The 144,179-nt window shown below is 39.0% G+C and overlaps 1 long non-coding RNA gene across 1 annotated transcript; it reads right to left on the reverse strand.

Annotated features, from left to right (window-relative positions):
• Nucleotides 1–8,986: 8,986 nt before the first annotated feature.
• Nucleotides 8,987–9,786, reverse strand: LOC122053956. Its single transcript, XR_006132470.1, has 2 exons — nucleotides 9,668–9,786; nucleotides 8,987–9,401 (listed from the first exon to the last, which is right to left on the reverse strand). It is a non-coding gene; the product is annotated as an uncharacterized LOC122053956 (long non-coding RNA).
• Between the last annotated feature and the right edge of the window lie 134,393 nt (nucleotides 9,787–144,179).

A 144,179-nucleotide genomic window follows, 5' to 3' on the forward strand; every position in this document is an offset into this window, starting at 1 on the left:
ACCCTTATAGTTAGTATTTCAGATAGAGATTTCCTGATTTAGATTTCTTTGTTATGCTACCAGGAACCTCAATTTTAGATTTCTGTTAAGCATTAGTGCTGATTTATGTTGTTGTAGCATGTTTAATGAAGTTTGATTTATTTTCTTTTGCTTGATTCTGTTGATACATGCTTAAAGAAACCTGTTGCTCTATAAAAACTCTAGGATCTACCTGTAGGTGGGAAGAATAAGAGTTTTAACAAATCCTTTAGGGATTTATAAGAAATTATAAAAAAGAGAGACCAAGGTCTTAATAGGATCCCTAATTTTAAGAATTGGGATCAGTAGCATATCAAGTGCTCAAAGAAATGCCAAGGCATTTTATTAAAAGAGAATTAAAGAAAAGCAAGTATAAGGAAGTTATAGTTAAAAAGAAAGTATTTTACTTTTAATGGCATGTACCGGACACGAGGTCTAGGACACAAGGTCCATTGGGTGGGCTCCTAGATCACCCCTAGGCACAAGATCGCCTAGAAGTACCTTAGTAGTTTCGGGATTAGCTATCTCGACTCTTATTAAGGATGCGCGCAAATTGGTACAATGCCGGGCCCAAAAGAAGTTTATTATTATTTTGAAGTATTAACGTATAAGTTTTGAAACAAATGAAACAAGCTTCAAATATGTTTAGAATTAGAAAGTTTAGTTTCTTTTTATTTGAAGCATGCAGTAGTAGTTTTATTTGTTTCTTGCTATTAGATTATTCAGCATGTTTAGCTTTATTTGCTTTCAGTATGCAGTTATAGTTTTATTGGTTTATGAGCATGATTAGCTATACATGTTTAGTATTTCAGTTAGTATGATTCCTTTGCTATTTATGAGCATGAGTAGTTTTATATGTTAGCATTCAGTTTTAGCATGTTTTTATTTATATACATGCATATCGAGTTTTTGTGAGTAGATAGCGCTCACTAAGCTTTATGCTTATAGACTGCACTTCCTCCTACTACAGATAAAGGAAAGGAAAGGATTTAGCAAGGAGGGCGACAAGGTGGTGGTGATGAAGGTGTGTGATGGCTGGACTATGGGGAGATCAAGAGTCTGCTAAGGAATTGTTAAGACTTTTCTGTTTAGAGTTCTTTAGTTTTCTTTAAATGCTATTATGAGTTAAGATTGTAATTAAGTTTATTCCGCATTTGTAGTTGGGTTCTATTGATAGAGTGATATTGTCGTTTGCTATTGTTAGGGTAGTTTCCTTCTTTTATTTGTGATATTATACTGCGTGGTTGTGAAAATATATGTTCCAGCCGCCTGTGGCTGAGTATAGTTTGTTTGTATTGATGATTTGGTCATCGGTACAGGGGAGACTCTGCCGAAATTTTTCGGTAGGGATTCCTCGTGATTTTTAATTATACCGGTTAAGTAGAGTTAGTAGATAAGTAACGGTCACTCTTAGAGAGTAGTAGTAGTAGTAAGAAGGTTGGTCGTTACACCATCATTATGAAACAACCTCAAGAAAATAAAGAGTCGAATCCTAACATTAACTCTAAAACTTAGCACTCAAATATAGCTAACATTCTCCATTTCTAACATATCATGGGAAAAATACCAAGGGGTACCAGTTTCTTATTCCAAATATCAAAATTAAATGCAATAAGAAAACTATCTACAATAAAAAATTTATTCCTAAACACCAAAATCAACATTTGTAAACAAAGAATTTATTGAAACAACTAAACATGAATAAATGTAAATGCAAAAGTAAACTAAGTTGGAACAAACTCCCCTTTAAATTGGATAGATAGCATCAATGTTGCTCATTCTTTATGTAACCACCCCATTGCCACTTTCATGAAATATCTTGAGCCGATGCCCATTAACTTTGATGATCCGGGCGGTGGACCCCTCCTTAACCTCAATCACTCCATAAGAAAAAAAACATTAGTTACAACATATGGTCCTTCCCAATGAGATCTCAATGTACCTTTCATCAACTTGAATCGTGACCTATATAAAAGCACTTTGTCACCAAAATGAAATTCCTTACCCACAATGCGCTTATCATGAATTTTTTTTTATCTTTTCCTTATATATTCGTGAGTTCCCATATTCTTCTTGCCTAATCTTTTCAAGCTCTTAAAGTTGCAACTTCCTCTCCTCTTTGTCTATACTTGCATCAAAATTGCAAGCCTTAACTGCCCAATAAGCCCTGTGTTCAATCTCCACTGGAAGATGATATGTTTTTCCATACACTATTCTGTATGGAGACATCCCTATAGGGTTCTTGAAAGCAGTCCTGTATGCCCACAATATATCATCTAACCTCTTGCTCCAATCCTTCCTGTCAGTCCTCACAGTCTTTTCAAGAATTGATTTTACTTCTCTGTTGGACACCTCATCCTGCCCATTTGTTAGGGGGTGATAAGGAGTAGAAACTCTATGTGAAACCTCATACCTACTCAACATAGCCTTCATGTGTCTGTTATAAAAATGTGACATTCGATCACTAATGATTACACTAAGCACTCCAAACCTATAGAAAATGTGAGACCTGACAAAACTAACAACAACTAAAGAATCATCAGTCCTGGTGGGAATAACCTTCACCTATTTGAAAATATAATCAACTACCAATAAAATATATGAAAATCCAATGGAGATAGAAAATAGTCACATGAAGTCAATACCCTATATATCAAAAATCTCATAAAATAACATGTAATGTTGAAGCATCTCCTAGGCCCTATGTTCCTAGCTTGTTGACGCCTATCACATAATCTATAAAAAAACATAGGCATCATGAAAATGGGTGGACCAATATAAACGACACTCTAGCACTTTCCTTTTAGTCCTCTGGGGTCCAAAATGTCCTCCACACTCAAATGAATAATATAAACTAAAACTCAAAATCAGGTATGCATCTCCTAATGATCTGATCACTACAAAATTTTCACAAGTAAAGATCATCCCACATATAATATTTTACATCACTTTTAAATTTATTCTTTTGAGTTTTCAAAAATTGTGTAGCGAAAACATTTACAACTGAAAAGTTAACCAAATCTATATACCAAGGTGACTCACCATACATATGAAAAAGATGCTCATCTCTAAAATCATCATTAATAGGATCTGCATCTCCCTCGATCCTGCTCAAGTGATCTACAACCAAGTTCTCCTTTCCGCTCCTATCACATATCTGCAAATCAAATTCTTAAAGCAGAAGCATCCATCTAATCAATCTAGGCTTGGCATATGGCGTCTTTAGGAGAAACTTTAAAGTTGCAAGATCAGAAAATACAACTACATGAGAACAAAGTAAATATGATCTGAATTTATCTAAAGCAACAAATAATAGAAAGAAGCTCTTTTTCTATCGTGGTGTAGTTTGCTTGAGCTGCATCCAAAGTCTTCGAAGTATAACAGATCACATGTGGTGCTCCATCTACTCTCTAAGCAAGTACAGCTCCTATAGCATGGTTCGATGCATCACACATCAACTCAAAAGGGAGGGTCCAATCCGATGGCCTCATGATAGGTGCAGAAATCAAAGATTTCTTCAATCTCTCAAAAGTTTCCTTACACCTCTGATCAAAATGAAAATCCACATCTTTCCGAAGCAACTGAGACAATGGAAGAGAAATCTAAATGAAGTCTTTAATAAATCTCTTGTAGAATCCTGCATGTCCAAGAAAAGTTCGAACATCCCGCACACATGCGGGGTACTAGATAAAGAAGATATAGCACTAACTTTGGCAGGATCTACCTCAATACCTCTCCTAGAGACTATGTGACCTAAAACAATACCATGCTCAACCATAAAATGATATTTTTCAAAATTAAGTACCAAATCAATCTCAATGCATCTATCTAGAACTTTAGATAAATTTCCTAGACAAATATCAAATGATGAACCATATATAGAAAAATCATCCATGAACACTCCCATGCAATGCTTTAATAAATCCCCCAAAATACTTACCATGCATCACTGAAAAGTCCTTGGAGTGTTGCAAAGTCCAAATGGCATGCGTTTGTAAGCTAATGTGCCGAAAGGACAAGTGAAAGTACTCTTCTCCTGATCTTATGGGTCGATGCAAATATGAAAATAGCCTGTATATCCATCTAGGAAGCAATAATGTGACTTACCTGCAAGGCTCTCTAGCATCTGATCAATAAAAGACTAGGGATAGTGGTCCTTTCTGCTTACTTGGTTCAGCTTACTATAGTTCACATAAACTCTCTAAGAATTCTTCACTCTGGTGGGCACCAACTCATTCTCTTCAATGGCTACCACTGTTACTCTTGATTTCTTTGAAACCACATGGATTAGACTTACCCATTTACTGTTAGAAATAGGGTAGATGATACCTGCCTGTAGAAGTCTAGTCACATCTTTCTTGACTACATCAAGGATCATTGGGTTAACTCTCCTCTGTGGTTGTCTCACTTTTTTTAAATCGTCCTCCAATAAATCCTATGTATGCAAATGGAAGGACTAATCCCAAGAATGTCAGCAAGTGCCCATCTAATGGCTCTTCTATGCTGCCTCAGAATCTCTAATAAACTCCTCTCTTTCTCTGGCTCCAAATCCTAGGCTATAATGACAGGTAGCTACTGATTTTCTCCTAAATAAGCATAGTTGAAATGTTTGGGCAATGGTTTTAACTCAAGATGTGACTCATCAATAGATGGTGATCCCTGGGGTAGTGCTTCTACTAAGTAATCCCCTACACATAAATCTTCTCCTCTTAGAGATCCTTGGGGTAGTGCTTCTACTAAGCATTTCCCTACACATAAATCATCTTTCTCATCTGAAAATAAACTGCAAGAAATGTCCATGGCATCTGCTCCATAACCATGGCATCCTCTAAATCTTCAAAATTCTCTTCACACTCACCAATATCATAAAAATTCAAAAATGGGTAAGTATCAAAAAAGAAATCCATGCTAGTCTGCTCCTCTAAGATATCCATACTAAGAATAGAATGGTCTTCTCTTAGGTGCTTCATGGCATCAAAAATACTGAACTGGACCACTGTATCTCCTATCTGTTAGTTAGAGCCCTAGAGCCAATCATTTGATGATTGTATGGACTCATTGTATCATATTCTTGTATATTAATAAAGGCATTTGTTTGGTTATTATACTTATTTGTATTAGTGCCAAATAGACTAAGTATAATAGCGTCCTTGAGTAGAAGGTTCATACCTATATCAATCGATTAGTTGAATTGATAGTGAGATGATATAGGGAACACTACTCTAAATCATTCCTAGTCGAGTATTAACATTCAGGGACAATGTTAATACAATAAGACTAGCATGTAGGTCAGCTAGATGACTTGATCTCACAAGTCATGGATATAGAGATATCAAGCTGACACATGGGTATGCATTAGAGAATGTATACTGAATGACCCGCCATGAGAAAGTATCATGGATCGTTATATGAGTGTCATATACTTTCTCATGTGGCTATTAGTATGACTATTAGTCCTTAGACCTGAAGTCACCATGGATCCCTACATAAGGAGTTATGTACTTTAGTTTCGTCAAACGTCACCCATAACTGGGTGGACTATAAAGGCGATTACTGGGTATATAACAAATTATGCAGAGGGATGTGAGTCATGTAGATGGGATCTATCCCTCCTATATGACGGGAGAGACATCGATATTCTTGATAGAGTGAGACCACGAGTGTATTCCCAAATGAGTCAATATGAGATATTGAGCTCATTTGATTGAGTGAGTCTACTGAGTTCAAGATTTAGATTGGTCAGAGGATGACACGGTCTATGCCTCACATTGATCAATCTAGATGTCTAGGATAGAAGGACACTTGTCACATATTGTGAGGAGTCACAATTAGTAGTCACAAGGTGATGTTGGATCTCAACATTTCTTGTAACTTGGGTAGCAATGATGTATTGCTAGATGCCGCTCATTGCTTATGTTTTTAAAGGAGTTTATAACATTGCCAACGTTACAAGAACCTATTGGGTCACACACAAAGAACATGTGCATGGAGATTAAGTTCATATGATGAACCAATAGGATTAGATTCATATGATGAATCAAAGATTGGATTCAAATTAGACTTATTGAGTTAGAATCAATTAGATTCAATTGTTGAATGAGTCTAATTTAAATTTGATTCATGAGTCAATTTATTAATGAATTGAGATTCATTAAATTAAAATTGACTTGAATCAAAGCTTGGATTTAACTCAACAAGGAAGAGCATTGGTCAAGTTTGACTTGACCAAATAGAGGTTGACACATCAAGTTTTGACTTGATGAATTGCCACATCATGAGGATGACTCATCCTACATGGCATGCCACATCATCCCCTTATATAATGGTGTGCCACCTCATGGAGGTTACACACCATTAATCCTCTTAATGTGGCCGGCCACATTAATGTGGGGGTTACACATGTGGTGGCCGGCCACACTAAGTGATGAGAGGTTTTTCATTTGGTGGAAATTGAATGGTGTTCAATGCTTCTTCTTCCTTGGGTGCTTCTCCCTCTCTCTAGTCTGCTGATGGTCGTGGCTTCATGGTGGAGAAGAAGTGAGAGTTGATTCCAAGCAACTAGGTGGTGTGAAGGTCACAAAAGGAGAGTACCTAGAAGAGTGTGTGAGTTCCTTTTCTCTTCTCTCTTTTTCTCACCTTTTAGATCCAATCCGAGAGCCCTAGAAAGTGCTAGCACACTTGTGGGTTCTCCTCTCCATCTTTGAGTGGTAGAAGACCACTCCTTGTTCGTGTGGATACTGCTAGAGGACCGTTCGCTTGACGGTCTCGAGATCCGGCTACCTTTGGACGTTGCGGGATTGCGAAGGGCACGCACCAAAGGTATAAAGTGTTTTCTTTTGTAGATCTACTGTAGATCGTTGTTTATAACTCGTACTTGTGTTTTCAAAATTTTTCCTTGTACGGATCCTACGGCTTTGGGTGATTCGGGGTTTCCGCGACGTGAAAAGCAGTTTTCGCGGCCCGAAAAACCCAACACTATCTCCATGGAAAGTGTGCCTGCATAAACATCAATCTTTGTTCTTGTAGTCTTCAGGAATAGTCTTCCAAGAATAAGTGGAGATCTATTGACCAGATAGTCTCCATCCATATCTAGGATGTAAAAATCTACAGGAAAAATAAGTTCTCTCACCTTAACTAATACATCTTCAATAACTCTAGCTGGATGAGTCTAACTACGGTTAGCTAACTGAATAATAACCCCCTGTAGGATACAATGGTCCAATTCCTAAAGTCTAAAAAACTTATCTTGACATTACATTTTTGAAGCTCCCAAGTCTAACATAGAATCCTCAAAAAATTTGCTCTCAATCTTACAAGGTACAGTAAAAACTCCAGGATCTTCACATTTCTAAGGAAGTGGTTGCATTTACAAGTTTGCTGATACGTTATTGTCCATGCTAATTAACTCATTCCACTTCAACTTCTTCTTGTGCACACAAATATCCTTGAGAAATTTTATATACTTGGGAATTTGTTTAATCATTATCAACAAGGGAACATTGACTTCTACCTTGCTAAATAGATTCACAAGCTCTTGAAACTCTCTAGCTTTTTCCTCCTCTACATTCTTCCTTGGTTGTACTTTACGTTGAGGAAAAGGTAAGGGAATACTGGGCTCAGCTCCTTCATGATCTAAATACTGCTATGTTAGACTTCTGGAATTGCCGGAATTTAGAATTCCTTCCTGAATTGGAATCGATTCAGCCAGAATATAGTTAATGGAGTTTTCTGGATTTATGCAACTTTTCTTTTGTTCTTGAACTAAAATCATTGGATCAATATGAATCGGATTGGAACTTGAATTTGGAGAAAATTGAGTTGCTGGGAACTCTAGAACAGTCCCCTTGGAAGCTGGAATTTGAGTTGCTGGACTTTTTCTGAAAACTTTTGCTCCACTTGTACACATTTGAAATTGTCTTCCACTTCTGAGAGTCAACACACTAACATTCCCTTTAGAATTAGGAGTGGTTTGTGAAGGAAATTGACTTGATCCTTGGGCTTGCATTTGGTTAATGCTAGAAGCTAATTGCCTAATCTACCTTTCAATGTTTTGTAGAGGAAAATCAGTTCTTTGCGGATTCTATTGCTGCATCAACTCCTCCAACCTAGCTTGTTGTGCATCTAAACTAGAGGTAGTATTGGAACTTCCTTGAGTCAAACTTAGTCTTGAGGGTGCTGGAAGTGCATGCTAGTTTTGTAGATTCTGGGAATTCTGAGGTTGGTGATGTTGCGACTGGTTTTGCCGAAATGATTGCTGAAATTGACTCGTAGGTTGATAATGATGCTGAAAAGGTTGTGATTGCTGTTGGAATCCTTGTTGAAGTGGCTGAAAACTCTGATTTTGTTGGAAATTCTGATTTGAAGGTGGTTGTTGATAAAATAAGTTGTCATACTTCAAATTTGGATGATCTCTCCAACCTTGGTTGTATGTAGAAGAATAAGGGTCATATTTTTTGTGGGAATTAAGTTCTTGAAAATGTTGCCAATGATTCATCTTGATAAGGATTTGGATATAATTTTGAAATGTGATCTTAACTTGAACAAATGCTACAAACTACCCTTGATATCCACTACAAGAAAAAAAGCCAAACAACAACGATTTTTCACCATTGTCATAGCCCCTTTCTGACTGTTGTTAAAGGCCGTGTTGTTAAAAGGGGTGCCCAAACACAATAGTTTTTAACCATTGTCTTTGAAGGCAAAGACAACAGTTTTACAACGGTGAAAAATCGTTGTCTTTTCCTTCTTTAATAACAGGGTCTTCAACAACAATTTTAAACTATCTACGACAACGGTGAAAAACCGTTGTCTTTTTTAGATAAAAATAAAAAAAAATAATACACAATTTTCCAATATTATAAATCATTCAAAATACTAAATTTCAAAATAAAATTTAATATACAATTTTCTAACATTCAAAAATAATATCTATAACATTCTGAAGAAATTTCATAAGCAACCAACAAAATTTCATAAACAACCAACAAAATGATAACACTATTAAAACAAAGGTAGAACAATATAACACGAGATTTTCTAATCTGTTTTGACTGTTGAACTTTTGCTCCTAATCTGTTTCAAGGACTGCAGCTCTGCTACGGTGCTCTTCATGTATAAGCTCTGCATATATTTAATCTCCTCCAACTCCGAAACCCTCCCACCTGATTGTGCCGGCTTTGGCACTCCATTTTGTCCGTCGCATTCTGCTGAAATTGATAGGTTGTTGCTGGGGAAGAGGTGGTCGAGCATAGCCACACACTCCTTCACGAGTTTGTATAGGAGATCAGTTGTAAAGAATGGCTGCTACAGCACCTTTTCGATGAAGGGCTGCCTGATAAGTGCTCCTGTTCTCTTGTCATACTTCTTCAGTATTTTCACTAGACCTGAATTCATCACAACAAGAATAATAAACCATCTAAATGAGTGCACAAATTTAAAAAAAAAAGAACCAGAAGAAAGGACAGAACACTTAATCAATAAAAGGACAGAACAGTTAATCAATAACACTCAGATAATTGTAAACTATAATTAGGCTCTGATCATGACTATGCTAACATGAGTTTCCTTGTTAACAAATTGAGAAATAATGGTTTGGAGAAATTAACAAACAAGACATGTAATATCTAAAACAAATGGGAGAGTTTGATACCTAAATAAAATCAACCTTGTTCAGTCAATGTAAAATCAGTTAAACTGCATTGGTAGTAGGCAAATAACATAAAATTTTCTGTTGTGGAAGTTATAATGAGAGTGGATTGATTGTTTCACCAATGATAAGAGAAATATTACTGTGTGATTTGAAGAATAAATTCAAACATCTATTCTGCTGAATGCTAATTTATCATAACCTAGCAAAACAAATTTACCAAGCTACTCCAACACCCTTCTTAATCAATCTGATCAATTAGTAAACATGATTGTAGAATAAAACCCATAAATTGCCTCTGAAGCGAAAGTGCTAAGTTTATACTGGACTGAATGTAATTCATACACCATATGGATTGTTTGCAATGAAAATTACAAGCTCCAAAAAAAAAACAAAGGTTTGGAACATAAAGGGATATCAATCCATCACAACTTAGATTGTTTGGAGGATCCACAGAAGTGTATTAATTTACATGTTAGAATACTGAAAATAAGCTACAGTGAAATCTTTAATGTGTACCATGGACTACATAAGAATAGATCAAGAAAAAGTTGAATTCTTACGGAAACCTACCCATGTAGTTAATTACGTGATCTTCTCCTTTGCCTTTACTTTCCTTTGAACATTCTTCCTTGATAGTGATCTTCAAAATTATATTAATTGTCAAGATGCATGCTATAAAACTGTTCAAACAATCACTTAGATAAAGCACAAAAATCACTTTGTTTGTGCTTCAAGATCCTACAAAGATTGAATTGCACATGGCAAAGATGTCGTCAGCCTACAAACTTCTCGCTTAAATCAATTTCCAAACATGAAATACTAGTAGCGATATTGAACTATTTTTCTAGTTGTCAGTCTTTCTTACAAAGGATGCAGTTTAATTTTTATTGACAGATAACATGTTGCATAAATACTTGACTAGCTGTAATATGAGTATGAAGTAGTCGGGGATTAACTGTTGGAGTTATCTTTCAAATGTCGAATTAATGGAGAAGGACCTAACCTATCATAGTTTTCAAATAAAACATCTCAATAACCTGGGAAATGATGGGATAAAATGATTATCACGGCAATTTATATTAAACAAAAAGAGATTCCTACTTACATAAGCCTATGAGTTTTTTGAATTAGATGATGATGCAGATTGACTGCCTTTTGTTTCCTTGACATTCTCTTTCATATCAGGACAATCTTCATTTTTTGGGTTCAAGGTACTTGAATCCATCTTTTGGACCTCCTCTTTTGTGTATATAAAAATCTGACGGACCATAGCACAAAATTCCCTGCAGAAAATTATACAACACCAGTTGTCAACATATCCACTTTATACATAGAAAATGGAAGATATATATACATAAGAGAAGAACATTAGGAATGTAGAAGCATGCTTATTGCCAAGGGTTATCTCCAACAAGCATCATATCATCCTCATTATTAGTAAATACAATCATCCAATTTTTATTTGGAGCCATCAATTCTCCTTTGAATTCAAATAGCTGATCTAACTCCTCGATCAATTGGTCATAACCATCAAACTTTGTCAAGTCAACAGATCTTCCAAGTGCAACACCCTGCTAATGAACCTGATATCAAAATGGAAATAGAATCATCTTCTCCAATAAAAAAGAGGTACATTCAATAGCATGACATTCTTGATCTACTAAGGGACTGAATGGAGATGGACACTACACATTAAGTCAAATCTGAAAATGTGATTTAAAATCATTGGATCTTGCATATACACCAAAATTCAAAAAGCAAAGGAACTAGAAAGATATTAATCAGTCAGAAGTGAAGAACTAAATGGATGTTACTGCAAAAGGGAGAAATCATTTGATTTTAATGGAAGTTATCAGTTCTAGCATAGGCAGCATAAAGACTGTTGAAGAGTCACAGAGAAGTGGAGGGGATCGTCTTCGCCGTCGGCGGAGGAGGCGTCAGGGTGCTTCTCGGTGAGGGCGCGGTGGGGAAGTTGCGGCTGGCGGTTGAGAAGGCGGCATATGTTTTTTGGCCGGACGGATCTGTAATAAACGATCACACAACCAAACACAACATCCCAAACAATGTATACAATCAAGTCCACACAAATCTAGCACTAAAAACAACTTACCCTCGAGCATTGTCACTCTACGCTATGGAATAACTATCAACACAATTAAACTAAGAAATAGAATAACAAAGCATTAAATGAAACCTAATCTAGTAAATGAATGACAAAGCAAGTAAAGAAAACTATGTCTACCCTAACTAACCATTGAAGATTTTCCTACATCGCATTGTCACACTACGATACAAAATTATCTATCAATAGACATAACATAAAGTAAAGCATTAACGAAACTAAGAATGAAATGAAACCCACTAGCTAATCTATCCTAATTGCATTCAATCAAAACTAGAACCTAACAAAATTTTAAGAACAAGAAATTAAACAAACTAAAATGCATCAAATTAAACCTAACTCTTGGTTGAAGAAATTCATCGAAGCGTATGGCAATTTAAACATGAAAGATCAAATTAGCTACAAGCAAATTGACAATAAACATAAGAGAAACTAAGCTAATCCAACCACAATCCACACTTCAATTCTTGAATACCAGACTACCCTTCACCGGTTAATGGCGTGCGAACCCCCAAACCGTGGACAATAGCTCACTGCTTTTTGCTGGCACTTTTCGACACAAATGGGATGATGAATGAATCCTCCGCCCCCACTGATCGAAATGGAGATGAATCCGTTTGCCTTCTTCTTCCCGCTACTGACCTAGAAGGCGGGAAGGAAGAACGTCTGAGGTGAAGGTTTCGGAGGTGGGTGGAGTTGATAGATCGGATTCCGAAGGTTGCTACAGTTTGTGAATCGAGAAGAAGAGAAAGGTGATACAGTGGCTGGACGGCCAGTGACGGTGAGAAAGGAGAAGCCCCGTAGGAGAAGAAAGAAGAAAGGCGCGGGGGGTTGTCGCGTGCCCTAGCTGCGCGAGGAAGAAAAGCGCAGAGAAGAGGGATTCCAGGTTCTATTCTGTGTGTGAGGAAGAAAAGGGGAGGTGGGTTTTCTTAATGGGTTCGTGTTTTGGGTTAAGGGGAGGAATCCGAATCCAATAATCAATAGGATTAAAAGTGGGCTTTTGGATTTTGGATATTGGGTTGAGAAGATGAGATTCCGGGTTAATGGGATCCGGATCCATTAAGAGGATGAAATTGGACTTTTGAAATTGGGTTTGAAGAGGGTTTGAATTGGAGCTCTACTTCTTGAATGAACCCTTGGATGCCTTAAGCTCTAGATCAACGGTCCAGATCACTTTAAATCATGATGAAAGGTTGGATCACTTAGATCTGAATGAAGGGGCAGGATTTCCCTGGATCTTGATCAATGGTCCACATTAATTTAGCTTGATCTTTCTCATTTGAGCTCCAAATCAAGTCAAATTTGATCCGATTCAACCCTAATCCATGGCTCTTTGAATTTCCTACAAAACCACATCAAAATATGCAATTAAATTCCACAATTTATAGATAATTTATAATTAAGTCCAAAATGAATTCCTACTCACAAAATATAATATAAACACCAAATTAAGCTTGTGAGAAGGTAAAAATACTAAGTCTAAGAGCCAAAAAAACTAATAAAAATGCTCATTATCAGTGACCTAGCCTCACGCGAACAAAAAAACTCTTTGTTCGTGAGTTTTTTTTCATGAAGTTAAAAAAAATTATTATTTTTTTAGGATTCAACAACATTCAATAGACAACAGTTTAATAAAACTGTTGTATATTATCATGTAAGCAACGCTAAAAAACAACAGTTTTTTAAAATCGTTGTCTTTGATATACATTAGACAATAATTTTTTAAAAATTGTTGTCTTTTACATACATTAGACAACAGTTTTTCAAAAACTGTTGTCATTTAAAAAAATATTATGGTGAACAACAACGGTTTTCAATAAAACTGTTGTTAAATGGCAAAAAGACAATAGTTTCTCGAAAAACTGTTGTCTATTAGGTGTGGTTAAATCTAAAATTTCTTGTAGTGACATGGAAATTGGGCATTCAGAAAAGTAGAAGTTTAGTTAGCATTATTTAGTGCCAATTGCTTCACCGAAGATGTTAATTCCAATAATGTACTCTTTATCTTCTTTTGTTCAATAGAAACCATTTGAACCTCTCCAACTCCGCTTGTAGTTAATGACCTACTTCCAAATTGCTGTGAGTTCTCTGCCATATTTGAAATAAGCTCTATAACTTGTTCTGGAGTCTTGTTCATTAACACCCCTCCAACTGCTACATCTATCATACTCTTGTCCATAGGTAACAAACCCACAGAAGTAGTTGCTCGCTAATTTGGTGTTGAGGACAACTTGAACAAAACTTTTTGAATCTCTCACAATAGTCATAAAGTGTCTCTCCCACCACTTGTTGAATCCCCTATATACTCTTTCTGATAGTAGTAGTCCTTGATGCTAGAAAGAATTTCTCCAAGAAAGCCTTCTTCATATCTGATATGGGTTATGATAAGTGGACCCTTTGCAGGAGAAGGAAAGGGGATAACAAGGACAAGGAAGGATGAAAGAGGCAAGATGAGGGGCCGCCCAGAAAAGGTTTGACCCAATACGGGGGTCGCTACACGTATGACAAACAAAGATCGGTCGAACTTAATAGACCGACCGAGCATATCAGTTCGGCAAGCAAAGGCCGATCGAGGGAGGGTCGACCGGGCAAGAAGGCTAATATACGCCCGATCGATTAACCGCGACTGATAGGGCATGGTCGGCCGAGCTCCTTTGACCGACCAAGCATAGTGAATCTGCGGAACATATAAGACCGGCAGGCAAGACCCGACTAAATGTAAAAGACCGACCAGGTATGAATGGTCGATCGAGCATAAAGGATCGACCCGAAGTAAGGAGAGTTTAACTTTAGGCGGTCCATAGCATGGCAAGGTCATTCAAACATATGAGTTTAGTAAGCAAAGACTGACTGAGCATGGGTACTCGATCGGGCCTACGTAACCGACCGAGCATAAAGAGTCGGTCGAGCATGGAAGTTCTTAACCTTGCGCACAAGAGGCAGAAGTCAGATGAATGTAATAGATCGATCAAGCTTATAAGTTCAGCGCAAAGGCTAGCCGGATTCTGTAGACTAGCTGAACACAGAGGCATGAAGTCTCACAAGATCCTTAATATACGGCCGACTGAAGGAAGGGTTGCCGGGTAATATTATCTCTATAAACCCAACTGGTTGATCTCAGTCAATAAGGTAAGACCGGTCGCGCTTAATAGACCAGCCAAGCATATGAGTTTGGTTGGCAAAGACCGACCGAGTGTAAGAGATCGATCAAATGTAGAAACACTTAGCGTTAAGTTGTCTGGAAGACCTATATACGCCCGACTGGTTAATCTCGGTCAGCCAAGTGTGATCGTCCAGGTTTAATAGGCCGGCCGAGTATGAGAAGTAGATCGAACATAACGGTCTTTAGCCGTACATGGTTTCTGGCATATTTAAAATGAAGTCCTAGTCAGGTATAAATAACCGATCGAGTACCGAATACCGACCAAGACTAGTACAGACAAATGATATTCCTCATATATGCAAAATAAATTTATGTGATTAACCAGGTATATATGTAATAGGTGAACCATAACAATATATACTCATATGACAGCTTAATCAATTTAGCGGCAAATAGCTTCTAGAAGTCTCATAGGTATGCTAAACGACAAAGAAAAAGATTCCTTAAACTATTATTGTAATTCTAGCTTATGTCATCTCTTAACAAACTTTAACAAACTGGGGTCCACCTCATGACTGTGGAGGTTAGATGAGGTGGAATAAAAAGGGGAATCCTCTCCACTAGCAAGGTACGTAAACATACGCATTGCATCCAAATCAAACCCTAATTTTCATCTTCTTCAATACTGCTTCTTCTTCATCTCACCAGAGACTAACTTGAGCGTCGGAGGGCCTAGCCAGGGATTCCCACTCCAGTCTTAGGTCACTAATCCTTTGTCAGTTAGTCTCATCGTGTGCAAGAAGATAGAGTCATCTACTGGATTGTTGAGTTTTGGCTGAATCACGGAGTCACCTCGCTAGAATTCCTTTTTGTGAGGTATTATTCATAGATCCGTTTTGGTTTTCTCGGATCTATCTTTCTGTATTCAAGTGTCGATAAGGTCCGCTATGGGTTTCTCGGACCTTTCCCCGGTCATTGACACTAGAGTTATTATTCATCATCACTTATCGTCGCCCAGTGCTTCATCTCGCAAGCTTTTAGACAAGATCAAATTTGGCGCCATCTATGGGAACTCTTACCTGAATCTGAGACTACCTGATGGAGGACGCTGGAAAGCCTAACACTATTACTCTATCTCAAGAACACTTGGAGTTGCTCATCAACTCCAGGGTTTAAAAAGCATTACAACAGCAACAGCAGCAACAGACCAACACTGGAGGTACCTTACCGGTAGCAATAAATTCGGCGATCTCGACTATAGATCGCCGCAAAAACAGAGGTATGGAAGAAGATGATGTGGCTTATATAACCCCTGCTCAATTTTCCCCCACTAGACATCCTCAGGCATTCTTTCGCACCCCTGTGGAGCAAGGAGGACGAAAGCCGGTGTTGCAAGAATCTTTGCATGAGGCGCCAATGAAGGAAAAGTGCAAGGGAAAAATGGTAATCAATGATAGTTCTCCTAAGAGTATTGTTACTCCATTCTCTCAGAGGGTTCTGGATGATCCATTGCCAAAACACTATTAGAATTTGAATGTCGGAGAATACTCTGGAACTACAGACCCAAAGGATCATCTTACTATATTTGAGAATGCTCCTCTGCTACAGTAATTTTCTGACGGGGTTAAATGTCGAATGTTCCTTACCACCCTTGGTGGAGCAACCCAAAGATGGTTTAAATGATTACCAGAAGGCTCTATTCGACGTTTCAAGGATTTTTGTAAAGTATTTCTGTATCATTTCTCTAGTAACCGAAGGTATCATAAAACTCCTTGGAGTCTCTTCTCTATCAAACAGGGGCCTAAGGAAAGCATTAGGGCATATATTAAGAGGTTTAATCAGGTAGCTATCAATGTTCCTAATGCTACTACAGAGATCTTGATAAGTGCTTTCTCTCAAGGCCTCAACGATAACGATTTTTTCAAGGACTTAGTGCGTAATCCCCCAACCAATTTTGATTTATTGATTGAGCGAGCTACTAAATTCATTAATGTCGAAGAGCCCAAGCAGCTCGCAAGAAGGAGAATGTGGTGCCTGTCTCAACCACAATCCACGAGGGAGCTGTAGCTCCTGTTCATCTGCCAAGGGGGCCTCACGGAGCTCCCCCTTCACCCCGTCAGCCTAAATGAAGACAGCAAGCAATCCAGCATGTAGAGATGCCACAAGAAGTCCCTCGAAGATGGTGTACCTATCATATGTCGGGTACTCACTACACTGAAGATTGCTTTGCCCTGAGGAACCAGAGAACCAATAACAATCGTTATCGCCGGCAATCTCCCAATCGACAACCCTACCAAAGGTAGAACAGTCCACCTAAATGGGAATATCAAGTGACTGAGACACAATAGGGGACATTGCAACTGCCGGGCAGGCCATCCCGGGCACATAAACCAGCACAACCCGAGATAGAAATCACTCGACAGGAGGAAAATTATAACAATGCCGCCCGAGGAAATATTAATACGATAAAGGGGGGCCTACTGATGGCGATTCTAATCATGCGAGAAAGGTACACGCTCGGCGACTGCAGATCCATGCAGTTGGATGCAGCACAGAAGTACCCATGCAGTTGGACCAGAGATCCATTTTGGTCCTAAAGATCTGGAGAGAGTAGAAGTACCCCATGATGTCGCCCTAATAATAAAAGTTGTTATTGCTAATTATAATATTTCTCGCACTTTCATTGACACTGGTAGCTCTGTCAATATTATTTTCAAAAAACCTTTTGACCAGTTGTAGATAGAGCCGAGCGAGCTCCAACCCAGGGTAACTCCTCTTTATGGTTTCACGAGCAATGAAGTTCAACTGCTCGGTCATATAAAGCTAGCCATTTTTTTAGGGGAGGAGCCCCTAATGAGAACTAGGAGATCCTATTTTATGGTGGTGGATGCAACTTCTGCATATAACGTTATACTGGGTCGACCGACCTTGAATGTGTTTCGGGCGGTTGTTTCTACTTTCTGCCAGAAGGTGAAGTTCCCTATTAATTACCAAGTGGGAGAAGTCCGTGGAGATCAATTACTTGCACGGAAATACTATATGGAAATCATTCGAATAGAGGCTAATGTCGCCCGCAAAGCACAAAGGATGGAAGCTAATGCTATCTATGAGAAACCGCCCAGTTTCATATATGATGAAAAGGAGGAGGTACAGATATAGGCTAGGCGACTAGAAGCTGTAACTTATGTGGTAGTCGACCTAGACCATCCACTCAAGACTGAGTTAATACAGTGTTTGAGCCAGAATAGCGATGTGTTCGCATGGACTCCTAAGGAGGTCACAGGTATTTCTCCTCTAGTAATGGAACATTCGTTACATGTTTATCCTGATGCTAGGTCTGTCAAACAAAAGAAAAGAGACTTTGGGACTGACCAAAACTGTTGGTGCAGTGAGCACCAGATGATTGAACCTGAGTTTTGATTATGGCAAAGGGCTAAAAGTTAAGCTGTGGTGTTATCTAACAAGGTTCATTGAGATTGCAGGAAAGTCCTAAGTGTACTTAGGCAAAAGCCCTAGCTGCGGTTAGGCAAGGTGAAAACCTTAGGGGGTGGTAACCCTAGGTCATAGGGGGTGGTAACCCTATGCAGAAAGTCTTGGCAGGTCGAAGGTTTCAGGCAAAAGTCCTAGGGGGTGGTAACCCTAGGTGGAAAGTCCTGGTATCGTGAACTGTGAAAGCCTGACTAGCGGAAGCGGTTGTCCAATGAAAGTCCGAAGCTTAGTCTGAGCAAAAGTCCAATCGATCGGAGGATAGCACAGTAAATCTCCCGAGTGGAGTAGGTGAGGCTTCCGCAGAGGGAGCAGCAGCGATTGATGACAGGGTTTTGGAAAGTCGTGAACCCGTCTGTCCCCTCAAACTTTCACTGTTATACTATCACTTATGTGTTATGAGCTAACTTTGTGCTGCAAGGTATTTTTGTGTTTAACATATCTTGCAGGGACCAAAGTGAAAAATTAGCCTCGGATGAACAATACCGAGGCGCCTCCATGGAGCTTGGAGGCGCCTTCGGTGCAAAACCTGAACTGGCTGCGAAGCAAGCTTGGAGGCGCCTTGAAGGAAGCCAAGGAACCTTGGACAGCTTGATGAAGGCGCCTTGGAGAGGCTGAAGGCGCCTTGAACCTGACAAGATTGACGGTGGCCAACTTATCTCCACGACGTGCTTTCATTCAAGGCGCCTTGGTGAACAGTAGAAGGCGCCTTGAACACCCTTTATAAGGGATCTCGACCAACAGCTCATTAAAAAACAATTCCAAGCGATCCCCATACGCGATTAGCTGCTAACGAAAGGTTCCCGAAGTGCTGCGACTACCTTCCGACGACCCTGAGCTCCAGAATTCATATTCTCTAAGTGTTGTCGGTATTTTTAATTACTGTTTTAACTTGTACGTAGATTGTAATAATTCTCGTGCTTATAGTTGTTTCCCACGGAAAGCGATCAAGGATCGCGGGCCTTCAAGTAGGAGTCGTCACAGGCTTCGAATGAAGTAAATCCACTGTGTTCATCTGCTTGTTCTTTAATTCCGTTGCATTTGTTTTTACTCGTACGAATTCGAAAATTGTGAAAGCCGCGAGCGCTATTCACCCCCCCCCCCTCTAGCGCTTCTCGATCCAACAATTGGTATCAGAGCTAGGCCGCTCTGAATTGGTGAAACCACCAATCAAAGCAGGGGGGTTACTTTTTGAAAACAAAATTAGATACGCCTTTCATTTTTTCCCTCCAAAACCATTTTCAAAAAATTAATTTTCATCTTTTCACCATTGATTGGAATTAGTGAAATATCGCGTTTTCAAAAATTTGTGGTAATATTTTTTATATATTATTTTAATAATATTTTATTATTATTTTTTAAAAAAAATTCCTGAATTACTATTTTTATTTCTCTCCCGCACTACTAATCCACGACTAAGTCTTGGAACAAGCTTTATTGTGTTTATTTTGCGAGATTGTCTTTCTAAAATGGCCCATCAAGAAGGCTACAACACTGCTCGCCCACCGCTCTTCTCCGGGGATGATTTCGGATACTGGAAGGGTCGGATGGAGGCGTATCTCCAAACTCACTTTGAAGTCTGGATGATCGTCAAAACCGGGCTTCAACTGCCAACTATCGGCGCCGGCAAGCCACTACCGTACGAGAACTGGGACGCAAACCTTATCAAAAGGGTAGAAGCAAATGCAAAAGCAACGTATACACTTCAGTGTGGCTTAACAAATTTAGAGCTTGATCGAGTTGGAAAGTTCTCAAGTGCGAAGGAGTTATGGGAGAAGCTAATTGAGCTGCACGAAGGTATTTCTGATACGAAAATAGGCAAGCATGTTTTAATTAACGAATTATTTGAGCAGACTAATACTACTCCGGCCGAGAAAGGTGTTGCATCATTTGTAGGTACAAGCAAGACGAAGAAAGTGTTAAAGGTGACATGGTCCGAGTCATCAGACGAATCGGAATCCGATGAAGAAGAACAAGCAAGCCTCCTCACTCTACCAGTACTAGCACATGTTGCCGAAACCGAGTCCGAGCTTGAATCCGAAACTGAGAGTGAATCAGACACCGAGTCTGAGCGAAGCCACGGATCCGCATCCGTTTCCGAAGGGCCCAAACCCACTGTAAGTTCTTTAATGTCTAGTATTAACTTAGATGGCTCGGAAAATTTAATTCCGTACTTGCTTAAAAAGTTGCCTAAATCCAACGTCCGGGTTAAGTCCCTCCAAAAGGAGGTAACAACCCTTAAGGAAGCGACTGACTCGAGTTCTTTAACTGAGTCAGTTCAAATTGGAAGTTCAACTCAAGTCCAACAACTTGAGGAAGAAAATTCTAATTTGAAAGCTCAAATTAAAGAACTCAAGGACACGTTGGAACGGTTCACCTTGGGTTCTAAGAATCTGGATCTGATTCTTGGAAAACAGCGAGTCGTTTACAACAAAACTGGACTTGGATTCAAAACTAAAATAAAATACAAATCATATCTATCACTAGTTAATAGAAATAATAGAAAAATTATCCAAGCATGGGTGCCAAAGTCCAACCTAGTTAATCATGTAGGACTTGGATACTATTGGGTCCCCAAGGATCAAGTCTATTACCTTGATAGACCATATCGAGGCTATGATCCAGGGGGAGCCAATAGAAAATCTATCTTAATTAATAAATAAATTGATTGATGATTGTTTATTTCCTTTCCTTGTAATAAGCATGTTTAGAATAGGATAGTTTAAGGACCTAGGCGTAATTTACACTTGTTAGTTAAATCTAGGGGTTTCAAAAGGAAAATTAAATATATATTTTCTTTGAACGGTTCTGTCTAGGAAGGGGTGGATGATCCCACACCCAAGAAGGCCTAGAGCCTCGCCCTGACCTGGGAACCAATCTTTGAAATATATATTTAATTGACTAATTGGAAAACCTAAATTTAACTCAAATGTAATTAATCCTTAGATATAACCTAAATCAGGATAATCATCTCACAAAATTACTTTAGATTACCTTATTGACAACGTAGAATCGGGTGAGATGGATCCAAGAAATTGAAAGAAAATAATCAAATTAATACAAATTAATTCATATTAATAATATTAATCCAATTTAATCTAATTAATCAAATTAATTAACTCAAATAAATTAATCTAATGCAACAAAGACTTTTAAAAAATCCTTTTGAAAATAATTTTAAAAATTCTTTTAAAAAAATCCTTTTAAAAATTATTCAAAAAACTATTTCAAAATCCATTTAAAAATTTCTATAAAAAACCTTTTAAAAATTATTTAAAAAATTATTTCAAAATCCTTTTAAAAATTATTTTAAAAACTATTTCAAAATCCATTTAAAAAATTCCATTAAATATCCGTTTAAAAATTATTTTAAAAGCTATTTTAAAAATACTTTTTAAAATTATTTAAAAAACAATTTCAAAATCCTTTTAAAAATTCCTTTAAAAATCTTTTTAAAAATTATTTTTAAAATTATTCCAAAATCCTTTTAAAAATTATTTTAAAAACTATTTCAAAATCCATTTAAAAAATTCCTTTAAATATCCGTTTAAAAATTATTATAAAAACTATTGTAAAATCCTTTTAAAAATTATTTTAAAAACTATTTCAAAATCCTTTTAAAAATTCCATTAAAAATCGGTTTAAAAATTATTTTAAAAATTATTTCAAAATTCTTTTAAAAATCCTTTTAAAAATTATTTCAAAATCCTTTTAAAAACTATTTTAAAATTTTTTTCAAAATCCTTTTAAAAATTCTTTAAAAATCCTTTTAAAAATCCTTTTAAAAGTTATTTTAAAAATCCTTTAAAAAATTATTTTAAAAATTATTTAAAAATTCTATTAAAATTTATTTTAAAAATCTGTTTAAAAAGAAGTTTAAAAATTATTTTAAAAATTATTTTAAAAATTATTTCAAAATCCGTTTAAAAATTATTTTAAAAATTATTTCAAAATCCTTTAAAAAATTATTTTAAAAATTATTTCAAAATCCTTTTAAAAATTATTTAAAATGTCTTTTCAAAATCGATTTCAAAATTACCTTCAAAATATTTTAAAAATCACTTTAAAAATCTTTTAAAACTAAATTTTTAAATCATTTTAAAAACTTAATTTAAATATATTTTTAAAATTTAATTTCAAAATTATTTTAAAAGAAATTTCAAAATCATTTAAAACAAAACTTAATTTCAAAATCATTTTAAAACCTTTTTAAAAACTTATTTTCTAAATCACTTTAAAAATTATTTAAAACTTAATTTCAAAATTATATGAAAAATCCTTTTAAAAATTATTTTTAAAATTATTTAAAACTTAATTTCAAAATTATTTGAAAAATCTTTTTAAAAATTATTTAAAAATCTTTTAAAACTTAATTTTAAAATTATTTGAAAAATCTTTTTGAAAAATCTCTTAAAAAATTATTTTAAAAATCTTTTAATACTTAATTTCAAAATTATTTGAAAAATCTTTTAAAAATTATTTGAAAAATCTTTTAAAAATCATTTTATAAATTCATCTGAAAATTATTTTAAAATATTTGAAAAATATTAGGAAATCATCTTAAAAATTGTTTTAAAAAAACATTTTAAATATTCAAAATCACTATCTACAAAATTATAGTTTTTCAAATTATAATCAAATTTCAAATTATTAAAATTATATTTCTTCTCAAATTATGATGTTTAGTCTTTTGAAACTCTAACTTACTTTAAATATCAATTTATGTAGAGTCCACTCCATCTCACACTCACTTATAAGCTACACATGTCTGAAAACCTAGAATGGGTGAGATGGAAAATTAGGCAATAAGCAAGTAGCTAAAGGTTAAACAGTTGGTGAAGGAAATGGAGATTGTAAGATTGAGCATGCTTGTACTTTAGGGCTCTGATACCTGATCAAAACAATTTGAATAACTTAACATCTATTTAACCTCTCATGCTTGGACTCTAGGACCCTAAGAATTTATTAAGACATTAATTAAGGGGGAGTGATTTTGAGTTGGTCTTAAAGTTAGTTTTTCCGAGTTAGTTTTTCATTAAAGTAAATTTTTTTTACTTGGTTTTTAAAATAAAAATTATCTTTGACTTGACTTAAAAATTAAAAACTATTTTTTCCTTATCTTCAAAAATTCAGGTTATTTTTTTAATTATTTATGACCCGACTTTTAAATTATAACTCCTCTAGAAGATAAATGTTTTCAAAGCTAAGTACTTAATTAAGTTTTCTCCAACTAAACTTAGCTACTTGGCAAGATATTTTCTCAACGTAATCATTTTTAAGCTGAAAACATAGATAAGCATTTCAAATTTAGCTAAGTATTTTTCAAAACAATTCTTTTTGAAAAGCTAAGTCTTTTTAAGACTAAATACGTGACAAAACTATTATGTTCAAAAGCCTTATAAATTAAGACTAAGTACTTAACTATGCTACCCTTTAGGGGGAGCTTAAAATTAAATAGACTATTTCTCTCTTTTGTTAATTCTTTTTTGATTTATGTCAAAGGGGGAGAGAAAAGTCAAAGTTAAGAAATCAAGAAATTAAACATAATGAAAGGGGGAGCATAAACTTTAAATTGCATTGATGCTCATGGTTAACTTCTATTATTTATTCCTTTATTTAATGTTATGTTTTACTTAACTTTGAATCAAGGTTGCCATAATCAAAAAGGGAGAGATTGTTGGTGCAATGAGCAAGATGGAACCGAGTTTGATTATGGAAAAGGGCCCAAAGTTGTTGTGGTGTTATCTAACAAGGTTCATTGAGATGGGAGTAAAGTCCTAAGTGTACTAGGCAAAAGCCTAAGTGCAGGTTAGGCAAGGTGAAACCCAGGGGTGGTAACCCTAGGGTCATAGGGGTGGTAACCCATGAAAGTCTTGGCGGTCAAAGCTTCGGAAAAGTCAGGGGTGGTAACAAGTCCTGTGGGTGAAAGACCCGTGGGATCACACTGAAGTTGAATTATCCACGGACTAGCCGGAAGCGGAGATGCCGATAGAGTCAGAAGGTAGTAAGCTCGCGTTGCCGAGTCCGATGGATCGACCGCACGGTAAATCTCAGTGAGTAGGTGAGGGCGGCGGGGATGCAGACAAGAAAGACCTAGGTTTCTGTTGAAACCAGGCGACGACAATCCAAAACGCTCTAACTTTCAACTGTTATACTATCACTTATGTGTTATGAGCTAATCTTGTCGCAGGGTTACTTTTGTATTTAACATATCTTCAGGGACCAAAGTGAAAATTAGCCTTGATGGAGTACCAAGGCGCCTAGGGCTCCTTAATGCACCTGAGGCCTTGGTCGAGAACTAGTCAACAAGCCTGAGGCGCTGAGGCGCCAAGGCGCCGACAACTTGATGAAGGCGCCCTTGGAGAGGCTAAAGGCGCCTTGAACCTAATAAGGTTCGCCAACCCTTATTCTATCTCATGCTGGACTCTCAAGCTAACGGCCTGTGGTGAAAGTAGAAGGCGCCTTGAACACCCTTTATAAGGGATCTCGACCAGAAGCTCATTAAAAAACAATTCCAAGCCATCCCCATACGTGATTAGCTGCTAACGAAGGGTTCCCGAAGTGCTGCGACTACCTTTTGACGACCCTGAGCTCCATAATTCATATTCTCTAACTGTTGTCGGTATTTTTAATTGCTGTTTTAACTTGTACGTAGATTGTAATAATTCTCGTGCTTATAGTTGTTGCCCACGGAAAGAGATCAAGGATCGCGGGCCTTCGAGTAGGGGTCGTCACAGGCTTCGAACGAAGTAAATCCATTGTGTTCATCTGCTTGTTCTTTAATTCCACTGCATTTGTTTTTACTCGTATGAATTCAAAAATTGTGAAAGCCACGAGCGATATTCACCCCCCCCCCTCCTCTAGCGCTTCTCAATCCAACAAAAACTAGATCATCAAGGAAGAAGTGGATAAGCTACTGGTGGTGGGATATATTCGGGAGGTACAATTTCCTAGCTGGTTAGCCAATATCGTCCTGGTACCTAAAGCAGGAAATAAGTGGAGAGTGTGTATTGACTTCCGGGACCTCGACAAAGCTTGCCCAAAGGATTACTATCCTCTATCGCGCATTGACCAAGTGGTAGATTCTACCGCCGGATGCGAGTACATTTGTATGCTGGATGCTTACCAGGGCTATCATCAAGTACCTCTTGCTAAGGATGATCAGGAAAAGATTAGTTTTATTATGGCTGAAGGTACCTGTTGTTATAAAGTTATGCCTTTTGGACTAAATAATGCAGGGGTAACCTATCAGAGGCTTATGAACAAAGTCTTTCGGAAATAGATAGGAAGAAATATAGAAGTATATGTGGATGACATCTTGATTAAATCTCTTCAAGTTGTTGATTTGTGCAGAAACATAGAGGAAACATGTCGAACCTTAAGACAATATAGACTCAAGCTCAATCCTGGCAAGTGCTTGTTTGGATCTAGAATTGGTAAATTCCTGGGCTATATGGTGACCGAGCAAGGGATAGAAGTAAATCCCAACAAAGTCCGAGCAATCTAGGATATAGAGCCCTCACGTAATATGAAAGAAGCTCAAAGACTAACCGGGCGAATCACTGTGTTATCCCGCTTCATCTCTCGATCAACCGATCGAAGTTTTCATTTCTTCAAGATACTTCGGAAGGCCAATAAATTTCAGTGGGATGAAAAATGTGACAACGCATTTTGAGAATTAAAAGATTACTTGTGAACCCTACCTGTGTTAGTTAAGCCTGTAGTAGGAGAAACCTTATGGATTTATCTTTCAACAAATGAGCATGTTGTAGGCTCAGTACTGGTGAGGTAGGAGGGTAAGGAACAACAACTAGTGTATTTTTCAAGTCATCTATTGAAAGGAGCCGATTGTCGATATACTACACTCGAGAAATTAGCTTATACTTTGGTCTTGACATCTAGAAGATTACGCCCTTACTTCTTATCACACGTAATCATAGTGCTAACTAATAGCACTCTCGGTCGAGTGCTCCTTAATCCAGAAGTATCAGGGTGATTGATCAACTAGACGACCGAGCTTAGTGAATACGATATACAATATCAGCCTCGTTCGACAATTAAAGCACAAGCTCTGCCAGATTTTATAACAGAAGTGCAAGGTCCCGAAGAAGAAGGGACTTGGAAAATTTATGTGGATGGATCTTCTACCAGACAATGTAGCGGTATTGGCATTCTTCTTATATCCCCTAGGGAGGATCGGGCTCAACTTTCTGTCCGACTAAGTTATAAAGCTACCAACAATGAAGCAGAATATGAAACATTGATAGCTGGCTTACAAGCAGCTCGACATGTGGGAGCTGCTTGGGTATGGATTGATTCTGATTATCAATTGGCAGCACAACAATTGTCAGGCAATTTTGAGATTAGCAGTGATCGACTTAAGTTATATGCAGAAGCTTTTGATAAATTGAAAGCTACATTCCAAGAAGTAAATATATAGAAAATCCCCCGATCAGATAATCAAGTGGCGGATGAACTAGCAAAGCTTACATCAGCGATAATACCTTGGAACCTAGACTGACCAATGGAGCAAATAGTATTGGTGTCTTGTATTGAAAGGCAAGCTAACATAGAAATACAGGGCGACTGGAGAGCGCCGATCATATCATTTTCGCAACAAGGTGTCTTACCAGCTATTGTCGAACAAGCCAGAGTCTTTAAGAAGAAAGCCACCCGATATACTTTGATAGGGGATTAACTTTACAAAAGGGCCTTTTCCAGTCCCTTGCTCAAATGCATTGGACCAGAGGATATACAATATATTTTACAGGAGGTTCATCAAGGTCCGTGTGGCAGTCATATTGGAGGAAGATCTTTAGCACGTAAGATACTATTGGCCGGGTACTTTTAGCCTACTCTGCAAGAAGATGTGGCTCAACTTGTAAGGACATGTATGTCTTGTCAAAAGCATCAGAATATCCCACATCATCCTACCCAACTGTTGAAGGCTTCCATCATTTCTTGCCCTTTTGATTAATGGGGTATGGACATAGTAGGCTCATTCCACTTGGCCACAGCTCAAAGAAGGTTTCTATTGGTAGTTGTAGATTATTTATCAAAATGGGTGAAAGCTGAACCGTTAGCAAGAATTACTGAGAATACAGTCATCAAATTCTTGTGGCAACACATTATTTGCAGATTCAGTATTCCCCATAAGTTAATCTCTGATAATGGAAGACAATTCCAGGGAAAGAGAATTAGAGAATGGTGTGCAGGATATGGCATTACACAGGCATTCACCTCTGTGCCATATCCACAAAGTAACGTGCAAGCAGAAGTTACCAATAGAGAGATCATTAGAGGACTTAAGATTAAGCTAGATCATGTTGGTGGTAGTTGCGTAGATGAGTTACCCAGTGTGCTATGGGCTTACCGTACCACCCCTCGAGAAGCTACAGGGATAACTCCATTTCAACTAGTATACAGAGGAAAAACAGTAGTCCCCATTGAGGTTGGGGTAGAATCTGATCGAAGACGACTTTATGATGAAGATAATGATGGTTGACGTCTTATGCAACTTGATCTTATCGAAGAAGCTCGGAACAAGGCAGCAGCTCATCTTACATCTTATCGACAGCGAATGAGATAGAACTACAACAAAAGAGTTATTCCTCGATTCTTTCAGGTAGGGGATTTAGTGTGGAAGCGTGTTAAACCTATGGGAGATGTTACTAAATTAGCACCCTAATGGGGAGGACCATACAAAGTTATACAAAAACTTGCTTCCTACTCTTATTATCTCTAAGATACAGAAGGGAGAAATCTTGAGAGGCCTTGGAGTGTGAATCACTTACAACTATACAGAGCCTAACAAATATGCCTATAATTTGTCCATATATTTCCATTTAATTTTTGGATATAATGAAAAGATGCAGGCATTTACTCTTTACTCAATACATACACTTGCTAGAATGAACCGAACAATTCTTCAATCTAGCGTGCTTCCTCGGCTCAGCAACAGTCGATCGAGGACCTTAATGAGTGACTGATCTGGCTTCCTTAAGGGGAACCGGAGACTTTAAACTCTTGATAGTCGAGCGTGCCTCCTCCGCTCATTGCTATTCGAGCGTGCTTCCTCCGCTCGCCGACAGTCGATCAGGGATCTTAAGGAGTGACCGGTTTGACTTCCTTGAAGGGAACCAGAGACTTTAAACTCTTGATAGTCGAGTGTGCCAACACCGCTCATTGATATTCGAGCGTGCTTCCTCTGCTCGCCGACAGTCGATCGGGGACCTTAAGGAGTGACCGGTCTGACTTTCTTAAGGGGAACCGGAGACTTTAAACTCATGATAGTCGAGAATGCCTCCTCCGCTCATTGCTATTAGAGCGTGCTTCCTCCGTTCGTCGACAGTCGATCGGGGACCTTAAGGAGTGATCAGTCTGGCTTCCTTAATGGGAACTGGAGACTTTAAACTCTTGATAGTCAAGCGTGCCTCCTCTGCTCATTGCTATTCGAGCGTGCTTCCTCCTCTCGTCGACAGTCGATCGAGGACCTTAAGGAATGATCGACCTAACTTCCTTAAGGAGAATCGGGGACTTTAAACCCTCAAAGTTCAAGCAAGCTTCCTCCGTTCGACACCAGTTAATCAGGAAATTTTAAGAAAAATCCAGCAGCGTTTCTTGGAGGATGGGCGAAAACCCTAATCCTAGAACTTGTACATATCAGATTTCAACTTCCTTAATATATCATTATCACAGGATAACTCGCTCGGGAAGACATTCCCTACCGAAACATGATAATTTGCTGGCCTTCTTACATCAATGCAAATTCGCTCGGGATTACATAGCCGACCGAGATATACCAATACTCTGACCTTCTTACAACAATGCAAATTCGCTCGGGAGTACATGCCCGATTAAGATGTATCAATACTCGTGCCTCCTCACATCATGCCAAATTCGCTCGGGAGCACAGTCCCAACCAGAATATATCAATCTGCCGGATTTCAAGTGTTGTCCTATATTCCTTTGGGAAGTATATGCTCGACCTGAATATGATAATGTTATTGCGTCCTCATATTAATGTAAACTCGCTCGGGAGGATATTTCTGACCTAAATGGGGGATATCCCGGCCTTTTTCACACTCATTCAGATTCGCTCGGAAGTACACTCTCGACTGAAATACGATAATACTCCGACCTTCCCATATTAATTTATATCTGCTTGGGATTACATACCCGACCGAGATATATCAATATTATGGTATGCCCATACCAATTTAGATCCACTTGAGAATATGTGCCCGATTGAAATATGATAGTATTCTAACCTTTTCATATTAATTCAGATTGGATCAGGAGCATAGTCCCGACCAAAACATATCAATACGTTGAATTCCAAGCATTATCTTATATTCATTCGGAAGTATATGCCTGATCGAAATATATCAATTTTCTGGCCTTCATATATTAATGCAACTTCATTCTGGAGTTTATTGCTGATTGAAAAATGTCAAGGTGATGGCTTTCTTACATTCACTCGAGAGTACGTTTACAATTAAAACAACCCCATGTTCTGGAGTAAAATGAGGGTAGTTTCAAAGACAAGATGGTATGTCATAACTCTCAACTAGTCATTCATAATTTAGAAACATGCTACATGCACCCAACTACTTCACGAATTCTCCTTTTCATGATTTAATTGACATATATTCATTCTAAAAATTCATTTACAAGAATGCTTGAAGTAGTAAGTAAGCTTCACAAATATGGTCTCAAAGGAATTCAACACAAATAGTTTTACCTGTCCACCAAAGTTCTACTTAATGTTGGATCGAGAAGCACTAAAGGGGGGGGGGGGGGGGGGGAATAGCGCTCGTGGCTATTTCGTTCTAGTTAAAATGTATCGAGTAGATAAACGCGGTAGAAAAGAAAAGAACACACGGTAACACAAGTTGGTTACTTGGTTCAGAGCCTGTGGCGATTCCTACTCCAAGACCCGCGATCGTTGATCGCTTCCGGTGGGCAACAACTATAAGCTCAAAAGGTGTTATAAATTATGTACAATAAAAGCTGTTAAATTTACCAACAAAAAAAGGAAATAGCATATTCAGAGCTTCGGGTTGTCGGCTTTGAGTTGTAGCTTTGTCGGGTCGTTTCTTGATGTAACGACCCGGCCCTTTGGCCTCTTGGGCGGCCCTTGCGGCGGCCCAACTGGCGGCCCTTATGTTGTTGGCCCATTTGGTGACCTCTTATGTCGTCGACCGACGACCCATTGGCCGTGCCGTTACTCACTAGGACTTTCCACCCCTGGCAGTGGATTTTTGCCTCCCCCAGGATTCGAACTCTAAACCTCCAGGCTTAAGTATTAGAGGGGCCGACGGTCGACGACTCGAGGGTCGCCAAATGGACCGCCAAATGGGCCAAGAGGGTCGGGTCGTTACAATAAAAAGGCGTATTTTTATTGTAACGACCCGGCCCATTTAGCGACCTCTCATGTCGTCGACCGTCGGCCCTTATGTCGTCGGCCCATTTGGCGACCTCTCATGTCGTCGACCGACGACCCTTGGCCGTGCCGTTACTCACTAGGTCTTCCCACCCCTGGCCAGTGGATTTTTGCCTCCCCCAGGATTCGAACTCTAAACCTCCAGGCTTAAGTATTAGAGTTTATGAAAAATGCAGACGACAACGGATATTATCCGTCTTAAGCCTGGAGGTTTAGAGTTCGAATCCTGGGGGAGGCAAAAATCCACTGATCAGGGGTGGAAAGTCCTAGTGAGTAACGGCACGGCCAAGGGTCATCGGTCGACGACATGAGAGGTCGCCAAATGGGCCGACGACATAAGGGCCAACGGTCGACGACATGAGAGGTCGTCAAATGGACCGCCAAATGGGCCAAGAGGGTCGAGTCATTATAATAACCTGGTAACCAAGTGAGATCTTCACATGGTCAAGCCCGCGAGCCATGCCTCAAGCAGAACACAGCCAACCAACTGTGCCAGCGTGCTTTGCTGATTAAGGAAGGAGTGGATTTTATATAAGTAGTAGTTGGTTAATGGAATAATGGAGTATTAAAAGGATAACTTAGGGCTTGATTGTCGTGCCCTAATTTTCTCTCCTCTCCCTCACGAACGGTGTCGGCGAAGGCTGCTTGGGCGAAAATGAAAAGAGGCAAGCAAGGGTCTCTCTGGCGGCCGGCCAAAGGGATTTCTCCACAAGCTCTTCTCGAATTCAAGCCCTCCCGTCGAAGAGAACATGTGGACACAAAGGAATCGCTGAGAGCTCACCTGAAACCCTAAAAGCTTCTTGGTCGGGTGTGAGTTTAAGAACGCAAGGTAAGTTGCTACTCACCTGCAGTAGAATAGTTCTGGATTCGTATTCCTTCTTGTTTTTGAATTTTCTGTGAAGATTGGGAATTCATGTTTGCTGCCGTGAGGTTGTTTTTGTGCCATGTAGTTGCTATTTGGGTTCCTTTTTGCTTAGTTGCTATGTAAGTCATTGATAAAGGATTCTGCTGTGAACGAATTTCCTTTGCATTTCGGTTGTAACATGCCTAAGGATTTCTGCATTTCTGTGGATTCTGATGGCTTAGGATTGCTGCCGTGCCACTAAACAGGATGAACTGTTTCTTTTGGCTTTTGGATTTTGGCTGAAGAGAATTATGATATTAGAGATTAGAATGGATCCAAGAATTTGATTTCTTTTCATTTTATTATAACGACCCGACCCTCTTGGCCCATTTGGCGACCCATTTGGCGACCCTCGGGTCGTTGACCGTCAGCCCTTATGTCGTCGGCCCATTTGGCGACCTCTAATGTCGTCGACCGATGACCCTTGGCCGTGCCATTACTCACTAGGACTTTCCACCCCTGGCAGTGGATTTTTGCCTCCCCCAGGATTCGAACTCTAAACCTCCAAGCTTAAGTATTAGAGTTTATGAATCCTGGTAACCAAGTGAGCTCATCTCACTTGGTTACCAGGATTCATAAACTCTAATACTTAAGCCTGGAGGTTTAGAGTTCGAATCCTGGGGGAGGCAAAAATCTACTGCCAGGGGTGGAAAGTCCTAGTGAGTAACGGCACGGCCAAGGGTCGTCGGTCGACGACATTAGAGGTCGCCAAATGGGCCGACGACATAAGGGCCGACGGTCGACGACCCGAGGGTCGTCAAATGGGCTGCCAAATGGGCCAAGAGGGTCGGGTCGTTATAATAAAAATGCCTCGACATTTTCTTTAGCACCTTGTGTGTCAAAATCCCTAAAGTCTTGACTTTGGGATCCACTTAAGGCCTTGACCTTTTTCTTTCTTTTCTTTATCTTTCTTATACTTTTCTTTAACCCAAAATACTGTTAGGGTATCTTTCGTATGCATCTATGAATGAAACTAACTATGTAACACATAACCATGCATAGAATACAAAAGAAACATATTCTGGCTAGTACAGATTTTCATCGTCTCTCAAACTTCCTTTCCATAATATGACTAATACACAGCTTATCTGGAATTCACTCAATAAAGATATTATAACTCGTAATCCATTTAAAATTCTAGAATCAACCAAGCATAGATGTTATCCATATACTTGAATGGAAGTAACATAACTAAACCTCAAGCTCAGATTCAACATAAGCAATTTATCTAAACCTCATGCTCAGATTTAATGTAAGCAAATTATCTAAACCTCATGTTCAGATTAAAGAACCTCAAATCTGTATACTCACCTCTGTCCTGATCAACCACAATTTCTCCACTGAATCTTATCCATATTGTTTTATCTAATATATGAAAAGTCCCTTTACTTAAATCAGTACCTTCTGGAAAACAGGCTTGATCTTTTCTATTACAGTAAGGAAAAATCTAAAATTGAGGTTCATAACAACATAACACGGAAATCTAAATCTAAAATGCTACTAAAGATCCAACTGAATCCTTCCACAACTAAACTTGTTCATACTCAACGCATAGTTCAACTATGTAACTTGTTCACAGCCCATACGTTTACTAAGCAACAGAAACCTTCCAGCATCCTAAATTCTTTAACACAAATCTGCACTACTAAGAATTACATAACAATCCACTAACATAAACCTCAACATCAATGAAAATTGATTTACAACTTATTCCTAATTCTGAACATCAATATACTTAATCCTTACAACTTCTTTTCCCTCTCTAAGAATCACGGCAGAACCTGAAATCTGCAGCAATCCTAAATCATCTAACAGCAACTAGTAAGAATCCATGTTCATAGCAATTCAGTGTTCAACGAATGAAATTCCAGTACCGTCATCATCATTACTAGTTAAGCTCTTGTAAGGTTTTAGAAATCGTTAACATGCTTCAACAGATTTGCACAGAAGAAATCAAATTCTTGGATCCATTCTAATCTCTAATATCATAATTCTCTTCAGCCAAAATCCGAAAGCCAAAAGAAACAGTTCATCCTGTTCAGTGGCACGGCAGCAATCCTAAGCCATCAGAATCCACAGAAATGCAGAAATCCTTAGGCATGTTACAACCGAAATGCAAAGGAAATTCGTTCACAGCAGAATCCTTTATCAATGACTTACACGGCAACTAAGCAAAAAGGAACCCAAATAGCAACTACATGGCACAAAAACAACCTCACGGCAGCAAACATGAATTCCCAATCTTCACAGAAAATTCAAAAACAAGAAGGAATACGAATGCAGAACTATTCTACTGCAGGTGAGTAGCAACTTACCTTGCGTTCTTAAACTCACAGCCGACCAAGAAGCTTTTATGGTTTCGGGTGAGCTCTCAGTGATTCCTTTGTGTCCACATGTTCTCTTCGACGGGAGGGCTTGAATTCGAGAAGAGCTTGTGGAGAAATCCCTTTGGCCGGCCGCCGGAGAGACCCTTGCTTCCCTCTTTTAGTTTTCGCCCAAGCAGCCTTCGCCGACGCCGTTCGTGAGGGAGAGGAGAGAAAATTAGGGCATGACAATCAAGCCCTAAGTTATCCTTTTAATACTCCATTATTCCATTAACCAACTACTACTTATATAAAATCCACTCCTTCCTTAATCAGCAAAGCACGCTGGCACAGTTGGTTGGCTGTGTTCTGCTTGAGGCGTGGCTCGCGGGCTCGAATCCTGGGGGAGGCAAAAATCCACTGACCAGGGGTGGAAAGTCCTAGTGAGTAACGGCACGGCCAAAGGTCATCGGTCAACGTCATTAGAGGTCGCCAAATGGGCCGACGACATAAGGGCCGACGGTCGACGACATGTGATGTCGCCAAATGGGCCAAAAGGGTCGGTTCGTTACAATAAAAAGGTGTCTTTTTATTGTAACGACCGGACCCTCTTGGCCCATTTGGCGGCCCATTTGGCGACCTCTCATGTCGTCGACCGTCGGCCCTTATGTCGTCGGCCCATTTGGCGACCTCTAATGTCGTCGACCGACGACCCTTGGCCGTGTCGTTACTCACTAGGACTTTCCACCCCTGATTAGTGGATTTTTACCTCCCCCAGGATTCGAACTCTAAACCTCCAGGGTTAAGTATTAGAGTTTATGAATCCTGGTAACCAAGTGAGATCATTTCACTTGGTTACCAGGATTCATAAACTCTAATACTAAAGCCTGGAGGTTTAGAGTTCGAATCCTGGGGGAGGCAAAAATCCATTGCCAGGGGTCGAAAGTCCTAGTAGGTAACGACACGGCCTAAGGGTCGTCGGTCGACGACATGAGAGGTCGCCAAATGGGCCGACGACATAAGGGACGCCTGTTGGGCCGCCGCAAGGGCCGGCCAAGAGGCCAAAGGGCCGGGTCGTTACAATAAGGCGCCGTTGTCATTACCCTTTTGCCAACTGACGTCGCCGCCCTCGCGTCAGTTCCTCTCTTCCCCTCCGGTATCACTAGATTTCACTGGCGTGGATTTTTGCCTCCCCCAGGCTTCGAACTCTAAACCTCCAGGCTTAAGTATTAGAGTTTATGAATCCTGGTAACCAATCATTTCACTTGGTTACCAGGATTCATAAACTCTAATACTTAAGCCTGGAGGTTTAGAGTTCGAATCCTGGGGGAGGCAAAAATCCACTGCCAGGGGTGGAAAGTCCTAGTGAGTAACGGCACGGCCAAAGGGTCGTCGGTCGACGACATGAGAGGTCGCCAAATGGGCCGACGACATAAGGGCCGCCACAAGGGCCGCCCAAGAGGCCAAAAGGGCCGGGTCGTTACACTTGAGCAGCTCATTGTACAAAGATGGCTTAGAAAGTTGTGTTCTTATTTCTGCCTTGAGACCCCCTTTTATCCACTGCTGGAGGCACCTCCAACACCATCCAGGGTGCCTCCAACACGTCAAGTCAGGCGCGTGGATTAGTGCTATAAAGTTCATCTCTTATCCTGCTTGAGGCGCCTCTATGGCCACTCCAAGGCGCCTCCAAGCTCTAGTCTAAGGCGCCTCTAGCTCCTCTTCGCAGCCAGCTTACACTCTGCACCCGAAGTGCCTCCAATCTCCATGGAGGCATCTCGGACACTGTTCATCCGAGGTGTGACTTGCTCCTTTGTTCCTGCAAAGTGTGTTTGCCCCAAACACATACCCTGCAAAATAAAGTTAGCACATAATAGTCATAAATAAAATATTGACAGTCTCCGGACTGTCCGGGTCAGACTTCAGATTTCCACCCGGAAACCCTAGGTCGACCTGACGCCTACTGTTCTCTCTGCGGGCGACGCGTCCTCACCTACTCCACTCAGGAGATTTACCTGATGCCAGCACAGTCCTCTAGATCGACTGGACTTTTGCTCGGTCTCGATGCTTCCGGACTTTCTGTTGGACGCCCGCTCCCCGACCTATCCAGTCTTCCACCTAGTTCGTGACACCAGGACTTTTCACCTAGGGTTAAAACCCCTTAGGACTTTTGCCTGAAGCCCTCGACCCACCAAGACTTTTCGCATAGGGTTACCACCCCCTATGACCTAGGGTTACCACCCTTTAAGGTTTTTGACCTGCCTAACCGTAGTTGGGACTTTTGTCTAAGTACACTTAGGACTTTCCTGCAATCTCATTCAAACTGTTAGATCACAAAACAACTTAACTTTGAACCCTTTGCCATTATCAAAACACGGGTTTGATCATTGGATGCTTTCCGTACCAATAATCTCCCTCTTTTTGATTATGGCAACTGAAATTCAAAGCTAAGTAAAAACATCCATAAGTAAACAGATGCATAAGTAACAATTTTTAAAGTTTTAGTGTAAGTAAGCATAAGTAACCAATTTTAGATGCAAACAAAGCTAAAGCTTAAGCTAAAACTTTAAATTAAGGCTCCCCCTTAATTACAGCTTTCTTTTGAATTTTATGCTACTCTCCCCCTTTGCCATACATCAAAATAAAAAGAAAGTAAAAAGAGAAACCTTAGTACTTAGGTATATTTTAGTCATACCTTGAAAAATACTTAGCTTTTTAGAAGAAATGTTCTTGTAAGACTTTTAGCTAAGCGAAAAAAATATTTGTCATAAATTATTGCAACTTTGAGAAATATCTTAGCTAATTTTGTGATATCAAAACACTCAATTAAATTTGTAAAAGCTTTTTGCTTTTGAAAAAAATACTTAGTTAGATTTAGAAGTACACAATCACTTAGAAGAAATTTTCTTTGTAGAACATTTAGCTAAGTAAATCTTAAGGATTCAGAGAAGATCTTTTAAGATAGTTTTAACGGATTAAGTTTGAAGAGTAACTTTAATTAAGGAAGTAACTTAGCAAGATTCGAAAAAGTAACTTTTGGAAAACCTTTTTGAGAAAAGTTAGTTAGGTTCGAAAGAATTTATATTTGAACTAGAACTTTTCTCAAAACTGGCTAAGTTTGTATATTTGAAAACAACTATAGAAGTTACTTAGCTAAGATTTTAATAAGCCTCTTGAAAAATAACTTTGGAAATGTTATTAGAAAATATAGCTATAGTTGGATAAATACTTAGCTTGATTTTGAACTGAAAGATACTGAATTTTAAAAGATTCTTAAGACAAGAAATTATTTAGCTTGATTTTGAAGGAGTTGAAGGGTGGAAATCCGGGTTTAAGGCGTCTTAGATCATTGAGAAATCGTCGTGAAGAGTTGCAGCGAACTTCCTGTTCGCTGCATATTTCTGTATTGAAGGTGCCTTCAAACTCACTGAAGGCGCTTCCAACGGAGCGTTCAGGGCGCCTCGGACCCGGTCTGAGGCACCTCAATTGGTTTCGGCGAGAATTTTCCCGCAAATCCTAGAGGGTACCTATGCCAGCGCAGAGGCGCCTTCATTTGGCGCTGTTGGAAATGTATTTTTTTTTGTTTTTGTTGTTTTCTTTAATGTATTTTAAAATAATTTTAAAACATTTTGAATAAGTTTTTAAATAAGTTTTATAAAACATAATTTTTAAATAAGTTTTTAAAATAATAAGTTTTTGAATAAGTTTTTAAAAGATTTTTAAATAAGTTTTTAAAATAATCTTTTAAATAAAATAAATTTTTAAAACAATTTTTAAATAATTTTTAAAAGAATCTTTAAATAAGTTTTTAAAATAATTTTTAAATAATTTTTTTAAATAATTTTTAAATAATTTTTTAAAAGAATTTTTTAAATAAGCTTTTAAAATAATTTTTAAATAAGTTTTTTAAAAGAATTTTTAAAAAAGTTTTTAAAAGAATTTTTAAAATAAGTTTAAAAGATTTTTAAATAAGTTTTTAAAAAAAGATTTTTAAATAAGTTTTTAAAATAAGTTTTTAAAATAATTTTTAAATAAGTTTTAAAAATAATTTTTAAATAAGTTTTTAAAGGAATTTTTAAATAACTTTTAAAAGAATTTTTTAAATAAGTTTAAAATATTTTAAAATAAGTTTTTAAAGTAATTTTAAATAAGTTTTTAAAATAATTTTTAAATAAGTTTTTAAAGGAATTTTTAAATAACTTTTAAAAGAATTTTTAAATAAGTTTTTCAAAAAATTTTTAAATAAGTTTTAAATGAATTTAAATAAGTTTTTAAAGTAATATTTAAATAAGTTTTTTAAAAGAATTTTTATATAAGTTTTAAAAGAATTTTTAAATAAGTTTTAAAAGAATTTTTAAATAAGTTTTAAAAAAAAATTAAAATAAGTTTTAAAATAATTTTTAAATAAGTTTTTATAGGAATTTTTAAATAAATTTTAAAAGAATTTTTAAATAAGTTTTAATAGAATTTTTAAATAAGTTTTAAATGAATTTCTAAATAAGTTTTAAAAGAAATTTTAAATAAGTTTTAAAAGAATTTTTAAATAAATTTTAAATGAATTTTGAAATAAGTTTTAAAAGAATTTTTTGAATTAGTTTTTAAAGATTTTTTTAAATTAATTTTAAAAGAATTTTTAAATAAGTTTTTTAAAGAATTTTTACATAAGTTTTGAAAGAATAAGTTTTTAAATTGATCTTATTTGTTAATTTGATTTATTAATTTAACTAGAATTTTAATTTGAATTATTAACTATTAATTTAAGTTGAATTTTAATTTTTAATTTAATTTGAATTATTAATTATTAGTTTAATTTATCCTTAATCATCTCACTCGATCTAAATTTCAAATCAGGGATCCTATAATTTTGTGAGATGAATTAGGTTCAATTATAGGGTTTAGTTTAACTTTGTGTTAGATTCAGGTTTAGTTTTGGGCTCAACAAATAGACATTCTTTGGATAATCTTCCGGTTATGGTGAGTCACTTGGACATCATTAAAGTAACCATACCTTCAAGATTTTCCAAATAGTCCTTGTAAAATACCGAAAATAGGCGAATATTAATAAGGAAATTTTTCGAAATTTTTCAGGAATTTTTCGGAGCTCGTATGGATGAGTTCATGAGAATAAAAATGGGGCCCGGGAAAGCTTGTTTAGGCAACCCTATTTTAATGAGGAAAAGATTTATTTTTCTTTTTCTTTTTCTTTTCTTCTCTTATTCTTTCCCCGCGAGCCGTGCGTGCCCTATTTCCCCGACCCCGAGCAGTTCCCCTTTCTTCCTCTCTTCTCACTTGGCGTCGATCTCTTCTCATCTGGTGCCCTAGACACAGCCGCCGCCGCCTGGAGAAGCGCCGAGCCGATCCTCTTCCCCTACTGCCGATCCTCTGTCGCTGTCAAACGGAGAGTACCAGCCACCCTTCCTCTGCCCTCGAGCCCGAGCCACATTGCCGAGTTCTCTTTTCCCTCTGTGCCGTCTGCCCTAGTCGCCACCGGCCACTGCCACCAGTCCGACCATGCGCCGCCGATGCTTGTGTCCTAGCGCCGGCCGCCCTCTCTGCTGTAACTTCGCAGCACAACCACCATCGGCGAGCCCTTGTTTGCCAACCTCAACAACCCCTTTCGGTGACTTCAGCTTGGGGAAGAAACTATTGGCACATAGGTAAGGGATTTTGATTTTTTTTTAGTCTTGAGATATAGAGGTTTGAGATTTCGGATGTGGTGTTTATTAGGAATGAAACATCTTGGCAGTGGCTCCTTGGCAGTGTCGGCTACTGAAATTCCAGTGGTAGAGATCCAACATCCATTCTTCTTGGTGGTACTCTGGCAGTTGTTGTGTACTAGGTTAAACAAGTTGTTGCTATCGTAATTTATAGCTTAATCTGAATGAATGCTAGTTTCATGTCTGGATTGGATAGTTGGAGTATATTGACATGAATGGTTAACTAATTGAACTGGATTGATTTATAAGGAGAATGGTTGTGAAAGAAATGTTGGATACATGATGAAATTAGCTAAATAAAATATACTGTGATCGCAGGACTTGGATTCGGGACGAACGTCTCGACAAGGGATTAGTTTGACACGATCTACATCTAAAGGCGGGTACCTCTTGACTTATCTTTTATGATATTGTCATTGGATATGCATAGTATTTTATAACTACAAGCAATGAACATGTTTGTCTTTGGTATGTCACTGTTTGATATCCATAGCATGTTAGGTTTGTCGCCTGTGATGTATTCGTGCTTATATCACATGATTTATTGCCATGAGTATCTTATTGCCATGAGTACTTTATTACCTTATGTATCTTAGTTTCTTGTGTAAGTGGCATACCATGTTTTACTGAGGATAGGACTAGGTTCTGGATTTTTGGTTTTAGTCATGTGTATCTAGATTATCTGATACTTAGGTTTTTATGCCATGACTGGCTTGTGTACCTCTGTTTGTTTTTCATATATGGTTCGTGTACCTAGACCTTGTTCTTTGATCTGTGCATATTGTTGGTACATAGGTTATGGAAGGGGGATATGTTTAGGATCTAGGTTGTTATACCAGAGAGGACCTGTATATCCTAGATCCGTGGATTTTACCTACTGATACTGTGGTACTCATATTATATATATATCGATTTTTCTATGCTGATCAGGATATACCATAGTTGTTATGTTCGGGACATATGTTTTGATATTCTATCTGACCTGTGTACTCTAGATTTTGGTATGTGACCATCGCTTTTACAATACCCATTTTGTATATATGGATATGGTTATGTTGATCATTTTTTGCTATATATAGTGACATGCATCATGATTGCATGCTGTGCGATTGTCGGCTCCACTATGGTTGAGTCCATTGCTAGTTACATGTACTGCACACACCCCCACTCATGGTTTAGTGGTATATCAGGCAGGTGTGTGGCGGTTCTGCTGTTTGGCTCCGTTGGTCATATGACTCAGCGTGGTAGCCGGCAGTCAGTTCCGCTCTGTTTGACTCCGTTGGCATTTAGTGTAGCAGCGTGGTAGCCGGCAGATGGTGGACTCTGTTTGGCTCCGTTGGTCAGGTGACTCAGCGTGGTAGCCGGCAGAGATTTCCTCCCCGTCATCGTGTACCGGGAGATGAGAGCATTGAGCTCCCCCATTTATGATTTGGGGTCACAGGACAGGAGTACTCCAACAGCATTCCATCCACTCGGTCACTGTTCAGGAGCAGTGATGTTTGAGTGCACGGTCATCACATGCATTGATTGCTTTTATTTGTTTATGTTTGCTGTACTTATATGCTGCATTTTGGTGGATGCATTTGTTTGACATGCATACAGGAGACATACTACGTATCGGTTTGATGACCCTTTAGTTCAGGATAGGAGTTCCTGGTGAGTACAGCTTCCTTGGTTACTTTTCAGTTTTGTATATTTCCTATATATTATTCGGAAGCTGTATTCCATGTTTATTGCTGTTAGATATATCTTACTAGGCATGTCTATTGGTATTCGCTGAGTTGTTGAACTCACCCCCGTGGACACTATCTTTTCAGGTACCAGGTTATTTATGGTGTCGCTTGGAGCATCCTGTCTGCTGGTCCCCACGTCACATCAGAAGACATATCGCTGCCTTTCTGTTGTTTTATCTTGGTGTATGAAATTTCTATATTTCGATTTGTGTTCTGATTTTGTTTCCGGGTGTTATGTTGTTGGTTGTGTAAGCCTAGCCGGCTAGCTGTTTTGTGTTTGGTTGTATTTGTTTTCTGTCAGTTTTTTTGTTGTGTTTTGATTTTGGTACAGCCGAGTGGGCTGCTTTACTTTTAACTGCGTGGTTGTGTCAGCCAGAGACTGAATTTGATATTAACTACGTGGTGGTTGTTTTCTTTTATTGTTATGATTCCAGCCGCGTGTGGCTGAGGTATATTATGCCTGTAGAAGTGCTTCAGATTGTCACCCGTACAGGGGAGGTGCTGCCGAAATTTCTTCGGACAGAGACTCCCTCGGGGCGTGACAATTTAGTCGTATCAGAGCAGGTTTACGATACTTGCTATGTGTTCTGGATTTTTGAGATTTATCTAATACCAATTTATTTGGTATCAGAGATCGGCTTACGAGTCTTATTTTCCCTGTGTTTCGGATTTTGTGTTTTGGTCTTCTCGATGTGACTTTTCGGGTTTTGGGACCTGGCAGTAGCAGGACATCTCCAAGCTATAGGAGGTATGTTGGTATACTGTTATTCTACATTTTTGTTAGTATATGCACTGTTGACTATTACAGTTTATGACATGTATTAGCACTCTTTACTAGTACCTGTCTCGTTGATATATCATACATTTTATGCATTAGGTAAACTACTGATGATGATCGACCTTGATAGAGGTTAAGGGTTACAGTTTCTGGTGATTTATTATATCATACACCAGTATTTTTTAACTTCTGTTATTACTAGTTGGTTAGCAGATTGAGGCACATACCAGCCTCTGCTATTATTAGCTGGGTAGTGGATAGTATCTATATCTTTATGTTGACCTAGCCAGTAGTATATCAGGTTATCTTAGTTAATTTCATCAGTAAATATTGGTTTACTTTTGTTAGATTGATCAGTAGAAGTCTGATTTACACTTGTTGATTTGAGTGGTCGTATATTGATATACCTTAGACGCTTGTAGAGGTTTTATTTATTCTTGATTAGTTAGTTGATGACCGATTAGTTTTGTTGATCCGATCAGTAGGGGATTGACCTACTTTACTTTTAGAGGTTCGAATCTTTGGATTATTTGTGCTTAGTTAGGTATCTAGAGCACATTTCAGTATATGACTCGTACTGATATGGAAAATACTGAATTAGCCGTATACCATTATTGGTTTGGTCAGTCTATAGAGGATCGATGTATCTTATTCCATGGGTACTTTAATTTTAGACTGTATGTACCTAATTGGATAACTTAGAAGGTGGCCTAGGATTTGTGTGGTAGATTGGATTAAATATGCTGATTCTGCATATCTCTGTAGTGTGTACAGGCGATTACTACGGGTTGTAGGAGCGTTTTGATGGACGGTCTAATTGCATGTAGTGGGTGCATACTTTTCCAGTTATGATTGTTGTGGGTTTCTAGTAGATTATACCCGAGTGGTCTGGTTGGTTTATTGGAGATATATTATCGATTTAATCTGAGTTGTGATATGAGCAGATGTGTTTGGTGTGGTATCTGAGGTATATTGTTGCTTATGTTTGATATGTGAGTGCACTTGGGTTTAGCATGTTTTATTGGAAGTTGATGTTGATTATACTCTTGGCATAGACGGATATATGTCATGTGAGTGTTGTTTGAGGTGTATTGTCGAATATACCTACGATGATTATGCACACGGGTTCGATATGTAATGTTGAGGGTATTACACTGATTTTTACCTGTGTTATGAGTATGTTGGTGTGTACTAGTTGGAGGATTATGACGATCATACATATGTTGTGTGTGCACGTGTGTCAGATGTATGGTATTAAATGTCTACACTATGATATTGGTTGTTTTACCCTGTCAACTAATTCTCCCATTAGTGGGTGACCGACCCACTAGGAGGATGATAGAGTTGACTATGGATTTGATTTGCTTACTGGGTGGTTATACCCTAGGCTACCCACAGTGATCTGTGGTAGAGAGATCTAGTGCGGTCTCTAGCTAGATAGTTAGGTGCTTTGGGGTACTTATGTATTGTTGTGGTAGAGCGTAGCTCCCACATGTTATGGATCATTTGTGGTAGAGCGTAGCTCCCACATATTCTGGATTGTTGTGAGAGAGCGTAGCTCCCACATATTTAGGGATTGTTCTGTGGTGGAGCGTTGCTCCCACATATTGCGGATTGCTTGTAGTGGAGCATTGCTCCCATATTTATTGTAGATACATGTTACGGATTATTTATAGTGGAGTGTTACTCCTACATATTGAGGATTTCTTGTGGTAGAGCGTTGCTCCCACATATGTAGTATTTCGTGTGATGGAGCATTGCTCTCACACTGGAGGAGCTATTCTTTGGTGATTATATATCGTTGGTGATTAAATCTGTTTATTGTGGTGGATCTTATGGTTAGGAATGTCTGTGATACAGACATTATGTGTCTTGGTTTTACCATTCGTGCTTGCGGTGCCCTAGATGTTATCATGGACTCGATGATATGGGTATTCCTAGGATGTTTAGATTGGTTTCCATTGTCTTTGTTGACGATGTGGTGATCTATTTCGGATCCGAGGTGAGTCACGTGCACCACCTTTGCATAGATCTAGAGATGATTCTACGAGAATATCTATATGTGAAGATCAGTGGTGCGTATTTTGATTGTCTTCTGTGAGATGATTGAGACACATGGTCACCAGTAGGGGTATACCGTGGATCCACAGGAGATAGAGGTTGATACCAGTTGGGAGTTACCATAGTCTATACATGAGACTCGCAACTCCCTTTGTCGAGCTAGTGATTATCGGAGGCTCGTTGAGGGTTTTTCCACGCATTGTTATGCCACTGACACGCCTGACTGGGAAAGGCGTGAAGTTCACTTGAACTGAGGATAACAAGACCAGCTTCTAGGACCTGAAGCGGAGACTAGTGTCGGCTCCGATTTTGAATTTTTACCTTCTGGAGAGGACGAATATGTCCTCTGCACCGACACATCTATTCAGGGTTTGAGCACTGTTCTGATGCAGCACGATAGAGTAGTCTCCTATGCTTCTCGACAGTTGTAGGAGCATGAGTAGAACTACCCAGTATATGACTTGTGGCTGGCCGTCATTATTTTGTGCCTTGAAGATTTGGCAGCCTTATCTATACGGTGTTACATTTGAGATTCTCACGGACCATAAGAGTCTCAAATATTTATTCACTTAGAAAGGAATCTAATCTCCGACAGGGAAGATGGATGGAGTTCCTGAAGGATTTTGATTGTACCATTAGCTATCACCCAGGAAAAGCTAATGTGGTTGTCGACACATTTAGCCAGAAGTCTAGAGTGACTTTGGCTTGCCACCGAGTTGTGGCTACAGAAAGAGTAGGGTATTCTTGTTATCATGGCTTCTTAGTCGTCAATCAGGACGAGGATCCGAGAGCCCTAGGCTGCTGATCAGTATTTGCAGTTTATTTGCAGCTAGATAGCTTCCGGGCAGCAGACCGAGTTCACACGAGACGAGGAGGGTGTTATACACTTTTGAGACAGATTTTGCGTATTTCAGTTCATCCGGTCTTATAGAAGTTACTTCCGGAGGTTCATAGCTCATGATTTGCTGTCCACCCTGGTGGTACCCGTATGTACCCAGAATTTGAGGTGTTTCTATTGGTGGAACGACATGAAGGGAGACATCGCGGATTTTGTAGCTAGATGTCATGTCTGTCAGCAAGTGAAGGCCGAGCACCAGAGACCTGTCGGTTTATTTCAGCGGATTCCTATTCCCGAGTGGAAATGGGAACATATTACTATGGACTTTGTGGTGAGTTTGCCGAGGACATAACGAGACCATGACGCGATTTGGGTAATCTTTGATCAATTACCCAAATCCGCGCACGTTTTAGCTAATCGGAAGACAGATTTCCTGGATCGATTGGTAGATCTGTTTTGCTGGGAGATCATCAGATCACGTGGTGTCCCATTGATTATTATTTCGGATAGAGACCCCGATTCACGTCTCGTTTTTGACAGAGTCTGCAGCAAACCTTGGGCACGCAGCTCTGTTTCAGTACAGTTTTTCCATCCTCAGACAGATGGATAGTCACAGCGGGCCATTCAGACTCTAGAGGACTTGCTGAAGTCTTGTGTACTAGATTTTGGAGGCAGTTGGGAGGACCATTTGCCGTTGGTAGAGTTCGTCTATAACAACGGTTTGCATTCGGCTATTCAAATGCCACCGTTGAAGCGTTGTAAGGTAGGCCTTGTCGGACACCCATCCTCTGGGATGAGGTTGGGGAGGTCCAGTTATTAGGATCTCATAAAGCTCAGCTTGAGACAGAGTTGGTCCATACTATCGGACGGAGGATGTTAGAGGCATAAGACTGCCAGAAGAGTTATGCTGACCGGAGTCAAAGACTTTTAAAGTTCTCCATTTGCGACTAGGTATTTCTGTGAATTTCACCCACGAAAGGGGGGAAGAAATTGGCCTCAGAGGTAAGTTAGCCTGCGATACATTGGACCTTTCCAGATCTTGGAAAGGGTTGGAGCGGTAGCTTATCGTTTAGTGCTACCACCAGCGTTCGCGGCGCGATCACGACGTATTCCAGGTGTCTATGCTGATGAGGTATATATCCGACTCGACACATGTGCTGACAGATATCTCAGTTCCTTTTCAGCCTGGTGTTACATACGAGGAGGTTCCGGTATAGATTTTAAACCGGAAAGAGCGTCAGTTGCGAAACAAGACTATCCGGCTGGTTAAATTCGGATGGCAACATCATACGGACGAGGAGGCTGCTTGGGAGCTCAAGGTTACTATTCGAGCTCGATACCCCCATATGTTCATATGAGGTATGTGGTTAAATTTACCGTTCAGTATCTATACTCTTTGCCTGTTGTTAGTATTTGCTGATGGTAGAGAACAAAATTTGGGGACCAAATTTTTATTAGTGGGGGAGAATGTAAAATACCGAAAATATGCGAATATTAATAAGGGAATTTTCTGGAATTTTTGGAAATTTTTCAGGAATTTTTCGGAGCTCGTATGGACGAGTTCATGAGAATAAAAATGGGGTCCGGGAAAGCTTGTTTAGGCTACCCTGTTTTAATGAGGAAAAGATTTATTTTTCTTTTCCTTTTTATTTTCTTCTTCTCTTATTCTTTCCCCGTGAGCCGTGCGTGCCCTATTTCCCCGACCCCGAGCAGTTCCCCTTTCTTCCTCTCTTCTCACTCGGCGCCGATCTCTTCTCATCTGGTGCCCTAGCCACAGCCGACGCCGACTGGAGAAGCGCCGAGCCGATCCTCTTCCCCTGCCGCCGATCCTCTGCCGCCGTCAAACGGAGAGTACCAGCCACCCTTCCTCTGCCCTCGAGCCCGAGCCACATTGTCGAGTTCTCTTTTCCCTCCGTGCCGTCTGCCCTAGTCGCCACCGGGCACTACCACCAGTCCGACCATGCGCCGCCGATGCCTGTGTCCTAGCGCCGACCGCCCTCTCTGCTGCAACTTGGCAGCACAACCACCACCGGTGAGCCCTTGTTTGCCGACCTCAACAACCCCTTTAGGTGACTTCAGCTTGGGGAAGAAACTATTGGCACATAGGTAAGGGATTTTGATTTTTTTTTAGTCTTGAGATGTAGAGGTTTGAGATTTCGGATGTGGTGTTTATTAGGAATGAAACATCTTGGCAGTGGCTCCTTGGCAGTGTCGGCAACTGAAATTCCAGTGGTAGAGATCCAACATCCATTCTTCTTGGTGGTACTCTGGCAGTTGTTGTGTACTAGGTTAAACAAGGTGTGGCTATCGTAATTTATAGCTTAATCTGAATGAATGCTAGTTTCATGTCTGGATTGGATAGTTGGAGTATATTGACATGAATGGTTAACTAATTGAACTGGATTGATTTATAAGGAGAATGGTTGTGAAAGAAATGTTGGATACATGATGAAATTAGCTAAATAAAATATACTGTGATCGCAGGACTTGGATTCGGGACGAGCGTCTCGACAAGGGATTAGTTTGACACGATCTACATCTAAAGGCGGGTACCTCTTGACTTATCTTTTATGATATTGTCATTGGATATGCATAGTATTTTATAACTGCAAGCAATGAACATGTTTGTCTTTGGTATGTCACTGTTAGATATCCATAGCATGTTAGGTTTGTCGCCTGTGATGTATTCGTGCTTATATCACATGATTTGTTGCCATGAGTATCTTATTGCCATGAGTACTTTATTACCTTATGTATCTTAGTTTCTAGAGTAAGTGACATACCATGTTTTACTGAGGTTAGGACTAGGTTCTGGATTTTTGGTTTTAGTCATGTGTATCTAGATTATCTGATACTTAGGTTTTTATGCCATGACTGGCTTGTGTACCTCTGTTTGTTTATCATATATGGTTCGTGTACCTAGACCTTGTTCTTTGATCTGTGCATATTGTTGGTACATAGGTTATGGAAGGGGGATATGTTTAGGATCTAGGTTGTTATACCAGAGAGGACCTGTATATCCTGGATCCGTGGATTTGACCTACTGATACTGTGGTACCCATATTATATGTATATGGATTTTTCTATGCTGATCAGGATATACCATACTTGTTATGTTCGGGACATATGTTTTGATATTCTATCTGACCTGTGTACTCTAGATTTTGGTATGTGACCATCGCTTTTACAGTACCCATTTTGTATATATGGATATGGTTATGTTGATCAGTTTTTGCTATGTAAAGTGACAAGCATCATGATTGCATGCTGTGCGATTATCGGCTCCACTATAGTTGAGTCCATCGCCAGTTACATGTACTGCACACACCCCCACTCATGGTTTAGTGGTATATCAGGCAGGTGTGTGGTGGTTCTGCTGTTTGGCTCCGTTGGTCATATGACTCAGCGTGGTAGCCGGGATTCCGCTCTGCTTGGCTCCACTGGCATTTAGTGTAGCAGTGGTAGCCAGATGGTGGACTCGTTTGGCTCCGTTGGTCGGTGACTCATGGTAGCCGCAGAGATTTCCTCCTCGTCATCTTGTACCGGGAGATGAGAGCATTGAGCTCCCCCATTTATGATTTGGGGTCATAGGACAGGAGTACTCCGACAGCATTCCGTCCACTCGGTCACTATTCAGGAGCAGTGATGTTAGAGTGCACAGTCATCACATGCATTGATTGCTTTTATTTGTTTGTGTTTGCTGCACTTATATGCTGCATTTTGGTGGATGCATTTGTTTGACATGCATACAGGAGACATACTGCGTATCGGTTTGATGACCCTTTAGTTCAGGATAGGAGTTCCTGGTGAGTACAACTTCCTTGGTTACTTTTCAGTTTTGTATATTTCCTATATATTATTCGGAAGCTGTATTCCATGTTTATTGCTTTAGATATATCTTACTAGGCATGTCTATTGGTATTCGCTGAGTTGTTGAACTCACCCCCGTGGACACTATCTTTTCAGGTACGAGGTTATTTATGGTGTCGCTTGGAGCATCCTGTCTGCTGGTCCCCACGTCACATCAGAAGACATATCACTGCCTTTCTGTTGTTTTATCTTGGTGTATGAAATTTCTGTATTTCGATTTGTGTTCTGATTTTGTTTCCGGGTCTTATGTTGATGGTTGTGTAAGCCTAGCCGGCTAGCAGTTTTGTGTTTGGTTGTATTTTGTTTCTGTCAGTTTTTTTGTTGTGTTTTGGTTTTGGTACAGCCGAGTGGGCTGCTTTACTTTTAACTGCGTGGTTGTGTCAGCCAGAGGCTGAATTTGATATTAACTGCGTGGTGGTTGTTTTCTTTTATTGTTATGATTCCAGCCGCGTGTGGCTGAGGTATATTATGCCTGTAGAAGTGCTTCAGATTGTCACCCGTACAGGGTAGGTGCTGCCGAAATTTCTTCGGATAGAGACTCCCTCGGGATATCTTAGTTTTTCATGCTTCTTATTTTCATGATAAATAGAATTAAAATAATAAAAAGTATTTCTAACATACTTTTTATCATTATTTAAAGAAATACCATTAACGAATGATATCTTAGTTTTATTCTAGGAAACTCTCCCTTGATTTGAGCTTCCTCTCTTATTAAGCCTTCCCTTTGGATATTGATTTCAGTAATGCCCCTTTTGGTTGCACATGAAGCACGCAATATTCTTCTTGCATTTACGTATACCGGGTAAGGCGCCCTTTGGCTTCTCCTTGCCCTTGGGTGTCATTTGGCCCTTCTTCTTAACCAATTTGCTCTTATTGTGTCCATTCTCCCTAAACTCAAAGCAAATAATATAATTTTTATTTTTGTAATTTGAAATTGATATACTTTTTCTTGTAGGGGTGACACATGGTTCTTTTCTTTTGACCTAGAAGTAGAAGTTTTTTTTGCTCTGGTGTCAATGATTGACGGTCCCCTTCAATAAGTGAGGTGAATGCTTCTTGAATTTCTTCTTTAGATATTGAACATCTCTCAACTTCTGAAACCTCTTGTTCTTGATCCAAAGAGTTTCCTTCTTTATATTTTTCTTCACTTTGCCCCAACGTTGGATTTTCATGAAGTTGTGTCAACTTGCTCCATAGCTCCTTGACATCTTGATATTCTCAATCTTGCATAAGATGGTGTTCGACAATAAATTAACCAATAATTTAGTTACTTTCTCATTGGTCTAGCATCTATTGATTTGCTTCTTATTCCATTTCTTCTTCTTGAGAAGCTTTACTTTTGAATCTATCGGAGCTTCAAAATCCTTCATTAGAGCAAACCATGGCTCTATATTCATCATGAATAAATTTTTGATCTTTAATTTCCAAAGAGTAAAACTTCCAATCCTAAATGGTGGAGGTGATCAAATATCATATCCGAATCCATCTTGACACTCCATTTTTGAACTTGAGCTCTTGAATGATAATTTCTTGACTTGTTGAAATTATGTCTTCATACTTTAAACTTCTTCTTCTTCCTCTAGCTCGTTGCTCTCTCGGCAATTAGTCCAATGAAGAGCGACCTCACTCTAATACAACTTATTAGAACACTTTGGGAACTAGAGGGGGGGGGTGATTAGCTCTAATCGATTCATTGATGATGGTTTGTAGCAGAAAACTCGAAGCAATCGCTAACACTATGATTTACTTGATATCTACCTCCTTGACGTGACTAATCCAAGGATCCACACAGTGCACACACTCCACTATGAAAAATGCTCATTCTAAAAAATAATTTGGTGGTGAAGAAACCTAGTACAAGCTCACATACAAGAACATAATGAAAACAAGATAGAAATACACAAACAATTGAGAACCTTGTTTTCTTGATCTCTTGTTGTTTGAAATGCCTCTTGTAGACTCAAAAATGCAGCAACATTTCTCTCAGAGTCTTCCAAAAACTGATGGTGAAGAGTGGAGAAGAAGAAGTTCATTTAAATCCTTGTAAATGCCTTTATATCCATGGATTAGGGCTCTCAATCAATTGGCCTTACCCCTAATCGATTGCCATGTTTAGATCGTTGCAAATCCAACCGTCTAAACCTCATAACAACTCTTTTCTTCTTCTCTCAATCGATTAGCTAATTGATTACAAGACTTCAATCGATCACCTGATCAATTAAGAAGCCCACTGTTTGTCACAAGTTTCTCCTCCCAATCGGTTGGGAAATTCACTATTCATTATGAAGAAATGCTCTCAATCGATCACCTGATCAATTGAGATCTTCAATCAATCACCTAGTTAATTCAAAATCTCATTGTTTGCTTAAAAACTCTATCAATTGATTACCCAATCATTAGGGAAGATCTTGATCAATTACCCAATCGATCAAGACACTTTTTGTACCGTGTTACATCAACCAATATATTACTTGATCTTTTAAACCCCTCACCCCCAATTGATTATATTGGTAAGTAGTAAAATGTGTAGAGCTCTAAACAAGCTTTGTTTCACATCTGAGATCACCTCATTCCGATATCTGAATCAAAAGTTATGACCTTCAAAAGTTTACTACATTAGAACTTCCTAGTTTCATGCTAACTCCCTGTTGGACTTACTACTGCCATATGTTCGGTCAATCTTTGACCCACTTAGACTTTCTCTTTGCCGACTTCCCATTGGAATTTTGATTACCAAGTATGATCCTCCCTGATCCACTTGAATATTCCTCTTGCCTAACCTTATTTAGGATTTTTATTTGCTAATTTATGGTCCTCCCTGACCCTTTGGACTTTCCTATGCCAATGTGTGTTCCTCTTTGGCCCACTTAGACTTTCCTTTTCCTAACTGTAGTTAGTACTTTCCTTTTCCTTTGCTAACATATGGTTCTCCTTGAACTACTTAGACTTTGCTTTGTCTAACCACAGTTAGGACATCCCTTTGCCAATGTGCGGTCCTCCTTGACTCACTCGGATTTTACTTTGCCTAACCCTTGAGTTAGGACTTTGCTAGTTAAGTATCTAGTTCTCCATGATCTACTTGACTTTTCTCTTACACACTATTAAGTATCTAGTTAACCTTAAGCTACTTGACGACTTCTCACATATTGTCCAAACATCAAAACTCAAATTTGAATCCACTCAAGCTTAGTCAACTAGTTAATTGACCCTAGGATGATTGCACCAACAATCTCCCAACATTTAATGTCTTATGTCTTGGTATGCAAGAACTTAGGAACATAAGAAGTCAAATGAAAGACACAGTGAGAAAGAATGATGACACGAGAAGGGAGCCAACACGCGTGGTGCATCTGAGGGATAAGGAGCTGCAGAAGAGTAGTCGTGGAATGAGAAGGATGCACGTGGTGCATCCGAGTGACAAAAGCTAGGAGTATGTGTACTCAAGGAGAAGCTCGGATTTGAGTTTAGATGAGCTCAACTTTGAATAATTGAACCATCACCCAGGCATACAGAAAAGCAAATGGTCAACTTAGAAGTTGACTATTCCAGGCACCTCTGATTGATCGGAGACACCCTGATGATCTAAAGACCTGAGGTGCCTTACATGAAGATTGGAGTCATTACCAGCTATGGGACTTGAGGCACCTTGACTATAAGATCGAAAGAGCTAGAGGAGGGTGAATAGCACTCATGACTTTTTATGTTTTTTAAAAAACATGATTGAAAGTTAAATGTGCAGTGGAAAGAAAGATGCAAGAGAAAGAAGAACACAGGAACACAAATATTTTGCTTGGCTTAGAGCCTTTGGCGACTCCTACTCCAAGGCTAAAACGTGAGAATGCTTTTATTGAGAAATCACTAATCAATCAAAGGATACAAACTATAATTTGAATATGAGTACAAGAAAGTAAAAATGCAAACAATACCAATGGCTTTTATTGAGAAATCACTAATCAATCAAAGGATACAAACTATAATTTGAATATGAGTACAAGAAATTAAAAATGCAAACAATACCAATGACTTTAGAAGTAGGTCTTGAGAGTAGTCATCGTTGGAACAATTTTCAGGCATTATGGAGTAATTGTTGAAGCAGTACACAGGAGGGAAAATCATTTATAATAATGTCCTCAAGGTGCTGGTCGAACCCTCCTTTTATAGCCCACTCGAGGTGCCCCCACAGGGCTAACGTCGTGTGATCTCGTTGAAACTTGATCTGACAAAACTCATCCATCTCGGGGCACCCTGACCACCTTCGGGCGCCTGGACTATGACGTAGGCCAACCAACCAGAGCACACTATCTCACTCCGTGAGGGCACCTACTCAATCCGATCCCGGGTGCTCAGACCACCCTTAGGAATCTGGACCACCCTTGGGCGCCTGGACCACCCTCGGGCGCCTGGAGTTCGAGCGCCCAAAGCCCTCCCAAACACCTGGACAACCTCTTTTCCAGCAAACAACTTCTACAACATAAAGTTAGCACATACAATAATATATAAAGTAGAATCATTTTTGTTGGAACCCCAAGGTTGTTTTGGTGTGATCAACAAGTTAAGTTAGGTTCTGTGTGTTTCTAACCATGTGTCTAAGTGTGTAGGAGCTTAGGAGCACAGGTACTCGAGCAGAAGATGCAACTAGCGAGAAGGATGACACGCGGTGCGTCCGAGGGATGAGGTGCTGCGGAAGAGTACACCGGCGGATGAGAAGGAAGCGTGCGGTGGTTCCGAGGGACGAAAGCCGGAGCGGAAGATTGCTTAGGGAGCAAGAGAAGCAGCTAGCGAGAAGGTCGGCACGGGGTGCGAACGAGGGACAAAGACTGTGGATGAGTACACTGGTGGACGAGAAGGAAACACGCGGCGGTTCCGAGGGACGAGAAGTCGGAGGGAAGCCTGCTCGAGAAGACTGGAAGTTGGGTTCGGGTGAGCCCTTTTCCGGATGGCAGAAATCACCCAAGTGAGTGGATCCGAAGTAGAAGACCCGGACCGAGGTGGACCGAACTGGAGAAAAGGTCTCGACAGAGAAAAGTCAACATCTACTAACTTGGGGGTCTGTGGCGCCCGGAACAGTCTGGGGTGCCTGGACCAACCCAGGGCGCCCGGAACCCTTTCGGGCGCTCGGATCGTGAAGTTTGACCGGATCGAGTCAATCTCGATCTGAACGTTGGGGGATAAAGTTTTATCCCCCCAGGGCGCCCAGAACCCTTCCAGACACCCCGACCAAGGCTGTAAATATAGCCTTGGTCCTAAAGCTTTTAAAATAATTCAGAAATTGTAACAACACTTGTGCGCTTCCACTGTTTAGATTAGCTTCTCTCTTTCTGTGCCTACACTACTGTAAAAGAGGCTTCTCCGCCTGAAGGAGATAGTAGTATGATCATCTTCCTTGGATTAACAACCTCCCCGGTTGTAACCAAGTCAAATCCGTTGCCTCAGTTTTTTATTTTTTGTTTATTTTATTATTCTTCAAGTGTTGGTTTGAAAATTCGAGAAGGGTATTTTTGTTTTTGTTTTTAGGGATATTTAACCCCCCTTCTAGCCGGCCCAACGATTCTACAAGTGGTATCAGAGCCGAGGTGCTTCAGGAGGACTAACCATCGAACGAAGCAACGAGATGGTCGGACCAAGAATCCACCCACCGAAATTCTAAGGGGATTTCACCACTTGGAAAAAGATGATGCAGGTATTCTTTACCACTGAATTTGAATTAATTATTATAATGGAATTTGGTTTTACAGCACCGGAAGGTAAGGAGAAAAGCAATTGGACAAAAAGGAGCAGGCCGACTTCGTGGCGAACGACAAAGCAGAATACCATATGCTAAGTGTTCTTCTGCCTCAAGAAGTCAACAGGATCGGGAACTACGACTCGGCAAAGGAACTTTGGAAGAAGTTCCTCGAGCTGCACGAAGGGACGTCTGAAGCCAAGCTCTCCAGAAGAGATCTACTTCGCAATCAGCTCACCAGCCTGCGACTTGGGGAAGACGAGATGGTTGCGCACCTGCACTCGAGAATCAATGAGATCATCACCGGACTCTCGAATCTTGGAGAAAAGGTAAGTAACCGAGATTCGCTAAGGTATGCTTTGAATTCCTTTCCTATAAATACCAAATGGGAATCATTAGTAGATGCCTTTTACATTTCTAAAGATTTAGAAAAGATTTCGTTAGAAGAATTTTTCTCGACTTTTGAAGTGCACGAATCAAGATGTACAGGTTTGAAGGAGCCCAAGAACAACATCGCCCTCAAAGATTCGAGAGATGAACCTGAGTCGGAATCTTCTCTCGTTGATGAGGAAATGGTAATGATGGTAAGAAGATTCAAGAAACTTTGTAAATCTAGATCTACTAACCATCCGCAGGGGAAAAATTAAAGGACGATCCGCTGCTACCACTGCGATGAAGAAGGGCACATCAAGTTCAACTGCCCCAAGCTGAAGAACAAGGACAAGGAGAAGGGTAAAAAGCCTATCCAAAAGCGAAAAGCCCTAAAGGTGATGTGGGACGATACGTCGTCGGAGTCAGAAGTCGAGGCATTCTCCGGACTTGCTCTAATGGCAAGTCATCAAGACGATGACTGCGAGTCAAGCTCTTCCGAAATGAGCATCGAGAGCATCGATGAAGGGGGAGCCATGTCGGAAGAAAGCAGCAGTTCAAGGGGAGAAACGGACAACGAGATCGACAAGGTAAGTGAGGCACGATCACTTTCTCCTGATAAACTCTTTAATTTTGTTAAACTATTAACAAAAGACTGTTGCAAATTAGAAAAGGAGATTAAAAATTTAAAAATAATTTTGGCTAAATCTTGTCCTTTAGAAGAATTAGACAAATCAAAATTAGAAAATGAGAAATTGAAATCAGAAAATAAAGATATGAAAATTCAAGTAGATAATTTGAAAAACCATGCATGCTCATCTAATGTTAGAAAAATTTAAAATTTAAATTGGTATTATAGATATCACCAGGGACAAATTAGGAATATTTCAAGAAAATATATACCTAAGAAATATTTAGTTAATCCAGTAGGTTGGAACTTATATTGGGTTCCTAAATCTTGCTTAGTCTAAATTTTAAACAAAATTAATGCTTTCAGTGAGAAAATTAAACAGTGCATTTCTCTATGAGGCTTTGTCTAAGGAAGTGGTTGTTGCTCCAATATCAAGAAGGCCTAGTGCCTCGCCACGACTTGGAAGACAAAATATTGAAATAAATATTTAATTAACTTTCGGTCAAAACATTAAAATTAGAATTAATTAATGCTTTTAACTTGGGTTGCTCATACCAAAAAGGGGGAGATTGTTGGAACCCCAAGGTTGTTTTGGTGTGATCAACAAGTTAAGTTAGATCCTGTGTGTTTCTAACCTTGTGTCTAAGTGTGCAGGAGCTTAGGACCACAGGTACTCGAGTGGAAGACGCAGCTAGCGAGAATGATGACACATGGTGCGTCCGAGGAACGAGGTGCTACAGAAGAGTACACTAGCGGATGAGAAGGAAGAGTGCGGTGGTTCCGAGGGACGAAAGTCGGAGCGGAAGATTGCTCGGGGAGCAAGAGACGCAGCTAGTGAGCCCGCTCACTTGGCTACCAGGATTCATAAACTCTACTACTTAGCTTGGAAGTCTAGAGTTTGAATCCTGGGGAAGGTAAAAATCCACTGCCAGGGGTGGGAAGTCCTAGTGAGTAACGGAACGGCCAAAATGTCGTCGGTCGATGACATGAGAGGTCCCGAAATGGGCCGACGACATAAGGGCCGCTAGTTGGGCCGCCACAAGTGTAACGACCCAATTTTCCCTATTTCGAGTTCTAAATGTCCTTAAAAATATTTGGAAATACTTTTAAAATATTCTAGAGATTTTTAGAAATTTTTAGAGTATTTTTATGTAATTTTTGAAGGTCATTTGATATTTTTACTAAACGAAGGAAATTTTGACAAAAAATTGTCAAAACCGAGATTCGAACCGTGGACCTCGAACCTGAACCAAACCTTAACCCAATCCGGCCAGCCAACTAGTCCGCAATCTTTTTGTGAACATATAGAGAACAAAATCTATATAAGTAGTAGAAGTTAATAATAGGAAATAATAGGAAGAAAAGGGTTGCAGCCGAGATTCGAACCCGCGAGCCGCGCCTTAAGCATAACTCAGCCAGCCAACTATTTCATGGGAGTTTTGTTAATCAAGTAGGGAACCAAATATATTTAAGCTATAGTTAATAACAGAAAATACCTAAGTTAAGAGAGGACTTAAGTTTCTCCCGTGACCTAAAACTCTCGATTCCTCTCCTCTTCTCACGCGACGGCGCGGCGTCTCTGCTCGGGCGAAACGAAACCGCATTAGGGCTTTGTCTCCCGCGCCGGCGAAAGGCTCTTTCCGTCCAGTCTTCACCCGTGCGTGACCACCTCGACGAGGAGAGCTCAGAAACACAAAGAAGCCGCCGAGATTCGAAGTTCTCTGAACCCTAACAGCTTCTTTTTCCTCCTTCGGTTGTCAGCCCAAGAAGTCGCGGAAAGTACTACTCACTTGTGGTAGGAGTTGCTCCGAATTTATTTGGATGTTTCCTTATATCTCTTGAATTTGAAGAATGTTGTACAGAATTTTTCTACTTGTGCTTGCTGCCGTGAATCAAAGAAGAAAGAAGGGATTTGATCGGATTAGGTTATGGTTTTGTGGGCAAGCCATGGGTAGGAGATGAGTTAGATTTCAAGTATGTGGTGTAGTTTTCTGTGGTTACTACCATAAACGGAAATGACTCACATGTTTATAATGTCTCAGTGTATGATTTCCTTGCTGCCATGAATCTCAATTTTAGATGTATAGTTCTTGCTATTTTTCTCCTTACTGCAATGAAAAAGAACAACCCTCTAATCCGAGCATGTAGTTCATGTTTTAAGCCTGCCTTTAGCACTTCATTGTTGTATCTTTGTACATCTACCTACTGCCCATAAATTCCAGCAAGTTTGTCTTCCTTTGGGCCGTGCAAATGGGCATAAACAGCCCTTAATTATTAGTATGCAGTTCTGGTTTTTGCTTGCTACCTCCATGAACATGAACAACCATGCACGGTTTAGCTTTCCTTGCTACTTAATGAGCATGAACAACTTGGTACACTAGTATGTTTGGATAGATCGTTTATTGCTGTTTTAAGGGTAAGAACAACCTTGTTATAAGGATTCGGAGTTAGCTTATTTTGCTACCTTATCTAGCATTCCATTGTTTGGTTTCCTTGCATTTCAGTTGCTTAGTTTCCTTTGCATTTCAACATGCAATTCAGTTTTAAAATTTCACAGCTTTGCTCTAATTTATAGCATGCTTAGAGAGTTCAGACTTGCTTTCCTTGATTTATTTTTATTGTAGCATGCTTAGAGAGTTCAGACTTGTTTTCCTTTATTTAGTTAGAATGGGTTTAGCATTTTCCTTGCTACTCAGAAGGGCAGGAACAACCCTTTATTTAGTTAGAATGGGTTTAGCATTTTTCTTGCTACTCAGAAAGGCAAGAACAACATTCATTTAAAGTATGTAGTGTCAGTTTCTTGAATTTCTTGAACAGGAACAGCTATTAAGCTTATCTTGTAGTTTGATTTGCTTGCTTTATTTTTATAGCATGCTCAGTAAGTTGCAATTCTCTACTTGTTAGATACAATTGCAGTATTTGAATAGCTTGAGCAATATTAAATTATAATTTAGTTTCTAGTTTCTTGTTTTGATACATATACATATATGTGCTAGTTAGCTTTTAATAGCTCTTTAATCTGAAGCATATAGTTAGTTGTTTTTGCTATTTTAATAAGATGAATAGCCATGTATTTTAGTGGTATAATTATGTGCCCTATTAAACCTTTTGAGGATTATGGGTAACTACAAGAAAGAAAAAGACCAAGGTCTAGTTAGAAAAGATAACAAGTAAATTAAAGTAAGAGGCTAGTACCCGACTTCCAAGGTTGTCGTTAAACAAATCCAGGTGACCAATTCCGAGGTCTTGGCCCTGGTAAGACCGAGGTCTTTACCCTCATAGGACTGGAGGCTCGCTACCTCAGTCTCTATTAGAGAGCGCGCATGAGATGGTACTAAGCCTGGGCCCAAGAAAGAAAAGAAGAAAGTTAAATGTTAATTTAAAGTATAAGGCTAAAGTAAATGAAACAAGTATCACCTATGTTTAGAACTAGCAAAGTTTAGCTCTTATAATGCTAAGCATACAGTATTGGTTCTCATTTACTTTCCTTATGAGTTTATTGAGCTTGATTTGATTTATTTTCAGCATGCAGATTTATTCTTGTATATCATGAGTATGCAGATTATTTTAGTGCTTTGCTATTAGATGAGCATGTTTAGATTTTCTTTATAGCATTTCAGTTTTAGCATCCTTTGTATTTTATGCACTTTCAAGATTTTGTGAGATAGTTTAGTACTTACTAAGCGTTTCGCTTATAGATTTATTTTCCTCCTACTGCAGATAAAGGTAAAGGGAAGCTATAGTCAGAAGGAAGATGACAAGGAGATGTGTGGTGGATGTGCGATGCTTGGACTATGAAAGCCTTGGGACTAGAAAGAAGTTTCTTTTAGTTTTATTTTCCTTTTGCTATGTTAGAAGTATTCGGCATGGTATATGCTATCTTGATGTTATTAGGACATAGTGGATGAATTATGATCTTGTGTGATGGTTTCTGGTATAGTTCTCTTTTGTTTTGGATTATTTACTGCGTAAGTTGTTTGATATATGTTCCAGCCGCCTGTGGCTGATGTATATAGTGTTTGTATTTGAGATATTGTCACTTGTACAGGGGAGATGCTACCGAAATTTTTCGGTAGAGGCTCCTCATGGGGCAGTTAAGTAGAGTTATTAGTTATGTAACGGTTATCTTAGAGAGTAGTAGAGTTGTAAGAAGGGTGGTCGATACAGTTGGTATCAGAGCAGTCCCCATTCTCCAGCATCACACACACATCAGCATCATCCTTGCCGTCTTCAAGAAAGAAAGTATTTAAGTTCTTTCTGTTATTGCTTTCCTTATTATTAAACGCGATACAGAGTATTTGCTTATGAGTGCTTAAGTAAGATAGAAGTTTTTGTTTCTCTTTTCTTTATTCATATATATATATGTTTAGAAAGGATTGAAAAGATATCAAGTCTTTTTCCTTGCATAATTAGATGGCAAGAAGAGGACACCCCCGTACTGAAGAACCAGCTCAGGAGAATGAAGTGCCCAGAGCAACTGAGCCCAATCTCTTTGATGTTGTTGCTCAACTTCAGAAACAGGTAGCAGAGCAGCAACAAGTGATTGCCAATCTGATGGCAAATCAGCAACTAGTTTCTCCCACTCCTCCAACAGTTACTGTGGAGACTCCAGTGGTAACCGAGGTTCCAGCAACTACCCTGGGAGTCGTTACAACACCTCAGAGACAAGAAGCTTACCTCATGCAGTGGCTGAAGTTGAAGCTAGAAAGTTTCTCAGGCACGACTGAGCCCTGGGATGCTCAGGCTTGGTTCAAGACACTGGAGAGCACCATGGAGCTTCTTGACTGGCCAGAAGTCGAGAAGGTCAAGTGTGCCTCTTTCTGTCTATCAGGAAATGCTCGTATGTGGTGGGAGAGAGAGTTAAGAGCAAGAGAGTAGTCAATCAGATGATCTGGATTGACTCCGAGACAGAGTTTCACGAAGAATTCTTCCGCCAACAGGATCACCAATAAGCATTATGAAGAGTTTATAGAATTCAGAAGGTGAACCATCCTTTGAGTTCACGGGAGTACCGAAGAGGAAGACCCAGAAATTCCTCCCCTCCCTAACAGCTCACCAGATGTTAGCTAAAGGGTGTGCTGGTTTTCTTGCATTCATTGTGAGTACAGAAGAACAAGAAAGACCCAAGCAAGAGGAAGTTTGGATAGTCTGTGAGTATCCAGAGGTATTCCCAGAAGAACTATCTGGACTACCTTCCAGTAAAGAAGTGGAGTTTGAGATTGAATTGGTTCCTTGTACCGGTCCAATTTCAAAAGCTCCATAACGCATGTCTCCAGTGGAGCTAAAAGATTTACCAGAACAACTTCAGGAGCTGCTTGAGAAAGGCTTCATCATCCCTAGTCATTCACTATGGGGAGTTCCAGTGTTGTTCGTTAAGAAGAAAGACGGTCTATGCGGATGTGTATATATTTTAGAGCGCTGAGCAAAGTAACAGTTAAGGACAAGTACCCTCTTCCCAGAATAGATGATCTATTTGATCAGCTAAAGAGGACAACAGTGTTCTCTAAAATAGACTTGTGTTCTAGGAACCATCAGTTGAAAGTGAAAGGAAGTGGTGCGCCCAGAGCAGTTTCCAGGACCATATATGGACACTACGAATTTGTAGTCATGCCTATTGGTGTGACTAATGCACCTGCAGTCTTCATGGACTTAATGAACTGAGTGTTCAGAGAATACCTCGACAAATTTGTCATCGTGTTCATCGATGATATTCTAATCTATTCAAGAACCTAGAGGAGTATGACACGCACTTGAGGATAGTATTGCAGACCCTTCAGCAAAAGCAGCTGTATGCTAAATTCTCAAAGTGCGAATTCTGATTAGATCAGGTGGTGTTTCTAGGTCACATAATTTCTAAAGAAGGTATCCAAGTGGATCCAGCCAAAATAGAAGCGGTCAACAACTGGAGTAGACCCAAGAACGCCAGGGAGATCAGAAGTTTCCTTGGTTTAGCTGGGTACTACAGGAAATTCATGGAGGATTTTCCAGGATAGCCTTTCCACTGACAGCTCTCACCAGAAAGAACAAGAAGTTTGAATGGTCAGACAAATGTGAGCAGAGTTTCCATGAGCTAAAGTAGAGACTGACTAGTGCCCCTATCCTGACAATTCCAGAAAGTGACAAGAGTTTTGACATCTACAGTGATGCTTCTAAGATGGGCCTAGGAGCTGTTCTCATGCAAGAAGGAAAAGTTATAGCTTATGATTCCAGGCAACTCAAAGACTACGAGAAGAACTACCCCATTCATGATCTTGAGTTGGCAGCTGTGGTCTTTGCGCTGAAACTCTGGCGACACCACTTGTATGGAGTTCAGTGCAGAATTTTCACAAACCATCAGAGTCTTAAGTACTTCTTCACTCAGAAGGACTTAAACATGAGACAGCGTAGGTGGCTAGAGTTGGTCAAAGATTATGACTGTGAAATTCTCTACCACCCAGGCAAAGCTAATAAAGTGGCAGATGCACTAAGCAGAAAATCCAATGCATCCCTGATGTCTTTGTCATCATTAGCCCTACCACTACAGAAGGAGTTGTCAGACTTTGGAATGGAAATTATTTATGGGCAACTCTCTGCATTGACCTTAGAGTCTACCTTGCTTGAGGATATACAGAGAAAGCAAAGTGAAGATCCAGATATCCAGAAGATCAAGCAAGGGATACAGAAAGAAGAAAATTCAGAGTTTCAAATATCAGACAGTGGAATTCTTTATCAGGGGAGCCGCCTTTGTGTCCCCAATGATGAAGAGCTGAGGAAGAAAATTTTAGAGGAAGCTCATAGTACACCATACTCCATGCATCCTGGTTCTACCAAGACGTACCAAGACGTGAAACAGAGGTTCTGGTGGTCTGGACTCAAAAGAGATGTTGCTAAATATGTCAGTACCTGCCTGACATGTCAGAGGGTCAAAGCAGAACACCAGAGACCAGGAGGAGTTCTACAGCCTCTTCCTATACCAGAGTGGAAGTTGGAAGATATATCCATGGACTTCATAACAGGTCTCCCAAGAACCACAAATGGATATGATGCGATATGGGTGATAGTGGACAGATTGACCAAGTCTGCTCATTTTCTAGCCATCAAGGTGTCCCACTCTATCGAGCAGTTGGCGCAGTTGTATGTTAAAGAGGTGATCAGACTTCACGGAGTTCCTAAATCTATTATTTTTTATAGAGATGGGTGCTTCACCTCTCACTTTTGGGAGTGTGTTCAGACTGCACTAGGCACCAAACTCAAGTTCAGCACAGCTTTCCATCCTCAGACTGATGGACAGACAGAGCGAGTAAATCATATCTTAGAAGATATGCTCAGAGCTTGTGCACTAGATTTCAAGGAAAGTTGGTGCAAGTATCTATGCTTAGCTGAGTTTGCCTACAACAATAGCTATCAGGCCACCATCAAGATGGCGCCTTATGAGGCGTTGTATGGTAGGAAGTACAGATCACCCATTTGCTGGCAAGAAGCAGGTGAAATAAGAGAAATGGAAGTAGAGCTGGGCATTCAGACTGAGATGATAGAAGAAACCACTCAGGCTATCCAGAAGATCAGACAAAGGATTGAGACTGCCCAGAGTAGACAGAAGAGTTATGCTGACACACGCCGAAGGCCACTTGAATTCCAAGTAGGGGATTCAGTTTTTCTCAAGGTTGCTCCTATGAAGGGAGTGATGAGATTTGGCAAGAAGGGCAAATTAAGTCCTCGTTATGTAGGACCTTACCCGATCACAGAAAGGATTGGGAAAGTAGCTTACAAGCTGGACTTACCACAAGACATGTCAGCAATACATAATATATTTCATGTCTCCATGCTAAAGAAGTGTCTCCATGACCCTAGCCAAGTGATTGAGCCTCAGTCAGTGCAAATTCAGGAAGATCTTAGATATGAGAGCAGACCTACACAGATAGTGGACAGAGAAGTTAAGAGACTAAGGAATAAAGAAGTACCACTAGCGAAGGTCATCTGGCAGAATCTGAAGAATGAGGAAGTCACTTGGGAACGTGAGGACAGTATGAGTTAGAAATATCCAGAACTATTCTAAGTTCGAGGACGAACTTTTTATAAGGTATGGGGGATTGTAATGACCCAATTTTCCCTATTTCGAGTTCTAAATATCCTTAAAAATATTTGGAAATGCTTTTAAAATATTCTAGAGATTTTTAGGAATTTTTAGAGTATTTTTATGCAATTTTTGGAGGTCGTTTGGTATTTTTACTAAACGAAGGAAGTTTTGACAAAAAATTGTCAAAACCGAGATTCGAACCTTGGACCTCGGACCTGAACCGAACCTTAACCGAATCCGGCCAGCCAACTGGTCCACGATCTTTTTGTGAACATATAGAGAACAAAATCTATATAAGTAGTAGAAGTTAATAACAGGAAATAATAGGAAGAAAAGGGTTGCAACCGAAATTCGAACCCGCGAGCTGCGCCTTAACCAGAACTTAGCCAGCCAACTGTTCTGTGGGAGTTTTGTTAATCAAGTAGGGAACAAAATATATTTAAGCTATAGTTGATAACAGAAAATACCTAAGTTAAGAGAGGACTTAAGTTTCTCCCGTGACCTAAAACTCTCGATTCCTCTCCTCTTCTCATGCGACGGCACGGCGTCTCTGCTCGGGCGAAACGAAACCGCGTTAGGGTGTTGTCTCTTGCGCCGGCGAAAGGCTCTTTCCGGCCGGTCTTAACCCGTGCGTGACCACCTCGACAAGGAGAGCTCGGAAACACAAAGAAGCCACCGAGATTCGAAGTTCTCTGAACCCTAACAGCTTCTTTTTCCTCCTTCGGTTGTCAGTCCAAGAAGTCACGGTAAGTACTACTCACCTGTGGTAGGAGTTGCTCCGAATTTATTTGGATGTTTACTTATATCTCTTGAATTTGAAGCATGTTGTACAGAATTTTTCTACTTGTGCTTGCTGCCATGAATCAAAGAAGAAAGAAGGGATTTGATCGGATTAGGTTATGGTTTTGTGGGCAGACCATGGGTAGGAGATGAGTTAGATTTCAAGTATGTGGTGTAGTTTTCTGTGGTTGCTGCCATAAACAGAAATGACTCACATGTTTATAATGTCTCAGTGTATGATTTCCTTGCTGCCATGAATCTCAATTTTAGATGTATAGTTCTTGCTATTTTTCTCCTTTCTGCAATGAAAAAGAATAGCCCTCTAATCCGAGCATGTAGTTCATGTTTTAAGCCTGCCTTTAGCACTTCATTGTTGTATCTTTGTACATCTACCTACTGCCCATAAATTCCAGCAAGTTTGTCTTCCTTTGGGCCGTGCAAATGGGCATAAACAGCCCTTAATTATTAATATACAGTTCTGGTTTTTGCTTGCTACCTCCATGAACATGAACAACCATGCACGGTTTAGCTTTCCTTGCTACTTAATGAGCATGAACAACTTGGTACACTAGTATATTTGGATAGATCGTTTATTGCTGTTTTAAGGGTAAGAACAACCTTGTTATAAGGATTCGGAGTTAGCTTATTTTGCTACCTTATCTAGCATTCCATTGTTTGGTTTCCTTGCATTTCAGTTGCTTAGTTTCCTTTGCATTTCAACATGCAATTCAGTTTTAAAATTTCACAGCTTTGCTCTAATTTATAGCATGCTTAGAGAGTTCAGACTTGCTTTCCTTGATTTATTTTTATTGTAGCATGCTTAGAGAGTTCAGACTTGTTTTCCTTTATTTAGTTAGAATGGGTTTAGCATTTTCCTTGCTACTCAGAAGGGCAGGAACAACCCTTTATTTAGTTATAATGGGTTTAGCATTTTCCTTGCTACTCAGAAAGGCAAGAACAACCTTCATTTAAAGTATGTAGTGTCAGTTTATTGAATTTCTTGAACATGAACAACTATTAAGCTTATCTTGTAGTTTTATTTGCTTGCTTTATTTTTATAGCATGCTCAGTTAGTTGCAATTCTCTACTTGTTAGATACACTTGCAGTATTCGAATAGCTTGAGCAATATTAAATTATAATTTAGTTTCTAGTTTCTTGTTTTGATACATATACATATATGTGCTAGTTAGCTTTTAATAGCTCTTTAATCTGAAGCATATAGTTAGTTGTTTTTGCTATTTTAATAAGATGAATAGCCATGTATTTTAGTGGAATAATTATGTGCCCTATTAAACCTTTTGAGGATTATGGGTGACTACAAGAAAGAAAAAGACCAAGGCCTAGTTAGAAAAGATAACAAGTAAATTAAAGTAAGAGGCTAGTACCCGACTTCCGAGGTTGTCGTTAAACAAATCCAGGTAACCAATTCCGAGGTCTTGGCCCTGGTAAGACCGAGGTCTTTACCCTCATAGGACTGGAGGCTCGCTACCTCAGTCTCTATTAGAGAGCGCGCATGAGATGGTACTAAGCCTGGGCCCAAGAAAGAAAAGAAGAAAGTTAAATGTTAATTTAAAGTATAAGGCTAAAGTAAATGAAACAAGTATCACCTATGTTTAGAACTAGCAAAGTTTAGCTCTTATAATGCTAAGCATACAGTATTGGTTTTCATTTACTTTTCTTATGAGTTTATTGAGCTTGATTTGCTTTATTTCTAGCATGCAGATTTATTCTTGTATATCATGAGTATGCAGATTATTTTAGTGCTTTGCTATTAGATGAGCATGTTTAGCTTTTCTTTATAGCATTTCAGTTTTAGCATCATTTGTATTTTATGCACTTTCGAGATTTTGTGAGATAGTTTAGTACTTACTAAGCGTTTCGCTTATAGATTTATTTTCCTCCTACTGCAGATAAAGGTAAAGGGAAGCTATATTCAGAAGGAAGGCGACAAGGAGATGTGTGGTGGATGTGCGATGCCTGGACTATGGAAGCCTTGGGACTAGAAAGAAGTTTCTTTTAGTTTTCTTTTCCTTTTGCTATGTTAGAAGTATTCGGGATGGTATATGTTATCATGATGTTATTAGGACATAGTGAATGAATTGTGATCTTGTGTGATGGTTTTTGGTATAGTTCTCTTTTGTTTTGGATTATTTACTACGTGAGTTGTTTGATATATGTTCCAACCGTCTGTGGCTGATGTATATAGTGTTTGTATTTGAGATATTGTCACTTGTACAGGGGAGATGCTATCGAAATTTTTCAGTAGAGACTCCTCACGGGGCAGTTAAGTAGAGTTATTAGTTAAGTAACGGTCACCTTAGAGAGTAGTAGAGTTGTAAGAAGGGTGGTCGTTACAACAAGGGCCGCCCAAGAGGCCAAAGGGCCGGGTCGTTACAGGCTTCCTATTTCAAATTGGTTGGAAATTCTGAAATTGTGAATTTTGGGATGAATTTACTAATTTCAATTAAAGAATTGAAGAGACACAAATTGGTTGGATTGTTTGAAGTAAACATCATTCGGTTTGAATGAGATTGTCCAAGTGTGGTTGAGTTATCAAAAAAAAACAAATTATGTAAAAACAAAATTTTCAAATTCTAAAAAAGAAGCAAGTGTGGAGTTGGTTTCAAATTATGAAATGGGAAATTAGGGAGTGGTTAGTTGTTAAAGTTTGAATATGTTCCTGAATCAAAATTATTTGAATTAAAACACTACATTCTGTTGATCAGTGGCCAATGATTTTATGTTTTCAATGAACCTGAAATTTTTGAGCCATAAATAAAAGTAGCTAGCTGAATTAGAAGGAAAAAAAAATAGTGGGTTAGCAGAAGTTAGTTTGATTGAGTCATTTGTTAAGCCTAGAAGATCTTAAGAGAGGAGATGCCATTAGTGAAGGTATTGAGGGGTCTTAAGTTAAAAAAATGACTTCCAAGATTTAACAGTCTTTTAAAGGTTGTTGAAAATGTATTTTATCAGATTTTTAAGAATTCAGCAAACTTAAAAAGTTTCCTGTGGATTAAACCGAGCTTTATATATTTCAACTTACTTAAAACTTGTGTTTTGAAATTTGTTAAGTTGAAGAATTAAGGAGCTGTAATTCTGGATTTTTTTAGCTGAGTTATTGAACTCTGCTGTTGAACTTGCCAAACTGGAACTTGTTTATTTCCCTGGATGTTATTGTTACTGAAGAAACTCATTTAACATTTTGAGGGAGACCAACATTTGTGATGAGATCATTGTTAGGATCCTTTGTACGGCTAGAGAGGGGGGTGTGAATAGCCGACCCCAATCTTTCGCGTTTCTTCCTACGATTAGGTTAGTGCAGCGGAAATACAACGTAGAAAGAAAACAGGAGAAGAAAGACAAACCATATAACGAGGTTCGGAGATGAACTCCTACTCCTCGGCGTGTCCGTAAGGTGGACGAAGCCTACCAATCCGTCGGTGGATGAGTCCCCGGAAACTCGGCTAATAGATACTCCTTGTGGGTGGAGAAAACTCACCACAATCTTTGCAACAGCAATAAGAGTACAAATAGGAACAAGAAAACAAGAAGAGAAATGTAAACAACACTTGCTTGCCTTCTTGAAGTCAGCAGGAACCCTGGTGAAGCAGCAGCTTCTCGGATCCAAGCCTAGCTAGAAAAACCAGCAACAGGGAGAAGCTCACGCGAAGCTTTAGCACCCAACGAGCTCAACAAAGCTCAGCAAGAAGAAGAAGCAGAAGCTTCAGGCAGGAGAGAACTTCCAGAAGGAAGAAGAAGTAGCTGCAGAAGGGATTTCACCGAAGTCCTGTAGCCCTCTTTTATACCTGCGAAGAAGAAGAGCAGAGAACTAGCCGTTGCGTCGCAACGGCTAGATTCCTGATCGGTCCATGGACCGATCAGGGAACCTCCTGATCGGTCCACAGACCGATCAGGCTTCGGTCCCTCGTCTGATCGGCGTCTCCTGATCGGTCTTGTGGACCGATCAGGGAACATCCTGATCGGTCCATAGACCGATCAGGCTTCGGTTCTTCCACCACTGATCTATGCCTGATCGGTCTGCCGGACCGATCAGGCCATGGGTGGATCGGTCAGCAGACCGATCCACGACTTTCTTCTCGTGAGGTTGCGTTGCCTCCTGATCGGTCTCCGCATCGATCGATTACAACCGCGAGCCATCGATTCGATTCTCGATCGGTCACCGCACCGATCGTGGCAACGCAGATCACCGATCGGTCACCGATCGATCCAAACTTCTCACCCTAAACCTAAGGCTTCCATACCAACATCCGGTCAACCTTGACTGTTGGTACATCATCCCTAGCATTTGGTCACCCTTGACCTGCTAGCACTCCCGCTAAGTGTCCGGTCAATCCTTTGACCCACTTAGACTTTTCCCACCGATGTCCGATCACCCTTGATCCATCTGGATTTTTGCCTTGCCGGCTTCACTCACCAGGACTTTCCACACCGCCTAACATCCCGCTTAGGACTTTCCCACGCATGGCTTCACTCACGAGACTTTCCAACCGCCTAACATCCCAGTTAGGACTTTCCCACCGCTCGGCTTCACTCACTGGACTTTCCACACCGCCTAACATCCCAGCTTAGGACTTTCTCATTCACCTAGCTTCACTCACTAGGATTTTCACCGCTTCACTCACGTGATTTTCCCAATGTCCGCTTCACTCACGTGACTTTCACCTTCACCTAGCTTCACTCACTAGGATTTTCACCTAGCTTCACTCACCAGGATTTCCGACCGCCTGGCTTCACTCACTAGGACTTTCACCTTCACCTAGCTTCACTCACTAGGATTTTCACCTGGCTTCACTCACTAGGATTTCCCGATTGCCTGGCTTCACTCACCGTGACTTTTCCCCATGCCAAACTCCCTGTTTGGACTTTCCCCGTGCCAAGCCTCCATGCGTGCCAAGCTCCCGCTTGGACTTTTCCCCGTGCCAAGTCTCCGTGCTTGGACTTTTCCAGTGCCAAGTCTCCATACTTGGACTTTTCCAGTGCCAAGCTCCCTGCTTGGACTTTTCGTGTGCCAAGCTCCCTGCTTGGACTTTTCCCGAATCAGGTCAACCAGGTCAACCTTGACCTAAGGTTGCACCTACAATCTCCCAAACACCTATTCTTGTCAAACATCAAGAATACAACTTTCTTCTCATCAAACATCGTCAAACATCAAAACACAACTCGAGTCAGGTCAACTCAGGTAAACCTTGACCTAAGGTTGCACCAACAATCTCTCCCTTTTTTATGTTTGACAAAACCCATAATCAAGTTAGGTTAACCCGATAACCTAACGTAGGTTTTCCAACCATCTTCCAATGGCCACTGTTCTTTCCTGGAACATTCTCCCCTTAGGTTAACCCGATAACCTAACTTGGGTTCTCCAATAATTCTCCCCCTTTTTGACATACATCAAAAAGAATTCCAATGTTCTTCCTTGAACATTCCTTGACATTCTTCCCCTAGCTTAGGTTAACCCGATAACCTAACTTGGGTTCTCCAATAATTCTCCAATGAACACTCTCCCCTTTTTGACATACATCAAAAAGGAAAAAGAGGGTATCAAGGTCAAGAGTTTCTTCCTAATGAAAGTCCCATACCTTTCATTGAAACTCTTAATTTCCCCCTTGATACTAAACTCAACAATCAACTTAGTGATAATCTCATATCACTAATCCTCAAAAGTCTTAAGGAGTAAAAACTCCCCCTAAAAGTCAACTCCCCCTTGACAATTAGGTAAAACTCCCCCTAAAGGTCAACTCCCCCTTGACCATTGCACCAACAATGTCTTTGTGAGTTCCAAACCTTTAGAAATCCAAAAACACCACTTCCATAACTGAAATTTCAGACAACAGCTGAAAAATCAGAAATTCGGCACGCCCTGATCGGTCACCGGACCGATCAGGACCCCTCTGGATCGGTCCCCAGACCGATCCAGCCTTCCCTGGATCGGTCCGGTGACCGATCCAGCCTCTGAAATCAGAGATTTCTGATTTTCTCTCCGGGAGAAGTTCAGAAACTCACAGAAAATTACAGAAAATTCCAAAAATTATGAAACTTTGATGATACATTCCTCATATCATACACTATCATGGAAAAATAGTTTTCTATGAAAATAACTTCCATTTTCAAATCTTGATACAAAGTTCAAAAAGTTTGAAATAGTTCAAGTTTAACTCAACTTTGTATCACAATGTTCAATGATGAATGCTATCACTAGGAAAGCTTCATCAAGGTTTTTCAAATCAATTTTAAAATGCTTTTAAAACCATTTGAATTTAGGACCATAATCTTAGGGCTAGATGTACATGACTTGTACACAAGCTTTCCCTATGATCCTTAATTTCTTGACTTAGGGTCATCTAGGTACAAGGACTATGCACCTTGATCCTAACTCATGATCCTAATATCTCACACACATCTAAGGTGTATCAAACCACATTCAAGTCAATTTGATGTGAGATATGGATTAAGGTCAACTTAGGCTAAGATCTCATGCATTTTCTAAACACCAATTTGATCTCAATATCAAATTATATGTTTGTCCTTAAATCAATTTCATTGATTACAATGCAAGAGATGATGACATGGCATATAATGATATCATAAGTAAAAACATGTGCCAATGTCATGATGTCATGGCATAAAGTTTGAAAACTTAAATAAAGCGTGGCATATAAACTAGCCTAAGCATTATTATGACATTTCAAATGATAATAAAATAAATATGATGTCATGGCATGGCATATGGCAACCAATCATGGCAAGTTAGCACAAATAAAATACCTAAATTCCCTATCTAAGTATCCTTAGCCCTAGCTAACCTAAAATTTAGCCCTTGATTGCCCTAAAATGCCAAAATCCTAATTTTGACACTTCTTGAACTCTAGATTAATTCATGCCACTTAAAGATCAAATTTATCCTCAAGACTTGGCATATTTCATTTTTCCTCGAGAGTTCTCTAGATTTTCCCAAATTGTGCTAATTGAGATTAAAAATGAAATTTTTAATCTTTAGGCACATTTAACTCTTCAAAGGAGTAAATGATAATTCCATTTCATTTTCAAAAGTTCTCAAAACCTTGAAAATGCTCCTTGAGTGTCAATTTCCTCAAAGTTGGGTTAACTACCCTTCTAATCGGAGTTGACACTCTCTAACCCATCTATGGGGTAGAGAAGATGCTCCTAGAAACCCAATACCTATTCGAGCTCATTGGGTTCACTAAATATTCACTAGGGATAACTTCCCTAGCAACCCTCCTAATGACCCTCTTAGGCTTTGAAACCTTGGTCATTTGGGACTCATCAAGATCAACTCTAGGGGTGACTCCCCTTGTGACCTTGGTGGTGGTCTTCCTAGCCCTAGGTTTTGTTCCATAATCGAATGGAACATTATGATAAGTGGGCTTGACCATTTGGGACTTAGGTTTGTAACCCAAACCTTTCTTGTCCTTGGACTTGGGTTTTTGACCCCTAGACCCTAGAGTCAAATCCTTAAGAGCCTTTTCTAGAGAGTCAAGTCTTGACCTCAAGACTTGATTTTCTTTCTCTAATACCTCAAGTTTTGATTTATCATTTTTCTTTGAGGTATTCCTAGGCATGTGTCTAGATGATTTGGGATTTCTATCTAGATTTTCCTTAGCCTTAGATGGATTAATTCTAGGGTTGGCTTTCCTAGTATTATTCTTATCTAAGCTAACATGTTTAGCACCTAAGCACACATATGATTTTCTATTGTTAACATCACTACAAGAATTTTTGCATTCAACAACACCCAATAGACAACGCTTTTTAATAAAAACGTTGTCGTTCTTTGTTTTACAACGCTTTTAGTGAAAAGCGTTGTCTATGGTATTTACTTTTTACTAAAGACAACGGTTTTTAATGAAGTGTTGTCTTTAGTGTTGTTGTTTATGGTCAAAGACAACATTTTTTTAAAAAACGTTTTTTAAAGTGTTGTGTATGTTTCCCCTAAACTCACTTAAAATAAATTCGCAGCCCTCGCTTTGCTAAACTCTAAACCCTCAACGCGCGCGCGCCTTCTCCTCACCACTCCTCTCCACAAGTTCTCCTCTCCACTCCTCTCCACGAGTGCCTTCTCCTCTCCTTCTCCTCTCCACGAGTGCCTTCTCCTCTCCTTCTCCTCTCCACGAGCGCCTTCTCCTCTCCACTCCTCTCCACGAGCGCCTTCTCCTCTCCACGAGCGCCTTCTCCTCTCCTTGCCGCGTGATCTCCTCTGAACCCTAATCTCGACCCAAACTCCTCACGCAAAACTCCTCACGCCGGCCCAACTCCTCCAAGTCGAGATCCCTAATCTCGCATTTCCCCATCTCCTCAATCAAAGTCAGCTTACCCTTCCTAATCTTCTCACGGCTCCTCAACTCCTCTGAACCCTTCGATCTTAGTTCCTTCCTCGCAGAGCAGATTCGAGAGTAGGAGGAACGGAAGAAAGAAAGGTAAAATTTCTTCCATCCCTCTAGAATAAGATTTTGTTTATTTTTGATTATTTTCCGAACTAGCCATTTTGCCGGATTCATACTGCATCAATTTTCCCCCTCCCCTGATTGTATTTTCTCATGATTTAATCTGGAATTTTTAAACGTTTAGCTATAGACTTTGGCAGTAGGTATTAATCCTTAAAAATAGCATGAAGCATATAACATGCTATCCTTTTTTCTCAAATTCAGTGTGAAGCTGTTGGCCAAGTTGCAGATATTATTCACATTCCAGCCTTTCTTTGTCATCAGGTATAATGTGCAGCTTGAAATTAATCAATCTCTAGTGTTATTCTACTATTATTTTTATTGTGTACCCTTAATGCGCAGAGAATATCTCTCATTTTTATTGTATCTAAAACTTGTGTTCTGTCAGTGTAAATTATATGTTATTCTGTAAAGTTCTGTCAGTGTAAATTATCTAGTTTCTTTATCTAGCTTTTGTTCCACTATTGGGTTTGTTTTTCTAATAATTACTCGTGCAGCAAAATACTGAGCAAGAAGCTGTAGATCTTATAATCAGGTAAAGTAGAAAAAGTTAACTACTTCATTATGCTTTCATCTTAGTATTTGTATATTTGATTTGTCTTCTTTGAACCAGCTTCAAGTCAAAAAGCCAGATCCTCTAGATAGCTGTTAAAAATAAGGTATTATTTGGTTTGTCAGTGATCTTAATATTTGGTAATATTTGGTCTTTGATGCTCACGACAGAGTTCCAACGCTGCATGATTACCTTGTTCAAGCAGATTGCTCGCTGCCTCAGTAGCTCGCATTTTCAGGTTTGTTTCATCATTGATATTCCTTCTTTTTAGTGTTCTATATTAAAAGGAAATACTAACTGTCGATGAGATTGTTATCCTCTTGCTTGAACATGAACCAAAGTATATAAATTTGACCTTTTGATCTGAAAGTATAAAAAAAGTTAATTGGATACTAGTTTTTTTTTTTTTTTGTAGTTGCATTTGTTGTATTTTCATATGTTTCTCAGTGAACTTCTAAACAATTCTTTTTTCATTAATTTATTAAGGCTTATTATAAGTTTCAGTTTGATGGTGCAAATTGTTTTCTTTTGTAATCCATCTGTTTCTTCTTTGGTTTAGGAAAGTTGAAGTGAATCCCTTGATAGTTGTTTCATAGGTTTGTTCCATTATTTTCCGATACGTATGGAATCACTATCAATAGCCCTCAAGGACTGTTTACAACCTTGCAATCAAATTAATTGGACTTATAATCTAATGTATGGTCATCTGGAGCATGAATATTGGAGGATTCATGAATGACTCTTCGGATGATGAATGTATGTCATTTAATATTGGTTCATGTATTTATTTAGATACATCTTGAGTATTCCTATAAATACCCTATGTATTTAACAATTCAAAGATGAAGAAAATCAGAAGTAGTTGAACACTAACACTTGGACGCCAACATTTTTGAGTTGGCGCCTAGATTTGACCATCTAATAGACACGGCTAAAGGATCAACTTCTATGAACACCCTTAATAACTTATACAGATATTTGTGAACAATTAGGTTGGTGGCTATCATTTATCCTCCCTTTTTGTTGTTTTTTCCATGTACCCAATGCAGTTTTCATTTCAAAGGTTCCAAGCTGATGAACAAGGATGGGTGGACACAATCAAGTCAGTGCGATTTGGAGGAGCTGTCAGGATTAGTACCATGGATTGGCTTGGGCAATCTCAATATTTGCGTCAAACTGTCTTCTGGCCTTCCCTATCATCTGCAGTATCTGAGGTATACTATGCACATTTACCGTGAATTTTCCTTATTGAGCTTGGGCTAGTGACGGTTACGAATGTATTTTATTTCAAGAACCGTATAAGCAAGTGTTCGTGCATCTAGTTTTATAACAATGCACTTCATATCTTTGATCTAAAAAGCTTCTGAAACAAGTCATCTTCTCCAAGCATGCCCTGGTCAACATGCTAGTCACCTACTGGAGTCATTTCCTCGATGGCACGGATGAATACCTGAAATCCATCCTCTACTCCACCATTCTTTGCCACTCCTCAAGCCGAAACAACTGCAAAGGTAGAGTCAACATCAAGTATTACATTATGCCTGGCTACAAGAAGACCGGGGCCGCAAAATCCAATAAAGACAGGTCAAACATCAAGTAGCATTTTGTAACTTATTCCTCTTAGGTTATATGCTTGGTTAATATATATGCTTAGAACTTGTAAAGACAGGTCAAACATTAATATGCTTGGTTAATATATCCATCTACAAAGCACTCCCACTTTTTCCTCTAAATATGATTTTCATTTAGCACAGAACTAATGCCAATTTTTTTATTTTGATGCAGTGTTTAAAGAGCTTGAGTAGAAGTTGGCCCTAAAGAAAACTTGTCAGTTACGATATAAACACACTTACGGTATGAATTACATGTATATATAACATTGACATATTATTTAGTACGAGATTTACATGTATGAAAGTTTTCATACAAAATTTCTTGATTGCCTACAACCCCAGGTGTGCTGATGACAAGTTGAAGAAGATGGCTCTAAGAGTGATAGCTGAAAGCCTTTCAGAAGAAGAGATTGCTGGACTTAAAGAAGCAATTCCATGCGATGGACACCAACAACAGCGGTTAGTCAATGATGAGGTTTTGTAAAACTTGTGTGTTTGAAAAATTATTGTCATGAAGTTAAGGATAACTTGTATGATACAAATTTAATTTGTGGATCAATATGTATACATTTTGTTTGTATAATATAAAGTTTTATTTATTTGTTAAATAGTCTTATTATAAAAATGATTGTGGTTGTGGATATTCAATTATATGTAAATTTTGAGTATTTTTATAATTTTGACTATTTTGAGAAAACACTATTTTTTATAAATTTAAAAAGACAACGTTTTTAAGTAATAAAAGACAACGCTTAAAAAACAATGTCTTTGAGACCAACCACAACGCTTTTAAAGCGTTGTCTTTGATATGTGCATTTTTACAACAGCATCTTTAACAACGCTTTTTAAGAACGAATAGACAACGCTTAAAAAGCGTTGTCTTTGTGACCAACCACAACGCTTTTAAAGCGTTGTATTTGATATGTGCATTTTTACAACAGCATCTATAACAACGCTTTTTAAGAACGAAAAGACAACGCTTAAAAAGCGTTGTCTTTGTGACCAACCACAACGCTTTTAAAGCGTTGTCTTTGATATGACTTTCTACAACACCATCTACAACATCACTTTTTAAGTACATACGACAACGCCAAAAAAGCGTTGTTGTTTAGCTTTTTTCTTGTAGTGCATGCTCATCATTATTTGCAATAGCAATAAAACTACTAGCATGTTTCTTATTTGAATTGCAATAGTGTGCCTTAAAAGGTACCTTAGGGTTTGCCTTAGCTCCCCCTATCGATGTGCATCCCTTGTCCTTGTGAGGTTGCCTCCCCCTTGGACATTGACTCCGATAATGTCCCCTTCGCTTGCATTGGAAGCATACCACGTGCTCCTTGCCTTTGCGTGTCGGGACTCCGGCTCCCTTGAAAGGCGCCGGTGGAGTCTTTCTAACCCTCTTTGGACATTTACTCTTGTAATGTCCAAATTCCCTACACTCAAAGCATATTATATGCAATTTACTAGAATTTAAATTGCTTGAGTTACCTAGGGTTGAGGTGGGATGAAGGCTCTCTTCCTCATCCCTTCCGGAGGTAGATGCTTCTTCTTGCTCCGATCTTGAAGAAGAACTCTTCTCTTCTTCTTCCTTGGATGTTGAGTAGCCCTCAACTCCCAATTCGCTCCCTCCATGATGTGAGCTACTTGACTCACTAGGCTCCTCTTCATGGCTTGAAGTGGAGCTCTCCTCATGGTACTTGGCCAAGTTATCCCACAACTCCTTGGCATTGTTGTATTTACCTATCTTACGCAAAATATTAGTAGGTAATGAAAATTCAATTGTTTTCGTTACCTCTTCGTTGATTTCGGATTTGTGAATTTGTTCTCCGGTCCACTCCTTCTTCTCAAGAGGTTTCCCTTCCCTATCCACCGGAGGAGAAAAGCCTTCTTGTACACAAAACCAATTCATTATGTTAGTCATAAGAAAGTACTTCATCCTTACCTTCTAATACGCGAAGTCGCCGCATTCGTAGAAGGGTGGAATGGTGACGTCTTCTCCATAGAGATCCATTCTCTAGCTTTGCTCCCACGGGTGTTGATCCGTCGAAGAGCAACCTGGCTCTGATACCACTTGTTAGGATCCTTTGTACGGCTAGAGAGGGGGGTGTGAATAGCCGACCCCAATCTTTCGCGTTTCTTCCTACGATTAGGTTAGTGCAGCGGAAATACAACGTAGAAAGAAAACAGGAGAAGAAAGACAAACCATATAACGAGGTTCGGAGATGAACTCCTACTCCTCGGCGTGTCCGTAAGGTGGACGAAGCCTACCAATCCGTCGGTGGATGAGTCCCCGGAAACTCGGCTAATAGATACTCCTTGTGGGTGGAGAAAACTCACCACAATCTTTGCAACAGCAATAAGAGTACAAATAGGAACAAGAAGAGAAATGTAAACAACACTTGCTTGCCTTCTTGAAGTCAGCAGGAACCCTGGTGAAGCAGCAGCTTCTCGGATCCAAGCCTAGCTAGAAAAACCAGCAACAGGGAGAAGCTCACGCGAAGCTTTAGCACCCAACGAGCTCAACAAAGCTCAGCAGGAAGAAGAAGCAGAAGCTTCAGGCAGGAGAGAACTTCCAGAAGGAAGAAGAAGTAGCTGCAGAAGGGATTTCACCGAAGTCCTGTAGCCCTCTTTTATACCTGCGAAGAAGAAGAGCAGAGAACTAGCCGTTGTGTCGCAACAGCTAGATTCCTGATCGGTCCATGGACCGATCAGGCTTCGGTCCCTCGTCTGATCGGCGTCTCCTGATCGGTCTTGTGGACCGATCAGGGAACATCCTGATCGGTCCATAGACCGATCAGGCTTCGGTTCTTCTGCCACTGATCTATGCCTGATCGGTCTGTCGGACCGATCAGGCCATGGGTGGATCGGTCAGCAGATCGATCCACGGCTTTCTTCTCGTGAGGTTGCGTTGCCTCCTGATCGGTCTCCAGACTGATCAGATTACAATCAGTGAGCCACTGATCTGATTCTGATCGGTCACCAGACCGATCAGGGCAAACGCAGTATCACTGGATCGGTCACCAGACCGATCCAAACTTCTCAGCCCTAAACCTAAGCCTTCCATACCAACATCCGGTCAACCTTGACCTGTTGGTACATCATCCCTAGCATTTGGTCACTCCCTTGACCTGCTCGCACTCCCCGCTAAGTGTCCGGTCAATCCTTTTGACCCACTTAGACTTTTCCCACCAGATGTCCGATCACCCTTGATCCATCTGGATTTTTGCCTTGCCCGGCTTCACTCACCAGGACTTTTCACACTGCCTAACATCCCAGTTAGGACTTTCCCACTGCCTGGCTTCACTCACCAGGACTTTCCAACTGTCTAACATCCCAATTAGGACTTTCCCATTGCCTGGCTTCACTCACCAGGACTTTCCACACTGCCTAACATCCCAGTTAGGACTTTCTCATTCACCTAGCTTCACTCACTAGGATTTTCACCTGGCTTCACTCACCAGGATTTTCCCGAATGCCTGGCTTCACTCACCAGGACTTTCACCTTCACCTAGCTTCACTCACTAGGATTTTCACCTAGCTTCACTCACCAGGATTTCCCGACTGCCTGGCTTCACTCACCAGGACTTTCACCTTCACCTAGCTTCACTCACTAGGATTTTCACCTGGCTTCACTCACCAGGATTTCCCGACTGCCTGGCTTCACTCACCAGGACTTTTCCCCATGCCAAACTCCCTGTTTGGACTTTCCCCGTGCCAAGCCTCCATACTTGGACTTTCCGCGTGCCAAGCTCCTGCTTGGACTTTTCCCCGTGCCAAGTCTCCGTACTTGGACTTTTCCAGTGCCAAGTCTCCATACTTGGACTTTTCGCGTGCCAAGCTCCCTGCTTGGACTTTTCGTGTGCCAAGCTCCCTGCTTGGACTTTTCCCGAATCAGGTCAACCAGGTCAACCTTGACCTAAGGTTGCACCTACAATCTCCCAAACACCTATTCTTGTCAAACATCAAGAATACAACTTTCTTCTCATCAAACATCGTCAAACATCAAAACACAACTCGAGTCAGGTCAACCTTGACCTAAGGTTGCACCAACAATCATAATATTTCTTCCAATGAATCAAACTTAGTAGATACTGCGACCATTCATTATCCAAAATTGAATATAGGAAAATGCATTATAGGGAAGAAAACATTGTTGCATATCAAATTGTTTATAGGTTTCTAATTAGAAATTAAGTCCAAGTGAATCTTTTTGGCTTTAATTGCCATTTGTTATGCTACTCCTCTCAAAGTACTGGAGTTTCCAAACTCTAAACTTCCAAGAATCAGAGTTCTGAAACTAAACCTATGGAATCTGATTCTGAAATGCAGAAATCAGAATTGTTTGAAAGGGAATGCCCACAGCAGTTTTTATTTTGGAAATTCCAAGGAAGTAAACAAGAAAAAGAAGCTGAGAAGAATTAAGATGTGGAGCCTGAGACTTTTAACCTGATTTCTAAAATCCTGGAACCTCTGGAGCTTCATTATTGTAAGCTCCTGTTGGATTTAATGTCTTTGAATTCAAAGATTGACAGGAGATCAAGAACCAGAACTTGAAACTTGCTGAAGCTGCAAGAATTTGTGTTCAATGCAAGAATGGGGCAGTGTGGGTTGCAGTAATTAAGTTGTTAAGATACAACTCGAGTTTAGAAGGTCATGGAACTATAGTTGTCATCAGTTGAGTTATTGTGGAGACAAAGAAGAAATAGGGAGTAAAAACAGGAAACAAAGATTGACAAGAATTTAGTATTCTGTAACATGGCATCTTAACCTATTTGTGCCAAACCCTCAAGTGGTTTCTGACCAGCAATAATTCCAACTTAAATTCCTATTAGTCTAGTATCAAATACTATCCTTTGATACGTTAAATTCTTGATGAATTAAGCGGTATCTACTTCAACTCTGAAATGCTGAAACTTAATCTAGCAAGCCAAATCTTTTGAGCTATTGAAAATCTGAGCTGTGGATTGAATAAAGATTGTTATTAGCCAAATTCAATCACTACCTCTGACTAATTACAACCTCAAGAGAGTACTTGCCTCCCCATTTCCATTTGTAGTTGGTTTCTATTAAACTCCCCCATGACTAGAAACCTGAATTCTCTGGATGCTGAATTTTAAAGTTAAATTGCGGCAGCTCTTCACAAATCAAAAATTCGTACACTTGACAACAAGAACACAATCTTCAATGCTATTTCAAGAAGGAAGCTTCAATTTTTTGAGCTCTTATTAAATTTGAAGTTCTGAAACTGAATTTCTGATTTCTTCAATTCAGGAGCAATTGTCCTAAGTCCAAGTGTCAAGTTCTTTGCAGCTTTCTGATTTGTGTGCCAGTTTTGTATCAAGCTCCACATTGTTGTTTCTTTACCTTTGCCTTTTGCATTGCTTCCATGCTTATGTAGAGCTTGAGGCCATTCTGAAGCAGTGAGGGCAGCCATAGATAGATTTGATTCCTGCAAAATCTGCATATTCAAATTTTTGAAACTCTAAAACTTTTGCAGTTGAAGTTTCTCAAGATCTTGTTGAATTTGATTTCTTGAAAGTGATCTTCTAAATTTAGAAAGAGAACAAGAGAATTGCCCTTAGTTCCATGTGGCAATGCTGATTTCTGTTTCAGAATTCAAGTGGATTAAATTTGATTTCTAAATTGGGTGTTGAAACTATATTATGAATGTCTGGATTGCATCAATTGGTGTTCCTTTCCTCTTCCAAATCTTGCATGATTAAAACCATAATACTGATTTTTGTTTCAAAATTCTAGTGGATTAAATCTGACTTCTAAATTGGGTGTTGAAACTATATTCTGAATGTCTGGATTGCCTCAATTGGTGTTCCTTTCCTCTTCCAAATCTTGCATGATTAAAACCCTAAACCTACCTGGATCTGAAATGTCGGAACTGGATTCTTTAACCCAAAATTTCATAATTCAGCCCAATTATGGAATTCTTGGGCATGAGTTCTGAATTTGGTTTGGAATTCATAAATTGCAAGACTGAACTCATCCTAAAGACTTCCTAGAAAACCAGAACCTAAACATAGCAGCTACACCAAGTTATGAGGTTCATGAGAAGAGAAAATAGTAGCACACGGAAATCACATAAGTTGAAGATATGGCATGCCAAATGCTTTGGACCTCATGTTATATAAAGATATATTCTTTGATGAAAATCAATTTGTCAACTCATCAGGTTTACTCTTTGATCTATTTTCTCTTGACCATCTTAATCACTTCATTAGTTCTTTTTGATTCTATTTCTATTCTTAATAAATACTTTTGATTCATGCTATGCAAGCTTATAGTAGTAAAATGTTGTGAGTGAACTCCATCTTTCATATATGATTGTGAAAGCTAGAGTGGGAACATCTAACTTGTTAGGATGCATCTTTTTAATTATTTAAATGGCTGAGATCACCATGCTTATTGATTATTGTAGGGATTGTATTTAAGCTTGTTTTGATCTTTAGAAGGTTATAGTTAAATTCCTTTTACTATATTCTAGGTATTGTTAGGAAATTATTAGGGATATGTTTTTTAGTTTGTTCCTTAGTTTTGCTTGTTTGCCTGTGACGTACAAGAATAAGTGTGGGGAATTTGATAACCACCATTTTGATATGATATTTTGATTCATATATGCATATTTTTTTATCATCTCATGTGTTAATTTCATATTTATATCATATTTCATGAGTTACATTCATTCTTGGACTTAATTATAAATTATCTCATATTTGTAGTATTTGATGCTAATATTCGAATGTATTCTTCGTAAGCATCAAAGGATTATAGGTTTGAGTCAGCTCGAACCAAATTGAGCTCAATCTAGGTTTAAATGAGGACATCAAGCTCTAGAGCAATCTATACTGTCCATCCAAGAACTAAGGAGATTTGAGCCATCCATCATGATCTGTTCCATCCAACTTAAGGAAGAGTAGATCATGACCCTTGATGAAGATCACTGCCTTTGAACCGGATTTCGAGCAACTTCCACCGTTGGATCAGATTTGGACTAATTTCCATCATTCATCAAATTCAATTTATATGAGAAGCTACAGTTAAATTGACGAAGCATAGTAGAATTTGAGAACACGAATTTAATGAAGCAGAGGGATGCACATGAGGGAGCATAGGATCGTCGATCACCTCCACTGCCAGCCACTAGAGCTCCGTCTACCGTCCGGGGTTAAGGGACTTTCCTTGCTTATCCACTTCATCTAGCTCCAATGATCCATCTTCCATCCCATCATTAGATGTCATCCTCCGAGATTCCTTCTTCCTCCTCCGTCGCCGACGATCCACACTGCAAGCCATTATCTAGAGCATTGGTGGAGTACGCAGGAGATAGGGCTTTTTCCATCACCTTCAAAATTTTGATTCCATCGTTCGGATCATCAATGCCATCCTCATCAACCTTTGCCAAGCCTACTCACTTCACTATAGATTTGATCCGGCACAAGCTTGAGGATGCCCTAGCTCAGGTTGTAAGCACCTTTAGATCCCTAGGATTGATTTGAAGTTGTTCACCTTTGAATTCCTTGTAGTTTGATTTGGTTCATTCCCCTTGTTTTCATTCTTGCTATTCATTCATATTTTGATTTGTTTAGTTAATGAAATGTGGGTTGTTGAAATTAGAATCCTTATTTGTTGCTTGCAATGCAGAAGTTAGGCTTAGGCTTAAATTATTCTCTGCATACCATGAATTCGATTTCAAGCATAGAGTAGGTTTAAGTATATTTCAAATGATCTTGCTTATTTCCTTGCATTCCTAGATTAGATTAGGTTATGTTTATCTACATTGTCAATATCTTTAGAATCTCAAACCCAAATCACAAACCAATAACAATTCAATCCTAAGATTATAATTCATTGTCTATATTCCTTGTAAGAGATGATCAGAGCAATCCCTATGCTATATTAGTGTCGTGGGTGGTTTGGTATTTTATTTGTACTCTTATCATGAAAAATATGAGTTTATTAAGGTTACATATCTTCCATTATTTTTAATGCTCAACTTTGAGCATATACACATTATCCTTCTTCTCAATCCTTCAAATCTCCCACCCCCCCCCCTTCATTTCCAATTCATGCCTTTAACATGGACCTCCCCCTCAAAACATTCTCCAACTTCTTTCATTGCACCAATAATAATTTAGAGTTCCTAAACCTTTAGAAAGTTTCAAAATCTATGTCATGAGGTTAAAAATTCAACTTTGAATATAAACTTCCTCCAAGCCCTCATTCTTCTCCTTTTAACTTCCCTTTCTTATTTTCGCCCACAAAATTACCCTTGAATGCTTATCCAAGCATATTAGAGGGTTAGAAATAGTTAAGATGACTAGGAGTGAGTTTAAACAACTGAAATAACCTATTTCTGTCATAAACATAGTCATCAATTGATTGATTGACTGAAAACTATAATTTTAATTTTTAGATTAAATTTCATAAATGCATAAGTAATTCTACATCTTTCAAAAAAAAAAAAAAAATTTTATCCCGACATTACTTATGTTAAACACTATCAAAAAAAATAGTTATTCAAGAAAATATATCTTATTTTTTTAAAAATGGTACAAAGTTGGAAACCATTGAAAAATCAATATTTCACTCTAACTTTGTGTTAATCTAATCAATGATGATTCTTATCAACAAATAGACTTTACCAATATTTTTCAAAATGATTTTGTAATAGTTTTCAAAGCCAATTTCTAATCATGGTCTATAGGATAAATGCAAATGACTTGCACATTAGCTTTCCCCATGATTGGCCATGTAAAGTCCATGTGTTTTGATGAAACTTAGCTCAATTTTAATGCACCAAATTTGTATTTTGAATTTAGTTAATTTGTAACGCCCGAAAATTCTCAAAATTATTTTTAAAATATTCTATAATTTTTCTGGAATTTTAGGATATTTTTACAGAATTTTTAGAATAGCGGAAGTAGCAAAAACAAATAGAATTGTAAAAGGGTCTAGGCGGGATTGAACCCCAGACCTATTGGGTCCTACAACTTATAGACAGCTCTAGTAACCAAGTGAACCCAGCAGGGCCGTGCTGAAAGGAAAGGGAATCAATTATATTTATACTTAAGTTAGGCAAATTAACCCCTTAATATAAATAGGGAAATTAAGAGAGGAGTTATTAAATTTTTATTCGTAACTTTTCCTCTCCCAAAACCCTCACACGCCGCCTCTTCTCCTTTCCCTTCTCCTCTCGGCGCACCAAACCCCCAAGGGCTAGGGTTCCGTCCCAAGGGTTCCTGGAGCACCTTCCGACGATAACTCCGGCACGAGGACGTTCCCCTCCACGAGAAGAACACGTAGACGCCGGAGGATCGTCGAGAAGATCGTCTCCATCGAAAATCTAGCGATCAGATCGTAAGGAAATCTAGCGCAGGATGTAAGAAACCCCTCACCTGCATTATAAGTAGCTTCCGTATGAATTTTATGCTTCAGTTTAGTAGTATGTAGATTTTCGGCACAAAGGATGTGAATTAGTGCATACCAAGTGTTCGATTAAATTATTAGCACGGTTAAAATGCAACTTAAGCATTTTACTAGCTTAGCTAAATGCAATAGAAGCATTCATTCAGTATGTTTAGCTTTAGTACAGCTTATATAGGACTACGGTCCAATGGGTGGGCTCCCACAGTCGCCTTTAGGTTCAGATAACCTTGCTCTATGTTCAGATAACCTAGAAATAACAATATAAGAAGAACTAAGCTATAATCAGTATTTTGTTTTAGCAGTGACACTGTACTGGATTAGATATCCATTGGGTTGGGCTCCCATAGTCATCCCTAGGTTCAGATAACCTAGTAACCTTACAAAATTCGGGACTTGCAAAACCGGGTCTAGTTAGGGATGCGCGCATAGCACGTACAGATGTCGGGCCCATCAGCAGCATGATTATTATTTTAATCTATTTATGGTAAATAGTTTTCAAAACTCACAAATCAGTTGTGTATAGAGTTTAAATTCAGTTCTAGTTTAGTTTTAGTTTCAGCTCAGTTCATGATTCAACTTAGTTTCCATTATTGATACATGTGATAGCTCTATGATTAGTTTTGGTTTCTATGTTGTATGATACCCTGCTATGCTCTCACCTGTTCAGCATGTATTTCAAATAGCATGCTTTCAAATCATAAATTGCATCGTATGCATGTTTTGTGAGGTAGATGGTTTCTTACTAAGCGAAAGCTTACAGATACTTCTTTTCCTTATACTGCAGATAAAGGTAAAGGAAAGATGAACTAGCGGAGGCTGGGGGACAATGCGATGAAGATGTGTGTGGAAAAAGGAACTTGGAATAACGATGCTTGGGAACTAGCCCACTTAGAACATAGCATTTTCTTTATGTCATTACTTTCCTGCACTTTAGTTGTTTAAGTGTTTTGAATTATGACAGTTATGCATAGATGGTTAGTTGTCATGATATTAGATAGCACTCCATGAGTAATGTTATGCTTAGTAGTTCTATTTTATGCTTATAGAGTTGCTGTATGTGATTTCGGCATTAACCAGTGCTGAAATCAGACTTCTGATACGAAATCAGAAACCCCGATCGATCCAGCGATCGATTGGGGGGTCTTCAATCGATCAGTTGATCGATTGGTGAACTTGTTTCACGAACAGTGAGCTCCTGGATCGATCAGCCGATCGATCCAGTCGCTTTCTGTCGTGAACAGGAAGTTGCCGGATCGATCAACCGATCGATCAAGGAATCGGGGAAATCGCTCCCACAAACAGAGAGCTCTAGAATCGATCACTAGATCGATTGACCAGTCTGGATCGATCAGCCGATCGATTCAGAATACTACCCCGAGCACAGTAGCCATCTGAATCAATCCATGTATCGATCCAACAGCTTGCAATCGATCGAGTTCAATCTGGATCGATTGGGAAGTTGGGTTTCGACCAAGAGACCTTGTAGTTCAGCTCCTTGACCATAGAGGATGTAGGGTATGCCATGAATACCTTAGATTGCATCCCTTAGCACATGTAGGACCAAGAACTTGTATTAGCTTAGCAAAGTTTTAAATTGGTACAGCTTTTCGTACCTAGACTTAGTAATGGTCATGGATATAGCTTAGCACAGCATAATGTGACGGTCCAGCCTTACAGCCTAGCCAGTAGAAGGCGGGTCATTACATAATCATCCTAACATCTTACTTATATTTAATGTATATCAATATACACAAAATTCATGATATGGTCTTGTGAGATGTAGAATAGGTTTTTGTTAACTCAAGGGATCATATATCTCTATCTAGACATGTTAAACTTGATCATCCTACCTAAGATGTCAACTAATGTCATTGTCCTTAATTTCAAGGAATTAAAATAATGCATGATAATGAGTATGTCATACATCAAATGTATATTTTTCAAAAAAAAACTATTATAGCTTAATGATGCAAGTAAGACATGACATGTATCAAGATAAGTAATTATGGCACAAAATAAATACTTAGATTTTCATGGCATGTGATAGGGCACACAAACATAGTAATTATGGCACAAAATAAGTACTTAGATTTTCAATCTAAGTGTTATCATTTAATCAATATGTCAAATACTCATTTGACATATGACATAAGTGACCTATCTCCATTGAATCTATTAAAAATCTAACTTGGCACACCCTTGATTTCTATCCTATGTTGCCAATTTGATTAATTTTAATACCTCAAATTTTTATTGGCACATTTTAAACTCTTTGAAAGTAAAAAATCAACTTCTCATTTTCAAGATGTCATAATACCGCACTAAAATGTCAACTTTACCATGGTTGAGTTAACTACCCTGCCAATTAGGGTTAACACACCCTATGTTCATTTAGTGTGATCACACTCTTAGGAACCCAATACCTATTGGTGTTCTTTGGATGTAATAGGTACTCACTAAGGATAACTTTCCTAGAAATCTTCTTAATGACTCTCCTAGACTTCTTAAATGCCTTAGTCTTGCTAGTCTCTTCAAGGTCAACACTAGGGATAAACTCCTTTGTAACCTTGACTTGACTCTTATGCCTAGTGTTAATTCCATAACTATATGAAACTATATAGTATGAGATCATGCTTTCCTTGGACTTTGGTTTGTATCCCAAACCTTTCTTGTCCTTAGATGACTCTTGTCTACCTAAGCCTAGATCTTACTTCTTGGACCCTTTTACTTCATTTGTCATTTTTAAGGGTATTTTCTAATTTATCAAGTCTTGACCTCAAAACTTGATTTTCAATCCTTGAATTATCATGAATGTCTTGAACATTTTTCTTTTTAGACATATATCTAAATTACTTAGGATTCTTATCTAAATTATTTTTTACTTTCTTATCCTTAGGTAAAGTTGTTTAGCATAATATGACCTAAAATTATCCTTGAAATGTTCAAGCATCATATTTTCATGATAACAAGCACTAAGATAATAAAATATATTTCTAACATGCTTCTTATCATGGCTCAAAGTAATTGCATTATTAAATGAGATCTTGGGTTTGCTCTTAGGAGCTTCCTCATTATTTGAGCTTTTTCTCTTGCTTTTGTTTTGATGCCTCACCCTTGGACATTGATCCCGACAATGTCCTCTTTGTTTGCATGTGAAACACTTAATGTGCTCTTTGCCTTTGCGTATTATGTGGCTGGCCTCATTTGATTTCTCCTTTGCCCTCGGTGCCATTTGAACTTTTTCCTTTGTCAATTTGGGACACTTGCTCTTATAGTGCCCTCTTTCTCTACACTCAAAACACAAAATGTGATCATTATTTTAACAACTAAAATTGTTGCACCTTCATGATTTATGCTCTCTTGACATGTAAAAGTGGAACAAACTTCCTTATTGACTTTGGATATTGAGTTTTCTTCTTGTTCTAATGCCAATGGCCTATGCTCCCCCTCATCTCTTGAGGTGGATGCCTCTTCAATATCCTCCTCGGATATTAAGCACCTCTTACCTCCAAATCCTCATGTTCTTGATTCAAAGAGTCACCCTCTTTGAATTTGAATTTACTTTGTATTGAGGCTGGATCTTCATGAAGCATTATTAGCTTTGTCCATAGATCCTTTGAATCTTGGTATGTACCTATCTTACTGTAACGCCCCGCCTCCTACTGACTAAGCTGTGAGGCCGGGGGTTGCAATTGCTAAACTATTTTGTGCCGAAAGCTGAAGTAATTAAAAATTCTACTATTTATTATAAAATCTGGAATTTAATGTTCACAATATTTTTTTTCTTTCATTGATGTACATATGCTAAAGGGTGGAATTTGAACTCTTCATGCAATATCATACCATAGGCCTCATGCTAAGCTATTTAATACAAGTCTCTAGGAAATTGAACATGCTTTGGTAATTTCTAAGCATATGAGTGGAACCATGGCTTTACATCATCTTCATGCTAAAACTAGACATTTATGCAAGCTAAACATGCCATTAACACTACCCCAATAACCTATATGGTCAAGGAGCTGAAATAAGATGGTTCCAGCCAAAATCAGGCTTTCCAATTGATTGAAAGTGGAACTCAATCGATTGAAGTCATTTTGATCGATCCACTGATTGATTCAACGTGCTCCTGTGCATGGAGGTCAATTCTGAATCGATCGGTTGATCGATCCAGCCTGAGCCAATCGATCCGATAATAGATTCAGCAGCTCTCTGTTCGAGGAAATTACTTTTCGATCCATCGACGGATCGATCCATGGCCAATCGATCCACTGATCTATTCATCAACTCTCTTTACACGGGAAATCACTCCCCAATTGATCAGCTGATCGATTGTGGACTCTCTAATCGATCAGCTGATCGATTGGAGCTCTGATTTCTGCGATTTCTGCTACATTCCCCCACTAATCCATATACAACACAATGAATCAACTTAAAAACGTCATAAGTTTCCTAGGCATGCCATTACTGTCATTATTCATGGTTTATTAACTGACATCAAAGTAACTAGTAGTCTAGGCATAACATGGTGCATACTTTCACAATTCATGACAATTAAACATTCTAAAGGTGCGGAATGATAACAATATAAGAAGTCTAATTTTTAAACTTGCTCATCCTCAATAGTCTTTATTCCAAGTTCCTTCTCACACACATCTTGACACATTAACCTCCAGCCTTCGCTAATCCATCTTCCCTTTACCTGTATCTGTAGTATAAGGAAAAAGGAAATTATAAGCTTGGGAGCTTAGTAAGAACCATCTAACTCACAAAACATGCATTTGATGAAATCATGCTTTTAAAAGATGTTATTTGAAACACATGCTGTTATTCATACTGGAAAAATGCTAAAACATGGCATACTGAAATATGAGTCATGGCAATCAAATACTAACCATAGAACTATCTTGCTATATCAATAAGAAGAACTGAATTGACATATAAACTGAGTTAAACTGATGCTAGACTAATGTTGAATCTGAACTGCATTCACATAGCTAATTTGTGAAGTTTTAAAACTATTTTCATAATAGATAAAAATAATAATCATGCTGCTGATGGGCCCGGCAACTATACTTGATATGCGCGCATCCCTAACTACACCCGAGGTAGCTAGTCCCGAATCTAGTAGAGTTTACTAGGTTATCTAAACCTAGGGACGACTATGGGAGCCCAATCCAAGGACAACTAATAGTCCGGCACAGTACCACTGACAAAGTAAAATACTGATTCATAAGCTAATTTATCTTATCTTGCTCTTACTAAGTTATCTGAACCTAGAGCTAGGTTATCTGAACCTAGAGGCGACTATGGGAGCCCACCCATTGGACCGTAGTCTCATATAAACTGAAGCAAGATTAAGCATGCTATTTAAAATGCATGTATGGCATTTAACTAAGCTATTAAAATGCCTACGGTAGCATTTAACTTTACTAGTCATTTTATCGAACAATTGATGTGCTCTAACTCTCCTCAACTTAATAATCATGCATATGACTAAACTCAAAGCATATAAACGTATAATTAACTACTTATATTGCAGGTGAGGGGTTACTTACTTCCTGCGCTAGGTTTCTTACAATTCTGATCGCTAGGTTTTCCAGAGAAAAGATCTCTTCGGCGATCTTCTTACGTCTACACGTTCTTCTCGCGGCGAAGAGCGTCCTCGTATCGGAGTCGTCACTGGAAGGTGCTCCTACGACCCTAGGGGTGGAACCCTAGTTCTCTTGGGGGCTTGGTGTGCCGAGAGGGTGAGGAAGAGGGATAAGAGAAGTTGTCCATCAAAATAATAAATCCCCACTTAAATTCCCTATTTATATTAAGTGATTAATACGACCCAACTAAATCATAAATATAATTTCTCTACTCTTCTTTCAGCACACCCCTGCTGGGGCCACCTGGTTACTAAAGTTGTGTTATAAGTTGTAGGGTCTAATAGGTCGCGGGTTCAATTCCCGCTTAGGCTATTTTATGTTTTTATTTAATTTTGCTACTTCCACTATCCAAAAATTCCATAAAAATATTCTAAAATTCCAGAAAAATAATAGAATATTTCTAATTTTATTTGAGAATTTTCGGGTGTTACAATCCCCCATACCTTATAAAAAGTTCATCCTCGAACTTAAAATAACTCTGGGTACTTCTGTCTCATACTAGCTTCTGTCTCCCAAGTTGCCTCTTCTGCGGTGTGATTTTGTCAAATGACTTTTACTAATGGTACCTCCTTGTTCCACAATTTCTTAACTGCTCGGTCTATTATCTGAATAGGCCGACTGTCATAGCTGAGGTCTTCGCGGACTTGTACCGACTAGGGCTCAATCACCTGGGTGGCATCTGGGATATGCTTCTTCAGCATAGAGACATGAAATACGTTATGGATAGCTGACATCTCCTTGGGTAGCTCTAGCTCATATACTACCTTGCCAACTCTTCTGGTGATAAGGTATGGTCCCATATATCTGGGACTTAATTTGCCCTTCTTCCCAAAACGCATTACTCCCTTCATGGGAGCCACTCGGAGGAATACTGTATCCCCCACTGAAAACTCTAAGGGTTGATGCCGTGTATCAGCATAGCTTTTCTAGCAGCTTTGAGTTGTCTCTATCCTCTGGCGGATCTGCTATATAACCTTTGTGGTATCTGCTACTAGCTCTGTCTGAAGTTCTAGTTCTTTCTGTTCACCACTTTCATACCAGCAGATTAGAGATCTACACCTTTGTCCGTAAAGAGCCTGGTAGGGTGCCATGCCGATAGTGGCCTGATAGCTATTGTTGTATGCAAATTCTGCTAAACACAAATATTTGCACCAACTTCCCTTGAAGTCTAGGGCACACACTCGGAGCATATCTTCGAGTACCTGATTTACTCGCTTTGTCTGACCATCTGTCTGAGGATGGAAAGCTGTGCTAAACTTTAACCTGGTGCCCAATGCTGACTGTATGCACTCCCAGAAGTGTGACATGAATCTACTGTCTCTGTTTGAAATGATGGTCCGTGGAACTTCATGTAGTTTGACAATCTCCTTAAGATACAACTGAGCTAGCTGCTCCATGGAGTAGGATATTCTGATAGCTAAGAAGTGGGCTGACTTAGTCAATCTGTCGACTATTACCCAGATGGCGTCAAAACCATTCATGGTTCTGGGTAGTCCCACTATGAAATCCATGGAGATATCCTCCCACTTCCATTCTGGGATCTGAATAGGCTGCAGAACTCCTCCTGGTCTTTGGTGTTCTGCCTTGACCCTCTGACAAGTCAGACAGGTACTAACATATCTAGCGATGTCGCTTTTCATCCCCGTCCACCAAAAACGCCTCTTTAGGTCCTGGTACATCTTAGTGGACCCAGGATGCATCGCAAAGGGAGTCCTGTGAGCCTCATCTAGGATCTTCCTCCGTAGTTCCTCCTGATCCAGAACGCATAGTCTGCCACCAAAATACAATACCCCACTATCAGATACTTTGAACTCTCTACTTTCTGATTCTGTTAACCCTTGCTTGATTTTCTGAATTTCAGGGTCCTAACCCTGAGCTGTCTGGATGTCACCAAGCAGGGTAGGTGCTAAGGTCATAGTAGAGAGCTGTCTAACTATAAGTTTGAGACCGAAATCTGTAATTTCCTTTTGTAGGGGTGGTGACATGGCTGCTAGGGATAGTAAGGTGGTAGTACTGGACTTCCTGCAAAGTGCGTCTGCCACCTTATTGGTTTTTCCTGGGTGGTAAAGGATGTCTATGTCATAGTCTTTTACAAGCTCGAGTCATCTGCGCTATCGCATATTCAGATCCTTCTGGGTGAAGAAGTACTTCAGACTCTGATGATCTTTATACACTCTACACTGAGCTTCATACAAGTAATGTCTCCAAATTTTGAGGGCGAAGACAACTGCTGCAAGCTCAAGGTCATGAGTAGGGTAGTTCCTCTCATAGTCCTTGAGTTGTCTGGAGGCATAGGCGATCACCTTGCCATTTTGCATCAGGACTGCTCCTAGTTCCAATTTAGAGACATCACTGTAAATATCAAAGCTGTCTGTGTTTTCTGGCAGAGTCAGAATGAGAGCACTGGTAAATCTTCTTTTGAGCTCGATGAAGCTGTTCTCACAGTCCTTTGTCCACTGAAATTTTCTATTCTTCCTGGTGAGAGGAAATCCTCTACAAATTTTCTGTAATAGCCTGCTAATCCCAGAAAGATTCTGATTTCACTGACGTTCTTAGGTCTTTTCCAGTTACTCACAGCCTCTATCTTACTGGGGTCTACCATGATACCATCTCTGGAGATGATGTGACCCAGGAAGGATATCTGATCGAGCCAGAATTCACATTTCGTGGCGTACAGCTGGTTCTGCTGAAGGGTTTGCAGTACTATCTTCAGGTGCTCTGCGTGTTCTTCCTGAGTTCCGGAATAGATAAGAATGTCGTCGATGAACACGATAACAAACTTATCAAAGTATTGTCTGAATACTATGTTCATGAGGTCCATGAAAGTAGCTGGAGCATTCGTCATGCCAAAGGGCATGACTACGAACTCATAATGTCCGTATTTGGTCCTGAAAGCTGTCTTGGGTATATCACTTTCTTTAACTCTCACCTGGTGATATCCCGATCTGAGGTCTATTTTAGAGAACACTGCTGCTCCCTTTAGCTGATCAAACAGGTCATCTATCCTGGAAAGAGGATACCTGTTCTTAATTGTGACTTGGTTTAGTGCTCGGTAGTCTATACACAGGTGCATGCTCCCGTCCTTCTTCTTCATGAACAATACAGGAGCTCCCCATGGTGAGTGACTAGGGCGTACGAAACCCTTGTAAAGCAGCTCCTGTAGTTGCTCCTGAAGTTCCTTCAGTTCTGCTGGAGCCATGCGGTAGGGTGCTTTGGAGATGGGATTCATACCGGGGATGAGTTCTATCTCAAATTCAATCTCTCTGTCTAGTGCTAGGCCCGGTAACTCCTCAGGGAAGACTGCTGGGTAGTCACATACAACTCAAACCTCTTCTAGCTTCTGGTTCTCGTCCTGACTGGTACTGACTTCATGTGCTAGGAATCCTGTACATCCTGAATTCAGTAACTTATGTGCTTTCAGAGCTGAGATAAACTTCTTGGCCTTTCTCTTTGGTTCTCCGATGTACCCAAACTGCACTCTTGCTTCAGGTTGGAATACAACTTTTTGTTTATGGCACTCTATGGAGGCACTGTACTTGATCAGAAAGTCCATTTCCAAGGTGACATCATAGTCAGCCATCTCTAGCACTATAAGATCACCAAAGAGTTCTCTGTCTGCTATAATGACTGGCACAGCTCGGAGCCAGTGCGCGGATGCCATGATTTCTCCTGAAGGTAGTGTTGTCAAAAACTTACCACTGAGTACCTCTAGAGATATTGGCAACTTTTCGGTGAATGTCCTGGATATATAAGAATGGGTTGCCCCAGTATCGAATAAGACAGTTGTACTTTGCTGTAAAATACTAATCTGACCAGTAACAATTGTCGAGGTATTCACTACATCCTCTCTGGTTAGTGAGTAGATTTTCGCGTTCGTCATAGTTGAGGGGGCTTCTAGTCGGCCCTGGCTGATGTGTGGACCATCTAAAGTAGTCTGCATCTGGTGTAACTGTGTTGGGTTACCTCCGTACTGAATCGGCTGTGGTGGGGAAAAAATGGTCTTGTTCGGGCATTGTTTGGCCATATGCCCTTCCTGGCCACATTCGAAGCATCCTCGTGTGCCCTTGCGACAAACACCTGGGTGGAATTTCCCACAAGTTGAGCACTTGGGATAGCTAGGCTATTTACTAGCTGGTCCTCCTTTTGGGTAACTCCCTGGTTTACGTTTGTGACTGGAGTTCCCTTTCCAGTTAGAGATGTGGCCACGGTATTTCAGAGTACTTGAGCCTCCTTGGCCTTTCGACTCTGAGAGGGCTTGCTTCTGCTGCTTGATGTTATTCTGGTAATGCTCGGTGATCAGAGCACCACTTACCAGTTCTTCAGTGGTTTGCGGCCTATGAACGCTGCTGGCCACATTCAGTGCTATTTTTGGCCTTAGAATTTTGAGCATCAATTGGACTCATTCTCTTTCGGTGTTGGCTAGTTCGGGGCACAAACGAGCCAACCTGTTGAATTTCTTCACGGCCTCCTCAACTGAAAGGTTGCCCTGGCAAAATTCAGTGAACTCGTCTTAGTGGCGGTTTGTGACCTGCATGTGAAAGAACTCCTCAAAGAATTCCCTTTCGAAGTCGGCTCATGTCATCTGGTTCAGTGGGCGCTTCGCTCTAATCCTCTCCCACCACATACGTGCGTCTCCTGCCAGGCAGAAGGAGGTGCATTTCACCTTTTCATGCTCTGGCCAGTTCAGGAGCTCCATCGTACTCTCTAGTGTTTTGAACCAGGCTTGGGCATCCCACGGTTCACTAGTGCCTGAGAAGTTCTCTGGCTTGATTTTCTGCCACTGGATCAGATAGGCTTCTGTCCTTGCCCCTGCTGTTGGGGCCACAGGTACTGTAGGTTGCACTGGTGGAACCTCTATAACTACTGGGGTTGCCTGGTTAGGTTCCGGAGTGGCAGTGGGAGTGTTCTGCTGATTAGCCCTTAGGGTGGCTATCTCCTATTGCTGTTCAGCTAGTTGTTTCTGTAACAGAGCCACTACCTCTATAAGGTCTGGGGGAGGCACTGAGTTGTCTGCCTCATGCTGGGGCTCAGTAGCTGGTGCCCTTCTAGATGGGCATCCACGTACCATTTCCTAGAGAAGTAGAGGGCATACATAACTACTGCAATCATATTCACATAACTACTACTATCATGTTAGATGCTATCATATATAAACATGCTTTAGTTATCTATAAACATGGAATTATCTATAACCATGGAAGCAGGAAACATAAATAAGTTAAGGTATTCTTACTTGGAAGCTGCAGATTTAATGCTGATGTGTGTGTGGAGGAAATATGGAACCTGCTCTGATATCACTCTGTAACGCCCCGCCTCCTACTGACTAAGCTGTGAGGCCAGGGGTTACATTTGCTAAACTATTTTGTGTGGAAAGCTGAACTAATTAAAAATTCTACTATGTGCTATAAAATCTGGAATTTAATGTTCACAATATTTTTTTTTCTTTCATTGATGTACATATGCTAAAGGGTGGAATTTGAACTCTTCATGCAATATCATACCATAGGACTCATGCTAAGCTATTTAATACAAGTCTTTAGGAAATTGAACATGCTTTTTTAATTTCTAAGCATATGAGTGGAACCATGGCTTTACATCATCTTCATGCTAAAACTAGACATTTATGCAAGCTAAACATGCCATTAACACTACCCCAATAACCCATATGGTCAAGGAGCTAAAATCAGATGGTTCCACCCGAAATCAGGCTTTCCAATCGATTGAAAGTGGAACTCAATCGATTGAAGTCATTTCGATCAATCCACTAATCGATTCAACGTGCTCCTGTGCACGGAGGTCAATTCTAAATTGATCGGCTGATCAATCCTGTAAAATATCGAAAAAATGATGAATAATGATAAGGAAATTTTTTGGAATTCTTAGAAATTTTTCTGGAATTTTTCGGAGACCGTATGGACGAGTTTACGTGGATAAAAATGGGGCCTGGGAAATCCTGTTTAGGCTACCCCATTTTAACGAGGAAAAGTTGAATTTTTATTTTTCTTTTTTATTTTCTTTCTTTTTCTCCTTTTCCTCTCTTCCCATCGTCGTTTCCTTCCCCCGCGTGCCCGCACCCCCTTTCCTCAACCGACCCATGCCCTACGGTGCCGACGCCACCCCACCGAAGCGTCGTCGCCGCCCTTCCCCGCCGGTTCTCCTCCTCCAGTATAAAAGATATGGCTAAGGGTTTTTGCAACCCTTCCTTCTCGTCTTCCCCTTCTTCTGTGCCCTAGATATTTGGCGCTGGCGATCTTTGAGCCACCGTCGACCAATTCTTCCCTTCCTCCTCCGACAGCCACTTCTTGCCACTACCGAACCCCTCATCTGCCGGCGCCCATTACTGTGGAGATCCTAGCACCGCCGCCCTTCCTCTCTTCAGATATGCGTGCCGATGCCGAACTCCCACCGTGCACTAGCCTCTATTTTCGACGCCGGTAAGGGTTCTACCACGGCTGGCCAATCTCTCCCAGCCGCTTCGCATCAGAGCAACCTCACTTTCTACACGAAGGAGTCGAGCCCTTCTTGTTCCTGATTTTCCAGTTGATCTTTGTCATGGTTTGTGCTTACATTTCTCGATCTTTTCCTTGTATAGGGGTTTAGTTCCGATCCGGCTGTGGGAACTAGGCGTTCTATCAAATTCCAGCCACAGGAAGGTGTTTGATGAAATGCCTTGAGTTCTTATCTTTTCTGTTTGTGCCGGGTCAGTTGTGAATTGGTGGGGAAGCTTCATTTTTTTTTTCTCCACAGCAAACTTTGAATTTCTTCATCAAAGGGTGTGAATTTGTTTTGGATCAAGGTAAGCTAAGTACGGAGTTTTTGGTTGCATTTATGTGATAGATGGATGCATAAGGATTTATATCATATTATGTTGGGGATAATGGGATGTTATGGATGATTGGATTTGATTAGTGTATATTGATTTTAGAAAATGTCCATGATTAAATTAGTTAACTCATGTGTAGGACTGAAGTGAAGAATTGTGAATTTAGTTAGACCTAATTTGATTAAGGGATTAGGTTAATTATTTCAATTAAGGTTTTTCCCTAATTAGATTGGGGAGTTATTTATCTATTTGCTATCTATGTAATTAGCTAAATATATTATGTGATTGCAGGACTCTGATTCGAGACGAGCATCTCAACGTCGGATTTGGACAGGATTGGACCTTCCTATTGGACCTTGACTTATCTTTGATATAGTCATGTTGATATGTTTAGTAGGCTATAACCTTTAGTAATGATTATGTTCGTCCTTGTTTCGGTTGGTCACTACCTGATCTGTTACATGCTTGTTTGCTTCCCTGTTATGCATTTTATGTTAGTACCCACATGATTGTATATATGCTCATAGAGGTAGTGACATACCATACCTTATTGTGCTCAGGACCTAGGTTTTTGATACCTTATCTGATCTGTGTACCTTTGATTTGGTTCATTGTCTTATGGTACACATTTTATATTTATATATGGATATCGCTATGTTATACATGATATTGTCATGTTTAGTGGCATGTATCATCTCGCATGATTGGATGCTGTGCGATAGTTTGTTGCATTATTGTCGAGCACATCGCTAGTTACATGTATCTGTACACACCACCACTCATGGATTAGTGGTATATCAGACAAGTGTGTGGTAGTTCTGCTGTTTGGCTCCGTTGGTCTGGTGACTCTACTAGGTAGCCGGCAGACAGTTCCGCTCTGTTTGGCTCGGTTGGTTTAGTGTAGCAGCGTGGTAGCCGGCAGGCAGTTGGACTTTGTTTGGCTCCGTTGGTCCACTCATGGGTAGTGTGATGCAGCGTGGTAGCCGGCAAAGATTCCTCCCCGTCATCATGTATCGGGAGATGAGAGCATTGAGCTTCCCCATTTATGATTTGGGGTAGGAGGATAGGTGTACTCTGACAGCATCTCGTCTACTCGGTCACTCATCAGGAGTAGTGACGGCAGAGTGCACGGTTGTCACAGCCCTACCCACTCGGTCTCACCATTGCGTGTGAGATGGCTGACTGGCGTCAGGGGTGACCATGTGATTGGCATCATATGCATTTACTAATTATGTTTGTTGCACTTATATGCTGCATTTGGATGGATGCATATGTTTGACATGCATATAGGATTTATGGCATTCTTGGTCTGACGACTTGACTATTCTGATAGGAGGCCCTGGTGAGTACAGTTCTCTTCAGCCTTTTCTATTGTACATTTGCACTTTTTGTCCAGGAGATTGTACTCCATAGTTATTACTGTTTGTTATAGCTTACTATATATGTCAACTGGTATCTGTTGAGTTGTTGAACTCACCTCCGTGGACACTATCTTTTTCAGGTACCAGGTCGTTATGGAGTTGCTTAGAGTATCCTGTCTATCAGTCCCCACATCACATCAGAAGACATGTCTCCATTTTTTTTTGTTTATTTTATCTTGGTATATGATATGTGTGTATTTGGCTTTGTGTTCTGATTTTATTTCCGGAGTGTTGTGTTGATGTGTGGTGTAAGCCTAGCCGGCTAGCAATGTTTTGTTTTGTTTTGTATGAGCTTGTCTTTATGTTTTTCCGCTGTGTTGGTTTTGATTACAGCCGAGTGGGCTGATAAAAATATATATAACTGCGTGGTTGTTGTTATATTTGTCTAGCCGTGTAGGCTAAGATTATTAACTGCGTGGTTGTGTATATATTCCAGCCGCATGTGGTTGATGTATATTGTGTCTGTAGAAATGCTTCAGATTGTCAGCCGTACAGGGGAGGTGTTGCCGAAATTTTCTTCGGATAGGGACTCCCCCTGGGCGTGACAATTTAGTGGTATCAGAGCCAAATTGCAATACTTGCTATGTGTTCTGGATTTTCGAGATTTATCTGATAGCAATTTAGTGGTATTAGAGCTCGGTTTACGAGTCTTATATTTCGTGTTTTGTATTTCGTGATTTAGTCTTCTCGATGTAACTTTTCGGGTTTTTGGGACCTGGCAGCGGTAGGACATCTCCAAGTTCTAGGAGGTATGTTGGTATATTGTCATCCTACCTTTTTGGTTGGTATATGCATTGTTGACTATGATAGTTATGGCATGTATTAGCACTTTGTATTTGGTATCTGTCTGATGTTGTAGGCCATATTACATGTGATGGGTTAGCTACTGATGATGATCGACCCTATTAGAGATCAAGGATTACAGTTTCTGGTGATTTTTCATATCATACACCAGTAATTTTAGCTTCTGTTACTACTAGTTGGTTAGCAGATTGAGGCACATACCAGCCTCTGCTATTATTAGTTGGGTAGTGGATAATATCTATATCTTCAAGTTGACCTAGCCAGTAGTATACTCTTGTTACTACTGTATTTATATCTTAGTTAATTTCATCAGTAAATATTGATTTACTCTTGTTAGATCGATCAGTAGAAGACTGATTTACATTTGTCGACTTGGGTAGTCGTCGATCGATATATCTTTGTGATTGCAGAGGAATAACGTACATTTGTTAGATTTAGATAGTCGATCACCGATTCATTGTTTTGGTTGGTCCGATCAACAGGGGATCGACTTACTCCATTTTATAAAAATGTTGATCTTTGGGTTATTCGTGCTTAGTTTAATATCTTGAGCATGTTGGGTACATAGCTTGTACTGACATGGGAAGGGACTGAATTAGCCGTATACCATTGTCGGTTTGGTCAGTCTATAGAGGATCGTTGTATCCTATTCCATGTAGACTTTCATTTTAGACTGTATGTACCTAGTTGGATAATTTAGAAGGTAGCATAAGGATTGTCAGGTTGATTGGATTAAATATGCTGATTCTGCATATCTATATGGTGTGTGTACATATGATTATTATGTGTTGTAGGAGTGTTTTGATGGATGGTCAAATTGCATGTAGTGAGTGTATATTTTTCCAATTATGATGGTTGTGGGTTTCTAGTAGATTATACCCGAGTTGTAACACCCACTAAGCTTTTAAGATAAATATGAGAATGATGAACTTGCCTTAGAAAAATATTAGTAGAATGTTGAACCAAAAAGAAATAAAAAAAAAGAAATAAAAAAATAGGAAGTGGTCAAGGATTGAACCTTGAACCTCTCATGATGTAAATGATAGGATTAATGGGTAATAACCAGTTGGGATAGGAATACTATATTGATAGCAAAGGAGGGAAACTCATGATAAGGGTGAGAGTAAAAGCTAGCCAAAAGAAAACAAGAAAAGAGCAAGAGAAAGACAACTTGCCTTCCTTTTTTTCTCTCCCTCTTCTTTATCTTTTTCCGTGACTTAAAGAGGGGAATTAAGGGGATTCATTCCCCCTTGTTTCATCATGAATGGTGAGAACAAATAAATAAATAAAATAAAAAGAAAAAAATGAAAAAAAAGGGCTAAGGGAGAAGGAATGCAAAAACCAATTTTGCTACCTCTTCCCCCTTAACATAAAAGAGAGTATGTAAAGAGGAGATTTATTTTTCTCTCATTTCTCTCATTCTCTCCTCTCCATCACCGAGAACCTCAGCCCCCTCTCCTCCATTTTCGGCCCCCAAAAACAAGGTTCCTCCTAGAATACAAGGAAGGCTACCAAGGGAAATCAAAGGAGGAGAACAAGAAGAAGAGACCTCTTCTTCCATCACCACACTTTAGAACCACAAGCGAAAAGGATGTAAGCTTCCCCTCACCTGTGGTACAAGGGATTTTAATGTGTTTTTGGATTTTGTGAGGATTTTAAAACCTAGAACAAAGTTGTGAAAAATTCGGCCAAAAGAAGGACTTGTGATCCTAGGAATGTTTAAAATAAGCCTTGCTTCATGATAATTTTTCTATGCTTTGTAAGAAGGTTTTCTCTCATATTTTTATATACATGTGATGTTGGATTAGAGATGTATCTAACCCTAGAGTTTCAGCCAAAAAAGGTTTTATAGGGGCTAGGGAAATTATTTGTTTACCTAACTTGTGCAAAACCCTCTAAATAAATGGTTAAGGACCCATTATTGTTTTCATGCTTGAAGGTTATTTGGAACCAAAAGTATCCCACTCACAAGTTTAGGCCAAGGAAGGGTTTAGGGTTAGGAATACTTTAAATTTAAACTCACCATGTTTATATGATAGAATATAGAGTTTCGTAAAGAGGTTGCATGCTTGTATGTTGATAGAAACTCATGAACACCACTCTTAATGTTTCGGCCATGGTAAGGTGGATGGCTTAGAATATCTTAAACAGATTTTTAACATGCTCAAAACCTCCATGACAATAAGATATGAAAGTTGTTTGATGCTCCCATGCTTAATTAGAGTATAGGAAAATTGGTTGCATGATATATGATAATTATGACCACAAGGGTCCTAGCTTGTTGTGAACCAAATTTATATGTATAGTTTCTTTGATATTTTTGCCATAAAACTTGTTTAGGTTTTCCATACTTTAGGCCACCTAAAACCTAGTTTAAAGATTTGGAAGGTTTCGGCCAAACATATGCTATGAGATAAAGAAAGGAAAAACCTAGGAAACCTAAGACACAATTTAAATGTATGCTTATAGTGCTTGACTTTTATACATGTTATGAAATGTTTTATGACTTTCTATACTTTTATGCCATTTGAACAAATTCTATGCTTGATGAGGTTCGGCCATGTAGGGTTTAAAGACCTAGAAACCCTAAAATTTAGACCTCATGTGTTAAAGATGCTTCTTATGAAATTGAGATAACATGTTGATTGTGTTCACATGCTTATATAATTAACTATGATTCAAATGGACACCTTTAAGTCTCGGCCATGAAGGGAATACATGCTTTAGAAACCCTAGAACTTACATTGAACATGCTCATGTCACTCTCCATGAAATATGAAATGTAGAATGCTAAAATTTACATGCTATATGTTGTTAGTGACCTAAATTGATGCTAAGGGAAGTTTCGGCCATGACCACTTGTATGAGGCCCCTTATGAATTTATACATGATGTTAGAGTAAGTTCACATGCTTGTATGCTTGCTTGAAAACCCAAATGAGTACTTGTAAGTTTCGGCCATGACATAACTTTAAGGGCTTAAAGAATTTAGGAACTAGCTCAATTGTGCTTACCATATTCCTTGAAATAAATGCTATAAATATGGTTAAGGTTCCCATGCTTTATGTCATTTAGAACCTTGTTTCACACTTGTTAAGGTTCGGCCAAATGAGGTTTAAGGACTTGGAGAACTTAGAGTCCAAGTAAATCTTGTTTATAATACTTCCTATGAAAATGATATGTGGATGAATTAGGTTCTACATGCTTGGATGTTGTTTAAAACCTAAATTGGCACCTAAGAGGGTTTCGGCCATGATAAGAACCCAAAGGATTAGGAAGCTTAGTACCCAAATTAATCATGTTACATTGTTTCTTATGATTGGATGAGCACATGATATACTTTTATGCTTAGACATGTATGCTTGTGAGCTATACTAGATGAGAATTTCTACGATATGTTATGAGTTCAAAATATGCATGTTTTATGTTATGATATGTGGGTAAATCTTACATGCTTTGGTGATATGATATGAGCTGAAAATATGCATGCTTTCATGATATGCTATGCGATTAAATTATGCATGCTTTGATGCTATGTTTAGTGCTTAAAATATGCATGCTTTCATGATATGCTATGTGGTTAAATTATGCATGCTTGATGATATGCTTTATGGTTAAGATATGCATGTTTTTATGATCCATGCCTAAGTGATGCATATTGTTATGATAGGATGTATGCCTAAGTGATGCATATTGTTATGATATGATGTATGCCTAAGTGATGCATACTTTTATGGTATGATGTATGCCTAAGTGATGCATACCTTTATGACATGATGTATGCCTAAGTGATGCATACCTTTATGATATGATGTATGCTTAAGTGATGCATACTTTTATGACATGATGTATGCCTAAGTGATGCATACTTTTATGATACGATGTGTGCCTAAGTGATGCATGCTTTTATGATGTATGATATGTATAAGTATGACATGTACTTTACTTTATATGGCTTGTACCAAGGGTGGGCTCCATAAGCGCCCCGGGGTCGATGGAATAAGACTCGGGCCTCGTTAGGGATGGGCTCCTATGTGCCCCTAGGTCGATGGAGTAAGACTCGGGCCTAGTATGTTTGCCTTGTAGGGTTCAACACTTGCTACCTTGGACCTACATAGGTTGCGCGCAATATGTAAGTGGTACATAGCCGGGATCCCCTTTAAGTTGAGATTATGTTCAAGTATATATGTAAGAAGAAATGGTTTTAAAGGTCATGAGACATACACATGTTTTTCGGATACATGTTTTCCAAAATCATATTGCATATACCTTATGATGATTTATGATATGCCATGGTTAGATATGATTATGTTATGTTCCATGATATGTCCATGTGTATGATATGCCATGACTCCTTATGATGATATGCCATGATTAGATAAGATTATGTTATGCTTCATGCTATGCTTACACTATGATATGCCATGATTAGTTATGATTTCTTCATGTTGCAGGATATGCTTAAAAGAGTATGTTACATTATGTCATGACTAATTGAAATGATGCCATGTTAAGACATTCTTTGATTATACTATGATTTTCGGTTTTAGTGAGTAGGAAAGGAACTTACTGAGCCATGAGTGCTCACAGCTTACTGTCCTTGTACCACAGATAAAGGAAAAAGCTGGATGAGCTAGAGGAGCAGCAGGAGGGGCAAGGAGATGTGTGTGGCGATGGCTAGGCAACCAAATAAGAACCTGCTTTAAAACTTTTAAAGAACTACGTTTTGGTATCATGAATTGTAGTACCATATGTGTGACTTGATGTTATGTTTCTACTAAATTTGTTATCATGTTATTGAGGTACTGATAGTGTAGTTCGGATTTGATAAAAAGGAAAACAAAAGAAAAGTTTTTATTAAACTAAGAAAATTATTTTAAATCTTCCGCTGTTATTTGTACATAGAGTATCGTAGCCCCGTCCCTTAGGGTTAGCAGGGAGGGCGGGCGTTACACGAGTGGTCTGATTGGTTTATTGGAGGTATTTTGTCGATTAAATCTATGTTGTGAAATGTGCACATGTGTTTGAGTGTTTTATTGGAGGTATCTTATCGATTTAATCTGAGTTGTGATATGTGCAGATGTGTTCGGTGTAATATTTGAGGTATCTTGTTCATTATATTTGTTTTGTTGTTCACTCGTGTCGATTATGATTTGTTGGAAGTATTACGTTGATTATACTCTTGACATAGGTGTATATATGTCATGTGAGTGTTGTTTGAGGTGTATTGTCGATTATACCTATATTGATATATGCACACGGGTTCGGTATGCATTGTTGGAGGTATCACGATGGTTTATACCTTTGTTGTGAGTATGTTTGGTGTGTACTAATTGGAGGATTATGTCGATCATACATATGTTGTGTGTGCATGTGTGCCAGGTGTATGGTTGGTAGCATCATGATGATTCTATCTATGTTGAATGTAGAATGTGGAATGTCTACATTATGTTATTGGTTGTATTACCCTATCAACTAATGCTCCTATTAGTCGGTAACCAACCCACTTGGACGATGATAGAGTTGACTATGGATTTGATTTGCTTACTGGATTATGATACCCTTGGCTGTCCACAGTGAAATGTGGTAAAGTGACCTCATGCAGTCTCTGGCTAAATAGTTAGGTGTTGTGGGCACTTATGTTTGTTTGTGATAGAGCGTAGCTCCCACATATTTTGGATTGTCGTGGTGGAGCGTTGCTCCCACATGTTATAGATCGTTTGTGGTGGAGCGCTGCGTCCACATATTGCGAATTGCTTGTAGCGGAGCATTGCTCCCGTATTTATTGCAGATACATATTTCGGATTATTTGTGGTGGAGCGTTGCTCCCACATATGGAGGATTTCTTGTTGTAGAGCGTTGCTCCCACATATGTGGTATTTCGTGTGATGGAGCGTTGCTCTCACACTGGAGGATCTATTCTTTGGTGATTTATATCGTTCGTGATCAGATTCCTGACTTGTTGTCGGGGATCTTATGGTTAGGAATGTCTGTGATACAGACATTATGTGTCTTGGTTTTACCATTAGGGCTTGCGGAGCCTTAGATGTTTTCAGGGACTCGATGAATTTGGTATTCATAGGATGTTTGGAATGATTTCCATTGTCTTTGTTGACGATGTTATGATCTATTTCAGATCCGAGGTGAGACACGTACACCATCTTCGCATAGTTCTAGAGATGTTTCGACGGAAACGTCTATATGTGAAGATCAGTAGTGCGTATTTTGGTTGTCTTCTGTGAGATATTGAGACACACGGTCACCAGTAGGAGTATACCGTGGTTCCACAGGAGATAGAGGTTGATACCGTTGGGAGTAGACGGAGTCTAAAGATGAGACTCGCAACTCCCTTTGTCGAGATAGTTATTACAGGAGGCTCGTTGTGGATTTTCCATGTGTTGCTATGCCAATGACACACCTGACCAGGAAAGGCGTGAAGTTCACTTGGTTCGAGGACTACGAGACCAGCTTCCAGGAGCTGAAGCGGAGACTAATGTCAGCTCTGATTTTTGATTTTACCTTCTAGAGAGGATGGATTCGTGCCCTATACCGACACATCTCTACAGGGTTTGGGCGCTGTTTTGATGCAGCACGGCAGGGTAGTCTCCTACTTCTCGGCAGTTGAAGGAGCATGAGGAGAACTACCCAGTACATGACTTGTGGTTGATCGCCATTATTTTTGCCTTGAAGATTTGGCGGAATTATCAGTATGACATTACATTTGAGATTCTCACTGACCATAAGAGTCTCAAATATCTGTTCACTTAGAAAGAAACTTAATCTTCGACTGAGGAGATGGATGGAGTCCCCGAAGGATTATGAATGTACCATTAGCTATCACCCGGGGAAAGCTAATGTGGTTGTCGATGCACTCAGCAGGAAGTCCAAAGGGACTTTGGCTTGCCACCAAGTTTCAGTTACAGATTTGGTTCAGGGTTTCTCTGAGTTAGACCTTGAGGAGCAGGGACATACAAAGTAGGGTATTCTTGTTCCCATGGTTGCTCAGTCGTCAATCAGGACGAGGATCCGAGAGGCCCAGGCTGGTGCTCAACATTTATAGTCCATAGGCAGCTAGATAGCTTCCGGAAAACAGACCGAGTTTTCACGAGATGAGGAGGGTATTGTATGCTTCCAAGGCAGATTATGCGTACCTCAATCTCACCAGTCATGCATGAGCTACTTCTGGAGGCTCATCGCTCTCGATTTGTGATCCATTCCGGTGGTACCCATATGTACCAAGATTTGAGGCGTTCCAATTGGAGGAACGGAATGAAGAAAGACATCGCGGATTTTGTAGCTTGATGTCTTGTCTGTCAACAGGTGAAGACCGAGCACCAGAGACCTGCAGGATTATTTCAGCAGATTCCTATTTCTGAGTGGAAATGGGGACATATCACCATGGACTTTGTGGTGGGTTTGCCTAGAACGCGATGAGGCCATGACATGATTTGGGTAATTGTTGATCAACTAACCAAATCCGCGCACTCATTAGCGATCCGGAAGACTGATTTCCTGGATCGATTGGTAGATCTATATTGCCGGGAGATCATCAGATTACATGGTGTCCCTTTGACTATTATTTCGGATAGAGACCTCGGTTTATGTCTCGATTCTGACAGAGTCTGCAGCATGCCTTGGGCACTCAGCTCCGATTCAGTACAACCTTCCATCCGCAAATAGATGGACAGTCAGAGCGGAACATTCAGACTCTAGAGGACTTGCTGAGGTCATGTGTATTGGATTTTGGAGGCAGTTGGGAGGACCATTTGCCATTGGTAGAGTTCGCCGACAATAACAACTTTCATTCGACTATCCAGATGGCACTGTTTGAAGCGTTATATGGTAGGTCTTGTCGGACACCCACCCTCTGGGATGAGGTTGGGGAGGACCAATTGTTGGGACCACATAGAGCTTAGCATGAGGTAGAGTTGGTCCGTACTATCAGGTGGAGGATGTCAGAGGCGCAGGACCGCCAGAAGAGTTATGCTGATCGGAGACGCAGACCCCTGGAGTTCTCTACTGGCGACCATGCATTTCTGTGCGTCTCACCCACGAAAGGGGTGAAGAGATTTGACCTCAGAGGTAAGCTAGCTCCACGATACATTGGATCTTTCCAGATCTTGGAGAGAATCGGAGCGGTAGCTGTTTGGCGTTACCACCAGCTTTGGTAGGTGTTCACGACATATTCCATGTGTCTATGCTGAGAAACTACATACCCGACCCGATGCATGTGCTGACAGATATCTCAGTTCCTATTCAGCCTGACGTCACTTATGAGGAGGTTTCGGTACAGATTCTGGACCGGAAAGAGGGTCAGTTACGAAACAAGACTATCCGACTGGTTAAAGTCGGATGACAGTATCTTACGGACGAGGAGACTACTTGGGAGCTTGAGGATACGATTCGATCTCGATATTGATACCCCCACCTTTTCACTTGAGGTATGTAAGTTATGGTTCCGTTCAGCATTTATACTGTTATAGCTTTTGCTATTATTTGCTGATGGTAGATAACGAAATTTGGGGACCAAATTTTTATTAGTGGGGGAGAATGTAAAATATCGAAAAAAAATGACGAATAATGATAAGGGAATTTTTCAGAATTTTTAGAAATTTTTCTAGAATTTTTCGGAGACCGTATAGACGAGTTTATGGGGATAAAAACGGGGTCCGGGAAAACCTGTTTAGGCTATCCCATTTTAACGAGGAAAAGTTGAATTTTTCTTTTTCTTTTTCTTTTTTATTTTCTTTCTTTTTCTCCTTTTCCTCCCTTCCCAAAGTTGTTTCCTTCCCCCCGCGTGCCCGCGCCCCCTTTCCTCAATCGACCCGTGCCCTACGGTGCCGACGCCGCCCCACCGACGCGTCTCCGCCGCCCTTCCCTGCCGGTTCTCCTCCTCCGGTATAAAAGCTGTGGCTGAGGGTTTTTGCAACCCTTCCTTCTCCTCTTCCCCTTCTTCTGTGCCCTAGATTTTTGCCACCGACGACCTTTGAGCCATCGTCGACCAATTCTTCCCTTCCTCCTGCGACAGCCACTTCTCGCCACTACCGAACCCCTAATCTGCCGGCGCCCATTGCTGTGGAGATCCTAGTGCCGCCGCCCTTCCTCTCTTCATATATGCGCGCCGAGGCCGAACTCCCACCGTGCCCTAGCCTCTATTTCCGACGCCAGTAAGGGCTCTACCACGGCTGGCCAGTCTCTCCCAGCCGCTTCGCATCAGAGCAACCTCACTTTCTGCACGAAGGAGCCGAGCCCTTCTTGTTCCTGATTTTCCAGTTGATCTTTGTCTTGGTTTGTTCTTACATTTCTCGATCTTTTCCTTGTATAGGGGTTTAGTTCCGATCCGACTGTGGGAACTAGGCATTTTATCAAATTCCAGCCACAGGAAGGTGTTTTATGAAATGCCTTGTGTTCTTGTCTTCTCTGTTTGTGTCGGGTCAGCTGTGAATTGGTGGGGAAGCTTCATTTTTTTTCTCCACAGCAAACTTTGAATTTCTTCATCAAAGGGTGTGAATTTGTTTGGGATCAAGGTAAGCTAAGTACGGAGTTTTTGGTTGCATTTATGTGATAGATGGATGCATAAGGATTTATATCATATTATGTTGGGGATAATGGGATGTTATGGATGATTGGATTTGATTAGTACTGTATATTGATTTTAGAAAATGTCCATGATTAAATTGGTTAACTCATGAGTAGGACTGAAGTGAAGAATTGTGAATTTAGTTATACCTAATTTGATTAAGGGATTAGGTTAATTATTTCGATTAAGGTTTTTCCCTAATTAGATTGGGGAGTTATTTAGCTATTTGCTACCTATGTAATTAGCTAAATATATTATGTGATCGCAGGACTCTGATTCGATACGAGCATCTCGACGTCGGATTTGGACTGGATTGGACCTTCCTATTGGAGGCGGGTACCTTGACTTATCTTTGATATAGTCATGTTGATATGTTTAGTAGGTTATAACCTTTAGTAACGATTATGTTCGTCCTTGTTTCGGTTGGTCACTACCTGATCTGTTACATGCTTGTTTGCTTCCCTGTTATGCATTTTATGTTAGTACCCACATGATTGTATATATGCTCATAGAGGTAGTGACATACCATGCCTTATTGTGCTCAAGACCTAGGTTTTTGATACCTTATCTGATCTGTCTACCTTTGATTTGGTTCATTGTCCTATGGTACACATTTCATATTTATATATGGATATCGCTATGTTGTACATGATATTGCCATGTTTAGTGTCATGCATCATCTCGCATGATTGCATGCTGTGCGATAGTTTGCTCCATTATTGTCGAGCACATCGCTAGTTACATGTATCTGTACACACCACCACTCATGGATTAGTGGTATATCAGACAAGTGTGTGGCAGTTCTGCTGTTTGGCTCCATTGGTCTGGTGACTCATCGTGGTAGCCGGCAGACTGTTCCGCTCTGTTTGGCTCCGTTGATTTAGTCTTACAGCGTGGTAGGCGGCAGGGTAGTTGGACTTTGTTTGGCTCCGTTGGTCCGCTCATGGGTAGTGTGACGCAGCGTGGTAGCCGACAAAGATTCCACCCCGTCATCGTTTACCGGGAGATGAGAGCATTGAGCTTCCCCATTTATGATTTGGGGTAGGAGGATAGGTGTACTCCGATAGCTTCCCGTCCACTCGGTCACTCATCAGGAGTAGTGACGGCAGAGTGCACGGTTGTCACAGTCCTACCCACTCGGTCTCACCATTGTGTGTGAGATGGCTGACTGGCGTCAGGGGTAACCATGTCATTGGCATCATATGCATTTACTAATTGTGTTTGTTGCACTTATATGCTGCATTTGGATGGATGCATATGTTTGACATGCATATAGGATTTATGACATTCTTAGTCTGACGACTTGACTATTCTGATAGGAGGCCTTGGTGAGTACAGTTCTCTTCAGCCTTTTCTATTGTGCATTTCCACTTTTTGTCCAGGAGACTGTACTCCATAGTTATTACTGTCTGTTATAGCTTACTATATATGTCAACTAGTATCTGCTGAGTTGTTGAAATCACCCCTATGCACACTATCTTTTTCAGGTACCAGGTCGATATGGAGTCGCTTGGAGAATCCTATCTGCCGGTCCCCACATCACATCAGAAGACATGTCTCCGTTTTTTATGTTTATTTTATCTTGGTATATGATATGTGTGTATTTGGCTTTGTGTTCCGATTTTGTTTTCGAAGTGTTGTGTTGACGTGTGGTGTAAACCTAGCCAGCTAGCAATGTTTTGTTTTGTTTTGTATGAGCTTGTCTTTATGTTTTTCCGCTGTGTTGGTTTTGATTACAGCCGAGTGGGCTGATAAAAATATATATAACTGCGTGGTTGTTGTTATATTTGTCCAGCCGTGTAGGCTGAGATTATTAACTGCGTGGTTGTGTATATATTCCAGCCGTATGTGGCTGATGTATATTGTGTCTGTAGAAATGCTTCAGATTGTCAGCCGTACAGGGGAGGTGTTGCCGAAATTTTCTTCGGACAGGGACCTCCCCGGGGCGTGACAGATCCAGCCTGGGCCAATCGATTCGATAATCGATTCAGCAGCTCTCTGTTCGCGGAAATTACTTTCCGATCGATTGACAGATCGATCCATGGCCAATCGATCCGCTGATTGATTCATCAACTCTCTGTACGCGGGAAACCACTCCCCAATCGATCAGCTGATCGATTGAGGACTCTCCAATCGATCGGCTGATCGATTGGAGCTCTGATTTCTACGATTTCTGCTGCATTCCACCAGTAATCCATATACAACATAATGTATCAACTTAAAAACATCATAAGGTTCCTAGGCATGCCATTTCTGTCATTATTCATGGTTTATTAACTAACATCAAAGTAACTAGTAGTATAGGCATAGCATGGTGCATACTTTCACAATTCTTGACAATTAAACATTCTAAAGGTGCGGAATGATAAGAATATAAGAAGTCTAATTTTTAAACTTGCTAGTCCTCAAGAGTCTTTATTCCAAGTTCCTTCTCACACACATCTTGACACATTGACCTCCAGCCTCCGCTAATCCATCTTCCCTTTACATGTATCAGCAGTATAAGGAAAAAGGAAACTATAAGCTTGGGAGCTTAGTAAGAACCATCTATCTCACAAAACATGCATTCGATGAAATCATGCTTTTAAAATATGTTATTTGAAACACATGCTGTTATTCATACTGGAAAAATGCTAAAACATGGCATACTGAAATATGAGTCATGGCAATCAAATACTAACCATAGAACTATCTTGCTATATCAATAAGAAGAACTGAACTGATATATAAGCTGAGTTAAACTGATGCTAGACTAATGCTGAATCTGAACTACATTCACAAAGCTAATTTGTGAAGTTTGAAAACTATTTTCATAATAGATAAAAATAATAATCATGCTGCTGATGGGCCTGACAACTGTACTTTCTATGCGCGTATCCCTAATTAGACCCGAGGTAGCTAGTCCCGAATCTAGTCGGGTTTACTTGGTTATCTAAACCTAGGGACGACTATGGGAGGCCAACCCAAGGACAACTAAGAGTCTGACACAGTGCCATTGATAAAGTAAAATACTGATTCATAAGCTAATTTATCTTATCTTGCTCTTACTAGGTTATCTGAACCTAGAGCTAGGTTATCTGAACCTAGAGGTGACTATGGGAGCCCACCCATTGGACCGTAGTCCCATATAAACTGAAGCAAGATTAAGCATGCTATTTAAAATGCATCTATGACATTTAACTGAGCTATTAAAATGCCTACGGTAGCATTTAACTATACTAGTCATTTTATCGAACACTTGATGTGCTCTAACTCTCCTCAACTTAATAATCATGCATATGACTGAACTCAAAGCATATAAACATATGATTAACTACTTATACTGCAGGTGAGGGGTTACTTACTTCCTGCGCTAGGTTTCTTACAATTCTGATCACTAGGTTTTCTAGAGAAAAGATCTCTTCGGCGATCTTCTTACATCTACACGTTCTTCTCGCAACGAAGAGCATCCTCATATCGGAGTCATCACCGGAAGGTGCTCCTACGACCCTAGGGGTGGAACCCTAGTTCTCTTGTGGGCATGGTGTGCCGAGAGGGTGAGGAAGAGGGATAAGAGAAGTTGTCGATGAAAATAATAAATCTCCACTTAAATTCCCTATTTATATTAAGTGATTAATACGACCCAACTAAATCATAAATATAATTTCTCTACTCTTCTTTCAGCACACCCCTGCTGGGGCCACCTGGTTACTAAAGTCGTGCTATAAGTTGTAGGGTCTAATAGGTCGCGGGTTCAATTCCCGCATAGGCTATTTTACGTTTTTATTTAATTTTGCTACTTCCGCTATTCCAAAAATTCTAGAAAAATAATAGAATATTTCTAAAATTTATTTGAGAATTTTTGGGTGTTACACTTACACAAAATGTCATTAGGAATCAAATTAACTAAACTTTTGGTTACCTTGTCGTTTGTCTTAGATTTTTAAAGTTGCTCTTCAGTCCATTTTTTCTTCTTGAGGAGTTTTCCTTGACCATTAATTGGGGATTCAAATCCCATAAATCATTGCTCTATATCTATCATAAAAAAAAAATCATTCTTGATTTCCAATGATCAAAGCCTCCTAATCCAAATGGTTGATGTACTCGAGTATCATATTCAAAACCATCTCGAGGATCCATCACAAAATACAATCTCCTTTTGGTGTTGATTGTTATATTTGAGAGATATACCAAGGTAATCACCTTATGAAATGTACTATTTATTGGATAAATAAAGATTCAGTATTTGAGTGTACATTCGTTATGTATATGATTGTATCTTAAACTCATTTACTAAATACCCGTAATATGATTCAAAGCATGAGATAACTTGTGATTAGATGACAACTAGTGAGCATCTTTATATGTGTAATTATGAATGTATTAAAATATTCCCTAGTAATTGATGAGTTCAAACACATCGATTCTATGATACTAACACATTTTATAATCTTTAGTTTCTCCAAGCAGCTGCTCCTCACTGATTGGAGACATTGGGATGTCGAGAGTTAAAGATAGATGTTAGTTAAGAGTAATTAGTTCATTGGAGTGACATGCCATGAGACTTCATATGGTTCTATACATATATGGATATCTCAATGAAAATCTGATTGTAGCTTAAGTTCGAGTTTCCTTTGACTTGAGGTATTCAAGTCACCTTAGTCATGAAAACTTATACTTGAACATCTTAGTCAATACATTTCCATAGAGGTGTAGGTACAAGATGATTGAGTATAAGTCGAAATGTCTGAAGATGTTTGGATAGCCTATATAGGATTCACCTAGAGTGGTGTAAAAAAGAACCTGACCTTAGAACTCAACTCAAATCAACCCACAAAAACTAGGTTTAGGTTGAAGGTTTTCAAGTTTGGATTGGGGGTTTTTAGGTTCGGGTTAGAGGATTTTCAAGTGGGAGATTTTTGGTTTGGGTTTGGGTTGACTCGAATTGAATTGAATTTAGGTTTTAGTGGATTTTAAGGTTAAATTAAATTTTATTTTAAAAATTAAGATGCTTTTATATATATCAATATCAATGTTAGTATGATAATGATGGAGTATTGAGATAAAAGTAAAGAATTATAGAAAAATAGTTTTAAAAAGTCATTTTTAATAAGGTTATTTGAGTTATTTGGGTCAACTTCGAGTTCAGGCCTAGGGATTCAAGTTGTATTCGGGTTCGGGTTAGGTTTGGATTGAGATTTTTTATAAATTTTTTTTCAACTTGACACATCCCACCTAAATTGACACCCCCTAGAATCACTGTTCATTGCATAAGGAGATGTATACATATAGCCACTTGTTAGGATTATTACTTAATGTCTTTGACCAGAGCATTACATGTCAAAAGTATAGTATTTTTGGACACATGTATGTGTAATTTGAATTCATAGGATGAGAAAGTATAACCTAGGTTAGATATGATATAATCAACTTAGTGGGAATTGACACATACACCATGTCTTAAACCAAGTGGGTATAAGATGAGTGAAAGAAGTGAGACATGACTTACTGTAGCTGCTGAGGGATTCAGAAGTGGTTCTGAGATCAACCATTGATTTTTTGATCAATTGGGGATCATGATGTACTATTAGGAGTCACTCATGATCTATTCATAATTAATGATTAATTATGGATGACTAACATAACCAGGAACTGGGTCATATACACTACGAGTTTATCTAAAAGACTTAAAATAATTTTGAAAATTGGATTCTCAAATCGAGAGAGAATAAATCTGGTTGGACCAGATGAAGGAAAAATATGGAAAGATATTTGTTGCAAAGGAAGATGAATTTTGAAGATGAATTTGACCCTCTATGGTTTAATTATAAATTAAATTGTTTTGATTTTAATAAAAGGGGTTTGATTATTGAACCAAGTGGGTTGGTTTTGAATAACATAGTTTGATCTTGAACGAAACTTAAGACTATTGGTTTGGATTTTTGATTTGGGGATATAGGTTTGGATTCGCTAATCAAACCTGTTAGGTGATCTATAAAAACATCTATGATGGAGAGAAAAATAAGAATCTCTTGGAGAAAACCTAAGTGTTAGGTTTTTCCCTCTCCTCTCCTCTCCCTTCTTGTGCCACCGCCCAAACCCTCCGACCATACACTCCCCTCTAGCTAGCTTCCCCCTATCATCAAGAAGGATGTCGGAGCAGCACCTCCAGGCAAGGATCACTGCCTAAGCAAAGAGGAGTTGGTGGGCATATTCTATCCGCCACCCCCCAATCCCTTTCCAGCCTTCCCAAGCTCCATTTTGATGAGCAATCATTGCTATCGGAGCCTCGACACCTCAGGGTATATTATCCCTCATTGGAAGCAACTTCATGGATGCTAGACAGTGAAGAGCAGGGTTGGACAACAACTTATTTGCCACTCAAAAAACAACCCCTTCGTTTCTTGTCTTCCTCTTTGTGCTATCGGGTTGCCCTCACTGTCGAGCATAAAGTTCAACTAGGTCTCTCTCTCTCTCTAAGATCCATCGTCTCCCTCATTTAGCTAGTACCAAATTGGAGATGAGAACTCATGACTTTGCGAAGTTGTCTCAACGATTTCTCAATGTGGATATGAATACAGACGAGACTTCATAGAGTCACTAGTTAATGTCATTTCCACTCCATGTCATTCATCATGTATAATCTAATTATTGTAAAATTTAATTATGCGGTTATCTCTGGCATGTTGTATCATGTATACATGTAATGCATACGTTGTAATAATTAGTTTATTAATTTTTTGCTTCCACTGCGTGTTTTGAAAAATGTATCCCAATGCACACATCAATCAGGCTCCCCAACATTGACTTATTTCGATGATCAGTCCAATGGCTTGTTGTTATTGAAAGCTCAAAATCCCACATTCTTCTTCTTCCTCTAGCTCATGCTTTTTCCAACGGTCAGTCCGGTGAAGAGCGACCTCGCTAATACCACTTATTAGGATCTTGAGAGCTAGGGGTGAATAACTTGCTTCTCTTCTTTGAATTTGAATGTCATTGGAAACTGAAGAGTTGAAAATAAATGATAGAGGAGGGTGAATATCGTTCATTTAAAAGCTTTTATCTTTTATGAAAGTAAGCAGCGGAATAGAAAAAATAAAAGCAATGTAAGTGACTCATTTGGTTACTTGGTTTAGAGACTATGTCGACTCCTACTCTAAGACTCGCTATCCTTGATCGTATCGTTGGACAATTCACTATAATCTTTCTTCCCAAAACCTTCAGAAAGAAGCAATTTGTACAATAAAAAGAATGATAGTAATACACTACTATCTTCTTATAAATAACTCAAATGTAAAGTATACTAACAAAGAGTAAAAGATGAAACTCATCAACACTTTTTGGCATAACAGCTTACATGTGTAGTTTGAGGCACAGAACAACAGAAGCATGAGCAGAGGGTTACACAAAAAAAGTTATTTTATCGACATAGATCTCGAGGTCTTTTTATAAGCTTTGTTTGATCGACTGAAAAGATATTCAATTGTCTGATCCTTTTAGTTGACCGATCTCTCTATCGGTCAACTGATCCCCCAGCTTTCCTTCTTCATCGAGTGCTGGTCATTGCCTCATTAATAGCATTTTCGGTCGATTGATCCTTAGGTTTGGTCGACCGATCAACCCAATTTCTATCTTCGCAGAGATTCGATCTTCTTTGTTATTAATGCTTTTAATTGTTCGGTCGACTGATCCTTGGGTTCAATTGACTGATCTGTTTGAATTCCAAATTTGTCGAGATTCGATCTTCTAGGTTCTTTACCAAAATGGGTTTGGTCGACTAATCCTTGTATTCGGTCAACCGATCCGCCTTAAATACCAAATGTGCTTTGCTCGATCTGAACTCTATGCCATGTAAGCTTAGTTTGGTCGACTGAACCTCTTGTTTAGTTGACCGATCCCTCATAATCTACAAAATGGAGTTAGATGCATAGTATATAAAAGATATCTCTGTAACACAAAGTTAGTACAGAGATATGATGCATGAGTAATACTAGATAGTAAAATTTATCTTAATTTTAACTAGGAAAACTCCTAATTTTTTCAGTTAGATTAGCGACCTAGTGTTTCTCCCTTCTCGGGTCATGACCTCCCCGTCCCTTCCCTTCAGTTGCTTACCTCAACCTACTTACCAAACATCGGATCCTCCAAACCTATTTGAACTTTGGCTTAGCATCGAATCTGCTCACCAGGGCTTCCTCTTGATATCAAGTCCTCTGAACCTATTGACTCTAACTGCCAGGTGTCAGGTCATCGACCCACCTAGACTTCCTACCTGGCTTTCACGATCTACTAAGACTTTCCTGCCTAGCCACAATTAGAGCTTTTCTAATTGAGTAAACAACCTGTACACTTAATTAATTTATTATATCATAACAAGACTTAACTTAAACGTTTGACAATATCAAAACTCAAGTTCGATTCTGGTGCACCCTGCACCAATAATTTCCTTCTTTTTGATGTTTGTCAACCAAGGTTCATAATTAGGTTTAAAATATGTAAAGATAAGTAAACATGTGTTTTTCTTTAACTCTTCCCCTGAGTTTAATAACTCCTCCAAAATTTATGTCATAATATCACTCCCCCTATGACACACATCAACAAGATTAGAGTAACAACAATTACCAAGTTTAAAACTTTAAAAGGAAAAAAACTAAGGTTTTTAAAATTTTGAGACAAAATTTGATAACTGTAAAAGTTTGTACGCCTTTTTAAAGAAAATTTTCTAAAGAAAAATCGAGACCCACAAGAATTAAATTTATAAAGTGTTAGCTAGAGCCCTAGAGCCAATCATTTGATGATTGTATTTTGGACTTGTTGTATCATATTCTATATAAACTAAGTATAATAACGTGTTGGCATTTGATTTATAGTTATTATACTTACTTGTATTGGTGCCAAATAAACTAAGTATAATAACGTCCTTGAGTAGAAGGTTCTTACCTATATCAATCGATTGGTTGAATCGATAGTGAGATGATATAGGGAACACTACTCTTAATCATTCCTAGTCGAGTATTAACATTCAAGGTCAATGTTAATGCAATAAGACTAGCATGTAGGTCAACTCGATGACTTGATCTCACAAGTCATGGATATAGAGATATCAAGTTGACACATGGGTATGCATTAGAGAATGTATATTGAATGACCCGCTATGAGAAAGTATCAAGGATCGTTATATGAGTGTCATATACTTTCTCATGGGTATGCATTAGACTTGAAGTCACCATGGTTCCCTACATAAGGAGTTATGTACTTTGGTTTCGTCAAACGTCACCCGTAACTGGGTGGACTATAAAGGTGATTACTGGGTATGTAACAAATTATGCGGAGGGATGTGAGTGATGTAGATGGGATCTATCCCTCCTATATGACGGGAGAGACATCGATATTCTTGATAGAGTGAGACCACGAAGTGCATGGCCATGCCCAAATGAGTCAATATGAGATATTGAGCTCATTTGATTCAGTGAGTCTACTTGGAGTTCAGGATTTAGATTGATTAGAGGATGACACGGTCTATGCCTCACATTTATCAATCTAGATGTCTAGGATAGAAGGACACTTGTCATATATTGTGAGGAGTCACAATTAGTAGTCACAAGGTGATGTTGGATCTCAACATTCTTGTAACTTGGGTAGTAATGATGTATTGCTAGATACCACTCATTACATATGTTTCTAAATGAGTTTAGGGGTATTTCCAACGTTACAAGAACCTATTGGGTCACACACAAAGAACAAGTGGATGGAGATTAGGTTCATATGATGAACCAAGAGGATTAGATTCATTTGATGAATCAAATTGGATTAAGAGTAATCCTAATTGGGCTAATAGAGTTGGACTCAAGTTGATTCATGTGTTCAATGAGTCTAATTTAGATTATGACTCATTGAATCAATTTAATTAAATAAATTAGATTCATTATATTAAATTGGCTTGAATTAAATGGTTGAATTAGATCAACCATGAGAGAGATTAAGTCAAGTTTGACTTGACTTGAGAGGAAGATGAAGAGTCAAGTTTGACTTGACTTTATGCCACCTCATTGGTGACTTGGCATTAAGTGGACCAATGATGATGCTCCACATCATGATGGTTACTTAAGTGAAGTGCCACCTCATGGGAGTTACTAAGAGTTGTGACTCTTGGTATCCCATGGAGGTTACAAACCACTTAATTAGATGAAAAAAGTTTAATTTTGCAAGTGTAACTCTCATTCAAGTGATCTTCCTCCTCCTAAGCTCTCTTCTTGCTCCTTCTCTTCTCTTGGTCGTGGGTTTCAAGCAAGGGAGAAGAAAGGAGAGTGAATCTAATCCAAGAAGAAAGGTTAGTGAAAGTCACATAGAGATTTTAGAGGAGTGTGTTCTCTTCTTTTCCTTTCTTCTTCTTCCAATCCTACCCGAGAGCCCTAGAGAGTGCTAGCACACTTATGGTGCTCTCTTCTCCATCCTTGAGTGTTAGAGAGCACATCTTGTTCGTGTGGATATCACTAGAGAGTTGTCTACATTGACAACTTCGAGATCCGGCGTACCGTTGGACGAGCGAGATTTGCGATGGCACGCTTCAAAGGTATAAAATGTTTTTCCTTTGTAGATCTACTGTAGATCATAGTTTCAAACTCGTACTCGTATTTTTGAATGTTTTTCTTCGCACGAGATCCAGTGGCATGGGTGATTCGGGGTTTTCGCGGCCCGAAAAATCCAACAGTGGTATCAGAGACACGGGCGAAGCGAGTACGAGTTTAGATTCATATTTTTATAAAAAATATAGATCTGTAAACTTTTTGTAAATTCATGTTTTTATAGTTTTTATGAGTAATTTTCTCGTAGAAGCGAAGCACAAGTGTTTCGGCGCTTGTAGGCTTCCGCTACCGAGAAGATTTTTCCAAAACGGCCAAGTTTCGCCCCAAAACTTTTTAGGACAGCGGGCTAAGGTGCTGTTAGATCGCAATGGAAACCTCGCGATGGTTAGATCGCGGGTAGGGGCGCTGCCCCTGGCCCCGCAAGGGGATTCGTACCTCGATTGTACCCGAAAATCGCTAAACGGAACCGCCGGGAAATTGTACTCGTAAAATTTTTAAAAATTATATAAAAAATTACAGAAAATTATAGAAATATATAATTTTGAATTATATATTATTTTTGTGATAGTCATGGCACAAAGACCCAATTTTATTGGATAATTCGTGTTGTAATTCATAATACGGCCTGCGTACCGTGATGTGATGTGCGTGTTGTATGTTTTTATTTTTCGCGACCTGCGCGTCGTGCCTTTCTCTTTTATTCTTGTTGTAAATTAGATTTAGACTCGAATGTAACTCGAGTTTCAAAAATGTAATGTAAATTTTGAAGCGGTGAAAGGTCCACTCGAGACGGAGTTACGAGGAGGGCGCGAGCAACACGAGGTGGTCAAAGGAAGGAGCTTGAGAAGCTGTTGACCTTAGGTTGACCATCCGATCTTCTCATTGGCTTGAGAATATCGTAGTAGGGTCATGACATAATCACAAAATTATTTGATTAATTATTTAATTAATCGTTTTGTGTGTATGTGATGCATGCTAGTTAATTAAGTAATTAATTAGTGCCTTACGATTAGATTAGATCTAAGTCGTGCACATGATGCACCCTTCGATTAGATTAGATCTATCAAGTATATGATACGCATCATCGTTTAGATTAGATCTAAATCACGTCAACTCGTAATACCTACCATGCCGTGATACCTACCACTACCTCGATCGCATGTTGTTGTTGAATCTACCAAAGCAAAGCAACACATACTATCTTGGTAGGGTACGGAGGGACAATCTTGGTCCCGCCTATCAATGCATGGGTGAGTACAACTCAATTAGATTGAGTATTCCTAGTTAACTCGGTTGGATCGAGTATAACTATAGGCATTCTTTTAACGGTTGGAAAGATAGGTCAAAATCACATATATATTAACTCTCGGGCGTATTAGCCAAAGCTAACTCGAGTTTTAATATAAATGAGGATATTGAACCTATAAACAAAAGTTGCATAGAGATGTAATTGGTAATCGTTACCTACCGATCATACTAAGTCTTGGGCATATTAGCCAAAGCTAACTCAAGGGTTAGTATGATGTGGATCTTGTCCCACATGAATTATAGAATTCAGTGGGAGAATCATTTAGTTAAAGGCCTAATTAAATGATTAAGAATATGATACTTATTTCTGCATTTATTTCTGTTGTAGATTACCATGACGTCGAATACGAACATCTTCTCCCTGCGATCTGTCCTTAAGAAGGACAAGCTCAACGGAGCAAATTTCCTGGATTGGTACAGGAACCTGAGAATAGTTCTCACCCAACAACGTAAACTGAACGTTCTGGAGCAGCTCATTCCTGAGGCTCCTCCTGCCACTGCCACGCGAGCAGACCGAGATGCTTACAAGAAGCATCAAGATGATGCATTAGATGTGTCTTGTCTTATGCTCACGACCATGAACTCTGAGCTTCAGAAGCAACATGAGTTGATGGGCGCTTACAATATGGTTGAACATCTTTGTCACCTATACCAAGAACAAGCAAGGCACTGGAAGAGGAACTCCAAAGAATACCTGGAAGATCTTAAGAAGAAGAGAAATAAGATTTCTACTTCAGGTATACATGTTATAGAAGTCAACCTCTCTATTTCTTCATCGTGGGTATTAGATACCGGATGTGCTTCGCACATTTGTACTAATGTACAAGCGCTGAGAAATAGCAGGGCATTGATGAAGGGTGAGATAGACCTACGAGTAGGCAATGGAGCATGGGTTGCTGCTATTGCTGTAGGAACTTACCATCTATCTCTGCCCTCTGGGCTTGTACTAAAATTAGATGATTGTTGTTATGTGCCTGCCTTGACTAAGAACATAATTTCAGTTTCTTGTTTGGATAAGAGAGGATTTTCATTTATAATAAATAACAAATGTTGTTCCGTCTATTTAAACGATATGTTCTATTGTAGTGCACCTCTGATAAACGGACTCTATATTCTAGATCTTGAGAGCCCTATCTATAAAATAAATACCAAGTGGTTCAAGTCAAATGACTTGAACCAAACCTACCTCTGGCACAGTCACTTAGGTCATATAAATGACAAGCGCTTATCCCAGCTCCATAAGGATGGTTTGCTGGACTCATTTGGTTTTGAATCATATGAGATATGCGAGTCATGCCTACGAGGCAAGATGACCAAGACTCCCTTTAGTGGGCACAGCGAGAGAGCGACTGATTTGTTAGGACTTATACATAGTGATGTATGTGGCCCTTTCAATGTCGCTGCTAGAGGCAGTTATAGGTACTTCATCACATTTACTGATGACTTCAGTAGATATGGTTATGTGTACTTGATGACACATAAATCTGAATCCTTTGAAAAGTTCAAAGAATTCAAGAATGGAGTACAGAACCAGCTTGGCAAGAGTATTAAGATACTTCGATCCGATCGAGGTAGAGAATACCTTAGCCATGAGTTCCATGACTATCTAGCTGGGATTCTATCCCAACTCACTCCTCCTGGAACACCACAGTGGAATGGTGTATCCGAAAGGAGGAATCGTATCCTATTAGATATGGTATGGTCTATGATGAGTCACACTGATTTTCCGACATTCCTTTGGGGCTATGCTCTAGACACGACAAGTTTTATACTCAACCGAGTTCCATCCAAGGCCGTGATAAAGACACCATATAGGATATGGACTGGGAGAGATGCCCAGGTGTCTTTCATGAGGATTTGGAGTTGTGAGGCACACGTTCGACGTCAAGTCTCAGACAAGTTAGGACCCAAATCCGACAAGTGCTACTTTATTGGATATCCCAAGGAAACTAAGGGATATTACTTCTACATTCCCAATCAGCACAAGGTAGTTGTGGCAAAGACTGGGGTCTTTCTAGAAAGGGACTTTGTTTCTAGAAAGACTAGTGGGAGCGCGTTCGATCTTGAAGAAGTTCAAGATGCGAACAATAGCACTGATGCCTCGATGGAAGTTGAACTGGAACCACAAAGTGTTGTGGATGATGTTGTTCCACAAAGAGTTGAGGAACAACATCCAGTTCAAGTAGATATACCTCTTCGCAGGTCTGATAGGGTACATCGTCAGCCTGAGAGATACTCATTTCTCTTGTCTGACCATGATGACGTTGTGCTCATAGATGATGAGCCTACCACCTATCAGGAAGCTGTGATGAGACCAGATTCCGAGAAATGGCTAGAGGCCATGAGATCCGAGATGGAATCCATGTACACCAACCAAGTATGGACTTTGGTTGATCCGCCTGAAGGGGTAAAACCCATTAGGTGCAAGTGGGTTTTTAAGAGAAATACTGACATGGATGGACTTATCTATAAGGGTCGCTTGGTAGCTAAAGGTTTCAAGCAGATTCATGGTATTGACTATGATGAAACCTTTTCTCCAGTAGCGATGTTTAAGTCCATTCGGATGATGCTTGCTATTGCAGCTTACCACGATTACGTGATCTGGCAGATGGACGTCAAAACCGCGTTTCTGAATGGAAACCTACTCGAGGATGCGTACATGACACAACCTGAGGGTTTTGTAGATCCAAAGCATACTAGTAGAGTATACAAGCTGCATAGGTCCATTTATGGACTAAAGCAAGCTTCTCGAAGCTAGAATCTTCGATTTGATGATGCGATCAAACAGTTTGGTTTCATCAAGAACGAAGATGAGCCTTGTGTCTACAAGAAGGTTGTAGGGGATATAGTTGTCTTCATCATATTGTATGTGGATGACATACTACTCATTAGGAAGGACATCCCTATGCTTCAGTCTGTCAAGACTTGGCTAGGGAGTTGCTTCTCAATAAAGGACTTAGGTGAGGCATCCTGCATTCTAGGGATTCAGATCTATAGAGATAGATCTAAGAGATTGCTTGGCCTAAGTCAGAGTATATACATTGACAAGGTACTCCTACGATTCATATGTTCAATAAGTCTAATTTAGATTATGACTCATTGAATCAATTTAATTAAATAAATTAGATTCATTATATTAAATTGGCTTGAATTAAATGGTTGGATTAGATCAACCATGAGAGAGATTAAGTCAAGTTTGACTTGACTTGAGAGGAAGATGAAGAGTCAAGTTTGACTTGACTTTATGCCACCTCATTGGTGACTTGGCATTAAGTGGACCAATGATGATGCTCCACATCATGATGGTTACTTAAGTGAAGTGCCACCTCATGGGAGTTACTAAGAGTTGTGACTCTTGGTATCCCATGGAGGTTACAAACCACTTAATTAGATGAAAAGAGTTTCATTTTGCAAGTGTAACTCTCATTCAAGTGATCTTCCTCCTCCTAAGCTCTCTTCTTGCTCCTTCTCTTCTCTTGGTCGTGGGTTTCAAGCAAGGGAGAAAAAAGGAGAGTGAATCTAATCCAAGAAGAAAGGTTAGTGAAAGTCACATAGAGATTTTAGAGGAGTGTGTTCTCTTCTTTTTCTTTCTTCTTCTTCCAATCCTACCCAAGAGCCCTAGAGAGTGCTAGCACACTTGTGGTGCTCTCTTCTCCATCCTTGAGTGTTAGAGAACACATCTTGTTCGTGTGGATATCACTAGAGAGTTGTCTACATTGACAACTTCGAGATCCGGTGTACCATTGGACGAGCGGGATTTGCGATGGCACGCTTCAAAGGTATAAAATGTTTTTCCTTTGTAGATCTATTGTAGATCATAGTTTTAAACTCGTACTCATATTTTCGAAAGTTTTTCTTCGCACGAGATCCAGTGGCATGGGTGATTCGGGGTTTCCGCGACGCGAAAACGTGGTTTTCGCGGCCCTAAAAATCCAACATAAAGTTCTAAGACTTGAATATTTTTTTAGATTTTGACTTTGAAAGGAATAAGCTTTGAAATTAGTTTTAGAAATTTTGTCTAAAAATTTGAAAATTTAAAAGAAAGTAAGTGTTACAACTATATCTTTTTCAATTTTTTTTCAAAATTTTAACTAACCATTAAAGAAAATTACAAGTATAACCTTTTGAAATATTGTAGGAAATATTTAAGGAAAAACTAAGGTTCGAAGGAAAAAAACTATGCAAATTTTTTTAACAAAAGTTTTGTTGGGTTATTCGGTCCGCAAAAACCGCTTTTTGCGTTGCGGAAACCCAGAATCCCATGCCACCGGAATCGTGCGAAGTTATAAAACAAAATTTTCTACGTGTACGAGTTTCTCTAACCTAGATCTACACTAGATCTATAAAGAAAAGAGTTTACCCTTGATGCGATGCCCTTCGCAAATCCCGCTCGTCCAATGTTCGCCGGATCTCAAGGTTGTCAAGTGCACAACCCTCTATATGTATCCACACTAACAAATCTATGGAGAGAACCTCTAAAGATGTGCTAGCAACCTTAGAGGATCAGAAATAGTGGAGGAGAGGGAGATAATAAAGGTAGAGAGGAAGAAGAAGGAGGTTACAAAAATCAAATGAAACTCACACTTGTGAATTAAGTGGCTGGCCACCTGTTGAGGCTTATAAACCTCCATGGGATTTCAAGAGTCACAACTCTTGATCTCCCTCATAAGGTGGCACACACATGTGCTAGCCTTGATGATGTGACACATCATCATTAGTCCACTTAATGCAAACTCACAAATGAAGTGGCAATGGTTAAGTTAAACTTGACCATTCATCTTCCTCTCAAGTCAAGTCAAACTTGACCACTTCTCTCCCAAGGTTGATCAAATCTAACCTTTTGTTCAAGTCAATTTTAATTTAATGAATCTCTATTCATTGAATTAAATTGGCTCAATGAGTCTAAGTCCAAATTAGACTCATTTAACACATGAACCAAATTGAGTCCAACTCAATTAGTTTACTTTGGATTACTCTTAATCTAATTTGGTTCATCACATGAACCTAATCCTCTTAGTTCATCATATGAACCTAATCTCTATCTAATTGCCCTTTGTGTGTGACCCTATAGGTTCTTGTAACGTTGGTAATGCTCCTAAACCCATTTAGAAGCATAAGTAATGAGTGGTATCTAGCAACGCATCATTACTACCCAAGTTACAAGAATGTTGAGATCCAACGTCACCTTGTGACTACTAATTGTGACGCCTCACAATATATGACAAGTGTCCTTCTATCCTTGACATCTAGATTGATCAATATGAGGCATAGATCATGTCATCCTCTAATCAATCTAAATCTTGAATCCCAAGTAGACTCACTCAATCAAATGAGTTCAACATCTCATATTAACTCATTTGGGCATGGCCATTCACTTAGTGGCCTCAGTCTATCAAGAATAATGATGTCACTCCCGTCATATAGGAGGGATAGATCCCATCTACATCACTCACATCTCTCCGCATAATTTTTTATATACCCAGTAATCACCTTTATAGTCCACCTAGTTACGGGTGACGTTTGATGAAGCCTAAGTATGTAACTCCTTGTGTAGGGAACCATGGTGACTTCAGGTCCAAGGACTAATAGTCATACTAATAGCCACATGAGAAAGTATATGACACTCATATAACGATCTATGATACTTTCTCATGGCGAGTCATTCAGTATACATTCTCCAATGCATACTCAGGTGTCAACTTGATATCTCTATATCCATGACTTGTGAGATCAAGTCATCGAGTTGACCTACATGCTAGTCTCATCGCATTAACATTGTCCCTGAATGTTAATACTTGACTAGGAATGATTAAGAGTAGTGTTCCCTATATCATCTCACTATCGATTCAACCAATCGATTGATATAGGTAAGAACCTTCTACTCAAGGATGCTATTATACTTAGTTATTTGACACCAATACAAGTAAGCATAATAACCATAAACAAATGCCTTTATATATACATAAGAATATGATACAATGAGTCCATACAACAATCATCAAATGATTGGCTCTAGGACTCTAACTAATAAGTTTTTCAAACATAAGTTAGAATCTAAGATTTAAAAAAAAAATTATGAAAATACTGAACCAGAAGATGAAGTGGAAAAAAACTTTTCACTAAGTTTGAATTAAGAATATTATGTTTTAAGAGAACAACTTGAAAATTTTCATATAAGTTTAGAAAAGTTGTTAGGAAAGCATAAATTTATGAAAAATTTACTAAGGGGAAAAAACTAAATTTTGAAAATGAGTCATTTTAAAAAAAAAATATTGCAAAAATTTAAGAAGAAAATTTTCAATAAAGAATATAGCTTTAGGAAAAAAATTTAGTACATAAGTGTATAATTTATGAAATGGTTTATTTTGAAACATATTTTTGAAAATCTATATGTTTTGAAAGGAGATAAATTTTGAAAATGAGTTTTTTTTTAAAAAAAAATGTTAAAGAAACTTGGTCTTGAAATGAATTCAAAAATGATGTTAATGTTTCCCCTTAAAATTTATATTTTCCTACAAGCATGTATGAAATATATAAGTTTTGAAATTATCTAAAAGAAAGAAAAAAAAAATCTAGGAAATTGTCCTTAAAGAAATGTCCAACCTCTGTACTTAGCCGTCTATCACAAGATAGCAACTGCTGACTAAGGTTAGTCAATTTTAGTATTTGTCTCCAACTAGTTTGTTACTAGTTAAATTACTCAAATTGATCAATGTATGTGTTTAAAGTCTAGATTTATAATGATGTGCTAAAATAAGCATCTAAAATCTTAAGCTAAGTTCTAAGCATCTCACATCATTCTATCCTTCATAATACACAAGCAAGGTATCCTACTATGCTTGTGAGATGCTAGCTGCTAAAACTATAAGAGCATGCAACTCTACGGTAAGTCCTATCCTATTCTATAAAGATAAAATATTTTGAAAACCAATTTTGAAAACTACTTTTGAAAAAGGGAATTTAAAAACATAATTTTGAAAAATTCGATAATAATACATTTTGAAAGAAGTTGTAAAACATATTCTATAAAATACATTCCTAATTGTCTTCTTAAGTTGCTAAATTTAGATTCAAGTAATGGTTTGGTGAATATGTTAGCTAAGTTAGATTTAGATTCAATGTAGTTAAGTTCAATATTTTCTTTTATGACATGATCTTTAACAAACTGGTGTTTGACTTCTATGTGCTTAGTTCTAGAGTGATGAACTGGATTTTTAGTTAGATTTATAGAACTTATTGATGTGCATAGATTGTATACACTTGTTTAGCATGTTTTGATGCACATTCACATACTTTGTACATGCTTTGTCTACGTATTTTCGTACTTCCAACTTTCCTTTTAGCATATTTACTCTTTTTCTTCGGAGATCTGCTTTTGTGGATTTTCTGTACAAAGGAGTCGAATTTGGTGAAGGTTTCATGTTCAAGGCCAAATCAGTAAGCGAAGCAAGGGAGTAAGGCATCATTCCTGAACCTCACACGACCCAGCCATGGGGAGTTGCCCAGGCCATGTGGAGATCTTGGCCGTGTAGCTGCAGCAGGAAAGGAAGATGTCTTGGCCGTGTGAACCTCACACGGCCGTGCCAAGATTTGAAGCCAAATGGAGTCAGGCCGTGTACACCACACGACCATGTAAGATTTCCAGAGATCAGGGAAGCCCTGGCCGTTTACACCACACGGTCGTGCAAGGTTTCCAGTGAGCAAGAGGGCTTTAGCCGTGTACACCACACGGTCGTGCCATGTTTCCAGAGGCAGAATTGTAGTCCAGGCTGTGTAGATCTATACGGCTATGAAAGGGGGGTCACGGAAGATGCATGTCACGGCCGTGTACCACACATGGACGTGAAAGATTGGCAGAGAAGGGAATGACTTTGGCCGTGTGAACCTCACACGGCCGTGCCTCGGGGCCGTGTGGCGCCCAAACCTTACCTCTATATAAAGCCTCCTTCATGATTTGAGAGGGGATCTTTCCCCTTTTGGGGAGTGGGAAACAAGATTTGGGGCATTCCTTTCCATTCTTGGAGGGATTTCTAGCGATCTAAGGGCGGATCTTCACCAAATCGACTCCAGGAAAGCAAGGATTGGATCCGAAGACATTCTTCTTTCTAGATAAGTTTTCTTTCTCTCTTTTCTTGGATTGGAGGGGATTAAGAATGCTTGTAATCATCTTTTCTTAGGGTTTCTTTCCTTGTTCCATGGATTAGATCTCTTATTCTAGGATGGAGGGAGTATTTGTAATGGAGATTTGATGTATACTTTTGTGGATTTGCCTAATTTCTATTTCTATGATTTTGCCCTGTTTGTATCTATTCTTTCTTGTGTGGATTGTTGTGATTAGGACTTAATTACCATGATTGATTGAATGTTTGGATATCTTGTGCATCTTGTAGAGATAATTCCTCATTCGATTTTTCGAGGGACGTTCGTGACAGGAACATGCCCGTGTAAGAACGTTTGAGGGATAATCTTGATGGGGAAATTAGGTTTTCAAGAGGGTAGGATAGATTGTATGTGTTTATATATTATATCTTGATGCGGTTGAGGAGTGATGAATTCTATGTTGATTATCTGAGGGACGCACGTGACAGGCAATCCCGTGTAAGGACAACATAGATTCATTTCTAATTGATCACGTTTAGATATATTTCAGTCCTAGGCCGGTTGTCTATTGCAAGAGGGAACTGACAACCTTCTACAAATGATGGACAATCGAGGAATAAGATTTCGTAGATCGTTTACATTGAAGAACCTTACAAAGAAACCAAAACTCCTAGAAGATACTTTTATCATTGCCCTTATTCTTATTTCTTACTCTTTCATTTCTTTGTTTACATTTCATAGTAATACTTAGCTTTTGAAAACCAATTGATTAGTTGTTTATCTAATTCGCATTGAGACATCTTTAGTGCTTATTCAAGTCCCTATGGATACGATATCTTTTATTATTACTTACGACATTTCCGTACACTTGCGGAGGTCAACAAGTTTTTGGCATCGTTGCCAGGGACTACGCTATAACATTAGAGATTATCAATTGAGTTAGACTAAACATAACTTTTCTTTTCACTTACATAGTTGTATCTAATCTTTAGAATTCTGTATCCATAAGTTTCTCTTTTCATGTATAACATTCTTGTCAATTCTTTTTGTTGTAATTCTAATTCTGCATTTCTTGATTCTAACATTTTTTGTCTAACTTTTGTCTGTTTTTCTTTTGATTTAGTTTCTTTCTTCTTTTTCTTTTGTAAACATATCTTGTTATCTTGTTCTTGTGTATGTGAAGATCTAACTTTGCAGGAGAACTTCTTCCTCAAGACCCTGAGATAGACAGAACATTTCATAGAAGAAAAATTCTACAAAGACATTTAGAAGAACAAGAACATTCTATCATGGCTAATGGACCACTAAAGGATTATGCAGCACCTTACGCTAGGGGTTTTCAATCTAGTATTTCAAGACCTTCACACTACAAAAATAATCAGGTTTACCGACAGAATATACCGGCGGAATATTATTTCATCGGTAATCTCCGACGGAAATTAGTTTCCGTCTGTAATCTCCGATGGAATCTAATTCTCGTCGATAATCTTAAATATTACTGACGGAATTAAAATTCCATCGGTAAAATCTGAATATTACCGACAGAATTTTAATTCCGTCGGTAATATTTTTCGACAGAATTAAATTTCCGTCGATACAATGATGGAAACTATTTATTAACAGGGGAAAAATTAGGATTACCGACAGAATATAATTTCTGTTGGCAATCTCCAACGGAATTTAACTTCCGTTGATAATCCTGAAATAAAATTACACTACAAAAATATCAGGATTACCGGCGGAATCTAAATTCCGTCGGTAATTATCGATGGAATTTAGATTACGTCAGTAATTACCGATGGAATTTAGATTTCGTCGGTAATCCTGAAAATAAAATTAGGGCACCGACACTTCTCCTCTCGTGCACTCGGTTTCCTCCTCTCCGGCGATTCCGACACGATCTCTCCTCTTCGACGATTCCGACATGATCTCTCCTTTTTGGCGATTCCAGTGCGATCTCTCCTCTCCGATGATCTTCAGGTAAGTTCTCTCCTCTCCTCTCCATTTTTCTCCTCTCCGCCAGTCGCTACCACACGGCTGGCGGCTTTGCAGGCCGCTAGATGCACGCTGGTGGTTGTGTCGGCCGCTAGCAAGCGGCTGACCGCTTGCTGGCGACTTCTAGAAAGCAACTGACGACTGTACTGGTCAGCTGCTAGCAAGCGGTCGTCCAGCTGCTAGCAAGTGGCCGGCAACTGTGCTGAGCACTTGCAAGTGAACGACAGCTGTGTCGAGCGCTTGCAAGCGGCTGACGACTGTGCCGGCCGATGGATGTGTTGGCTGCCAGCAAGTGGTTTCTACTATAATTATTTTCTCTATTGTGTAGGGACACAAAAGAAATGGGGAATATTATATGAATATATGGAGTACTGGAGGAGGATACAAGAGATGGCTTGGTATTTTATATAACTTGCTAGCTAGCCAACCAATACAGAATGACTAAAGCTAGCTAGTTACATTGATCCCATCGTTAGTATTGATCCAATCTTTTAAACTATTTAAATGGGGTTTCAAAAAATTCAAAATTGTAACAACCACCCTTCTTACTACTACTACACTCTAAGGATGACCGTTACTTAACTAATAACTCTACTTAACCGGTATGATCGAAACCACGAGAAATCCCTATCGAAAAATTTCAGCAGAGTCTCCCCTGTACTGGTGACCATAAACTGGAATACAAACATAATATACATCAGCCACAGATGGCTGGAACATATAACAAACTCTCACGCAGTTTAATAAAGGTCAAACACCAAAATAACTACTTATTAAACAAGATTCATCTCAGCATGCAATCTAAGACAAAGATGAACTCAAATGATATGAAATATAAAATACAATCTCAAATGACATGAACTAGAGTACAACTCAATTGTTTATCAATCACGAAAATGCGGAAACTTAATAATATCCCAAGTCTCTTCCATAGTCCAGGCATCACACATCCTCGAACACCTCCTTGTCGCCTTCCTTTGCTAAAACTTTTCTTTTCCTGTATCTGCAGTAAGAGGAAATGCAAACTATAAGTAAAATGTTTAGTAAGCGCTATCTAACTCACAAAATCTCGATATGCATGTACGTATATCTATAACATGATCTAACTGATTACTTACTAAAGACTACTCATGCTCATCTAATAATAAAGGAATCAAACAGGCTGAAATGCTAAACATGTAAAGCTACTCATGCTCAGAAAATAGCAAAGAACATTAAGCTAATCTAAAGAACACGCTAGCATAAAAGAAAACTCAACTTGCTGCTTTTAAAACAAAATGAAACTTATTTCATTTGTTCTAAACTTATTCTTTTATTTCACTTGTTTAAAAACTTCTTCTTTAATACTTTTATACTTATGTAAAACATACTTTACTTGTTCAAAAACTTATCTTATAATACTTCAAAATAATAATCAACTTTCTTCTTGGGCCCGGCAACTGTACTTGCTATGCGCGCATCCCAAACTAGACCCAAGGTAGCTAGTCCCGAATCTAGTAGGGTTTACTATTGTAATGACCCAACCCATTTGGCGGCCCATTTGACGGCCCATTTGGCGACCCTTGGGTCATCGACCGTCGACCGTCGGCCGTGCCGTTACTACTAGGTTATCTATACCTAGGGACGACTATGCGAGCCCAACCCAAGGACAACTGAGAGTTCAGCACAGTGTCACTGATAAAAGTAAAATACTTGTTATCTTTTAATACTTCTAATATATAATGCCTCGGCATTTTAACAAGCACCTTGTGTGCCAAAAATCCCTAAAGTCTTGACTTTGGGATCTACTTAAGGCCTTGACCTTTTTCTTTCTTTTCTTTATCTTTCTTATACTTTTCTTACCCTCAAAATACTGATAGGGTATTTTCCATATGCATCTATAAGTGAAACTAACTAGATAACACACAATCATGCATATAACACAAAAGAAAACTCGAATATGATCTGCACTTGCTAACGCACGAGTTACTTAAAGAAACTGCACTAAAATTCTATAGGGATAAACATAAGCAAACTATTGGTTCATGGTACGTATACCCAAATCTATCTAGAAGTTTAAAGTTATCTTGAAGAACCAAACTCTACATAGAAATCAAATCTCAACTTACTTAATTTTGTCTAGAGTTTCAAAGAAAACAAGAACTCTTCAAAATTCAATCTAGAAGCTAGCACACATGGTAGAGAACTAGATTAAAGTCCAGCACCTATAGCATAAATTTCATAAGCATAACTATTAAGAAAGTTTAAAGCTGAAACATGCAAACATGTAGGGGAGCTATACTGTTATTCAACATATGGTTCACATAACAACTTTTGTAAGAGACAACTGAGAGCTTGTACAAATGAAAACAGGCATGGTTATTATATTGACATTCATACATGATCTTTTGGGAATTTATGAAGAACATATGAAATCTACGGACCCTAAGGAAGTAATGAAAGAACCCCTACTTTCACACCTGATCCATTGGGAAGTTTCATACAGGACACATACCATCTAAGGATCATAAGAAAGTAATTAAAGCACAACTACGTAAATAACATGACTTTCCAATCTACACTTTCAATGCCTTCTATTAAAAATAATCCTAATTAGAACTTTCCAGGTTGAATTAGCATCTTTCTCAGATCATTCTGAACATTTTTTTCCTGCAGCTAAAATAAGTAGATCTAGACATTCTATCATACAGTTCACTTTTTGGGCTCTTAAATTGAACTAGTTGTTAGTATATTGGGATATACCATTATTTCATTAGGATAGCAGTTGGAAAACTGGAAATCAGCATAAATACCACCAACCTCCTGTTCAATGCCACAGCAAGGAAAAACAAAGAAATCAAATTTGGTACTCCAGCCATTCCAACCTAAAACCTACTGAAGCTTAGAAAAAAAACTATGTGAGACTTATTCAAAGCTTGCACTTTCATTTAGTAATATAGAGATTTTCAAGTGTGCTACAGCAGGAATGCAAAGGAGCAAGCAAAAACCCGAAGCTACACTTAAGCCTCCAGGAGCCCTAATTCTGCATAGCATAATCCAGAAACCCCAAGAGAAACCATATCCCTTAGCAACCACACTTCTTAACAGTATGTTTTAAAGGCCAAAAGGAAACCAAAACTAAACCTAAAACTGAATGCCACGGCAGAAAATCATAAAGAACAGGATTCTCAACATGCTCAACCCCTACATGCTCCTTCTTTGAGACTCACAGCAACTAAACACAAGGACAGTGCAACAATTTGATCGAACATAAATGCCCAAATCTAAACATGTCTGAATCTGATGTACTGGATCATAGAGGAGAAAGAATTCAAACTACATGCTCAAGATTATACAAATCATCCCCTTTCTCTCCTTGGAACACACGGCAGAATCAATGAATCCCATTGTCAACGAATAAAATTCACAAAAACCTATCTGTGCTGGAAACCAAAACAGGATTCAAATCCAACCACACTGCATGAAAACCTGAACTGCCCAAAAGCAACAGGAGCAATCAAATCCCGAAACTATTCTAGGGTTTTCAACAAGCTCCGAGAGAAACAAGAAGGTAACAAAAATCCGAACTACTCCTACCACAGGTGAGAAAATGCTTACCACGATTCTTGGATTCAAACCGAAGGAGACGAAGGCTTCTAGGGTTCGGGTCTCTTGAAATCGTGGCCTCTTCTTCGTGCTCACGGATCCTTCTTGACGAGAGGAGCTCGATGGTGTGAAGACTTCACGGAGAGGGGTGCTCGCCGGCCGCCGGAGAGGAACCCTAGATCCCTTGCTGCGTTTTCGCCGAGGAGAGCTGCGCTGTCGAACTCGAGAGAAGGGGAGAGGGAAGAGATTCGGGAAAACCAAAAAGAAAACCTAAGTTCTCTTTTCTTATAACTCAGGTATTGCTGTTAACTCCTTAAATAATTTTTCTATCTATTCTAAATAGATCTGGCCGCGTGAACACTTGGTCAGCCGTGCCTTGCTTAAGGCTTGGCTCGTGGGTTCAAATCTCGGTTGCAACCCTTTTCCTTCCTATTATTTCCTGTTATTAACTAACCACTGCTTAAATAAAATTTTCTCCTTCTTTAATCAGCAATGCTCACTGGAACACTTAGTCAGCCAGATTCAACGTAAGATCTTGCTTAGCCGGAGGTCTCTGGTTCAAATCTTGGCTTGGACATTTTTTTGTCGAAACTTCTTTCGTTTAGTAAAAATACCAAACGACCTCCAAAAATTGCATAAAAATATTCTAAAAATTTCTAAAAATCTCTACAATTTTTCTAAAGTATTTATAAATATTTTTAAATTACTTTTAAGTCTCTAATTGAGGAAATTTGGGGTGTTATAATTCTTCCTACCTTATAAAAAGTTCATCCTCGAACTTAGAATAATTTTGGATATCTCTGTCTCATACTGTCCTCACGCTCCTAAGTAACTTCCTCATGCTTCTAGTACTAAATGACTTTCACTAGTGGTACTCTTTGTTCCTTAGTATCTTAACTTCTCGGTCCTCCATTATTCATATCGCATCGTACCCATTAGTGGTCATTGGAAGGCTTGATATCTTTTTTATCCTTTCTAAACATACTTATGTATATGAATATAAGAGAACAAAATTTCTATCTTACTAAAGCGCATATAAGCAATTACTCCATACTGCAAATAATAAAGAAAGCATAAAAGGAAAACTTAAATACTTTCTTACTTGAAGACGACAAAGATGGTGCTGATGTGTGATGCTGGAGAATGGGAACTGCTCTGATACCAACTATAATAACCACCCTTCTTACTACTACTACACTCTAAGGATGACCGTTACTTAACTACTAACTTTACTTAACCTGTATGATCGAAACCACGAGGATTCCCTATCGAAAAATTTCAGCAGAGTCTCCCCTGTACCGATGACCATAAACTGGAATACAAACATAATATACATCAGCCACAGATGGCTGGAACATATAACAAACTCTCACATAGTTTAATAAAGGTCAAACACCAAAATAACTACTTATTAAACAAGATTCATCTCAGCATGCAATCTAAGACAAAGATGAACTCAAATGATATGAAGTATAAAATACAATCTCAAATGACATGAACTAGAGTACCACTCAATTGTTTATCAACCACTAAAATGCGGAAACTTAATAATATCCCAAATCTCTTCCATAGTCATGGCATCACACATCCTCGAACACCTCCTTGTCGCATTCCTCAGCGCTATCTAACTCACAAAATCTCGATATGCATGTACGTATATGTATAACATGATCTAACTAATTACTTACTGAACACTATTCATGCTCATCTAATAATAAAGGAATCAAACAGGCTGAAATGCTAAACATGTAAAGCTACTCATGCTCAGAAAATAGCAAAGAACAGTAAGCTAATCTAGATAACATGCTAACATAAAAGAAAACTCAACTTGCTGCTTTTAAAACAAAATGAAACTTATTTCATTTGTTCTAAACTCATTCTTTTATTTCACTTGTTTAAAAACTTCTTCTTTAATACTTTTATACTTATGTAAAACTTACATTACTTGTTCAAAAACTTATACTTATAATACTTCAAAATAATAATCAACTTTCTTCTTGGGTCCGACAACTGTACTTTCTATGCACGCATCCCTAACTAGACCCAAGGTAGCTAGTCCAGAATCTAGTAGGGTTTACTAGTGTAACGACCCGACCCATTTGGCGGCCCATTTGGCGACGCTCGGGTCGTCAACCGTCGACTGTCGACCGTGTCGTTACTTCTAGGTTATCTAAACCTACGGACGACTATGGGAGACCAACCCAAGGACAACAGAGAGTCCAGCACAGTGCCACTGATAAAAGTAAAATACTTGTTATTTTTTAATTCTTCTAATATATAATGCCTCGGCATTTTAACAAGCACCTTGTGTGCCAAAAATCCCTAAAGTCTTGACTTTGGGATCTACTTAAGGCCTTGGCCTTTTTCTTTCTTTTCTTTATCTTTCTTATACTTTTCTTACACTCAAAATACTGATAGGGTATTTTCCATATGCATCTATTAGTGAAACTAACTAGATAACACACAATCATGCATATAACACAAAAGAAAACTCGAATATGATCTACACTTGCTAACGCACGAGTTACTTAAAGAAACTGCACTAAAATTCTGCAGGGATAAATGTAAGCAAACTATTGGTTTATGGTACATATACCCAAATCTATCTAGAAGTTTAAAGTTATCTTGAAGAACCAAACTCAACATAGAAATCAAATCCCAACTTACTTAATTCTGTCTAGAGTTTCAAAGAAAACAAGAACTCATCAAAATTCATTCTAGAAGCTAGCACACATGGTAGAGAACTAGATTAAAGTCCAGCACCTATAGCATAAATTTTGTAAGCATAACTATTAAGAAAGTTTAAAGCTGAAACATGCAAACATGTAGGGGAGCTATACTGTTATTCAACATATGGTTCACATAACAACTTTTGGAAGAGACAACTGAAAGCTTGTACACATGAAAACATGCATGGTTATTATATTGACATTCATACATGATCTTTTGGGAATTTATGAAGAACATATGAAATCTAAGGACCCTAAGGAAGTATTGAAAGAGCCCCTACTTTCACACCTGATCCATTGGGAAGTTTCATACAGGACACATACCATCTAAGGATCATAAGAAAGTAATTAAAGCACAACTACTTAAATAACATGACTTTCCAATCTACACTTTCAATGCCTTCTGTTAAAAATAATCCTAATTAGAAATTTCCAGGTTGAATTAGCATCTTTCTCAGATCATTCTGAATATTTTTTTCCTGCAGCTAAAACAAGTAGTTCTAGACATTCTATCATACAGTTCACTTTTTGGGCTCTTAAATTGGACTAGTTGTTAGTATATTGGGATATACCATTATTTCATAGGATAGTAGTTGGAAAACTGGAAATCAACATAAATACCACCACCCTCCTGTTCAATGCCACAACTAGGAAAAACAAAGAAATCAAATTTGGTACTCCAGCCATTCCAACCTAAAACCTACTGAAGCTTAGAAAAAAAAACTATGTGAGACTTATTCAAAGCTTGCACTTTCATTTAGTAATATAGAGATTTTCAAGTGTGCTATAGCAGGAATGCAAAGGAGCAAGCAAACACCCGAAGCTACACTTAAGCCTCCAGCAGCCCTAATTCTGCATAGCATAATTCGGAAACCCAAAGAGAAACCATATCCCTTAGCAACCACACTTCTTAACAGTATGTTTTAAAGAACAAAAGGAAACCAAAACTAAACCTGAAACTGAATGCCACGGCAGAAAATCATAAAGAATAGGATGCTCAACGTGCTCAACCCCTACATGCTCCTTCTTTGAGACTCACTGCAACTAAACACAAGGACAGTGCAACAATTTGATCGAACACAAATGCCCAAATCTAAACATGTCTGAATCTAATGTACTTGATCATAGAGGCGAAAGAATTCAAACTACATGCTCAAGCTTATACAAATCATCCCCTTTCTCTCCTTGGAACACACGGCAGAATCAATGAATCCCATGGTCAACAAATAAAATTCACAAAAAACCTAGTTGTGCTGGAAACCAAAATAGGATTCAAATCCAACCACACTGCATGAAAACCTGAACTGCCCAAAAGCAACAGGAGCAATCAAATCCCGAAACTATTCTAGGGTTTTCAACAAGCTCCGAGAGAAATAAGAAGCTAACAAAAATTCGAACTACTCCTACCGCAGGTGAGAAAATGCTTACCATGATTCTTGGATTCAAACCGAAGGAGACGAAGGCTTCTAAGGTTCGGGTCTCTTGAAATCGTGGCCTCTTCTTCGTGCTCACGGGTCCTTCTTCACGAGAGGAGCTCGATGGTGCGAAGACTTCACGGAGAGGGGTGCTCGCCGGCCGCCGAAGAGGAACCCTAGATCCCCTTCTACGTTTTCGCCGAGGAGAGCTACGCCGTCGAACTCGAGAGAAGGGGAGAGGGAAGAGATTCGGGAAAACCAAAAAGAAAACCTAAGTTCTCTTTTCTTATAACTCAGGTATTGCTGTTAACTCCTTAAATAATTTTTCTATCTATTCTAAACAGATCTGGCCGCGTGAACACTTGGTCAGCCGCGCCTTGCTTAAGGCTTAGCTCGTGAGTTCAAATCTCAGCTGCAACCCTTTTCCTTCCTATTATTTCCTGTTATTAACTAACCACTGCTTAAATAAATTTTTCTCCTTCTTTAATCAGCAATGCTCGCTGGAACCCTTGGTCAGCCGGATTCAACGTAAGGTCTTGCTTTGCTGGAGGTCTCCGGTTCGAATCTCGGCTTGGACATTTTTTTGTCGAAATATCTTTCGTTTAGTAAAAATACCAAACGACCTCCAAAAATTACATAAAAATACTCTAAAAATTTCTAAAAATCTCTAGAATTTTTCTAAAGTATTTCTAAATATTTTTAAATTAATTTTAGGACTCTAATTGAGGAAATTTGGGGCGTTACAAAAAATTTTAGTTTGTGTACCTTTCTTAATACCGATTATAAGGTTTTCCCTCATGACTATAGATTTCAGCTAGGATGGACAGGGTCTTCATATATATGAAAATTGTCTGAAGATGTCTTCAACACATTGGCTAGGAATGTACCATCTACATGATTGATATAAAATGATAATCTTGTCAGTGTTAAACCAAATCCTGATAAGATTTAATCCAACTTGTGTACTTTTGGAAAATATAGTATGCATTAGGTATTCATGGGTGGTTTTTAATTTCTTAGTGTCGCCTCTTTAACCCAAAAATGAACATGTAGATCCACCACACTTTTGTCAACAATTTTTCAGTTAAAATTAATTCAAAAAAAAATTATAATTTTTTTTATGTGAGTTGAATTTCTAAAACCTAATATTCACTTAAATTATTAATTAATTAATTAATCTGTTTAATTTCCTTATAGAAAATGAATATTGTGGTTCAAATTAAGTTGGGTTAATTTGTGTAAACATTATATATATATGTGATCGAAGAGATGATCGACCACATAAATTATTAGTACTGATAGTTTGTTTTTTTGTTTTTTTTTTACTTGTGAAAGACATAATTCACTCAAATGCTTTTGGTGCAGCATGATCCACAAAATTCGCACTTCACACTTCATTAATTAAGATGTGTGAACCAACACATCTTCCCCTATACGGGGACTTACATGGTAGTTAGATGAGGCTATGCAGTTGGTTGTGAATTCTAATTTTTGTTACACTTTGTTCAATTGATATGATGTTGTATTGACTAATGAACTAAGTATCAATTAGCTATTGAACCTCAACTTCAAAATCCTTTATGACCTCGGTTATTTGATTTTATTTAATTCATATATCTTCTGATGCAGCCCAAATCCAAACTAGGTACTATACCAATATAACATCCAATATAGTTAGCTATAAGCTGACACTATCCTCTAAAACAATTTTAGATTCAAAAGCTACTAGATTGCTTTGTTGGGAGAAGGATAAGATCAAGATATTCTTACAAAGAGATGAAGGTGGAATGAAGCGAAAGAGGTACAACATTGAATATGCAACAAATTTTGCAGATTTGAGCGCTTTGCTATCACATCTGCAAAATTTGTTACATATTCAATGTTGTACCTCTTTTGCTTCGTTCCACCTTCATCTCTTTGTAAGAATATCTTCATCTTATCATTCTCCCAACGGAACAATCTAGTAGCTTTTGAATCTAAAATTGTTCCAAAGGATAGTATCAGCTTATAACTAACTATAATAGGTTTATCAATTTCCAAGACTTCTAAATCATTTGAAGATCCTAGAGCGAGGGCTCATCCTGGTTCTTCTTCTACAAGAGACTCAAGACCCACAGGACTCTGATTAGGTTTGTATAACTATAACTTACCTTTTTTTGTTTATCACTTATAAAACATGCAAAATATATTTATTCTATTTTTATATTAATTATAATCTGCTCACCTTTAATTGTATTACATTTTCTCAGGAACAATTCATCACCATCAGTAAATATCCAAAATATGATCTAGGTATCTTTTTTCGTTGACATGTAAAATTAGTTTAACATTATACTTTTTTAGTGCATTGCACTCACTTCCTTTCTTGCATATTTGACGAGTGCCATTGTAATGATTTCTAGAGGAAGTCTTTACAGAGTTTTGGAGGAATCATCCTTTTGTAAGTAGTTTTTCCTACTTAGTTTTAATTATTAACCTTTTGTTTGTTTGTGTATTTTTGAAAGATCTAATCATGAATAGTTGAGGCATGCATCATTCTTTTTTAGGTTTCAACATTTCATTTAGTATTACAAAATTATATTTATTATGTTTTGATATTTTAATATGCACATTTCTAAATATTATATTATTGTATGTTTGAGGAGTTCCTATTAACATATTGATCATCATCGTCATCGTCATCATCATCTGCTCATTTATATCCAGGTATCAAAATTAGTTATATATAAATCTCTACAAAAATTTTATCTTATTCATAAATCTGATCATATTCTATTACATTTTACTTTCTGCAGGATTTTCTATTGTATGTGGATGTATAATTTGGAGTATTTTCTATCATGGTATGTATTTAAATATTTAATTCTATAAATTTGGATTTATATATGGAAATTTGGATAGTTTAGTTTGTTTCTATTATTGTGATTTGTTTAGATTTTATTTATTTTAGATGATTGTGATTGTTTTTATTTATATTACTTTGTTTGTATGGATGTTATAGTTTATTTATGTTTGTATGAATTATATGAATTATTAGGATACATGAAATGTGTTTGTATGTGTGAAAGTAATTGTTTGTATGGATGTGATTGTTTGTATGTGTTTGTATATATGAAATGTCATCGTCTATGATGATTTAGTGTATATATGGATTGTAAACAAAGTACAAAAAGGAATTTAAATTTTTTCTTGTAATTTTTTTTATTTTACCGACGGAATACCGATGGAATAAGTATTCTGTCAGCAATTATTGTAATGGTTTACCGACGGAAATGTTATTTCCGTCTGTATTTACAAAATTATTTACCGACGGAAATATAAATTCCGTCGGCAAACACCGACGGAAATATAAATTCCGTCGGTAAATTTTACTACAGAAACCTAATTCCGTCGGTATCTACCATCCGTCGGTATATCCGTTTCCGACAAATTATCTTCCGACAACTGATTTCCCGTCGTAATTCCGTCACTAAGCAACTATATCGACGGAATTAAGACGGAAAATTCCGTCGGTAAGCCCATTTTTTTTTATAGTGTCAGTTGAAGAAAATAATTTTGAGATCAAACCAGCTATTATTTCTATGGTGCAGCAAAATCAGTTTGGTGGAGGACCGCATGAAGACCCGAATCAACACTTGGAGGTCATCTATGAGATATGCGGCACAATGAAGATGAATGGTGTTCCTTCTGAGACAGTACACCTATTATTATTTGGGTTTTCTTTGGGAGATAGAGCTAAGCAATGGCTGAATTCTTTGGCTCCAAATAGCATCACCACATGGGAGCAATGTGAGCAACAAATTTCTTGACAAATTCTATCCTCCAAGTAAAACGGCTCATATGAAGAATCTTATTGCAAGCTTCAAGTAAGAGGACTTAGAATCTATATTTGAAGCTTGGGATAGATACAATAGTATGCTCAGACAATGCTCACACCATGGCTTGGAAAGGTGGTTAGTGCTACATACATTTTATAATGACATCAATTATCATACAAAGGCGTCCCTTGATTCAGCTGTTGGAGGGGCACTTATGAATAAGAGCTTGGATGAAGCTAAAGTGATAATTGAAAGTGTAGCACAAAATCACCATCAATGGGCTAATGAAAGAAGTGGTGGCTATTCTTGTGTGAACCCAACAACAAAAGCATCAAGGAAATTTGATGTTGATGTAGTTACATTTTTGACTGCAAAACTGGATGCTCTCACAAAAAGATTTGAGAATATGGGAGCTAGCTCAAGTACGGTCAATGCCATTGTTTTTTCTTGTGAAGTATGTGGAAGTTCTGAACATTCAAATGACTCATGTCCATTAGGAACTATCACTGCACAAATTAATCAATTGGAACAATGAGATGCAATCATGGGTTTTAATCAAAGGAAGAACAACCCATACTAAAATACATACAACCCTGGGTGGAAAAGTCATCCTAATTTTTCCTAAAGAAATAATCAAGATCAAGGACCATCCATGGGGGCAAGACCTAATTTTCAGCCTGGGCAGTAGAATTTTCAACAACAATCTTCTCAAGGCTTTCCTATGTCTAAAATTGAAAAGATGTTTGAAGAAATTATCTCCAATCAGAATGAAATGAAGCAAGATATCTTGAAGCTTACTCAGAGAATGGATAATTCTGAAAAACATCAAAAGATTCAGGATAGCTAGATTGCCCAGCTAGCTTCCTTATCTTCTAGAGCACCAGGACAACTACTTGACAAGCCTTATGTTAATCCTATGGAGCACTGCAATAAAATTGAGCTTAGGAGCGGACGGACCTTGGGAGATCCCCAAGTGACTGTCCAAAAGGGATGCAAATTAAAGAAGAGCTCTCTCCTCCAAAGCCAAATTAGATTCAACATGATGAGGAGAGTACCACTAAGGTTGAAGAGACTCTTCCACTTAACCAACAAAGTAGAGTTGTCCCTTTTCCTCAAAGACTTGTAATGCTCAAGAAGGATGAAGAGTTTGGCAAATTCTTGGAGAAAGTTAAAGAAATATGTGTTGAAGTACCACTTATTGATGCAATTCTTCAAATGCCCAAGTTTGCCAAATTCTTGAAGGACATCATGTCAAACAAAATAAGGAAAGGAGATATAGAGACCATTGCACTTACAGAGGAATGTAGTGCTCTTTTGGAAAAGAACACTTCCCCAAAGTTGAAAGATCCTGGAAGCTTATATATTCCTTGTAACATAGGAACTGAATTTATTGAGAAAGTGTTTTGTGATTTGGGGGCAAGTGTTAGCCTCATTCCTTATTTTATTTGTAATAAATTAGGTCTCAACAACTTTAAACTTACTACTATGGCACTACAACTTGCTGATCACTCCTGCAGGTACCCTATGGGTATCGTAGAAGATGTGCCGGTAGAGGTAGGTGGGAGTATAATTCCCACCGATTTTGTTGTGCTAGACATGGAGGAGGACCCAAAAATTCCTATCATATTGGGAAGACCATTCCTTGCTACAGCGGGAGCTATTATTGATGTTAAAAATCATAAACTTTCTTTGGTAATTGGTAAGGAACGGTTGGAATATGAT

This window comes from Zingiber officinale, chromosome 3A, assembly GCF_018446385.1.
Source record: "Zingiber officinale cultivar Zhangliang chromosome 3A, Zo_v1.1, whole genome shotgun sequence".
NCBI lineage: Eukaryota > Viridiplantae > Streptophyta > Magnoliopsida > Zingiberales > Zingiberaceae > Zingiber > Zingiber officinale.